Source organism: Strix uralensis, chromosome 2 (assembly GCF_047716275.1).
Source record: "Strix uralensis isolate ZFMK-TIS-50842 chromosome 2, bStrUra1, whole genome shotgun sequence".
Lineage (NCBI taxonomy): Eukaryota > Metazoa > Chordata > Aves > Strigiformes > Strigidae > Strix > Strix uralensis.
Window position 1 is genome coordinate 51,419,677 of NC_133973.1, and position 111,697 is coordinate 51,531,373.

The following is a 111,697-nucleotide window of genomic DNA, read 5'->3' on the forward strand; positions in this document are numbered from 1 at the left end:
ACTAACATATGTTAGGGTTCTTTTAATCTTTTATTTGATATATTCCTGGGGTGGGGAGTCTTCCCCAAATTTGCCACTTAAAAGCACATACATACTGGAGTAAAATTTTGCATCTCAGCAGCATATTATTTTAGCTCAGTGAATAACTGTCATCATTAAACTAGCTGAAAAAATGTTTGCACATTGGGTGTCGTAGTATCCTTTTGGTACTTGGTCTCTTGTGCACTGCTAGCAAGTTTAGCCATGGCAGCCCAGAGCTTGATGAAAGCTGCAACCCCTTCCCAGAGCACAAAGTAAAATTCTGTGCATCAGCTTGTGGCTGCAAAGCTAACTCAGGGACATCCAAAAGGAGGTTTTAAACAGCAACATGTTGCGTACAGCTGGCACCAGCTCGCTCAGCAAACCTGTTCCCTAAGTGTATGCAAGCTTCTCTGTCCAAAGTAGTGCCATGAAGCAGGAAGCTTGTGCAGAGTTCAGGGGAGAGTGAACTGGGCCATGTTCTGGGGCTGTGCAGCCTTCGCTCAACTGCAGCTGCAGGGCTCTGGCTGATGGACCCCGTGCCCTGTCCCTTCAGCTGTGCGGTACCTACAGAAACGCTGCCTGGCAGCCACCGCTGAGCCAACAGGTCACCTTTTAAGACACTTTCCTCAAACATGGCTGTCAGTTACACAGTGAAGTAAAGCACTGCAAAAAGCTACAAAATTACCTCTATTTATGCTGTAATTTCACAAGGGGAAAAAAAAAAAAAAGACAACAGACCCCAAAAAAATCTTTTCTGAAGTCTGAGTGAATCCCACACTTCCAGCTACTCTGAAACATCCTTTCTGTGCTTCAGCACCCTTCCATGCTTACCATTGTTTTTCTTCCTGTTGCCCAGAGCACAGAGGGAACTCACTGAACATTTTGCAGCTCTACATAACACAAGTCTTTTTTTTTTTTTTTTTTTTTCTGGTAAATCTCTGTCAAGTTTCTAAGTCTTGGCCCGACTCCCTTTCTCTTTTCTCTGCTCGCCCCTGTCCTGTCCATGGTTGGGAACCACATCGCGGAGTGAGGCCAGGGCAAACGGACTCAAAAAACACCCTTGCCTAAATGCCCCAGGGAGTGCCTATGAGTTTAGCAGGTTCATTTCCATCAGAAATCTCTAAATCCTGTTTCTTTATTAAGTTATAAAGCCAAGGCTGGGGTGTGAAGACACTTAGTAAAGTCTTGCCACTTTTTTTTTTTGACCTTTATTCTATCAGATGTCAAACCGGTATTTTTTAAGGCTGAAAAGAGGCTTCCAAGAAACTTCCTGGCCTTTTGCATCTTATCTTGCGAACTTAGGGAGAGGATGTGTAAAATCGCGTTTATTTTTGACAATTTGGCCTGGCTTTTGTCACTTGTGGCGATACGGCTCACGCTGCTGGGCCTCGCGGTGACTGCTAGCGACTCCCCGGGGCACCGACACCCCCGCGTGTCCCTGCGGGCCGCCGAGCCCGCCGACCCTCACGCCTCCCCCACCAGCCCTTCTCCCGCCGCCTCCCGGGGCAGCGCGCTGAGACTTGGAAAAGCAGCTGCAACGCCGCGCGGGGAAAAGGCTGCCGGTTCTTCACGGAAGCTGAATTTGGGATTTCAAGCACCCCACCCACACGGAAGCGCCCCTGGAAGGGCTCAGGCGCCTGCTCCCCCTCGTTCCGCCGCCGAGACAGCCCGCCCTCAGCCGCTCCCGCCGCCCGCGCGGCCACAGGAAGGGACGGCGAAAGAGACGCGGCCGGGAGCCCCGCCCCGCCCCGCCGGCGGGAGGGAGGGCGGTCGGTCTGGCGCACTGCCCGCCGCGCAGGCCGGCCGGCGGGGAGGGCCGGAGGGAAGAGATCGCCGCCATCTCCGGCTGCCGCCGCGCCGATCGCGACCGGCGGGAAGGGGCGGGCTTGTCATCCGGGCCGGCTGAGGCGGGAGGTGCGGGGCGGCCGTGAGGCGATGAGGAGCCGCAGCAACTCGGGGGTGCGCCTGGACGGCTACGCCCGCCTGGTCCAGCGGACCATCCTCTGCCACCAGGTGAGGGCAGCCGCCGCCGCGGGACGCGATGGGGCGGGCCGGGGCGCGGGGGGCCTGCGGCAGGGCGGCTGGAGCTGCCGGGGCCGGTGACCGCAGCCTGGTTGCACAAGGGGCACGGCGGGGCCGATGGAAGAAAATATCTCCTCTCCCCGGCTCACGGCGTCCTTCCGTATCATCTCCTCCTGCCCCCGCCTGAGGAGGGGCGCGGGGGAAGCTGAGGCGGTGCGGATCGCCGGGGCTGCTCGCTAGCCGCTTACAGAAATGCACGGTGGAAGACATGTGGAAAATACAGCAAGTCGGAGCCTGCAGACAGTAATACTGTTTACAGAATGTGTTCATGGTCATACGATACACACCCACCCGTTGTAACACTATGTATATGTACATTGTGACACATATATATATATATATGTATGCACGTAACACTATTAAGTCCCAGTAACGTAGAGCTCCCAAACAGGGCCTTTGAAATGCGTCTGTCAGCATCAGCTCGGTGTGAATCCAGGACAGAGCAGGGTTCGCAGCATGTGCTTTGTGCGGTATGTGTGTGCAGCGCTGCACGTCCCAGAGATTCCCGTCCCCAACCTGCTGCTGGTGCAGCTTGTCCAGCGATGGTTTGAGTGGAGCCAGTGCTCCCGCTGCCACGCCACTTGGGCCCTGGCTTCTCGGGCTGGGCTGCCTGCGTAGGTGAGCAGTACAAGAATGAAGGTGTCAGAGCTGGTAGGGAAAAACTATTACCCACTCTGTGGTTTTTGACCAGCATCAGCGTGTAGCATAGAGCTCTCTGCTTAATGTGCTCGCTTCACCCAGGCGGGCTCTGAGGATGGGTGCTCGCAGTGTGCTTGCAGTGTCATGCCTTGGTTAAGGCAGTCCAAGACATAAGATGAGGGCAACAGAGTTTTTTGCATGGATCAGTTCCCAAATATATTGAGTTGCTGAGAGTTACAAGAAACTGGAAAGCAGTGAAGAGGTTAGGACCCAAATCTGCTTAGATCAGTAAGATTTTTGTCACTGACTGTTGTGGGGGCAGGGTCCAGACACCTGTGAATTAATGTTTGTGTACTAATTAATGTAAATTGTAAACCCATTAGAAACTAATGCAAGGACATGGTGTGAGTGCTGTGAGAAGATAATTTTGCTGGGGTGTGGGAGGTGCTTTGAGTTATGCTCCTGTCTCTGCCTCTTGTCTGTGGGATGACCTTGGACAAGTCATTTTAGGTTCCAGTGCCTGCCTTGATTTCCATGTTTATAGGCTGAGGATGCCGGTAACAGCCTCCATTAGAGATGGAGCCTCTGAGATCCAGTGATCAAACACGCCCTATAAAATCTGTGCCTTCATGATTATTAATAGTTAACAATAATAAAAAGGGTAACTTAATGGTAATATGGGAGCTTACACCAGGGACCCAGAATTTTGTAGTTGCTATTTACAGTGTTTGGATGCATGTTCATGACTCAGTGCTGCCTTTTCTGCTCAGTGCTCAATGCTGGGGAGAGTTCAGAGGTGGGGGAAGGAGACAAAGAAGTTTTCTTCCGTGTGTGGAAAACAAGTCACAGGCTAGCAGCAAGGCAGAGGGACAACGATATCACCAAGGCAGCGATGCTGCATGGTGAGTTTCTAGATTTGTTTTCTGTATCTATTTGGTTATTGTTTTCCACTGCACTAGAATGAAAACATCCTGCTCAGCTGCGCGAAGAGATGCAGTGCTTGCTTGGGCAAGTTAGGACGGTTGTCCTTGGGCCCCATACAGCCTCGTCTTGCTTGGGGGCAGAACAGCCTATGGTGGGATGCGCTGAGCAGCTGCTGCACTGGTGGTGCCTTCCTGGTGTCTTTCAGGATGGAGACAGGGGAATTTAAGCCATTGTTTTGCCCAGGAGTAGCCTGGCAGAAGAGGCAGGAGGTATTTAAGATCCCTCTGAGGTGCTGCTTCTCAGCACAGGGGTGATGTGTGACTGTGACCTTGTACCTTGTACCCAGAAGCGTGCCAGGTGTTCAGACTTGGCATGTCAGCTGGTGTGCTCTGATGGAGGGTAGTAACGAGCTCGCTCTCCTCAGGGTGCAGCGAGGAGAACGCATCGTGTGCTCAGGAACATTTTGTTGTGATAAGGTGTTTAGTACACCAGGCGTCAGGTTTCTCAGTAGCAGCAACTGATCTTACATTCATTCTAATCACTCTAAATCAACATCATTTTAGAGGTGAATTTTCATTCACAATATGTGCTAGCAGGCAGACATGCATTCAAAGCACAGGTCTGGACCCCTCAACAGGGCTGACAGTCTTCCATATGCAGCACCTTGCAGGATTGGATCTGTAGCAAAGTTCTTCTTGTTTTGCAAGTGCTGCACTCTGCTGATCAGTCCCTGCCGCATGCACGGTGACAGGTATGATCCTGTTAAAGGTTGTTACAGGGAGGCTAAGACCAAACTATTGGCTCCTGTCTTGTGCCCTTGCTTGCTGTGGTGTGGGGTCTGTGAGCTATTCCCAGTGCCCCTGGGGATGGGGGCCAGAGGGATGTTTCGGTACTGGAGCTGAGCAAGCACTGAAGAGCATTGCCAGAAGGCTGTTCTCAGCTGCTTATTAATTTGAATGAGATAAGAAAAAATGTGAATGTTAAGATATGTCCCTAAAATAGCAAAACATAATGCCTATATATATTTTAAGTATTGCTAGGGTACTATAAGAGAAAAGCAACTGGAGCTGATAAGGAAAGCACATTTGGCATACACGACCCAGTTGTGGTGCGTATGGTTTCACACAAACAATCTCTCTGCAGACTTTGCTAGAGCTTACATCAGTTTTCATCTGACAGATTAGTGAGACAGATGCAAATTAAATAGATTTTCAGCAAGATGCTAAATGTGGACTTACTTGTATTGCTGCTCTGGTTAGAACCCTGCAATTTTTGCGCCTGTATTGCTGAAGTTCTTATTAATGTCTGGTCCCCTGTAGGAGCTGGTGTTTGGGTTTTTTTTTGTCTTCAGACTAACAGACTTAAAAATAGGATTGGGCATGATACAGCAGTTTAAAGTTTTAGTCCAACAATCAGCTTTCTGTTGCAGTGCTCTCAGCTCACAGAGTCCATGGGTGCTGGTGAAATTCCTTGCTTCATGAATCTGTATGTGCAGCGTGATTTGCAGGATCAGACCCACTAGTCCAATTAGCAATCACTGCGTAGACTTAACGTTTTGAAGTACTAGCTGAGCTAAAATCCCGTTAACATCTTTAGGGTTAAGCACACTCGGTGTTTCTCTGGGTTCTTTAGCAACTTGTATGGGTTGTACTTTTCATATGGTGTCAGCAGGTAACAGAGTAATTGTAGTTTTTAAGAGTAAGCACTTTCTAAAAAAATACCAAAACCACTTAAAACATTAATTAATATATTGTATGATTCTGCTAATATTCTGAATGTGCGTGAGAAAAGACATCAATGTGTTGTCAGTCCATGAGAGCCAGCCCCAGTGTGCCCCAAGAGCTGGGACCTTCTTATAGAGGAGCCAGAGGGGCTGAAATGGTGATAGCTGCCCTTGGATGGGTTTAATGCAGCCCCTTGAAGGAAGGCAGGTCCCTCCTTGGGGCCTGAATGCCGGCAGGGTGATCTCTGTCAAGCCAAGGCTGCAAGTACATAGAAATTTGTTGTGCTGCATGGGAGGAGGGAAACAAAGTGCCCTCTAAAAATACTGGGAATGCGCGGTCTGCCTTTCAAGATCCTGGTTTTTGCCACGCGGGTGCAGTGCTGAACTGGGAGTGGGGTCCCCTTTCTTTGCTTGCTCATTTGTTCTCAGAAAGAGAGTAACTCTTTGGTTTGACTTTTCAAGTTCAGAAATAAGTTTTTTAAGCTCTTTGGGTTCATATGTGCTGCTTTCCCCAGCAAATGGATGAGTAGGCACTCCTGCTGTTATCTGGTTTGTGAAGACCGTGCTGAGGGACTGTTTCAGCAGAACTACATGTTTCTACTCTCAGCGAGCCACTAACGTTGCTGTATTCAAACTGTAACAATAGCACTGACTGTGCCTAGTCATGGGTGTCAGGCTGTCACCTGTGTCTTGTTCAGCTGTCACATGCAAAGCCCAGGAAATTGTAATTAAAGCTCCTCCCCCTCAAAACTTCTTTCTTAAAAATAACTACGAAGGAGTTGAGTGAACTCCTTCTGTGTGGCAGAAATGAGAAATGGCTGTATGTATTCTTTTTAATTGTACTTATCTTTATTATTGTAATCTTTCCCCCTTGTCACACCAGTCCGGGCAACTAGTCTTCATTCACTGAAATTTGCTGTAAAGACTTGATTTGATTGAAAGCTCTATTGACCTTTTGCCTCTCTACCTCATTTTTTTGGTAGTGAAGAACATACAGCTGAGAAAGATGGTCTTAAAAATTAATGATAATGAAGTGATGGGAATTAATGATGCAATGAAAAATTTAATGGAGTGTTTGGGATGCAGATTACTCAGCGTGCTGGTTTTCAGATACTGCTGCTTTTCAACACCATCAGAATTTGTCTTTCTGTACATTTTCCAAAGGAGGACATAAAATGGCTTTGTATGCATTTATGCTTTAGCTGTCATAAACCAAGCAGGTAAATAAATAGAAATACTTTTTTTAATTTCTGAGAAGGGAAGTAGTGTTTTTTTACTTCCTCAAGATTATGCCACAGACCAGTTGCATGAGATGAATAGATCCCAGACTCAGTTTTTAATGTTAACTCAGTACTCTCTTTTCCTTACAAGTATGTAATATTTAAATTCCTATTTCCTCAGTGACTTAGCTAATAATCCTATGTGGATGAGGATGCCCAGCTGGATGCCATAAGCTTTATATCCTGAAGTGTTCAAAGAAATTTTGCATTTCACTTGTGTGAGTTTGGGAAAGAAAGATGGGACCTCACTTCTGTCACAAAATTGTGAGCAGCCTCAGTGTGCAATCAGTGTGAAATTATCTTTGGCTCCCTCTTTTGTTTTTTTACCCCTTGACATGGAAAGATGGGATTTCAGGTAGTAATGTTTGCTCTTTATTCCTTCTGTGATGGTTAGAATCCAGTTACGGGGCTGCTTTCAGCTGGTACGGACCATAAGGATGCTTGGGTGCGGGACAACATCTACAGCATCCTGGCTGTGTGGGGGCTGGGAATGGCTTATCGGAAGAACGCAGACCGGGATGAGGATAAGGCCAAAGCCTACGAGCTCGAGCAGGTGTGTCAAATTCTGGTGTAAACCAGTTATGCTGTTTGGTTTTTTTATACGTTGTGGTTTTGGACAGTGTGTTCACATTGTTTCTGTGTCTAGCACCTGGCAGGGTTTTCCCAGCTTGGAGGGCGTGTCTTGTTCCTACCATGCCAGTATTTGTGCAGCACATGGTATACAGTGTTCGCGGCAGCCTTCTGGCAAGCAAGATTCAGAGAACTGTGGCAGGGAGGCTAACACCTGAATTAAAATATAAACAAAACGCATATAGGAATCAAACTTCTACAGTTGGCTGACTGTTGAAAATTAGGCTTCTGAGACATTTTATGCCCAGATTTACAAGCCTCTGATTAAATCTTGAGATCCCTCATGAGGTGTATTATGGACCAGAAAATCAAGCCTAGGTCACTTGGATCCTAGGGTAGCAATTGATCTGGTAGACCACTCTTCCCCGTAAGGAGAAGCAGCTGTTTAAAGTTGCAGTCTTTGAAATGTGCACTTGTGTCACCTCACGGAAGTCATACATGGTGTATAGACAGGTTTGATCAAACCAGACAAGGCAACAATCTCCAAACTGGTAAGACTCACGTGCTGGAGAACTGGGAGGTGAGGTAACTCACACAGTTAATTTCTGTAATCTGCAGCTGGGGAAGTGGATGTCAGAAGGGAGGGTGTGGAGGTGGGTTAATGGGATGTGAGGGACTGTTGGTGTCAGTGTTGTGCTGTTCTTTTGAAGGCACTGGGTAAATTTTATGCTGGTATGTACTGCTCAAACAAGGGAGATCTGTGGTGACAGAATAACCTGGGCTCAGTTTGCATGATCATATTGTGAGGATATAATAATTTTTGGATAAAAAGATGAGGTTGATTTCTTCATTTAAGACAAAATCTTCTGCTTCTCTTTGTACGCACTGCAGGCCCTTTCTTTACATTAGTCATGTGCTTTCTGTTGTACTGTATAAAGAGGGAAAGAAGCTCCACAGGTTTTCCAATCATGTCAATGTCTTGCAGTCCTCTACCAGTGTTCCCTGGATCTGTCACTCTAAAAATCATCATCATTGTTATTCTTACAAGATATAGCATTTGTCTTACTTCCTTACCTGGATAGAAGGACCACAGAGAGTTGCTCCACTGCTGAGAGAAGGCCTTTGGAAAAGATTTGTTCTCCTAGATAGGAATGTGGGAATAAAAGTCAACCAGTATATTTAAAAAAAAAAAAAACATGTAAAGCTTTTCAGGTAAACATGCATTTTTTTACGTTTGGCAGGATGTTAGTAGACGGTGTCAACTTTGTCACTTTTGAATGTTGTTTGTAACAGCTGATGAGGCCAGCCTGTGAGGGTGTCACTGGTCTGTTTTGTTCCTGCAGAACGTTGTGAAGCTGATGCGGGGACTCTTACAGTGCATGATGAGACAGGTAATGTCATAGGTATGAGTTGAACTAGTACATGCTGCATTTACTAAGCAGTTCATCTGAAGCATGTGTTCCTTGTGACTTTTCTATAGAGTGAGTTTTTTTGCATGTGTGGGGAGTCTTTTTAATAAAAACTCTTGAGCAAAACTCTAATCTTGCACCTTTTGAGATTGTGCTTGTAGCAAATCGCAGTTTTGCCTCTGCAAACTGATTTTCACCAAGATGCATACCCGTCACCAAGATTTGATTTCAACAAGGTAATATTCTTTCCCAAGGAGATGTGGATTTAGCTGAAGCCTAAAGTTAGAGTTGTGTTTAAGCACTCTGATCAATCAAAACACACTGAAGTGAGGTGACAAAAATTAAGACTTCACATTTCTCCTCACCTAGGAAAAGTTGCTAGTTTTGAAATAGTTTGGAGAATTTCTTCTGAAATGTTTCAGATTTGAGATTTGTGGTGTTTTTTAGGTAGATAAGGTAGAGAAGTTCAAACGCACACAGAGTACCAAAGACTGCCTACATGCCAAGTATAACTCTGCAACTTGTGCCACAGTGGTTGGGGACGACCAGTGGGGGCATCTACAAGTGGATGCAACTTCGCTTTACCTGCTTTTCTTGGCACAGATGACTGCATCAGGTAAGCAGAAGATATTGTAGCCTTGTCTATTGTTGCAGTCTTTTTCTATTCTAGCTTTCATTTAAAAAGGAAAAAAAGTTGTAACTAGCTGCAAAGACCTTTACATAGTTATTACTCAGAAGAAAGTAATATTTCTCTGAAAAAGAGATGTGGCTTAGTTAGGATTTCATATTTATAGTGACTGTGTCCATTCCCTTAATATTGGCATACAAATAACATGAGATATTCAGAGCCATGTGAGAGAAGAGTTTGTGTTTGAAGACTGCTGTCCTTATGGACAACCAGGTTTCTTCAGAGAGTGGCAACTTCGAGTCAGGTGCCACTAGTGCTATCTGTGTTCCTCTTCTTGCTGGCACTGTTTTATTTTGTGCACTTCTCAACTGTCCTCCTCCTGTGAGGACAGGATTTGTTTCCTTACGTGTTTTTCTGTCCTCAGAGCCCCTTGCAGTTGACCCCTGCAGAGCAGGTGACTGGTCATCCTGGTGGTCCCTCGACAGAACTCTAAGTGGGCGGAGGGGTGGGGAGCTACGGGAATTGAGATGCACTGCTTGTGAGTGCCAGAGCTGACTCAGATGTATCTGCTTTGTACCTACCGTGTCTGAATGCTGCTCTCACAGGGATGGGTTTTGGTTGGTCTTTGAAACAGTATGTATTGGTGGCATTTGAAGTATTTTATCAGCAGCAAGTATTGAGGCTTGCTGCCTGATCTTTTGAAATCAACATGAGTTTTTTATTGATTTCAGTGGGCAGTAGTTGGTAGCAAATAAAAAACCCCATGAAACTCACTGAAGAGTAAGTATTTCAGTTCTGATACAGTATAATTACTCTGTTCCCTTCTTTTAATCAGGGTTACGTATTATCTTCACCCTTGATGAAGTTACCTTTATTCAGAATCTTGTTTTTTACATAGAAGCTGCCTACAAAGTTGCTGTAAGTAGTTATTTATATGTAAATCACTTGAACACTGCTCAGATGTGGGTGAGAAATTATTTATTGATGGAGAAGGAAAATACAGACTTCTTTTTCCATGAGAAGATATCAGATCCTGTCAGTACTTTACATTGTGAGCAGCATCTTTGGAGATGGTGGGAGGGCTGTCTGGGTGAGATATACTTGTTAGATCATAATAATAATTTTTCGTTATTGATAGTTAATATTTCCTGATATCTCATTAAAATCTTATGGGCCTTTCTAAAAAGAGCAAAGTGTTAAACTTTTTGGAAAGTGACAAGTTGAAGGGACACAGGTTGAAGTGTGCACAGGGGGAAGGATAAAGGGCTTTGTGTTCTGTGAAGACAGTGATTCATGACTGTAGACATGATCGTGTTGGGGTATATTTTTCTCTGATGCTCTTTAAAGGTGAGGAGGGAGGGGCTCTTTGGAGACTTGCAGCCTTTTTTTAATTCTCTTTTTTTTTTTTTTAAGGCAAATAAACTGATTTCATGCAGGGCTCTGGTTTTGTTGGGGGACGAGGGGGGAAAACATTGGTTTTTTTATATGATCATGCCAATTTTTCCTTGATGATGTTGTTATTGCAGGATTATGGAATTTGGGAACGTGGTGATAAGACAAACCAGGGCATCCCTGAACTGAACGCGAGCTCCGTAGGGATGGCCAAAGTGAGAATGTCTTCCTGACACCTCCTTCATGGCTGTTCTGTCACACTGAAGGGCTCTGACAAACCTGATGGCTTCCTTTGCGTAGTCTTCTTGGCCACTGCGATAGTTAACTGATTGTATAAGAATTTTTGTTTGGGTGTGAGTGAGTATTTTTGAGTGTAAAATCCTTGTGATAATGGCTTTCATTGAAGGACCTCAGCACAGTTGTTCCAGGGGTTGCAAGAAGGGTACCAGATTCATTGAGGCATGACTCTGATAGATTCAGTGAGGTGCAGTCTCTTAAAGTGGCCTCTGATTTTCTGTCTTAATTCTCTAGCTCCAGTATTATATGTGATGTTTTCATGGTAAGATTAAATCATAGAATCATAGAATCAGAATCATAGCACCACAGAATGGTTTGGGTTGGAAGGGACCTTAAAGATTATCTAGTTCCAACCCCTCTGCCATGGGCAGGGACACCTTCCACTAGACCAGGTTGCTCAAAGCCCCGTCCAACCTGGCCTTGAACACTTCCAGGGAGGGGACAGCCACAGCTTCTCTGGGCAACCTGTTCCAGTGTCTCACCACTATCACATTAAAGAGTTTCTTCCTTGGATCTAATCTAAATCTACCCTCTTTCAGTTTAAAGCCATTACCCCTTGTCCTATCACTACACTCCCTGACAAAGAGTCCCTCCACATCTTTCCCGAAGGCCCACTTTAAGTACTGGAAGGCCACTATAAGGTCTTATTAGTTACCAAGGTCTTGTGTAGCTGCAGGAGGGAGAAACTGCTGGTCTTGACCACAGTTCAGTCAAATAGCGGTAGGGCAGTGTTCGTGGGGGAAGTTATTCCTTAGCTGTCCAGTACAAATTTTTTTGCACTGAACAGCCTGACGCGAGTTGCTGTGGTCTCTACGCAACTTCTGGGTGCATTGATGTCAGGAGCATCTGTGGGACTTGCTGCACAGCTTTGCATCTCTGTGTCTCTGGGTTCAATAAAAGTGCTGGTTTGGGTGGGGACCAGGAGGCACGCTGGAGGCCCTGCTGCAGAGGGCAAGGTAAATACTACTTTTTTAAATCTGCCTCAGGAATTCTCCTTCTTAATATTTCTCTCCCTCATCTGATTTGTGTGGCTCCCTGTGACAGTAGTACAGCACGGAGCGTATGCCTTTGAGTTGATCTCAGTGCCTTTTGTTCACCATTAAGACTGCCCCTAGTCCCAACTATCAGTCCCTAAATGGGGCTTTCTGCTACTGTCAGGAGCATTTGCTGCTCTAACGCTTGGCTAGACAGAGGCTCTACAGAACCAGTAAACCCATGTTTGTGTTGGAAGAAGGAAAATGCCCTTGCCTTTCCGGAGAGCGAGTAAGGCAAGCTGCATTGTGCGATCCTTCCTTTGTCAGAGATTGACATTACCGTGAACCTGCAAGACAAAAATGGGCACAGAGTGACATTCAGTGATACTTCAGCCCTGTGAAAATGCGTTTCAGGGGAAAGCTCTGCGAGCCTGACTCTGGCTGTCTAGGCCTTGCTCTCTTCCTGCCACATTCCCTGCACTGTGCTGCACACCCCGCTTCTGCAAAGCCAGGTTTTGTAGCCTGCTAGATTAACGTAGGAGAGCCCAAATGGAGTCGGTGGTTGGGCTGCTAACGTCTTCACTAGGCAAATGCATTATGGCCAAGAGGTACGGGATGTGGTGATTCACCAGCTGACGTGGAGCATGGTGTGCCTCGGCTGGCTGTGCAGGGAGCAGACGTCTCGTTTCTCTTATCTCAGGAAGTGATAATATCAGAGAGATGGTCATGCTCTCTTCTCGGGGCACTGGCCTCTGCTGATTCTGGGTTGCCTCGAACAAACCTTCTTCTTTGAACAGTCCTTCAGGCAGGAGGAGTGAAAGGCTACTGAATGGGGGTTATTTTGGAATATAGGACAGGAGAAGCATTCATTACTATGTACTTTAGATATTATCTCAGTGGCAGCCCAGCTCTCTATTGTTTTGCATTGCCTTTAAATTGTAAGAAGGATCACCAGCACATCAGTCCCATATCCTACTAGTGGAAAGACAGAAATACTTACTTTTTCTGAATTATTGCGAAGCTTCCCTGTAAAGATGAAAAAATATCTGTGGAACAAACTTATATTTTAACATAATTTCCTTTAGAGGATAAGCACAGGTGCTAGGGTGTATACTTGTCTTAAAAGGTATTTAATGATTTTTGGGTGGTTGTTTGGTTTTTTTTGAAGGCTGCTTTGGAAGCAATTGATGAACTAGATCTTTTTGGAGCTCATGGAGGACACAAATCAGTGATTCATGTTCTTCCTGATGAAGTAGAACACTGTCAGGTAAAAACTAGTCTTCTGTTTCCTTTGCTAGGGGAAAACCCATTTGTTTTTAAATGAAATGTTGATTAACTGAACCAAGAGCTTAATATAATAAGGATGGCTTCAGACTCATTGTTCACCCTGTTTCTAGTAGATCATGTGAAAGTGAGTGGTGTGAAGCATTCTCATTCTAACTTAAAAATAATTATGCAGTGAGTTCTCTGTCAGTTTGCAAATAGTATAGTCTATTCCATTTGCACTGGACATAGTCTTTTGAAGTAGGTGAATTGTTTTACATCCCTCTCTTCTGTTCCTGTTTTGCTCAGTCTATTCTGTACTCCATGTTGCCACGGGCGTCCACGTCAAAGGAGATAGATGCTGGCCTTCTCTCTATTATTTCTTACCCGGCTTTTGCAGTGGAGGATCTAAACCTTGTTAATGTAACCAAGAGTGAAATCATATCCAAATTGCAGGTAAGGATTTCCTTTATTTTCCAGAGAGAAAGAGAAGCAAAACCTCCCTTCCTTAACCAAAAATCCTAATTAAACAAAGGTTGCCAGACTTGGTTCTGTGTGTGGAAGAGAGGGAGGAAAATCCCTAAGTGACACTTAAAACTGAGCACATACTTTTATGCTGATGTGATTCTGTGAGGAAGAACAGCATGTGAAATTTTCTGTAATTTTGTCTGTTTTTACAGGGCCGCTATGGCTGCTGTCGCTTTCTCCGAGATGGTTACAAGACACCCAGAGAGGTACTTCTGATGTATATTTTCACTAGGCATTAGGAAGAATTTTATATCTTGTTTATAGACATTTTTTGTCTCATTTACATGAAGGGGTGAAGTTCTGTATCGCTGTTAAGGCATCTTAGGGGATTTGGAGTTAATCCAGGTATCCACCCTAGAAATGACACATGTCTGAAGGAGACTAAGGGTTTGAAAACCCTTAAGGACAGAACATAATTCATAATTCTGTAAGAAATGAACCCTTATGGTGCCTAAGCGGAAGTGGTGTCTCTGAGGAGTTCCCAAAATACCTCTGAACTGAGGCAGAGCCAAGGTTATTTGGGTGACACCTAGATTCTGAGACTGGGAAGGGTTGATTTGTCTAGGGAATGATTAAATAAGTTTGAATGTGAAAAAGAAGTGAAGAGCCTGCATGGAAACTATTTCTTGTGTTTTTATTGGTTTCTTGGTTTTAATTACTTGTATGAAATAGGCTGCCATTGGAATATGAGTGACTAATTTAGCACTGTGACTAGACGAGTATGATTGAATTTCTAGGATCCAAGCAGGCTGCACTATGATCCTGCTGAACTGAAGCTCTTTGAGAATATTGAATGCGAGTGGCCGGTATTCTGGACATACTTCCTAATTGATGGAGTATTTAATGAGGACAAAATCCAGGTGAGGAAAGGAGAAATTACTTTCAATGGAGATGCCAAGACATCTACCCACAGCATCTTGTAGCTTTGCTCCATGTTTATTTTGGGTATCAGTTGGGTACCCCATCAGCAGGGTAGGAATAGTCTTCAGCCAATCCCACCTTCCTGGCGAGTTTGTGACGTGGTAGAGGCTGCAGTGTTGTGCACACTGGGGCCTTGTTGCCTTCTCTCTACCAGGTTGAGTGGCCCTGTTAGCTGGTGTGGTCAAACTGGACTGAACAGGGTTTATTTGCCTGTTTCTGTCTTATCACCAACCTTGATGCCCCTTTTCCAGTTACTTCAGGATGAGACCAGCTTCTTTTTTTCCCCAGCCTTGGTGCCTTGGCCGCTGAGAATGAGATTCATAGTACTTTCAGTCCTTTTATACATTCAGGGAGATTTGGGGTTGGATTATGAGGAGCCATTTCATTTTCACTAATTCCCTAAGTTACTTCATGCCTTTACTGTGTCAAGCATCCAGTGATCAGGGCAGCTAAACTGATTGTAGCCCTCCAAAGGCTGTAGTGGCCCCTGGAGAGTACTGGTGAATTAAAGAACAGTAAGTAGGCAGGACTAAATGTATTCATACCAGGACTTCTGTAGATTGGTGGCTTGCAGAAAGTAAAAAATACATGTGATTTAATGTCACCTAGTATGCAGAGGGACAGGAGATTGCTAAACGTAAACCCATCAAAAATTAAATGGCATCAGAAAGAAAACAGAGGATTTTAGACCAAAAAGCCCTCTTTCTGTACCAGATGTTGTAAATCAAGTGAAATACTGACACTAGAAATGTAAGTTGCTTTCCTGAACAGAGTAGATTTAGTCTGGTGGAATTATGGCATTATTTCATGAGAGGGAAAATCAGAAGGTTTACTGAAACTTCAGTCATGTCAATAAAATACCACTTCACAAAGCAGTCTCTAGAACTTAGTTGGATTATCTGGGATGATACGTACCTGGTTGCCTTTTTGGTGTGCAGACAGGCTGTGTTAGGGCATGGTCAGACCGAGAAATTGCTCCCCATTCTCACGGTTTAAACATCACTGAGTGAGTCACTGAGACATTCAGGTGAATGTCTGGTCTTCCCCAATTACCACTGCAAAGAAGTGGTTGCAATGCAGAAATTGTTAGAAAAATAAGCAACCCTGAGGTCTCAAAAAGAGTGGGTCAAGACAGGATACTGAAAATATCAGTGTACTTGTGGGTACCTTTGCATGTTCCACTGTACTCAGAAAGGCATAGCAGAAATAGGATTTCAGAGGCAGGTGCTGATAGTGCTTGAAAACAGCTTCCCTGTAAGTAAAAACTTGGGATAGTTAAGAAGTGGAACAAAACAAGGGATCTGGTAAAAAGAATATTAAACGTTCTTTATTTTGTATCAGTCAGGTATTCCTGTTCATAATATGTTGTCTAACAATACAAGAGGATTTTTTGTTCAGTTAACTTAAATACTTTTAAACAGTTTAAATCTGTTTTAAGTTTTTCATTGGGCAAATTTTTAAGCAAATCAGTTAAGAGAAACTGATTTCCCAATCCTGCAAAGCAGAATTCAGAAAATCATAGCAAATGTGCATGATAGGAAGCTCACAATTTATACACCTTACATCTTTATGGATATTGGCAATCCTGACATCCATGTCACTGCATTGTCATCTGTTGCAAATGTCACGTAGAATCTGTTCCAGTGACTTCTTGATAGGAACTCTTTAGAAGTTTTGTACTGCAGTGGTGTGTTATAGATTAAAGATGTGTGTTCATGTTTCTGAGGCTGATAATATTGAGATGCTGGAACAGTCTCTGAGAATTTGAACCCCAATCTTCCATCAGCAAGTCATGATTCTGCCTCTCCCCCTCCTCCTTTTTTCTTTTAATGACCTTTCAGCAGAAAAAATACTTTTGGAAAGTACTAAAACTTTAACTTTACTGTTTCGGTTTTGCTGGCTGTAATATGAATTCTCCCTCTGTTTTAAAAACATTTCTAGGTACAAGAGTATAGAGAGGCGCTGGAAGGAATACTTATTAGAGAGAAGAATGGAATAGTGCTAATGCCTGAACTATATGCAGTCCCTCCAGAAAAGGTATTGTGAAAATGCAGCATCCACTTCAGTATGCAAAGTATAGATATCAAGGTGAATGTTAGTTTTATAGTTTTCCTATCGCTGATAAATCTAAATCAGCAATAAAAAAAAAGACTACTGCACATTATTTAAAAACTAAGAGCTCCCATCGAGAAATGGTAAACTTTAGGCTTCCAAATGGTCCCATTTTTCACTTGGGAGTCTGGGTGCGTGCGGAAATATTAGAGCAGGTCTAAAGTTTTAAATCCTTATAGCAAGACAGATATTTAAGAAGTGCTGATGCTGACTGAAGCTCAAATAAATAAAGTGTAAACTGGCCTGCCTGTCTAGTCTTTTGATTGATTGTGCTCTTTCTTTTCCAGAGCTTGTATGTGAGAGAGAAGCAGGTTTCAGATGGATTAGGGTTTGGGCTGGGATTTTTGTTTGGGTTTTTTTTTGTTTTTCTTTCCCCCCATCTTTGCTGTTTACCTGATTGTCCCATTGTGACAGAGACATTCAGACGAGCTTATGTGCTCTTCCATGCTATTTGCCTTTGTATCCCTCCCTGCCAACTTTTTCTCCCACTCCAGACTTCTCAGCCCTCACTCACTAAGGGTGTGGAACCTCTTGGTTGGTCTGAGTTTGAGCAAGGAGTGTCAACAGCTAATGTCTTGCTTGCAGATCTGAGGTGGAAACTCTGAATTGCCTTCCCAGTGGGAACAAGCGTGTAAGAGTTCAGAGCCTTCTTGTGAATTTTGATACGATGATGATGATCTGATGAACATGCCAAGTAAACAGGGTAGATTTTGCCTGTCATTTATAAATTTTTAAATGGCTACAGTAAAGATGTTATCTAAGAGGGTTTTTCCCTGCCCTCAATAGATTTGTATACTGCAAAACCAAGGCAGTTTTTCTTTTTCTAAATTAATAAGAGTCTGCTCTTAATTTTTCCATTGACCATTCTTGCTAACACAGGAAGAGTGGAACAGCCTTCATTTCTGGCAAGACCTTTACTTCAGGAAGCTAGGCAGACATCAGTGAAGTTCAAGTGTTACCTTGCAAGAGGTTAGAAAGCAGACACACAATTACCTACAAGCTGCCCAGAGGGAAGGCAGCAAAGGCATGGTGAGAAGAAAGGGGAAGTGCTAACACCAAAGCATAAACATAATTTCATGCAGAGGCCCCATTCAACCTCCAGCTTCGAAGGGTGGGGCAGTGTACAAAAAGGAAGCATAGTTCTTCTCCCGGAAAATGTGCAGCCTTAAAAGTAAAACCAAGAGATCTTGATGTCAGTAGTAATACCAGGTTAGAAAGGGTAGATGATAGACCATATTTTTTCAAATAGTTCCATGTTATTGATTGTTCTTCACAGCTTTAGGGTAATTTTCCTTCCTTGTTCTCAGGTGGATGAGGAGTATGAAAATCCTCACTCAGTGGATCGTGTCCCAGTGGGAAAGTTGCCTCATCTTTGGGGCCAATCATTGTATGTCCTTAGCTGCCTGTTAGCAGAGGTAATTATTTCTTGTGTAGTAGGTGAGCTTGTATTTCATTTTGTCTTGAGATGGCTTGGGCTTTAAGTACAATTTGGTTGACAGGTAGGGGACAATCTGTTTTCCAGAATAAACATGTACATGAACCATGGAGGGATGACTCTGAGCTTTCAAGAGCTTTTCTTTTTTTTATAGATAGATATGCAATTATCCATTTCTAATCAAGCTGAATAACTTGTCAGATAGACTGGATGTATCATTAGGCTAGAGGAATATGCCCAGCCTAACTTGTCTGTCCCAGAGCTAGGATTTTGCACCTGGTTTAGCTCCACTAGGCTATGTCTTACTCTGTGGCATAAGATGCCTGTGGAGTTGTCCCGTATTACCCATGGATTGTTAAAGGAACCACTGAATATCTCTGTGGAGCTACAGAAAAAATCACTGGCCTGGCAAAATTGTGTCAGTTGCTGCAACTTTAATGGGAAATCTGAACAAGCAGATTGTGTCAGTCATAACCATTTTCTTGTTCTAAAAAATACTGCAGCCATTGTTTTTATTGAATGCACTACTTAGTGGATGGGGGAGAAAAACCAGACTTTAAGTCCTGCTGTCCTGATAAAATATGAAATTTGGTTAAGATTTCTTCTAGATGTTGTCAGAAGCCTTTTAATTAATTTTTGTTTGTTTCCTTTCTTTTTTCTTTCTTTTACATTTATTCTAGGGATTTCTTGCTGCAGGTGAAATTGATCCCTTAAACAGGAGGTTTTCCACTGGATTTAAACCTGATGTTGTGGTACAAGGTGAAGGAGTTTTTTTGAACATTCTGAGTGAATTGGATCATGTGATGACAAAGTCCCTGTGTACAGGAGAGGAGAAGGACATGTTTAAAAATAATGTGGTTTTTTGCATGGGATGTAGATGCTTTGATGGTAACTGTGAGAAGGAGAAAGGGGTTATTTGCCCAGCTGCCTTTTTCCAGGAGGGAAGATCAGGTTTAACAGACTTCTTAAAAAAAATATTTGTTAAAATTTTAAGACTCGTCAGGGACTGGAGAGTGGCAAACTGAATCTTGTAGTGAAAAGGGAAATATTGTTGGATTCTAGCAAGAAAGAGCAGGACTGACAGGAGACGGGTCAGTTTAGTTAGGTTTTTGTGCAGCACCTTTTCAGAGGAACCAGAGAGCAATGAGTGTGGAGGATCTCTGTACACAAAGGTGAGGCAGCCAGACTTACGGCTCTCTTTTGGCTGCTGCGGGGAGTGGCTTCTTTCGTCAGTGCAGGAACAACCAAAACCAGAAAATTAAGTAGGGGACAAACACCAACTGATCAGGCCTTAAAGGCTTTTCAAGGGCCTGTACCACTCTGGAAGAGCATTGACAAAAGCTCGTTTATCAGGGGCAGCCTTTGTCAATGATACTGTGGCCTGGGCAGGTGCTGGTTTAACCCCTGTTGGTGTCTCATGTGGGTGGCATTTTGTTACTCTGAACTGCTTAATTTCTAGTAGAAATAGAAGTGCTTCTTTATTTTTAGCATTCTTTGACAAGTATTTATAATGCAAAGAAGAATACTGAATTACTAGTCCCAAATCAATAAGCCACCTAACATGGGCAAAACCTCAAGCAGGGCAAGAGATGGGATCAGGCCCTGGATTGTAAATTCCTCTGATTTTGAGACTTTTTTTTTTTCCCCCCTACCTCTGCCATTTTATGGCCTCTTTAACATTTATTGCTATATAAGTAACAGCACCTATTCCCCATTGACTTGGCTGTGTTGTTAAAGTGTGCTGTATTAAAACAGCAAAGATTTTCAAGTCATGTTTCTCCTTGTTTTATGGGGGAAAAGACCTATCTGCTAAAACAGACTGCATGATCCAAACTAGCGTTACTGAAAGAAATCAGAAGAAACTGATAAAGCCCCAGAGAACCTGGTCTAACCTCAGAGCTGACCCTGCTTTGAGCAGGAGGTTGGAGTAGAGACCTTGTGACAGTACTTCCAACTTGAATTACCCTGTGGTCCAAAGTGGACAACAATGGCAAGACATGTTGAGAAGCAGAGCACCAAAATCTGTCTGATGCCCTCTTGCAATCCCTTTTGATCTCACAGGCTTGTAAATTAAGAAAGAAGTGAGGCATTTGTGTCTTTTTAGTCAACTAAATGCATTAGTTGAGAGGTGACAACAGAGGCAGTCAGTTAAAAAGAGTAGAACATTGGTTCTTACTAGTGTTTTTGTTTTCTGTTATGCAGTAACTGTTTTGGCAGAATCTAATCAAATTAAGAATCTCTTGCAAGACCATGGAATCAATGTTCAGAGCATTGCTGATATCCATCCGCTCAGAGTGCAGCCAGCTCGCATCCTGAGTAACCTCTACACCATGCTGGGTAGGTATTTGAACATGGAAGTCTCTCTCTACTACTGTGTAAGTTATTTTTTAAGGGTAGTGTTTTGGTTTTTGTTTTTCTTGCTTCACACTGTCTCAATTTCTTTGATTTCATTTCTTTTATTTAAATCAGTTTCTTTGATTGAAAAAAATGCATTTGTGCAAAGAAACTTAACAAAATTAGAACTTCTGTCTTAAATAGGGGACTCCAACAGGAAAAAAAAAATTGCCTCATTAGAAAAGGTGGCCAATATACAAGTTTTCCTGTGCCCTTGGAGTTAGGCAAGAACTGACTCTTTTTTTTGTCCTGCAGGAACTACTTCCACAGAGAAACTGTCTTTAGAAAAAATGCCTGGAAAAACACAGAAAAAACCCAAATGTTTTTCCTTTCAGAAGTCAGAGTACTTCTGTTCTAAGTCTGGAAACTGAGCAGTGTGGTTGCCGTTCTACCAGCAGGCAGCCTGGGAAGTTTTCTGCTCAAATCAGGGAAGGTGTGCTGCTGTCAGAGCATCTTTGGGCTGTCAGGTTCTTGCTAACGTTTCCTCCAACCCTGAGCTGAGTCGAGCTGCTGAAGCTCTCTGTCTCTGTTGCAAACCCAGAAGCCTTTAGGGTTTTTTGGGACTTTAAATACGTTCCAGTTCCTCAGCAGTGACCATAGAGACCTGTTTTCCCCAGAGCCTGGCAGCTGGATTGAATAAATGCCCCAAAACTCTGACTGGTTCTAGTTGTTGAAAATCTTTTGATAACCATCTCTTTTGATAATCCTTGCTGGAATGAATGGGGTCTTGGTGGAAAATCTGTTACATGTATGCCTAATTGAACTTAGTTTTACTATTTCAAGCCTGCCATCAACTCACGACTCAAAGCTGTGGATGTTACTGCAAAGTAAAATGAGGTGGGGTGAATCAGCATGGGTAGATTCCTTTGCAGTGTGGACAAGGGGAGCGGTATCATGCTTTGTCAGTCTGGAGCATGTTCCCTTGCAATTTGGGTTACAGGTAATGCTGAGAGAGAGTATGAGGCTGTTCATGAGATGGGTTTGGGTGTGGTTTTTTTTGTTGTTGTTGTGGTGGTGGTTTTTGTTGGGGAGTTTTTTGTTGTTTTAACGGGAAGTTTTTTGGAAGCATCCAAAGTAATAGGGTCTGCAAATAAGTCTTAGAAAGTGTGCCCTTTACATGGAGAAGGGAAATAGCATGTGCTGCTTTTGGAAAAGAATCTGTCTCTTTATCACGAAGAACTTTTAACGAGTGAAACATTTGGAGGGCTTTGCTGAAGCTTACATTTATTTCATAATTATTCATAATAGCTTTCTTTCACTAGTGATGGGGTGAGTAGGATGATTTGACACATTGGTGTATTGTTTTTAACAGTGACTTCTTTGGGAATGTCCACAGTGGTATATTTTCAGGCATGTGGTTGTTTGGCTCATATTCCTTGTCAGAGAGATTCAAGTCAGCTCCTGGCTGCTGGAGCAAAGGATGCAAGTGAGGATCATTTGCTAATAAGCTCCGCTGAGAAAAGTGAAGCTTATTAGCCTGATGAAAAGAATGAAAATCTGTCTTTGTATTTGGATGTACTTTGTATTTGGATTTAGCCTTCTGTGGGAAAGAATTTTTAAGGTTCTACAGTGAAACCACTGCAATTTCTGTTGTGTGTTGATGGCCTTGTTTTTGAAACAGCATACATCCTGTCCTTCTTGGTGGGGAAGCTTTGGCTGCTGAGCAATGACTGTAATTAAAAGACCTGATCCCATGGTCAGTGAAGCCAAAATTTTTATTTTTAATCATGCCTTTGAAGAACTCTAGCTATTATATTGGTGGTTGCTACAAAACGGCCCAGTCTGCAGCATCTCACTTCGTTATCTTTCTTCTGCCTTGCTGATATCAATGAAGCAGATTTCCTTGTCTAAAGTGGTTGTTGTGGAAAACCACACAGGAAACGTTAGGTGAGACTTTTTTTCCTTTCTCTTCTCTTTACAGGCCGGAACAAGAACATGAAATTAAGTGGACGGCCGCACCGACATATTGGAGTGTTAGGCACCTCCAAGCTGTACGTGATAAGAAATCAAATATTTGCTTTTACCCCTCAGGTGAGGATGTAAAGCTGGTGGGGAAGTCACTGCTTACTTAATGGCTAATGATTAGTGAAGCACTTTGCTTTTACCTGCTGTCACTCTACTTTAGGTAGAGCAGGGCTGATAAAGCAGATGTGCTTTGCTTTGTGGGGTTTTTAAGAGCGTTGGATGATCAGCATGGTAGGAGTGCTGATAATTCTCTTCTGTCATACAGAGTCTGGCTTCTTTGGCTTCTGGCGTAGGAGAACACAGCAAATCAATAGTACAAAGTTGTTAGTGATCTCTGCCCGAACCAACATTCTAGCTAATGAAATAGTTTCTCCAGAAATAGTTCACTTAATATATCCTTCTACTGATTGCTTTGATGAAAAATTTAGTTTCACAGAATTGTGCCAAGTACTGTAATCCCCAAGGGACTAAGACATAATCTTTTCATTATATTGTTGAAAGGGTCAGTAGTGCTGAGAAAGGGATGTTTCTGTCTTTGTTTTCTGTTAGTGCCTTTTTCGATGTAGCTGGAAGTTTGGATCTTTCCAGAATTAATGGCTCTTATTTTTATACATTTAATGAAATATGACACACTTATTCCTGTAGACTTCTTCTAGCAGTTGGTACTAGAAGACCAAAGGGTCACCTACTCTAAACATGTGCAACTGGAGCAAAATAAAGAATGCTCATACCTTCCTAAATAGATGTTTGATTAATGTAGTCTTAAATTCCAGTGGAAGACATTCAGTGGACTCCATAGATGGTTTCTGCAGTGCTTCATAATGCCCAAACAACATCAGATTTATTGCAAAAAATGTGAATCCCTTCCCATTCTTCCCCATATCAACTGATCACAAGCAGCTTTGTAACAGATTATTTGTTGTGTTGTTCCCCCCACCAGTTTTCACTTTCACAGATTAGGGCAAATTTTCTTAGAGTTGTGATTTTTTTCAAAATATGTCTTTGTCCACATCTTACTTTGTAAGTAGGACCCAATATTCCAGCTGAAATTTTGCCATGTATCAAGTATGTATTAATATATTCCAAAAGGGCATTTATCTTTGCATTAGCAACACACTGACAGTTCCTACTTATTCTATGTTTGACTAAATCCTCCATAACATTTTCTGTTGTACTTTGTAGCCAGATATTTCCCCCGCCTTTTTTTTGAGGGGGTGGAATTAATGTTTAATTTCACCTTCCTAACGCAGTTAACTCATCTGTGTTGATCTTGACTAACGTCCACAAATTTTGTGGTTTTGTAGATTGTATTTCATCCTGTTCTCTAATGAGAACATTGATTAGGTGTGGGGCAAAGGCTGACCGCATTTAGATAAGCTCTTGTTCTGAAAAAAATGGTTAATAACTACCTTTTGAGAACAGTTTTTCAAGCAGTTCTGCTTCCTGAGATATTTTTTCTTCAGCTCACTAGTGTGAAAATTTACAGAAGTTTAGAGATGTCAGCCATGTTCTAGTAGCTATCATCCAGTTGCTCCCAAAGAAGGAAATTTGACTCCTTTGCTGAGATTGTTTTTTTGATACGACTGTTTGGCCATCTTGCTTTATGATTTTGTCATTATCTTGGCAGTCTCAAACTGGCTTTGTTTTCCCGTGCTTTCAGGCACTGAAATTGGCTTGACAGATCTATGTTATCCTGGCTCTTCCTTTTTAAAGACAGGCAGTGTGTTTGCTTCTCTCTGGATTTCTGTGACTTGTTCTTCCTGAATTATCAAAACTAATTGTGGGTGGCTCAGGGACTGTTTTGGCTGGTTCTGTGAAGTAATTTCTTTGGACTTTGCCAGCTTGAATTTATGTGTTCTTCAACCTTTTCTTCCCATACACAGACTGAACTCCTGTTGCTTTGTTAAAAGTAATATTACAGGTCATAATTGGCTACTTTTCTTCTGTCAGTGAAAACAGCATAGAACGCTTCAGCTTGTCTGTGTCCTCTCTTCCTACCTCCTTTCTTTCTTTATTAACAGACCTACAGTTTCTATGTTTTCCTATTACTTCTGATGCCTTTACAGGATGTTTTCTCCTTGACCCCTATGTGTCTTACTAATTGGTGTTTATTTTACAACCCAGCCTCCTTTTTCAGCCCTCCCCAAGGTTTAGGTGCTTCCTTAAGTTTTGCTGGGGCTGCTTTGACATGCTTTCCATTGTTTGTCCAGATTTTTTGGTTTTCAGCTCCTGAAGTAGCCATAATAATCTCTTACTGTGGTTCCTGGCTTTCCTCTGTAGTAGGGACAGCACACTTTATCATTGTACATGTAATGTACCTTTTTTCCACAGTAACTGCTAGCTTTTCTGTATTCTGCTTGACTTTCAGTTTGTCCCCAAGAGACATACAGTTATTAGTTCCCAGTCCCCACCATGCCCTTAAGACTATTTATTGGGTTTGTTGCTATTTTTAGTTTTTTCTTCCACATCTAGCGTACTTCCATCTTCTAGATCATAGGTTACTGTAATTCATCATTGGGAAGATTCTACTTCATGGGTGTGATTGTCTGCTTTTTTATTTGTATGGCTTTCTTCTTTCATGGTCAACCTACAAGTGTAAGAAAATGGACTCTGCACAAGGATGGGTTTCTTTTTCACAGTCACAGGCCTTGTGTGGTTATTTCGTGCAGTTTGTGTTGTAGTCAAGAATAGCTCATACAGCTTTTGTGAATGGTTTAAGGGAGGAGATGGAAAAAAATAAGGAGAGCACTGACAGCTACTCATATGCCATATTTCTCTGTTCTCTAGTTTACTGACCAGCATCACTTCTATCTGGCTCTAGACAATCAGATGATTGTGGAGATGCTCAAGACAGAGCTGGCCTACCTCACTTCTTGTTGGAGGATGACAGGGAGACCAACCCTGACATTTCCCATCACCCACACAATGCTTGGTAAACTTAATTTTCTCTGTTTCAAGCAGAGTAGATTACTGCAGAGGAGTAGGATGGAAGTTGGTTTGAGGGGAGAGAGGTGGCATGAGTTTTAACATCAGAAGTACAGTTTAACTTTCCCAAGTATATGCTGAATTTAGATGACATGGTAATACTTAATTTTGGTTTTACTCCCTCTTTATGTCCTTTCATCTCCCCATCATCTCCACACTATTTCTGTGCAAAGAAATTTGATAGAAATCCCTTGGAACTTGTCTTGAGTGGGTTGGTTTTTGTTTGCTTGTTTGTTTGGGGTTTTTTGAATAAGTTAGTATTGATAACAGCTGTCGCTTCTATTTTAAATTTGTCTGATTTATTTGGAGACAACACCCAGTAATACAGTTTATTTGGAGATGATAATTTAAGAACGTGTTAGTAAGCTTCAACTCTTCCATTATTCTTTTTTAGTTGATGATGGTACTGACATTCATCCAGCAGTTCTTGCCACCATAAGAAAATTAGAGGATGGTTATTTTGGAGGTGCAAGGTAATGTCAGAACCCTCAAATGGGTCTCTCCATAATTTTTCAATTAAATCCTTACAAGTTTCAGTTTTGAACTTGTGATAGTGCACAGACCTTGTGCTGGAACTCTGCAGAGAGAGAAGTTTCAGCTTTAATTATTATGTGGCAATCAGGTGGTAGCTGGACCTCAGATGCAGTGTGAAAGATCTATCCCCCAAGAGGTGTGCCATCTCTGACTGCCATTAATGGATAAGGGAAAAACACATCAGACCTTTGGAAATACGAAAAACTTGGTCTTGGCTGTGCTTCTGTTTTTAAGAAGTAATTATCTTTCACAGTTATTGGACGTGTTTTAAACATGAATTACATGTAGTACTTGTAAGCTTATGTGTTTCATTCACCTACATATGAAAGCAATTTAGTATGATGCTACAGTATCTCCCTAGTCTCTTTCTGCTTGCCCACCCTCAGTCAGTATCTTCTCTGACAATCAGATGTGCTTTCTGTTTTTTAGCAGCACTGCAGTTCTGTGAAAAGACACTGCTGTTCATGGGAACTTCTCAGCCCCAGTTCCTCATGCATTATCCTTGGAGTTTAGGTCTTTGTTCAGGGTCTCTATAAACATACAGCACCTTGCATAATTAGGCTTTGAGTTAGGCCTGTAGGTGTTACCGTAACACAGTTAAGTTCAGTTAGTAGCTGGAGCAGTAAGTACCCAGCTGGATCGGCAACTATTGTTTTGTGTTTGTTTTTCTTAGTATCAGTATCTGCTGCTTTGTGGTTACCAAAGGTGAATCTAACAGTAGGTTTCATAAATTTTGGAGTTGTTGAAAGCTGAGTGAGCATTAATCAGTATGAAAGTGGTGGATGTTAATGCTCTCTGGCATGTGTTCCTGTTTGCAGGGTGAAGATAGGCAAGCTATCAGAATTTCTTACCACCTCTTTTCATACGTATCTGAGCTTCCTGGATCCAGACTGTGACATAAAACTGTCTGATGACCCTAATGAAGGCCGTAATAGTCCTGACAGTGAATATGGAGGCTATCCAGCAGATTTCTGTGAAAGAGGTAGTGTTTTTTCACTTCAATTTTTTTCTCTGTCAGGTTCTATCAGCAGAGCCTGGGTTTACCTCTAGTGCTCTCTATTTTGTGTGCAGTCGATAGTTGTTCAGGTTTCTCATGCATCAGTCTGAGGACAGTACCTGCATGACTTAATTTGGAGAAGGTATTTGTGCATATTCTTCCGGCGTTCGTAGTATGCATTGACCAGTAACTGCTGCAGTAAAGCAGAGTCTGAAGAGTAAGCAGATAAGGGTTGTGTGGAAGAGTCTGGAGGGAGGAAGAGACTGTGAGGAGTTATAGACAAGAGCTTGTGTTGAAGAGCTGATAGAGTCATAGAATCATTGAGGTTGGAAAAGACCTTTAAGATCATTGAGTCCAATCATGATCTGTGGACTACCAGCAAGATAAAAACCCTTTTGCTTCCTTTCAAAGGGGAAAACACTTCTTAATGTAACTGTTTTCAAAGTGTCAAAAACTGTTTGTTTTTTTTTCTTTCCAATTTGTTCAGCTTAAAGATCTCTTGCTTATGATATTCTTCCATTTTTGTATGTCCTTCTATATAAGCAAGAATAGAGTGATATGTTTGAAAAAAAAAAAGCACTGATAAATTATAATTTTACCTTTAATAAACTTTGCTTTTACATATGTTACACTAGAAAGCCAGGATGAGCTGGATCAGTATATAAATGACGTCCTGCAGAGTACAGCACTGAGGTCATACCTGCCTCCAACTTCAAAGACTATGAATCAACCATCTGTGTTCAGTGCAAACCATTCCACAAAAGAGATACTGTCAATAATGGCCAAGACAAAGGGCTTGGAGGTTCCAGGTATTTCTCCCTGTTATTACTTAGTGATAGTAATAGAAAACCTGTTTTGGGTGCTACAGGGGGTAAGTTCAAGTATTTCAAAATTCTGCTGTTTAAAAAGAACTAGTGGCACGAGTGTGTTGTGGTTATCAAGAAATAAGAATGAGTCTCAAGCTGTTACTGTTGTGTTCCCACAGTATCCCATATCTTGGTGTATACATAAATAACCTGCTATAAAATGTAACATTTAATCAAAGTTAATGTTATGGAAACAGCTGCAGCTTCTCACTTAGGTAGAATTTTAGCACCTGAGTCAGTGAATTCTTTTTTTTTGTCTTTGTTTATACAAAATATTTCTTATCTTAATAAAGTTGTGGTGGAATGAAATGTTTCAATACCAGAAAAACATAAGTATGCGCATGTACTTTCTAAATTTGTAAGAACAAATGGAATAGAGAGAGAGGTCAGTATTCCTAATTATGCTACATTTCTAATAGACTGATTGGAGGATTTACACCAAAGTAATGCTTTGGCTGAATTTGTAAGTAGATTCCAACATATGCATTGTTTTATATGTGGGTATGTAGTACTCAATGCCCTGGTTATGGGAAGGCTTTCCTTAACTTCAGTGTAAATTAATAACTTCCAAGACTTTTTGTTAGGCTTTTCTCCCATCTTTCACGTGCCACATCATCTGATCCTCTATTGAATTCAACATAAGAAGTTAAGAGAACATTAGCCTGCATTTACCATTATCATTTTAATTAGGATAGCTTACCAGTTAGACCATTTTCTCCAGATACTTCCTGTTAAAATGTTTATAACAGTTAGCAGGGTCAGGTCATTGGGCTATAGTTTTCTGAGGCATGGGCTGTCATAAGAGGTATCAGTTGAGCACGTAGCGCCTGAGCCTTTGGCATGGTGATCTCAGAAGCTCTCGGAGCAAGCCTGCGTGGAGATAAGGTTCAGAATGTGAGCTTGTCTCTGAGTTCCACGCACAGCATCTCAGAAGTGTTGCCTTTATATTTTGACTCTTGGAGGTATTTCTGTTGGTTTTGCCTCATGCAGTTGCTTCATGTAGGTGTTTCCAGTTTTTATGTTACTGAAACGGACTTTTTTTTCTTTTTTCTGGTGGCTTTGCTTTCAGCTGTGTCTATGTCCCTTCCCACTAAAGTTCTGAACACGCACCGGAAGTCTCTGAATCTTGTTGATAATCCTCATTTCTTTGAGACAAAGGTAAGCTGTGGAATTTTTATGCTGTTTGTGGTTTTAGGACGCAATACTGTGGCCTTTCCTGTGTTTCCCAGCCAAACCCTGTGCTAGTTCTTATTTTCTTTCCTTCACAGACAAGCCATTCTGTCTGAGACACCGGATAGCTACTCCCTTGTTTTGGAATTTATTTTTTGGCTGGGTGAAGGGTTTTTGCTTAAATAGACATTATCAAGTGGAAAATTTTTAATTGTGTGTGCAAAACAGAAAATAATATAATAGGTGCTTATTTTTAAAGGCCAGAGGTTAAGTCATCATCTTTAGTTCTAACTGGACACACAAAGAGAAGGATGGGATGTTCACGGCCTTTTAGAAGTGTTCTCCAAGAAATGCTACTTATAGTAATGTCTGGGCAGGAGGGGAGTATGTGAAAGGACAGACATCCTTAAGGCACCAGCCAAATCCCACTACAAGGTGTGAAGGAAGGGATTGTGCTGGGCACTTGCTTTGTCTTAGTATGTGTGACCAGCTGCTGAGAATGCTTACAGGAGGTTGTATCCAGCCTCCTGAAGGATTCTGATCTGTTTGTGGAAATGGTATTTTAGGACCATATAAATTTCTGAATAGCTTATTAAACAAAACTTCTCTTCATCCAAGAACTCACTACAGGATTGCATCATCTGATTAATTAGCGTGTAACTTTCATAAGCCTGGAAAATTTATGGTGGCAACAGCTGTATTCATAAAGCACCACATATATACAGGTTAGAGATGGAACTGAAAAAGGTCTAAATTATTTCAACTTTAAAAAAGGTAGTATCCTCCTTTTCTCTTTACAAGTAACAGCAGATGACAGGAAAAGCATGTAAATAATTTGGTTTCCTTCTTTGACAAAATATTTGTTTTGTCATAAAAATGGCTTTGCTTGTTGATTGAACCAAAACTAGAGACAAAATTCCATTCTGGGTGTTGCGTTTCCTGGGATTAGTCTCCTTTTCATGTTTGCAGTAGTCTGGCAAGAAATATGTGATGTGTCTGTATTTCAGGTGCAGAGGTATGTTGTAATTCTGTTGTATTATTGCGTAGTTAAGTTTTGAATCATCTGCTACTTTTTTGAAGATAATTTCTTTGAATCATCCATCTTTGTTATCAGGACCGTGAAAATGTTTTGCACTTACCTAAAGATGCTCATGGTGATTTGGATTGCAGGAAGCTTGTTGAGCAGCTGAAGGAATGTCCAACGCTCCATGATCAAGCAGATATCTTATATATCTTGCATATACTAAAGTGAGTTGTCTGAGTATAAACTTCAGCACCTTTAAGTTTTGTCACAACTATCTGGTTATTCTTGTGTAAAAGCTTTCCACTGTTCAGGGTTGTGTTTTGAGGGAAGAGGTTAAAATATTTTATGCTTTAACAGGCGTATTTTCAGTTAGCTTAATTACATAAATAATTTGGACACAAAAAATAATTTGTGCAAATTTCAGAGCTGATTGGCACACAGTTGTGAATACATACAGGCTCCAAGGCTCAGAAGTGAAATGCACAAATCCTTTCCATGAATGAGAACACACCTTGCAATATTTGTGGCATTCTGTTAAGTTCACAAAGATTTGGTGTGATTTTTATACACAAGAAGAGAAGTGGAGGGAAACTTCATCTTGTCGTTTTCTAACTAAAGGCAAAATGCAATTTGAATGAGTAGTCACTATTTTCCCTCTAATCCCTCTGCATGATTAAGTGTACCACTGGCTAAAACTTGGTGCTCTCAGAACATTCTTGGAAACAGTCTAACCCCAGCAGCTGGGGCTGGTTAAACAGCTGCTATTTAAATAGGTTTCATGGGAACAAAATGCAAATACAAACCAATGGAATCATCTTCTGGAGTGCATTTATTGGGCTTTTTTTCCTGTGCAGGAGAATACTGCTAGAACCTGTCAGGAAGTTAGCTTTGGGTGCAAAGACAGGCATTTGTTCATCACCAATGGTCTTCCTTCCTGCTACAAAGATTGTATTTTTGTTTATTTTAGTCTTTCTCCTGTGAGGACCTCTTTTTTTGATCTTGATTTCCCAAGTAAAATTTTTAGCAGCCTCTCTTAAAGAGCAAAGGAAATCCTGAAAAATTATCATTTTGTAGTTTAACTACATGTAGCACCCTTAATTGCCTGTTCTGGACTTGTTTCACCATGGGAGTCATAGAGTCGTTGAGGTTGGAAAAGACCTTTAAGATCATCAAGTCCAACTGTTAACCCAGCACTGCCGATTCTACCACTAAACCATGTCCCAAAGCGCCACATCTCCATGTCTTTTAAATACGTCCAGGAATGGTGACTCCACCACTTCCCTGGGCAGCCTGTTCCAATGCTTGACAACCCTTTTGGGGAAGAAATTTTTCCTAATATCCAATCTAAACCTCCTCTGGCACAACTTGAGGCCATTTCTTCTTATTCTATTGCTTGTTACTTGGGAGAAGTGTGGTGGTTTAGCCTCTGCCGGGGTCTGAGACCACGCGGCCGCTGCCCCTCCCCCACAAAGGGAGTGAAATACAAAGCCCCAAGACTGAAATAAGGAAAGGTTTAATACAACAGTGCAATAGCAACACAACAAACAACAACAGTAACAATAACAGTAATAGTGATAGCAATGAACAGAGCAAAATAGCTACCAAATACAGCAGTTTGAAGCACGATGTACAAAACCACGAGTGCACCGCGCTCCCGCGTCAGGAAAATGTGACCTGCCAGGATGTGACGTCCGCATGGTATCTGAATAACCCGGCTAGAGCTCCCCCCCCACTGCTGGGGAAACTTAACCCTATCCTGGTTAAACCAGGACAAGAAGAGACCGACAACCACCTCTCTGCAACCTCCTTTCAGGTAGTTGTAGAGAGCGATAAGGTCTCCCCTCAGCCTCCTCTTCTCCAGGCTAAACAACCCCAATTCCCTCAGCTGCTCCTCACAGGACTTGTGCTCTAGACCCTTCACCAGCTTCATTGCCCTTCTTTGGACATGCTTCAGCACCCCAATGTCTTTCTTGTAGTGAGGGGCCTAAAACTGAACACAGTATTCGAGGTGGTGCCTCACCAGTGCCAAGTACAGGGGTAAGATCACTTCCCTAGGCCCGCTGGCCACACTGTTTCTGATACAAGCCACGCTATTGACTTGTATTAGTCTCTGTTGTGCAGGCAGGTGGTCTTCTGCTGGACTCTGTCTCTCCAGCAGGATGTGAAAGGTCATTCTGACGCTTCAAAACATTATCAAAGAGAAGCCATAGTGCAGTGAATTTCAAAACCAGAAGAGGAACAGAAATCTCCTTTGCTTTTTCAGTAATGGCATAAGCAGCATGGAAGCTTAGTTAATAGCTAAGAAAGAGCCAGGGCAAAAAACTTAGGAGTCCCCTGAGGCATCTGAAAAATGGGTGCAGTCTTCAGCAGTGCTGAAGACATTGCTGAATTCTGCTCTGAAAAAGCACCACATGGATCATTCCTCCAGCAAAGTGTCTGTGTGCATGCTCAAAGTCTGGTGGGAAATCCTTTGGGTGGTTGCTTTGAAGTCACAGTCTCATGGCTAAATGAGTGCTCAAGTTAATATGAAAGTTCCTGGTATCAAGAGGGTTTTGTCCACCTATAACCGATTACTGGTGAAGGCCCACGTCCCATGTACTACTAAATTCTGTTACCAAAATGGGCAATGCGATCAAAATCAGACTGCTTGTTGTGTGGTAAGGTTAAGCAGTGTAGCATTTTATCTGATGACAGTTACCTTTTGTGTCTTTTCTGGCAGAGGTGCTGACTGGGACACAGAGCTGGATGGACAGTACGGTGTCACTGTTCATTGCCTACTCAACGAGCTCTACAGAAAGGCAGGCCTCAATCAAGAGTGGGGCTTAATCCGTTATATTTCTGGTATACTCAAAAAGCGAGTGGAAGTCCTGGCTGAGGTATGTAATATAAATAATGCTGGTTCAGTTTCCTGCCTGGAAACAGAGATAAAACTACGAGTTTGCTGGTGGGGCTTGTGCTTGCTCTTCTGGTCTTCACAACATACATAGTGCAGCATTTCTCAGTAAACATTGGTTGCTTTTCTCATCTAAAAATCTTACTACGACATCTTTACCTTTCATCTGTACTGTGAACTGTGCTAATGTTGGCATGGCCTGAGAATGTCACACTGTAAATGATTGTGAAGGCTTTGTTTCATCTCTGTTAATTGGAGAAGCTTAATTGTGTGCTTTGAAAGCTGTAGTTGTCATTGGTTATTGTCTATTGCTATTGTGATAGCATGAAGACTTTTGGAGCACCAGTATGTCAAGGTGCTGGCAATGATGCAAAAACATGCCCTGCTGATTTCCATCCCATTGGGCAGACAGTCTGCCATGTGCGTGGGTGTTCAGAGGCATTAAAATATCTGGCACTATTAAATGGTAACAGGAAAAATCAACTGTAAGGGTACAGATTTGATTTTGAACTTTACAAAAATGTTTCCTCTCAAGTACTCTAAATTATTTGTTTAATTTCCTACTTATCACTGCATATTTCTGAAGAGCTCTTTCTCTAATTCATGGCCATTTTCAAAGCTTTGACTGTCACACCTAGGATGCCTTGTTTTAGTGACAGTCGTATCTGCGGGGAGCAATTTGTGATAATCACCCTGCATGGTACTTCATTAAGCGCATAACCTTTTCCATCCTCAACACATGATGAACGAGCAGTACAGGCATGCTCACAGAAAGCCGTGTATGTTAAATTGAGAAGATACTGATAAAGAATTGGGGAGGAAGAGAGTTTTGTTCCATGTTAAGGGAGGGAAAAGAGACTCTTTGAAATCAGAGGAACATTGCTCTGTGAAGTCTCTCATTCAGGATGCTAAAACACGTAAACTGAACACCCACTTTTAAAGGAGGTTGATCTAAAAGAGTAAACACTGTGGTACTGGGGGAAGCACCTATTTCAGAATGTATCAGAGTGCCGAATTCAGGAATGTGATGCAATATGTTCAGTTTTTGTTTGTTTTAAGAGATATATTATGCAGGATTTTTTTTTTTTAGCTAATACTGCCAAGTTTTTCATTGATTAAAAACGCTTTTTGTCTTAAATAAAAACCAAACATTTATCTTATGATAAAGGATAAAGTCCTTTATTGATCTGCCAGCCCCACTGGAGTCCCTAATCATTATGCTGCTGATTTCACCGAGCGGGAAGCAGGCTTTCAGCCTGGGCAGACTTTCATAGCCCTGTTGACCTCAGGGGACCTTTGGCAACTAATCAGCAGCATTCTGCTGGATCTGCATGTCTAGTAATTAATAGAAATGCACTTAAAAATTGCTAAGGAAATGCTTCATTTTGGGGACTTTAAAAGCTGTATCGCTTCCACATGACTCAGAGAAAGGTCTCTTGCTTTCTGTTGCATTGTGATAGGCATGCACAGACCTTCTGTCACACCACAAGCAACTGACAGTGGGCCTGCCACCAGAACCCCGCGAGAAAATCATTACCACGTAAGTTGGAGCTCTGCCTCAGTTACAGAAGCAACCTGCCCTTCGTCTTCCTGCCAGTACTGTTCTGCTGCTGTTGTCTTGTTTTAAAATTTACTCCTCACCTTCAGAAGGAATTGCAGCCACCCAGGCAGAAACATAGGCACCTTTGCGGTGCAAAGATGTTTCTGGGTGACTTGGTTCCAGTGCTTGTTCAAGAAGTTAATAGCGGGTGCCTGAGTCACTGCTCACCGTGGTTTGCCTTCTTGCAGCCCACTGCCACCTGAGGAGCTCATAGATCTTATTTACGAAGCCAGCGGCCAAGACATCAGTATTGCGGTCCTGACACAGGTATGCAGCACAGCTACAAAGGGTTCTTTCAGCAGCACCCAGTGTGGTGCCAGTGCTTGCTCTGTGGCTGCGAAAGCCAAGAGGACCTGTTCTGAATGGGTGCCCTTATGGATTTGTCCTTACAGGAAATAATTATGTACTTGGCGATGTATGTCCGGTCACAGCCTAGTCTTTTTGTGGAGATGCTCAGGCTCCGCATTGGTCTGATAATTCAGGTGATGGCCACTGAGCTGGCTCGAAGTCTGAAATGCTCAGGTAAGAGCAATTTTATCATAAGGGTACTTAAGGCATTATTTCTGCTTCACCTCACGGGTTGATTTTTCATTTATATGTGTTAAATCCTTTTATTAACTTCGTTCAGCATGCGCAGTTACAAACTTTGAAAATAACTTCTCTCTTTGACTTAATGAAAGATTCCTGTCCCCCCACTGCCCGGTTATTCAAACTGAAGTGGATATTAAATACTTAAGTCCCATGACTTGCAGTAAACATTTGAGGTCCAGGTGATCAAATTGCACGTGTGTGTGTTTTTAGGGACACAGTGCCACTAATGTCAATGAGAATTAGGGCCCTGCATATCTTCTGAATGTTTGACCCTTAATTCATAGTTGTGGTAGTTTTTATTCAAAGTAACTTCTGATCTTCTTCCTTTTATGTGTGAGCCTTCTCCCCTTGAATATGCTTAGTTGAAACATATTTGCTGTTTAGATTTCAGCTAGTGATACGTTATTTTGCCAGGAAGTCAGTAAAAAAAAATTCTTACAGGCCACCAAGATGTTGCATATGCTCTACAAAAACTCAAGTAGTAAGTAACAAACAAGTGATGCAAAGCAGAAATATTATAAAACACTTTTTGGAAGAGAAAAGTGAAACTATAGAGAAATCGTGACTGAAGAGAGATCAGAAAAATTGCTGAAGAATTTTTCCCGTTGGAAGAAGCAGTCGTGAAAAGTAATCAAGTTAATGCCACAAATATATAGTCAAATGCTGACACTTAGGAGCATGATCTGGGCCGTATTTTTGTGGCTCAGCCTTGCTACCGTTTCTAACGCCCTAGCACATCCTAAAGGGTGGTAACTTTGTGGAAGGATATTTTCTGGTCACCACGATTTTCTCCCTTGTGGAATGAAGAGGGGTGGGGTCCCTGGTAGTTGGTTAGGTGGAACCCACTTAGGATGCTGCTGCTCTCTAACTTGAGTGGCTGGCTGTCACTGGGGGGTAGCAGGTTTTTCCCTTAGGAGATGCTGACAAAAGGAGACAAGTAATTTTCTGGGATAATTCTATTTCTGTATGAAGAGTGTCCAGAAAGCCCTGTTTCCCCCAAACGTGTAGCTGAATAGCAGAAGCTGCTTTGTTCACAGGGCAAAGCCTGTCTTTCCTGGGGTCCCTTTTGTTACTCCTAGCCTTAAACACCAGCTGCTTTGTACACTGCCCTCAGCTTCCTTGCTGCCTTCCCGTGTTCTGTGGGAGATTTGTCTGTGCACACGTGTGTGCTCATGTGTATGTATGTGCTTCTTCTATCTCTCACTTACAATCATGATCCTTTAATCAAATAAAACACAAGCCTTCCACACACATGCATTTTTTATAGGATAACTCTGGTAGTGTAATTTAGATCTACATGTCATCTGCTGTTGGGAGCTGGCCATAATGCCTTTCCAGGTGATCTTGCTCTACAACGAAGCAACTCCTTTCTCATCATCAGCTTCAGTGAGAAATTTCGCACATGCTGCAGCATAATATTCGCTAATGCAAATAGTGTTATTTCCATGCAGTGTTTGTTGTTTAATCCTGAAATGTATTTTCTTTGAAATGTGAGCCTACATATTAATTTTTTTAAAGGAAGCGTTAGCCACAAAGGTAAATGTGACTGAACTTCATTCATCAGCAATTTACTTAGGAAAACAAGCTATAAAGCCACCTATAGTGATGTTTGTCTCTTTTTTTTTTTTTCTTTTTTTTTTTAACTAGGTGAAGAAGCTTCAGAGAGTTTGATGAATCTAAGCCCCTTTGATATGAAAAATCTCCTACACCATATTCTCAGTGGAAAAGAGTTCGGAGTGGAAAGAAGCTGTAAGTTGTCCACCTGGGTACTCGTATATGTTAAGTGAGAACTATAAATGTAAAGTTATATTGTTGTATAAGTAGGAATCTACCCTCTTAGCATGTAAAATAGAGGTATAGCTGATGTATTAATCATGGGTGGCCACTACATGTTTATGTCTGCTGTGGAATAAACCAAACAAATACAATGGAAGCTGTCCTGCACTGAAATAAGATTGTATCAAGTTTTCAGTTATATGAAGGGAAACTTTTAAAATGAAAAAAATTTATGCGACCAGAATAAACCAACCTCAAGGAGCATGTGTGTGCTGCCCAGATATTCCCAGTGGGCATGTCAACTGTCTGCTGGGTTCATTAGGCACCCACAGACTCACTGCAACTCTGACATCTTTTACAGCTACAATTGTTCAGTGTCTTGGAAAATCAAGCCCTGATGTCCAAGTATGGATCTAGGCCCCTTACTTGATGCAGTCAGGTTTGAACTATTGATGTGATTTGAAAGGATGCTGTCACCCAGAGCATTGTACACTTCTGAAAGGATATGTGTTTAACTTCTAGATACAGTTTAATCTATTTTTCTACCCCTAGAATTTTAAAAATGTCCATTTGCTTCTTTTAGTGCGACCTGTAGATTCCTCTTCATCTAGCCCTGCGATTTCTATTCATGAAATGGGGCATTCTGGAGCAACCAAACCAGAAAGAAGTGGTATTACTAAACTGAAGAGTGAGATGAAGCAGGTGAGGGTTTTCTGCCAATGCTCATCAGAAAATGCAGCTGTTCTGGAACTGTGGTTTTATTCTTGGTAATTGACAGAAGTTTCCAAAGATCCTTTGTTTTAAAGATGATCACTAAATAGGCAATAAGGGGATGTTTCCTCCAAAAAATGTGCTTCCTTTTTTGTTCTTGTTTCACGTGCTAGATATAGGAGAACTTGAACAAACTCTCATGCATTCATGGCATCAACTTTAAAACAGCTCTTTTATCATCTTTAGCTAAGGAAAAGTCAGATGTACAAAGTGAAGCTTTCATGCAAACAGTGTTCATTCTTGTACTCTGCCCAAGTTGCTAAAGTGGTCCACGTGCCTTTTGGAAAAGATACCCTTGGAAAAGAAATGGTTTGTTTTCTTCCTGTTTTGTTTCTTTATGAATGGAGGGTGATTATTGCTAGAATATATGTATATATTTAGGTTCAATAGTTTAATTTACACAGCAGCTGAGTATATGGAGAGATATTACAGAAAACACAACCAGAATATTCTGAATGAATGTAACTGATGGTTTTGTAATGAGTGTTTCTGATTTCTCTGTTTTGTGTTTCTATTAGTAGTTTTCTTTTGCTCTAGATAAATAGGAAGGTAGTGGTCTAATAAAATACATTTAAAAGAATGGTTCTATATTTTTCAGCCTGGGTTGTTCAGCCTGGAGAAGAGAAGGCTCTGGGGAGACCTTATTGCAGCCTTTCAATATATAAAGATGAAGAGATGCTTTTTACCAGGGCCTGTAGTGACAGGACAAGGGGCAATGGTTTTAAACTGAAAGCCAGTAAGTTTAGATATAAGGAAGAAATTCTTTATTGTGAGGGTGGTGAGACGCTGGAACAGGTTGTCCAGAGAAGTTGTGGCTGCCCCCTCCCTGGAAGTGTTCAAGACCAGGTTGGACGGGGCTTTGAGCAACCTGGTCTAGTGGAAGGTGCCCATGGCATGGACTACATGATCTTTAAAGGTCCCTTCCAACACAAAGGGCCCTATATTTGTAACCTGTTTTTTAAATCTTAATGAGTAAGCCTGTTTCCTCTAATCTGAGACCATTTCTCTAAGTTTCTAAGGAAGTATTGGTGTTTTCCTTTGATTGTATGAAACAGAGTTGCTCAATAAGCCTTCGGAAACGAGTGGCATTTCTGCATGGTCTTGACATGGAGTGTTTGATGGTGACAGTAAAGATCAGTTAATGATTCTTCATAGGACACGATCAGGCAGGGAAGCAAAGGCACCTGTGAAATGAACAGTGTCTGTCTCATGAGACCCGTGTTTGAGCCGTGTTTGAGCCGTGCCGCTTCCTGAGCATCGTCGTGGCCGAGCCTCATGGTATGGCTGTGGCTGTGAAGGTGCTGCTAGCTGCTGTCCATAGGCCCTGAAGTGACTTTGGGGGTTCAGTCTGAGCAGGGCTCGCAGTCGTATGGCAGGTGTCTGACTTCAGGGCCTTTTCAGGAAGGAAGAGGGTCTAGTCACCAGGTGGCAGCATTATTTTGTTTTAAATATAGAGGTGAGCCTGAGCTGAAACACTTGGACCTTTGTCGAGGTTGGAAATGTAGTTCCTGAGTTGCTTTTGCATTAGATGGAAGCTTGGTATTTCGCACAGAGGAGGAGTTGGCTGGTTTTATTTTTGTTCCACCCACCTTGCCATTCATACTGCTTCCTGCCACATCTCACTGCATTCTCTGAATAATTCACTAGATACTAATTTAATGTCATTTTGCCAGGGATGGGGGGAAATCGGCTTTGTGTTACAAGGAATACTTCAAGTACTTGTAATAACATCTCTTTGCACCAGAGCTCAGGTGTTGAGCAACTGCAGCTCTGTCCTTTGCTGCTGTTGTTTCTTGAGTCCGAACATCAAGCCTTTGCCTGGGTTGGAACCGTTGACACTTAATTAGGAGGACTGGCTTGGAGTGGACAGTTACAGAAAAGCACTGGGAGTCTGAGATGCTGCATCCACATTTCAGCAAAAGTTTTGCTTTGCAGCTGTTTGTTCAGCGCTGCCCAGCAGCAAGATGACCTTCTCGTGCAAAGAGAAGCTGCTGGGCGAATGAGGAATGGAAGTGGGGAGCCTGGGGTTTTTTCCCAGCCCTGAGTCACAGGAAAGCTTTTGCATGGATCTTAAACGGTGAGGGTTTGTGTTGGCCATGCTTGGAGCTCAGTGGATGGCGTGGGCAGCTCGTGACTGCCAAATAGGCTCCTGGCCTGGCGGGGTCTGCCTCATGGTGACCCTGGGAATTGGCAGCAGCTGCCCTGAGGTCAGCTGAAGTGCAGCGCTGCAAGAGGCCAGGGGCTGTTGCAGTTTTCCCCCAGTACCTGAGCTTATTCCATATTTCTTGTCTTTGCAAGGATGGGTTACTTAACCTTGTTTATGTTCTGTTCTGTCATGGCTGGCTGTCTGATGTGTTGGTGTCTGTTTTTGTTTTGTAGCTCTTTCATGAGGGCCACTCCATGTCCAGCAGCATGTTTGCTTCCATGGTAAAACACCGTCTGCAGCTCTGCACCTGCTCTTCACTCTGTGTGTGTGTGCAAGGGTCTTAGCTCTAGACACCTCCTGTGACTTCCTCTGCGTAAAAACTTGTTTTCAAACCCTACCTCTTTGTCTTGTTCATCTTCGTTGGGAATCAATTCTCATTAGTAACCTTTTCATAGAAGTTGAGTGTCACATTTAGATCCACTTAGTTCTTGTGAAGCTTAAACAGTTGTAGCAGATAAAGCACTATGGCAGATTTAGGTACTTGATGGTGGATTATGTTACAGGTGTCATCAGTATTTAAAAGTTATGTAGCGTTGATAAATGCTGGCAGTCCCTGGACAGTAATGAACCCAGAATAGCTTCAGGTTGCTGAGACAGGGGGTTTATGGGCACGGGTATCTCCTCAGGCAGTTGTCATCTTTCAAGGCAGAGAACTGTGGTTCTTCTTAAGTTCTCACTGTTAAGAAGGAAGATAATCGTTTAAATATTTTTCCAACAGAAACCTCAACAATTAAAGTAAGTCTGAGGCTCCAAATCTGTCGTGAAGAGATGGAAAGTTTGCAGCTCCTTGTGCACTTTGAACTGGCGGTTGTGATTCATGGTTCTCATGCAGACCTGCTGCCCATGGTGCACCTACCAGGTGTCCTAAAGACCCAACTGCAGAGCACCACTAGCCCTGTGGCCTGGCCTGACAACTGCCAGGTTGCTGTTGCCTCTCTCTTCCCCACGTACCAGTGCAGAAAAGCAGGCTTCAGCTGTGTGTTTGATTCAAGTGCACAGAATTGTTCAGTGAGATCTTTGCTTCTCTGAACCACCTGAATAACCAGATTAATTATTGGGTGCAGATGGATTTCTTTGCTTTGGCACCGACCCTCTTGCTGACCTCTGGATCCCCTAGATCTGCTCAGCGGGGTTGAGGAAGTTCTGTCTGTCTTGGTCAGTGTGCAGTGGAAAGGAATAGCATGCATCAGAACATCAGGGGAACACCACCTGTGCCTCACTGACACCAGCAGGAGTGGAAATAAACTGTTTTCCTTTGCCAGCCTTTTTGCAGAGCTTGGCTGTGTAGAATCAGTGAGCCTACCCTTTGCAAACATACATTTTTTGGTCTTATTTTCCTTCTTCCCTGGTACTTTGCTCAGGTAGTTTCTTACCTGGAGATGATGGGATTTGAGATGGGGCTGTTGGTGTAGTCCTTTCTGGGCTGAAAGTAAGAACTGTGCAAAAAGGAACAGAAGAGCACGGGGTCTCTGGGAGTGCAGAGAGTGGGCAGTCTGCATGTGTGGAAATGGGAACAAGTATTTGGTGGTAGTGCCACAAATTTGAGCATGATTTGCTGTCTAATTTAGTCTTCAAGTCTGGTAGGGTAAAATAATAGAGCAGTAGTGACAATAAAGGAAACAAGACTGATACTTACAGAGAGGCAGGTGTGATGATTACATGACCACATGAAGTCAATTTTTAATCTACTTACTTTAATGGAGGTTTTTCATGGAGGACCTCCGTAGCTGGACTTAGGGACCCTTTGGTTCTCTTACAACACTGAGCCTGAAGTCCAAGTCAGACCTACCTGCAAATCCCACCATCTTGCACACCAGTGACACTGCCCTGCCAGCCAGCTCATGCTTGTTAAAATAGTCATGCCTTGTGTTGAACCAAGCAGTGAAATTTACTTGGTTGTGCCTTGTTGAACTGCTTGCCAGTTTTGTTGAGAAATGATTGAAGTACTGCAGAAGTGAAGCTTGTTGTGAAGGGGACAGAAAGCGATCAGTCCTACTCTGTCATCTTGTATGACATAGCCTGTATTTTTTCCCTGGTTCTGAGGTGACAGAATGATGTATTCACCAGGTGTAGCACTTGGGGTGGTAGAAAGCAACTAACCAAGGCTTTAATGTTTCTTACAGAGGAGTAGTACTCCATCATCTCCCACTAGTACTTCTCCTACTGGCTCCAGTGGAGACTCGAGCTGGGGTGACCGGAAAGGGCAGTGGCTGCGCAGAAGGAGGCTTGATGGTGCTATTAACAGAGTTCCTGTGGGCTTTTATGAGAAAGTGTGGAAAATCCTTCAGAAGGTAAGTTGACAGCTGTGGAAGGCAGGCAGCAAGCCAGCTGTATGGTAATTTGGAGAGGCGGTGGTCCAGAGGTGGCCTGTTGCCAGGAGCTGAAGTTGGTCTTCAGCTGGAAGACTGGTGGAAACTACAGTCATTAATAGGAGTGTGTCTCTTGAATGTAAAAGGCTTCATTAACGCAAGTTCACGTGTTTGGTTTTGAAAGTGTATTTTCCTCTGAAACCAGTGGTGCTGAATTTCAGTGGAATGATTCTGTTCCACCACTGTCTGTTTTGCATTGCCCGTGGCCTAATGGAAGTTGTTGTGGTCAGTGCTGCTGAGGGGCACTGCAATGCTGTGCAGTTCCTGTGCGCCAGCTCTGAAAGGCTGCGAGGAATGAAGTAGGAAACTGCACTGACTCTTCCAAAATGTCTTGCTGGCCCTTCTGAGCTGTATGGCATTCCTAACATTTTTTTGTTTGTTTTTAAGTGAAAAGTAAGTCCTTGCCAGCACCTTGGAGATCAGGGGTATGGAAATGTGTTGAAGCAGCTCTGCAGGAAGGAGGAGAGGGGAATTATTGAATTTTTACTCATTTCAAGGTGATTATGCACCTGTTCTTCTGCTTTGCTGGATGGAAGCCAGCATTTGACACCCTGCAGCACTGAGCTGCTCATGCCTACACAGTTGGGAAAAATGTGCATCACCGGCTTAGGTTGATTTTGGTTGTCCTTCTCAAATCACTTACGCTGAAGCTGTTAGTCTTGATGTCAGCCAAGACAAGTCATATATGACATTGTGGCTATTTATTAATGGGATCTTTCAGTAGAGTGAGCATCGCTCCTGTCCTGGCCTAACATAACAGCTGGGAGTATGTGAATGGTTTCTCTGGCTATTAAAATCAATTGTGCTTATTTAGATTGTCTTCAGTATTTCATTCTTAAACTCTCTTCGGACTGTCCATAAAATCTTTCTCTTCTTGGTGCGTTTCTGTACCTCAGGTACCCAGATGTGTCATTCTTTAGCCTGCCTTCTCACCTTTTAGGTTTTGTCACTCTTTTCTTGTATACCATTTGGTATTCCTACCACCTCTCCCCCACTGCTGGTGGCCCATGTCCAAGCATCACAACACGTTGACATCTTTGAGTTGTGGTGCCCTGGATCTAAATGTTGTTTTAGCAAAAAAGAAAAATAAAGCTTCTTACTTTTGTGGTTGTGCTTTTGCATTATCTTTTATTTCTACATCCTTTCCCACAGAATGTTCTCATTGATTTGTTTTCCTCCTTTGTGTGCCTCTTGCTGTAGTGGCTCTCTAAGTACTTTCTTCCCTTTCAGTAGCTGGACTGGAACACAGCTCGCTCACTGCGTGTCATGTCAGGCTACTCCTAATGTTTGCCAGGTTACATAATAACTTCTTCAGCCAAGGTGAAATAATATTTTTAACAGATTTTGTTGGTTTTGTTTGGGGTTTTTTGTTTGTTTTTTTAATTGAAAGTTGTTACATATTGGCTTAGAACAAAAAATCCTCAGATTTACTTGCAAGACTGTAATTTCATTGTCAAAATGTTGTTTCAGTGCCATGGTCTGTCCATTGATGGGTATGTCCTTCCTTCTTCAACCACCAGAGAGGTACGGTAAAATGCCAACAATTTCCTAGCCTGAACGTTTCCTAGACTGAATGTTTGGTTTGACAATGTAAGACGCAGTGGGGCTGCTGTTGCAGATCCTTGGTTTTAAGAAGGCTGGTAGATCGGGGTCTTTCCCCAGCACCTCTGCCAGCTTCCCTGGGGCTGTGCAGATGAGTTCCTGCCCAGCAGGCCTGGGAGCGGGTTTGTGGAAGGTTTTCTCCCCTGCCCGCTCGCCTTCACTGACCCCGCGTGCCCGCAGAGCGGTGCTTGAAAGAGGGCGGCTGGTGGCAGCCCTTCGGGCAGGGGGAGGAGAAAGCGCAGCCTTGTTGGAATGAAGCAGACACGTCATTTGCCACTTATTTTTTTTTAATATGCTGCAACAGCAGCCAGTGTGTTTTGGCATCACAGTCTCAAAAGTAAATACCAATTAAGGAGGATTGTTTCTAACCAAAGCTTTGACTCTTTAAATCCATAACCTTTGCTTACGTTTCTTTTCCTTAGTTGGATTGCCACTTTGTCTTTAGGTGCTCTGGCAAGTTTTGAGTTCACATCTGTAAAACAAACTCTTGTGAACAGTAATCTGTCAGCACAAGAGAGGTGCTTGTGTGCCTGAGACTGTTTTGCTGTCTGGTTCCCTCAGATTTGTCTCTGGCTTCCTTATCTTGTGAGGGATGTTGGTAACATCTGAAGAGAGGAGCTGGAATTCTCTGCCAAATTTAAGCATTTTTTTGCAGAATGGAGACCTGTATTTATTCCTGTTGTGTAGATAAATAGGCTTATATTTTTAGCCTATCAGACCTAGACAGTATTGAATTTTTCTGTTTAAAGGAATCAAACGAAATAAGCACACACCTCCTAAGGCAGCAGCCTTTCACATAACATCCATAGAGCTATGCCACTGCAAATTAGGCCGCTCTACACATAATATAGCTATAGCTCTGTGTGGAAAAGCATTCACTCTAAGCAGGTGGTTATTTTTAAAACTCCAGTGGTCATTTTGGCTTTGCAACTAACCTGCAATGCCAGAAAGATATTTACAAGACAGAAGTGTTTGAGACCAGAGCCTGAGGAGCAAAGAGTTAATATGCCAGCTAACATTCAGCAGTTCCTGTGTGTAACTAAACTGTGTGTGTGATGGGTTGCGGGGCTGGAGCACTCTTCTGGAAGTTGCATAAGTGCTTGCAGGATCAGGGCCTAGCAACAGAAAAAGTTTCTGTAAGTGCTGAAGCCACACAAACATTTTGTTCGCTTGTCAGTCTACCCCTGTGTGCAGAGAGGAGCATATGTTTTAAAGTGCTTGCAGGATGTGGCGAACTAGTCTTTTGGATTTGTCAGTTTTTCTTCCCATTTCCACTCAAACTTGCCAGATGACCCCGTGCGAAATCAAGTTTGCTGTGCATGTGGAGTCGGTGCTGAACCACGTACCCCAGCCTGAGTACAGGCAGCTCTTGGTGGAAGCTATTCTCGTTCTCACGTTCCTCTCTGACATTGAGGTGAACAGCATCGGGGGCATCATCCACGTGGATCGAATTGTGCACGTGGCCAATGACCTGTTTCTGCAGGAGCTGGTGAGTTCAAAGGGCAGAGGTGGGAAACCTCCTCATTTGAAAATTGTCCTCTGCTCCTTTTGTAATATGTGTGACGAGCTTGATTTTATCATTATTCTTTCCCCTACAAAGACAGACCAAATCACTTAAGTATCTTCTGGAAATATATTTGGAAGATTTCAAAGGGAATAAAATTACAGTGGCTAACAAGCTCTGAAGTAAGTGGGTAGATTGAAGTGAAGTTTTGCTCTACCAAGGCATTAGAAGTACCAATATTTGAGTAATCCCACCTGCCCCCCCAGAGGACAAAAATGTTCCTCATTTACTTACACTGAGCCAACTAAGTCATGTGGGTCCTATAATAATCCTGATTAAGGTTTTCATGAGGGAAGGAAGAGTTGCTTTCAGTATTCAGCAGAAATGTAAAATCATAACGTGGCGGGTTTTTTCCAGTAAATAAGCATGCATGCCTAACTTTCCCTACTTCTTTGCTTGTGTCTTTTCAGAAATCATTTGGAGCTACTGGTAGCATCTTGGAGAAAGACGTAGCCACAGGAATTTGCCACTTTTTTTATGACAGTGCTCCGAGTGGGGCCTATGGCACCATGACATACCTAACAAAAGCCATCATTATTTATTTACATGATTTCCTGCCTAGCACAGGCTGTGCGATGCAATAAGCGATGCCTCGTGCCGGAGGGAAGTCTCAGAAGCTCTTTCTCCCCATTTCCCTGTCATAAACCTCTTGTTTAGTTGCTGCATGTGTGTGTGCCGTGCACTACCTCAGCATTTGACACTGGTTGTCACGCTATGTGCATGCCTACCTGCGGGGGACAGGCAGGTGGAATTTGGCTGGCTTGCCTGGGTTTAAGAGAGTGTGTTAGAAATAACAAACGATGAGGCTTATTCTGCCCAAAGTGCATAAATGTAATTCATATTAAATTAGTGAGAATTACACAGTTCTGCCAAGGGGAAAACAGATTACTCTGTGGAGATCAAAAGGCGTAAAACGAAGGAGCTGTATCTCAGGCATAAAGTCTTCCAAATAAGGGAAGTGATGGAACTCATTAATTTTTGTCCTGCTGTGTGTAAATGTACATCATTGTGAATCACTAAGGCACAGTGTGAAGCATCCAGGGAAATGTAAATTAGAGGAACAGGAATAACTTGGAAGTAACCAGGTGATATTTCTAATGCACATTTCTCCTGATTCTCATCTCATTTGCACCTAGTCAGTGCAGGGCTAATGCCAGTAGAGACAAATGTCTTACAATATCCACTAATTTGGGAGGAGATCCTCTCTCAGGAAGCTGCATCTGTCTTTAATTTGAACAAAATAGCTTCCTTCCCTGCATCCCCAAGGCTTCGGAGGCAAAATCTCCAGACTCCAGCTTCTCCAAGGTGACAGACAGTTTTATGCCTGTAATCCTTTTGTCTGAGTGGAGCAAGACAAACCTCTTCCACTCGAGCACCCTTTCCAAGTCTCCCGATCCTTTCCCTTGCAAATAGTCTCAGAGTTAAGAAGGGCATAATTGCCACCTTCCAGTGCAGCGTGAGTTTATGGAAGGCTTTGATGTTTCTCTTTTTTTCCTTTTCCCTTTTTTTTTTTTTTTTTTTTTTGGAGTCACACTTGTCACATGTAGTTAGGGATGGGGTGCCTGGAAGTCTCCCTTCCACTCCCAGGTTAGTGCCTCTGCCTTGAATCTGTCCACTGGAAACCAGTTTCTGCAGCTGCTCCGCGCTGCTGCAATAGCTGTGTCCTACAGGGAAATGGCTCCATGGCCATGGAAACTGAAAACAGAGGTGGGCTGCCTCTGGAGGGGAAACCCTGCTTTACCCCAGGCATCGGCTGCCGTTTTCCTTGTGTTTTGCCACCAGCCAGCACACATCTGGCTGACAGCTTAAGAAAGTGGCTGTAGCTTTAGCCTCTCCCACAGCCACGGGCTCCCTTGGCAGTGTGGAGGTGTGTGGCACTGCTGCCATGCCAGCAGAGAGGATCAGAGAGATTCTGTCTTGCCAGGTAGAGGGGAAAAGAGCAGATAAGGCCTGTAAAAGTAAGTATTTTCTGCGCTAATAAGCCTGATAAGGATATGTCTGTGAGAACCCCCTCCACTCTTTCAAAGCATAAGATGCTGTTTTTACAGGATTTGAAAACTTTTTTTTTTTGTAACAGTAGTATGTGGTGCTTTATGAGAACGAGGGTTTTGGTTCCAGTTTTATACAATACCTGAAATACCTTGATGAAAGGAGGAAAGTAAACCCCTGTCTTGCTGGCCAGTTCCCAGCACCCATGATTGCGGGAAGGCTGAGCTCCCCAGGGCCACGCCAGCCCGCCCGCTGTCCCTCCAGAGTTGCTGCTGCTGTAACAACATCTGGATGCTGGTGCAAGAGACCGAAGGTGTGGGAGGCCTTAGGAGGAGATTTCCTGGTTTTGCAGAGACCGGGAGAGCTTGGTGGCCAAGGGCCTAGGAGCCCTTGGACTGGATGCTCTGAGAGAGGCACCTACTGTGTTGACCCCCGTGAAAACTGCGAGCCCGTTGAGGGGCTCGTATAACGGTACGGTTCAGGTACAATTTGGCACTTGGGTGTGGATGGCATTTTATTGGCGTGGTGCTTGTTTTGTAGGGTTTTGCCTTCACTATGGATTTTTTGGGGTTTTTTTTCATATGTATTGTGAGAGATCACTTAGCTTGTTTCCCAGTAAACGAAAGTAAAATCCTTTGTCTAGTTTAAGCTGACAGATGTGACAGTGCAGAGCGTGAGCATGCAAGAGCCTGTATGATGGTTTCTTTTACTATTGGATATCATACAAAAAGTCAGTAGTAGCGTTATTTTTGCTTTTCTTATTGAATCCTAGATTGTGAGAGATAGGAGACGATTTTCCCTCAGACTCTTTATTTACCTGCAGTGTGATCTTGTTTTCAGAAACAAGAAGGGTGATGTAGTTGGTTTTACATGCAGCTGTGTTGAAGTTTAAAGCAATAGAGCCTATGGCCAAACATACCTGGACACCCCTGAACACTTTTTTTTTTTTTGATGAGAGTATCACTGGTATCTTTAATTTGAAATTCGTAGTATGACCAAGGTTTTGGTATTTTTATGATTGTCGTGATCAATTACCACACAGAGTGCCGGCACTTGGAAAGTGTTTATGTGCTAATCTGAAGAGTTTGGGTAGCTGGTGGTGAAGGGTGGGATTCCAAAACACACAGCTGGTGGAAGGGAAACTCGTGTTACCTCCAGGTCGGGCACAGCAGCAACTTGCTGCTGCGTTACTACTTGGACCGAAGAACCATTCCAACTGGAAAGTCACATTTCAGTGCAGACCTAATTAAGCAACTAAGGTTTTATGTAGCCCCCTGCTTTGCTGGGGATCCACCTGTGTGCATGTGTTAAGCTGCTGCAAAGCAGAGCTGGCATTGGCGGTGGTGGGGGTGCACCCCCAGCTAAAATACATGACGACTTTGCAGTTTGTGTGGGCTGAGCTAATTGGCAGAGGCTGCAGTTGGCTGTCGGGCTTCCCAGGAGAGCCTGCAGAGGATGACATGGCCAACGTCAAGTCCTGGAAATTCATTTATGGAAGGAAGGCAAAGGCAAACAGACGCATCCTGTGCCTCAGAAACGAGGGCATTAATAAATTAAAATAGACCCGAGACCCCGTCATTCCAGTCTGACGGGCACCGCTGCCCTCAGTGGTTTTTGGCTGTGGGGCCAGAGGCACCTGCACAGCTTGGGGGGGTTGGGGGGCAGCAGGCAGAACCGGGGCTGGGGGCCAGCACTGGCCAGAACAGTTCCAGAGCGGGCGCCCTCCCTGCTCACTGCCTCACAGCTGTTTCCTTCTCCCCGCTGCTGTGTGACCACAAGTTTGTCAAACTGGGCAGATCAGAAGGAGCGTTAGTCTCCCTCAGCTGCTGTTCCTACGAGTGAATGTGAAAACCCAACGGTTGGGGTACAAAGCTTGTCTGGCTTCTGTCCTGCTCGGTGTGGTCTCCTTCCTCAGGGAGAAAGCCCGGCGTGTTCCTGGGAGGCGGAGGCGAGCTGGGCGGTCCCTGGCAGTCCTAAAAAGGGTCGGTCACTTTGCATGGTGGGTAGCGAAACCCCCGGGCTGCACCCCTGTGGGCACGGGGTGCTGTGGGCTGGGTCACCCCCCCGGCAGCTGCCCGGGGCTTCTGTGAAGTGAGAGCCTGGGCCAGTGCAGGCCCAGCACTGGGCACTGCTGGTGTGGTCCGGGGGTGGGAGCAGAGTTGCCCAGAAAGCGGGAGAGAGAGAGAGGTGGTGGCATCTGTACCTGTGGACAGGAGTTTGGGCACTCAGCTGCAGGCTGGTTCAGGCCCTGCTCAGAGGAGCTGTAATATAAAGTAGCTGCTGCATAAAATTCTGGGACAAAAAAAAAAAGGGTTGGGAGTGGGGGTTATGGACGAAGAGCTTCAGCTCGAACAGCTTGGATTTCAGTACAAGTAGCTGGGCTCTCTCCCACCCCCAGTTTTAGTCTGGAGTGCCATTAGATGTTTCACAGTTACTCCCCCTGCCACCCCGCTTCGTCTGGTAGGGGTAGGGGGGCTCTTGTGTGCTGCCAGCAGCTGGCAGGGCCGGCTTCCGCCTGTTTTGGCTGGATGACTCAGCTCCTCTCACACGTCAGTGCTGTGTCCCCAGGAACCTCTTCCCACTGCCACCCAGTGAGGTGCTGCCTCATGCCCGTACCCCTACGTCCCCCCTCATGAAGCGGCCCCTCGAGGTGAGCCTCCCTCAACCGCGTGTTGGGGTTGCTTGGAGCGCATGGTGTTGGAGGGGGACAGCTCAGCTGTCCGCCATGTTCCTGAGCTCCCCCCTTCTGTTGCACACCCACCCTGGCTTTGCCTCTTCTCCAGGGGTGGGAGGGATGGCGGCACAGGAGGACTTGGGTGCTGCGCTGTCCCGCTCCAGCTTGTCGCTTCGTGCCCACAGCAAGGAAACCAGCGGCAGGAAGCAAGAGCCCCCCACGTGCTGTGGTGGTTGTCTGTCTTGGGTGGAGCCTTTTTGTCACCCCACTGGAATAAGGTGGGACCGATCCTCATGGGGCACAGATCACAGTAAATGCATGCTAAAAATATACATTCAATATTACCAATGCTATTAAAATGTTACTGTAAATTTCATTTGCACTTTTAAAAGATTTTTCTTTCCCCCTCCCCTAAGCAATAGAAATAAGCGTGTGCATGTTTGTTCATTGATCTGTCAAGTTACAAAATACTTCTGAAGAAATATTTTGTATTCTAGAAAAAAAGATTTAAGAAAAACAGCAGTGCCTTGAGCTTGGGCTGCTGTTACATTCTGTGATGATAAACTGGGAAGGATGCTTTTGTTTTGTACTTTGAACACCGTAATTAAATAAAACCTAGCTACTTTACTTAGCTGATCTCTCGCTATTAAAATTTAAAGATGGGCTAGGCTGGACCTTCATGCACATTGTGTTTACTGAGGCTAAATCAGGTAATGCTGTGTTCAGAAAGCTCCTGCCCTGGCTGCACGTCGCTCCGTAGCCGGGCGTTGCTTGCAGAGTGCGATACACAAGAGAATCGGGCCCAGCTCTCCCTGTTCTCCCCACAGGAACAGGCCGGCTGGGACGTGCAGGGATGAGAACATGGGGCTGCAGTTGGGGGAGGCCGCGGGCACTGCACTTTTGCATCTTGCTGTGTTCCAAACACTCCATTTCGGAATTTCTCAGTTTACTTTACTTGGTAAAGAATTTATGCTTAACTATATGCAGGAATATTTAGGTTTGGTAGTATCAACATTTCTGTACTTTTGTGTTCTTACTCATCTCTGTTTTAAAGAAATCCAGTTCATCTTCAGGAAAAGTGTGTGGTGCTCTGCTATGTGTAGGCTACCAAAACACAGGCAAAAAGACACCACAGTGTCACACGTTACCGTGAAAGCTAAAGCTTTATTTTGTGATCTATTGTATGTTACATAAACATGCTGTGGATTTAGCCTTTGTTAAGGTGACGAGTTACAACTGTTTCTTAGCTCCAAACCCCAACAAATGTAGGGAAAAGCAACCAGTGGCAAGAGGAAATCGAGTGCAAGTGTAAACGCTGTTCAACTAAGATCCTTTAAGTTGTGTCTGTAAACTTCAAGGAGGATAGAGAGTGACCTGGAATGCTTTAGTTTCACTGCATCATGCCAAGAGCAAGATTAAATGCAGAACTGCCTATTTTAACTAGATCGTTCTTCTTCCCTGTTTTCCTCTCCTGGATTGGGTAGTCCACAGGCGGCCGCTGCCCTGCCTGTTCTGTCACCAGGGAGGGTCCGATATGTTCCTTGTGGTCGTCACTGCTGTCTCTCAGCTGTCGCCAAGGGCTGCTGGAAGAAACATCCCCACGTTTCTCTTTCCACGGGGTTGTAGGTGCATCCTCGGGGGAAATGCCACCAAAGGAAGGATAAATGAGGAGGTACTGATGTGGCTGTGACACCGACATGCTAGAAGCAGTGGGTTTTCATCTCTCTGTCTCGTTCCTAGCAGGCGTACATCATCCAGAAGGGACTAAATAAAGGCTTACACAGTGAGTGCAGTGCTTACCAGATCGAGCAGCTCATTTATTGTTTGCCAGTCTGGAGCTTGGTTTCCCAGACCACGTATGACTTGTGCCAGGAAGGTGAGCTTCCGAGACAGTCCCCAGGAGGTTCTGCCTCTTCAGGAGTTTGCCTTCTTCTCTAGCCTGTGAACCACGTGAAAGGCCTCTAAAAATTCATTGAAGTCAATGTGGCCATCTTTGTTGTAGTCTATGCTGAGGACTAACTTGTCAAGGGATTCATCATACATGTCAATGCCCAGGTGAGAAGCGAAGAGTTTCCATGTCTGGCCGAACTCCTCAAGAGAAATGAGACCTGAAGGAGACAGACAGCAGGTTCCTTTTCCCAGGGCCGTTTCCCCTTCCTGCACACACACATGCACATTCCTGCGCTACAAGAAAGTTACCTGCCTATCCTGGCCTGGGTGTGTTTGTGAATTCATGACCGAAGTATGTTTTTACATCAGGTTATGATCAAATGCTCTCAACAGCGAAATTGTGAAAGCGGCAAATATGGAGAGTGAGAGTGGAAGGGAGAAAAAGCCCCCAGAAGAGTGAAGCCAGTACTGGAGATGGGATATGTGAGAATTTTTTCTCAAGTTAGGCTCTGTGCACTGTCCCTTATATGGTTACAGCCTGACAGCTCAAATTAGTCTTCACTAAATTGGAAAAATGACATCACCTCTGCTTCCTCTATATTTAGAAGCCTTAAGGAGGAAACACAGCGGGGAAAGATAACTAGTACAGGCTTCCTGGAGCTGGTACAGTGAAGTTACCTCGACTTACCTGAGTGATCCTTGTCAATGATGTTAAAGATGATCTCCAGATCCCTTCTGTATCGGCACAGTGTTTCCACCAAAGCTGGCTGAACCTGGTTTTGAAATCACATGGGAAACCATGCAGACCTTGGTTTGAGTTAGTCTAACCCACAGAGTATGTACTGTCCAAGTCTATTTTCCCAGTTTAACTTGTCAAATGTTTTAAAAATAAATCCTTATGCTTGAGTTCCCTGGAATGATACTTTGTGTCTTGCCCTGAGAAATAATCAGCTAAAACCTGTCACTTTCAGCTGGCAGGGCAGGGGGGGGAAGGAGTCCTTCACACCTCCTACCCTCAGTAATTTATTTGTGGAAGTACGGATCATCTAGGGAGGATGCTGTATGCCAGGCACTCGCACAAAGCTTTCATTGTACATACGGGAACGGACCCTGCGTTTTAGAAAATTGATAGCGATAGCGCAGTACCAAAGCACTGTGCAGCCACTTGGTAACAACTGGACTCTGTAGCAAAGAGACTTCAGCTACCATTAGACATCTAAAAGTCCATCTACCCATGTGCCTCCCTCCTCCAGGTGCCTGAATTGGCTCTGGCGCACATCTGAAAAGCTGATCTCACAGAGTTGAGTTGCTCTGGATAGGATTCGTCGCATCTCCTCAGCTACGTTATCTAAACGCCCTTGAGAGTCAACGGAAAGTAAGAAGCAGTTCTAGCATGTGATTCATCCAGCCTATTTTAAGCATCTACCTTAGCAGGGAATGATGATTCGTACCCCAGCAGTGCTCATTTCCCTCCAGTGACTATAAAAGGAAGCTCAGCAACTAGGTTCAGCTGTAGACGTCTACCTGATTGGCCAAACCACTGTCTTTTGCTTCAAGTTGCACCAAAAGCTGTTCCTCCAAGATTTGCAAGGAGGCGTTTTCCTCCTTACCTCTTTTGTAGGTTGACCTATTTTCAAGTCGTAGAAACATGACATGTAGTCAGCTTCTCCATTTGGGGTCATCTGCACTAACTGTGCACGCAGCATCCTCCAGGGCAGTTCCAGCTGTAGGACAGACTCCATGGCTGTGGCCCAGTCACTGACAGAAATCCTGCCTGCCAGAAGGGGTGGGTTTGTGGTTACACGCGGTACGTGATGCAGACACAGCAGCCACCAGCATGCCTTCTGCCCTTTTTAGGAATAGTTGCAAACATAAACATTTTCTTCTAACCCTGGGATAAAAATCCTCCATAACAATGAGCAGCAGAGTTGGAATAGATGTTTCCACAGGTCCCTTCCAACCTCAGCAACTCTGTGATGCTATTGTGATGTTCAGCATGTTTTAATAACTTTTGAGAAAACAAGATTACGCCATGAAGAGTATCTGAAACCTCAACAAGACAGAAATGTGTTAAATGGTTGTTCAGTGCCCACAGAAACAGTACCATCACATTACTGATTGTCCTTTTAAGGGGCACAGATGACAACTCAGTCAAGTGAGAAGCCATCAGCTCCATGGTCCTACCGAAAAGGTTCAGGTATCAATTTACCACTGACTTTTCTTCAGCTGATGGACGAGTGTGTGTCTGCTAGTGGCACAGGCAGTCAACTTCCCTCAGGTATCTCCCAGACTCAGAAGGAGACCAGTTCCCCCTCATCTAAGACCCCAGTTCCCTGTCTGACATCTGAAGACACTCCTAAGTGAAGGTGGTGACTTTGAGCTTCTGGAGCTGGATTTGCCTGCCCAAACTCTCTGCCCAACAACAAACACCATTTCCTTATTTGCCCACATGTTTCAGTTGTTTTCTTCTTCCCACTTAAAGCTTCATCCCCTCAAGTTGTCTTCTGGGACTAAGCACTTGCTAACACCTATACTCCAGGAAGAACATAAGATCGACCAGCCCCTGCTGCCCTCCAGCCTTACACCATTGGGCCGGGCCCCTCTCCATGGGGTTTGCCCCCTCTGCCTCCTGCCACATGGAAGCTGTTATCCCCATGGTGGCAACTGGACAGAGCAGCAGTGTTACCTGTGCTGTTGAGGTCATACTGTGCAAAAGCACTAGTGAGCTCAGACCTGTGAGCATAAATCTTCTCTCGTAAGGACTTTAAGGCAGATGATTCAATTGTACCCACCCTAGGAGGAAAAAAAATGCACAGCAGATCATTAAAGGATTTAAATCCTCTAGCATGTTATGCTTTTCAGCATTCATTATCAAATTCTTACATCCTTTAACATGTAGTATGTTTAGGGTCATCCTAAAAGACAACACTGGGGCAGGAAAAAAAGAACAAACCAACAAAACAAACAAAGCCCCATAAGAATAACCTGAATGTATGAGATAATTGAGCTTATGCAGATAATTCTAAGCTGCTTTGCTTTAGTAAATCTGAGTGCAGTGCTAGGCATGGCAAAGCTGTCATGATAAACTTTTTGGACTCTGTTCATAACAGGATTTGTCCAGATTAACGCTGAGCCTTAAAGCAGACCTGACAGACAGGTGCAGACCCTTTACGAGTCCCTGACAATGTCTGTTCTAACCGCTTACTGCGCCTAATTACCTTTGGGAGTTTCTCAGGAAACCAAGTTAGAGCACTTAGAACATGTTTTGTCTACTGCATTAATTTTTAAATTGTAAAATAGGAAACCAAGGAAAATCAAGGAAAATAGATGCCTATTCAATTATTCAATCAAGCTGTAGATCTGTGGCAGGTACTCGCGTGCTAAGTGAGTACATGCTCACTGTGTACAACACACAGCTTTACCTCTCCTGAAGATTCTGCCTGCGTGTGTACTTGCTGACTTGATACTGTACAAACCGAGGAATCAGTTCAGGGTTCAGTTTGATGTACGCTCCCCGGTTGCTCCCCTCTTCATAATAGTTAGAGGCAGAAAATATAGTGATAACCTGATCATAGGAAACAAAGAAACTTGGCTAGAACAACTCTTCTTGAGACTGATCTTAGAAAAACATTCAGGTTACAAAATTAAGTGTCTACATCTAAAACCAGAGATCAATAACTATGTTCACCAAATCGCTCACCCTTTTTGAGTCAGAGCTCCAGGCCTGTATTTTGGCCTCTCATAGGAAGGCGTCAGTTCAGACAGCAGTGTGATACAACATGCTGCTTAACAGAAACCTCCTTCTAAGATAGACCTGTTTTTCAGGATTCTTGCTGGCCTCCTGATACAGCATGTCAGAAAGCAGGGCCAGAAGAAAAATTAAGTTAAAAGGCTTCTAGAGCCTTAGAGCTTCTCTTGCACTGTATTTACATGTAACTCTCCTCAGGGATTTTGTTGTTCATTTGTTTTCACACAAGTAATAAGTCAGTCCCCACTCCCTGAAGCTGTAAAGAATTTTGTCAGAACTCTGTAATTTGTTCTAATATCTATCTAGCATACAATTCCCCCAAGCCCGTTTTAAAGAAGTTGCTAATTTTTTTTAATTAGCTTTGCAGACAAATCTACTGTGGATGTGCCTGTGAAATTCACAGGAGAATTCTACTTTACATGGAAGCATCTTACCTTCCCATCGTGACTGATCTCATAACCTTCCGGCTTAAATTCATGAGACCTGATGAGCATCTTCAGATTATACCTTTCAAACAGCTTGGCAGTCACATCAGGACCAAAGTAACAACCTCCTCCTCGAGACTTGTTTGGTGTACAGCCATTTTGGCTTCTTGGATCACTCCAGAGAATGTCAAGGATCTGTAAATAGCAAACTCAAGCAAGTGACGACTGATGGTAGGTGAGGACTGACAGGTTATGGCTGTCTAAAATACTGGCCATAGCAAAAGCCCCACACTACAGGGAGGAAACACACCTGAGCTAACAAGTAGAGCTTGTGTTTTCTTCCTTCCTTTCAGCAGGGCACTCTTTTGGACTGAAACTTTTGTTCTACTTTTCTTAAGAAACATTACCTAGATTTTGGATGAACTTTTTTCAGATGAAATGTCATTTCAGAAATGTACCTCCTATTACAGCAGAGGTTTCCAGACTTGGGTAGGTGCATCAGGTATGGTACCTGGGCTATTTCAAAGAGAACAAAAGCTGCCTGCTTCGCGTGTAGGTGTGAGAGGCATTTTCTATTTCCCAGCACAGACCTGATAACCACATGGTTTGGTGGTTTTACCTAAACTAAGCTTGGGAGTGCCTGCTCTAAACATGACAAGAGTTGCCTTTGGCTTTATTGCCTTCGGTTAGCTCATGTTTCAAAACAAGATTTTACATATTAGCATTTTAGCAGGATTCAGACATGGGGATGAATTATCATGAAGTCACCTAACCTAATAATTTTAGTCAGTAGCAAACATTAGGCAAAATGTGTGTGTTTAAATGTCACTGGACAAGGTTTACACTAACACATTCCACTTCACATTGTGAGTGTGGCTCAGCAGACGCTTGGTTAGCTGGGGGAGTGTCAGACTGGGGGGAGGGCGTTGTTGCTTGTGCCCATTATGTTAGTTTGTAGGTCAGATAGGTATCTTGGGAAATCATAATTTCAGAGACTGATTTGCTTATCAGAAAACAAAAGAAAACTCTCTGCCCCTTAAAGCAGTTGTCTGAAAAGAAGCTCAGAAAAATAAATTTATATAAAACTCAATTTTGAGCTTCTAAATTGCTGTGCAAATTAAGCTTTTCAAATTGTCACCATTTATTAAATTACAGTATGACAAGAGCTCCATATTGCCTCTAATATTCAAGAGGAAATGAACAGTCAGAGGACAAAAACTTCCCACTCTTAAGTAATCAGCCTGTAGGTCTCAGGAGCTGGGTTTTTTTGGACAGCATCAGCATTCAGCTGCCAAAACCACAGCCAAAAAAAGGCGCTCAGTATCACCAACGACTGCGAAGTCTGACCTATTTAAACTGACAACCACGTATGTACCAACAGATCCAACCACATGAGGGCATGCAAACACATTCCATACTGAGCAGTTTCCTCCTCCTAACGGCTAAGAAAAGAAAACACTGAGTAAATTGTACTTGTAAGGTATAAAACCACAAGCCTTTATTACCAGGTCTACAAAAAGCATCCAAATAACTAATAGGTGACTAGAAACCCAAGTGTGACAGGTTTCTTATTAAGAGACAGTCCTGTCAGACTCAAACATACTGGCCTGATCAGAGCACCTGCTGATTTCGTGCAGGAGGGGTTCAGTATCAGTCTGTCTTTGGTTTCACCTACTTGTTTCCATTCCTTCAGGGCGGGGTCCGGAGGCAAATTTGAGCCCGAAGGCTCAGTGGAGCCCGATGAAGAGATGTGTTGTGTTTTCCCTGCAACATTCTGGTTGGCAATGTGTTTACTGAGTCTGGTTGTGGGAATTCTCTCATTCAGTTCGTCTTGTCTGTCTCTCACCGACTTTGGTGGCCGCATCAAAGATTTCAACTTTAAAAAAAATACATTTGAAGGAATTACCAGAACATAAAGATGATACAGAGATGTCAGCTGAAAGGCACATCAGTTCCCGTCTCCTGTACTCAATACTGAACTCTCACAATGTCCTGAACTCACAGGTTCGGTGGAAAGTGCAGGCGTTTGGCACTGGCAGAAATTTTGCTTTATATCTATCAGTGACCAGTCTTTTCAGAGCTGCTCTCATATTCTTATCCAGACACACAGACTCATTCCAAGCCACAGTCAGTCATAAGGTCTCACTATACAGCAAGTATGGTCTGGGCTCAGGGATGACACTTAAGTGCCCAGCTTCACTGGAAACTGAAAATATACATGTATACTGTGCTGAAGATGAAACTGCATTCACTACTCTTCTGATACAGTAGCATGCTGCTATGTTAATTTGTCTAAAATAAATGTAATATTAGGAGGATAGCAATGAAATTGATGAAGTATTACATCAGGCCCCTTTTACTGTTAAATCAACCTCCCTCCAATATGCATGGGCATTTGATTTTTTGGAGCTGTGTGCTATGACTCCAGGAATGCCTGTTAATACAGACTCTTCTCCAGGGAGTATCTCTTCTTCTCATTTGAAATTTCCTCATACTAGCTCATTTCTGGAACAAAAACCAAAAGCAACAACAAAACACACCCCACACCCACCCCCCAAAATTCTGCTCTTTAACAAAGAAAAGGACTGATGCAAAACAAAACACAAAACACTGAGTTACTCCCCAGTGCACCGACTGGTATTTGAGACCTGTCAGTTGTCAGCTGTACCAATTAAAATACATCAGTAGGCCTCGAGTGATACTGCCCTGAGTTGTGGCCCACACATGTCTCATTAGCAACACTCTCCCGTGGCAGCAACTTTGACCTGTTAATTCTGCATTTCACAGACAACTGCATCAGTAACACGCTGAGCCCAGCCTTGGTGAAAGTGTGAGCAGAACTGCGCTCACAGTTAAGACACCTACATCTGTAGTTAGGCACCCAATTTTAGTGTACAGTGGTACAGCTAATGGAGCCTAGACTTCAGTGGCCAGAAGTATGCATTGCCCTTTTTCACATCTTTAAGAAACAGGGATACACCTGACTGTCCTGTAAAGCATTTATTTCTGCATTAGAAAACAGGAGGATGAGAGAAATAGCTCTAGATTCCACAGACATTCATGACAAGGTACACAAGGTAGCTTAAATATCGGTATCATGTGTCATCTGGGATGCTCTACCATGTCTGTGAATTCGCATGAGGTGGGCAGGTATGAATCAGACCCAAAGGAGACCAGTGGAGGAGACCTGCGAAGAAGACTTTCTCCAGAGGCAGACAGAGGCCAGAGGGGACACCCCTACAGCACTGGAGACCTATGTGTGAGCAGTTATAAGACCTGGATGTCCACCAGATCTCCCGGATCTCCACTGATTACACAGAGCCTAAGCACCCGGATCACAAGCAGACATCTCGAGTTAATTGTCCAGATCAAGACCAAATTCCACACCATTTTCCTCTGATTTGAAAGAGCTGCATTTGCTCACCATTTCAGAAAAAAAGAGAACATTTCTGTCTTCTAAATCCCCGAAAAGCAGTAGTTGCTGTTTTCTCAAGGCCTGGTCTTGAAGTCTGATCCACTGGAAAGGCTCTCCCACACGTGCAAGGCTCAGCTGCTGCCAAGGGAGCACCTCACAGGTAGAGAACTTCCCCATACAACAGATGGCAGAAGCACAGCCCCAGGACAAAAGGCAGGGTTAGAAAGATGTGCCTACATTGATTTCTAAAGTGTTTAGAAATGCCTGAGAATTAAGTACTTTTCATACGTTCTGGCTAATGCGTCATCACTGCAGGAAGGAGGTATCTAAAGTGTTTTTAGATATTTTAAAGTCAAAAGACCCATGTTATTTTACAGCAGCCAAACAATTGGCTCCCAACACCTACTGAAACCTTCCTTCCTAAATACCGATTTTGAAGAAAAACAAGACTCTTTCTTTCCTTACATGTCTTACACAGCAGCCATTTCCTCTCCTAATGCAAACAATTTGATCTTAGCATTTGTACTGCTAAATTTTTTAAAGAAAAAATTACCCCCACATGAATATGATTTCTCACCTTACTTCTCTCAAGTGCATTCAGGAAATCCAAATCTGTGGTGTCTGAAATCCCTCCATGTAGGATGAGAACTTTGCTATCAATTATAGTGGCGAGGGGAAGCCAGCTAAAGACATCTCGCAGAAGACACAAAATCAGTTTCCCATGGTCCTGTAAAACATACTCTTAGATCCTGTTTCTGGCAAATTCTGTTGCTTCTAAGTTCAAGATTTTGCTGAAGTGTCTGCCACGGTCTGAACAGTTCCGTCCAGGTGACACCCTGAACTGCAACACTGACAAACACGTTTTGACATTTACTTCAGGGCCATTTGATTGCCTCTGTAGCATTTTGTTCTTCTTTCACGTTCACGTCTTTTTGTGTTCCTGAGTGGCCTTATAGATGTTATTTATTTCATCTCATAGATCTCTGAACATAAAAGGCTAACACTTAAATATTTTTTGTCAGTTATTCCATTGATAATCCAAAATAATTTCAACTACGTTACTAAAGTCATTCTGTACTACACCTAAATAAACTGGTTGAAAGTCTCCTTGTTTACACAGGTTTCATTTTACATGTGCTAGGCTACAAAGAAAATATAGGGGAAGAAGGAGGAATCTTACCTTGTACTTCTTTGAAACTTCTTTTGTGAAGCCATATCTGAAAATAGGACAGCACTATTAATTGGTTTTCAGTATGCCCCTTCTGCATGATTTTCTGTGCTATAGCATTTGCCAGGAGTTTCCCAGCCCTCTTTTTCTCCTGCCATTCTGTCTCACCTTAGTTTAAATGCACTTTCTTCTGCTCTGTCTCAAGAACTGGTTAAACTGATTTCTTGTACATATAAGAGATCAAGAACAGAATCCAGACCAATAATTATTTAGTGGCCTTTTCTCCATCTAAATGAAATAGCTCAGCATTTTTACCCTTTTATATGCTGGAGAGAAATTTCAAACCTAACCTAACTGATGATGGGCAAAAACACCCACTAAACCTTCACAGAGTTTTTGTCCTACATCATTCAACATTATTAGACAAAGTTGTCTATCATGTCTTTTCCCCGACAAGGGACAAGGGTTTTGATACCTCATTCTTTTCACACCAAGATATCCTTGGATAAGGGACATTTTCACAACCCCCTAACTCTCACCTTTAAATTTACCGACGTGCAGCACTGCTAAGCAAAATGCCCAGCAAAGAGCCATACACAGGAATGCATCTTTGCACTTGGTACCATCACAGACTTGGTTAATATTTTCCACTATTTTGGGTGGCAATTTTCCTATCTTGTAAATAAAGTAACTGATCTTGTTTTACGGTTCTGGCGTTTTTTTAATTAAGTGCTGAAAAAGGAAGTATCATGTGAAACTGATTCTCTTATGTGGATCATTAATAGGATTTGAACATGGACCTCTAACCCAGGTTTATGTTTGTGGCAAAACAGCAATATATTCTGTGTGCACGCATCAAATGATAGAAGGGTTACAACAGGTTACCCACCAGACAGACACCCAAAGACTTACTGGGGCAGCTTAGAATTGTAGAGACTAGGACCAAGGAGTTCTTCTCACATCTGTGAGATGATTTTGTCTACAAGTCACACTTCCACTACAGCTAGAGACAGTGACTGTGCTCACTCCCTTGGCAGCGCTGTACAGCTGAGTACAGATGTCTGTATCAGAAAACAGGCTCTCGGCTGTTCCTGCAATGGGGCAGACTGCCATCTCTCAGCTAATGGCCCTACACTGTGTAGAAGCCAGGATATTTACCTGCCCCTCGTGTTTGGGAAGTGGCATCTTAGGCTAAAGTTAACAGAAATATCAGCTCCTGATTTACTGGTTCCATTATATTGCACATTATTATGTCTTTTGCTATGCTATGGAAAAAGCCAATGCTTTAACTAAAATACCATCCTTCCATCTGTCCCCCATCCCCAGATTTGATACTCTGGAAGCTGCACTAAACCCACTGCCTTCAATGGATTGTGATTAGGTCAGGGACAAGACGACTCCTTTCAAGTGTGTGCAATAAGGATGTTCTTTGCCCACCTCACACATCTTGATGATGCAAAGCTACACCTGAATACCTAATAAAACATTATTTCTGGGTTAGAGTGTCACAGTGCCTAAGTAGCATTCCAAAGCTTCAGTGTTTCTAAGTGAAAGGCCAGATACTCCCCCATCCCCCAAAATCTACCTCAGGTTCATGATGTAGTCTTCATGGTTTCCTCTATTCAAGTGTAAATCATTGGGGTAGATAAGAAGAAATGCAAACAGGATTATAAGTATTTCCATAGAATTTTTCCCTCTGTCAACAAAATCACCATTAAAGACATAAGGGTTTTGTTCTGAAGGCAGACCATTCTGCAGAAACAAAAACAAGGACATTTAGAGACGCTGCTATGCTACTGTAATAAAGAAAGTAGTATTTAAATGAGATCACATTGCTAGAAAATCTGCAAAAACCCTGCATAATACAGAGATTTAAAATGCAGCATTTCTTTATTTCCACTGCTTAGAACAAAAACCTCCTTATCAGACAACCTGTATGAGCCATCAGAGAAGAGATGACCTCTCTAGCTGTTCTTATGATGCCATCTCTAATCCTTTCCGCTACCTATTAAATTAAATGGAAAGGGACCAAAACAAACATTATTCTTGTAATAAAATCTACTTTTCTGTTCATGCAACTGCTGCCAGGAAGTTACACGTTTGCAATTAGAAGGGAGTCATTCATTTTGAATGGAAGATAAGAAATCCATGAAAAGTTATCTTCTGACACAAGTCTGAAGGTCCTTGTTTCCTTACACGGTAAGAAAATGGATTTCATATATTTACACTGTTTGCAGTGTATGCTTCCAAAACTCCTGAAAAAGACCCTAATCCAGAGGACATAAAATCTTAATACAGAACCCTGAAGAACTTGATTCCAGTTTCTATAGTCCTGAAAGTGCTACTCGAATGCTCACAAACCTGAGAGGCTGTACATACAGGTATTTCTTACCTTATTTTTTTCTAAAGATATAGAGCAATGCTGTATTATGAATGGTGACTTATCAAAAGCTAGTATTGTGAATTGATGGTATGTTTCATTAGATTAGTTATCAACACATCAATAGGTGCCATCAGATTACGGAAAGTATAGCAGCAACTATGTGCTGCTTCATCATTTCCAATCATGAGTACCAGAAATATTATTTCAGTTTTGACTTGCCAGAAAAAGAAAACCTCTGTTTTCACAATTGGCATGCACAAGAATTATCAATAGAACATCTATAAAATCACATTACAACTGTGGAAGCTTCTCTTAACAGTGTCTGGCAGCAGTGCAAGACATCTCACTGCCTGAATGTAACTACTGCGTCAGTGTCCAGCATTTCCTATGTTCCTATGGCATTCCCTGGTGTACTGCTTTAGCAGGTTTATTGCAGGATGCATGATTTGGCCAGGGACTCAATTAAACGTTTAATTTGAATCCATCAGGAAATATCTTTTTTGTCCCAGTCAGTGTCCTGCGCTGTTAGGTCAGGGTGCAGTAGTGAATCCTGGTCTTGATTCGCACAGAGGCACAATCCTGACTGCTGTAAATACAGCTTGCTTGGTTTTTGCCATAGCCTCTACCCAGCTCTCTCCAAGTTAACTTACAAGAGGTCTGTGGTTGCTCTGTGCTCACAAGAGTGGCAATTTATGAGACTCTGCTAATGTAGTGACTCGTAGTGATTTTAAAAGAAAAGAAAGGATTTCAGGAGTGGAACAGACAGGAGAGACTCAGCAGCAGCTCCTGGAAAGATGAATTAATAAAAGCTTTGCCTTAAAACCAATAGGCATGTGAATCACCAGCAGATTGTCAGCATACACACAGCTGCTCTGTAACTGCAGTCCTCATGGAAAGACAGATCTACTGAAGCACTCTCCAGACTCTATCATTATTCTTTTGGAAAAGCTTACCCGCAACTCTTAGTTTTAAATGAGAGTTTGATTTGGACTTCCAACTTCAATGTGAAATTTTAGTTTGTTCCACACTCATGCAAAGTGTTTATTTCTTTTTCTGTGGTTTCAACCAACAATAAGAGCAAAACTAAATTAAAGGCTGTTGCAGTCTCTGACATGTCAGAGTCAAACAAGGCCCCCTAATGAATTAGCAACTTGCTGCTGGGCATTGTTACTGTATCTGCTGGGTTAGTGATTAATTAACTTCCGTTTGTCATTTGCATTTTCTACAGCTTCAGGCTATTTCTATCCACAGCATCCATTTAACAATCTAACTTAGCAATGCACAATTTAAAACTCAAGGGTTTCAAGGAATTTCAGGAAATGCTGTAATTTAATGGAGGTTAATGCAGGGACTGAATGAACCTTACAAACTGGCTATTGAGAAAAAAAAATTATCTTAACCTTACCCAAACATTATTATACACACTATTATACACACTATTACAACCAGCATTGTATCGATAAGCTGTAGATTGCTGGCTTCTGTGTGTTTGCTGTTGGTGGTTTGTAAAAGTGCTGAGATAAAAGTCCCCTGGACAGAGCCCCACGCTCAAGGTGCCTGGTCTGCATGCAGGCCTCCAAAATGCTTCAGCAGCCATTTCAGCTCTGTGCAGACCTGAGATCACTACACTCCTCAAGGCACTGTTTAGGATTGCACCCTGTTGTTTAAGTTATGGGTGGTTCATACCAACTCGGAGGAAGAAATACCTTCCAACTGAAACAGAGTTAGGGAAGCAGAAAAAATGGATCCCAGAGGCTGACTGGGTTCACTGCTTGGCTGAGTAAACTGCTCAGAGGGGACAGAAAATACTGTGTCATTTAATTTGCTTCTAAATAACTAAGCAGCTCTATCATGTGCTCTCTATTTTCTCAATCACTTTGAAATAACAAAATATTTGTCCATTTCATTCGGTTAGGTGGAAGGATTCCCCTAGAAGCTTAACAGAGAACGACAGGGGTAAACTCTAGTCCCTGAAGTCAGTGGGAGTTTTGGCTCTGAATTCACTGAAGTCAGGATTTAGTCCTTGCTTAGAGTTTTTTTCTCTTTGAAACATCCATTGGAGAGGGGAAAAAGAATCACCTTCTTTTTACTCCAAAAGAGTAAGGCTGATTGCAGTTGTAAATACAACTATAGCTGAGCATTTATCTTCAAAATAGTTCCTTTTCCCATTCCAGGTCCTGTGTATGAAACCAATCTCTATCATAGTCTTATTCCAGTTTCAAAAAGAAGATTGTCTAATTAAAATAACAGCTAAAAGACTGCAAGCCAAGAACCAGATAAATGTAATGGATTGATTAATAAGAAAAGCAGAACTCTGCAAAAAGGTCTGCCTGTACTTCAACAGGCTTCAGGTATGTACTTGGGCAAAACAATCAAGTTTCCATTCAACAGGTGTCAGATAAAATGTAACAAAGTTGGGAGCAGGGGAGGAATTGAATCATTTAAACACCTGGTTTAGCTTACTTCAATCTCCATTCAGTGCAGATGAATGTATAAGGATCAGTCACAAACCTTTTCCCCCCGGAAAGCTCAAATCACAGACAGTGTCTGCTAAAAGAAAGGTGGTGATTCATGCTAAAGATAAATGTGAAACTAAATATAGGAAATTTCCCGCATCTTCAGTTAAATATACAGTTGTGGAAAAGATAGCCTGGAGCTTATTTTTTTTTCACAGCAGTAAAACAGAGCTATGCTTTTTTAACATTAAAAAGCGATCAAGGATATGTAAAGGGTGCGCAAGGTATTTCCATTTTGTGCAGACTACATGATTGCTTCCAAGACTTAAAAAGCTTTTAAACAGCACTCCTGTAAACAAATACTAATAAAAACCACTTTGCAGGTATGAATGGAAGGCCTAAATGAAAGCTTCTGCATTTTTTCTGGAGGGCCAAAATTATTCATGGTGTAGTGTTACATCAGGAACTAAGTTAGCTCTTGATTTTTGAAGACTTTAATCAATATGGAACATAAAACAGTGGCAGGACTTTGGAGACATTGCGAGGAAGCCTCTTAAATTTTGGTTCATGCTCCAGTTCAACATTTAGGAAGGGAAAGATCTCCTGGATGTCCTCCTTCACAGTGAGCAGGAGGATATGGAGAAGACAAAGCTATGACAAAGACACCATTCAAATTGTTCCAGGATTTGTGTGTGTGGTACATGCACACCACATGTACGGTTCTAACTGTGACAAATCTGTCAGACATAAATATGTGTTCCTAACAAGTTGTGAAGTGAAAATGACATATCACTTACCTTATAGAATATCAGCAAAAGATCATCCAGGTTTCCATGCAAATCTCCTACAGGACACAAAAACATTTTTTTTTTTAAACTTTCTCACAGAGGAGGAAAAAAAATTGAATTATAAAACTGGAATTAGTTAGTCCTAGCAAGTTTTTTCCCATGTTTTCCTTAGTAATTTGCCTTGTATTAGGATTAGCTTCATTTTAAGGTACATGCTAAAGATGCTTGTAAAATTTGGCAATTAAATACTTAAAGAGTATACAATTGTCTTGCATAAAGTTTTTGTCTTTCTAGCTGGATCTGAAGATCAGACCAGTCACACAGCCAAAGGTTCACTCAGGGGAATGGGAGTAAGATGAACAAATGTATTACGAACCCCAAAACCAGAAAACATCACTAAAAGACATTTAGAAATATGATAGACTTCTACAAACTAATAGGTTTGAATTTACTAAGTAGCCCACTATATACAGCACACCTGAATATCTGTCTGATTCAGGGCCAGGTTTTGATTATTACAGGCAGGATTTGATGGAGAGTGTCAAGAACTCTCCATGCTTGTATGCATCAGTGCTAAGGCCACAGGAATGACTGATCTGACCCTTTCCAAGAGGTTTATTTGGAACAGGCAGGGGGATTTCATTCCAACATAAAGGATCACTGCAGCACAGCTCCCCTCTGCATATGACTGAATTGCATGCTTACAGAACCAACCTTCTCACATCTGTGATTCACCACCATAAAGCCACAGAATGGTTTCAAAACCTATCTTGTGCTTTCACCACCAGTGAGTAGGAAAAGACAAGTGACATTTTTATACCTAGTCTACATATTTTATGTGCAACTTTTTATTAATTATGAGCCTGCTGAAGTCATTCTAAGGAATCCTTCAAGTTATGATAGATTTTCATCACATATGTCGATGCAAACATTTCAGGTGCGTATTTAATCTGTATCATTAATTTGAAATTAAAAGAAAATGGGGAGAGGGATACCTTATTTTAAGAAAATCAGCATTTTGGACCAATTATGTCTAAAAATTGGTCTTTCATCTTCTGCAGAGGATCCTTCTGTTTACAAAAGCTATTAGTTTCAATAGCAGGAAAGGGACCCCTTTAGATGCTGCTTACATAGTGCAAATGCAATACAAAAATGAGGAAGTACATTTTGCTTAGTAAGAACATGCTGTGTAGTGAACAAGCATGAATCTGTGTTTCCTTGGTTTGGAGAAAGGTTTTGTTGGTTTGGTTAACAAATTATTATTTATACAAAAACTCATTTAAACAAACCTGTTCCTGACAATCAAAGTAGGTGCATAACCACATCTTTAAAAACATTATTTGTTTTGCATGTGTCATAGTATCCTTCCTTATGCCGCTTTACTATTACACACAGCACACTGCTAGCTGTCAAGAGTTAACTGTTCTGTTTTGCAGCTACTTCATTCTGTGGCCAGTGAGGATACTGCATCCCTTTATCCATAATTTACAAAAGCCGAACAAAATAGATGGGCAATGAGCTCTTAGTTCTTTACCTTGTGACACATCACATCATTCTGTAAGACTAATTTGTTGGTTGTATAAAGACTGATCCATTCTCTTGGGTCCCTTTAGAAATAAGGGTTTATTATACTTTCAATTTATTCTAGATAGTCATGCTGTCAATGAAAGGTCTTGTTTGCCACCCCTATTAAGCCCTCATTAAAATCATTACTGAGTAAATTATGATGGTAAAGTCTTTTTCTCACTAAGAGGAGAAAGTGGTGAGACTTGCAGCCAGTGATCAAAATACTTGGTGGTATTTTAGAGATGGAAGTGCAGGAATATTTAAGCTACCCTGCAGTGTTACCTGAATTAATACTGACTCATTCAGAAATGTTTAATGAGAAAATGAAAGAGGAGGTGAGGGACTTTCTTAAAATATACTTAGTGTGACTCAGGAACCTTTTATTTTTTTTATTTGTTCCAATTTATTCATTTGTGGGGAAAAAAAAAAAAAAAAGAGAAGGGAAAAAAAAAGCATCGAGAACTTTCTTGTAATGGCAACATTTGGAAATGTCTGCATCATTCTCTAACCACTTAGAATACCAACCCATAGCCCAAAGCAGTTATCTTCTCTGGTGCCTTACCACAGACAGTTATCTCCTTGGAGTAGGAAGTTGAAAGATGGGTGATATTTGGCATCTCCTTGAGAACCCTCCTAGTTTCACATAGCAGCTGCAGTACATAGCGGGCATGAAGCAGCTGTGAGGAAAAAATGCATGGAGAAAAGGAAGACTTATTAGAAGCAGCAATACATCTGTCTGCTTTATTAATATCAGACGTGTATTGCCAAGATTATTTATACTACAGACCTCCAGACATGATTACAGACTGTATGGTTTAGTGCTGGGAATTAGGAGCGTTCAGCTCTGCACTTGCTTCCCAGTGAATGAATATAGAGTCCTTAACGAACTTGCTTTATATATTTTCCCATTTTATTTCTAGTGTACTGTTTCTACTCTTCTCATCTACAGAAAGGATAAGAGACTGAGTTATACAGCACTCAGATAATCATTGCACAAGCTCATCTGTTCAAAGTAACTGGAAGAAAAAAAAGGATGCAGTTCTAGCTGTGAGTAAAAAACACAAACCCACAAATCAACCAAAAAACCCTCAAAGGCCATAAATGATATTTCAGGAAATAGCAAAAATAATGAGAGGGAAACTCCAGCAAGGCTTGCCTTGGTAAGAGTTATCTTCCTGCTCACTGTGAAGACATTATGACAATGCAACATTGAAGCTTCTGGTCTTCTCTGCTAATGGTTTTTATGAAAATTTTGTCAGTCAGTGATTTTTAAGGCTTTTAAATCAAACACATCTCTGAGGAAATTTGGTAGAGGAGACAGATTGAGCTACAGACTGACTTTTCAAGATTCATGTTTTTAAAGCAAACAAAAAAGGCCCATTACATATAATAATTTCCTTAATAAAATGCCAACCATAGTAAGAGAAGAGAAAGCTGACAGTAAGGGTGAAGTCTGGGTGGCCTCATTTATCATGTGCTTTATATCCTGCTACTTTTAAGATCAGCCTCCATGGAAAATTACAGAAAAAAACCCCAACCACTTTTATTTAGTACATTAAAAAGCAAGACAGACCCTTATCCTTTATATACATTACCATTATCCTTTATATATTGTTAAGCACAAATTACCACAAGTTCAAACAAAACTGTGCTATGTAATTCCTTCTCTCATCTTGTAAGAGGGCAGCAAAGGGGCTTGCTTAGGAACACAGGGAGTCAGCAACAGCCTTCTCAGTGCCTTGGCAGCTGCAGACAGCAAGCTCCTGAGATTTGTGTTATCACCCTGTTCTGCTATATTAGTGATGCTTTATACTCACTCTCCCATTATGGTCGTGCCTTGCACACTGGAAAGAGGTGATTAACCCTTACACCTGAACTCCTCTAAAAAGAATGGGTGGGGGACAAAAAAAAGAGGACCACATAAGGAGCACTTTTAACACAGAAAAATATGATAACTGGTTTCTAGGTTAGCTTAGGACACCTTCCCCAGTCCTGCACCCTCACTGATAACTCCTGCCTTACAGCTTCTAAGGGTTCCCCATTTCACGATCACTGTAATCCCAATGCTAGAAGAGAAGGTCCCCACCAGTCTCTGCCCTCTCCCCAGTGCTGGCTCTGGTGGTCATGCAGTCAAGTAGTGAATCAAATCTGGGAACTGGTCTGGCTGAGAACTGACTGCTTCTGATTTTGTTGTGTTAGCTTCCAGCCAGATCAGTTTCCCAAGACAGCTCACCATGTACCTGTATGATCACATGGGGCTAGCAGGAAATGGTAATGGGATGGAAAGGAAGGGTGAAATATCTCTTCAGGCACCAGTTTAGCCTTACATTGGATTCAACTGATTGTGGAGCTACAACTCGACAGAGATGTAAAATAAGTAAAAAGAAATCAAACTAGTTGCAACTTACCTGTTCATTCCTGAAAGCATGCAGAAGAGCATTGGCATCTTCAACAGTAAGGGGGAATGAGAGTCGCGGTCCATAATAGGAGTCTGGAACATCAATTTTATTTTCAAATTCTGTTAAAGATAAGCCTTCATCCACCACCTGAGAAACACCAGGGCTGGTGAGAATGTGAGAAACTGGAACAAGAGGGAAGAAAAACAATGATGTAGACACTCCATCAGTCCCCCACAGGGATGTAACAGCATGACCAGAACTGGTTGAATGTAACTGATGCTTTATTTGCTGCAGGATTAGAGTGGCTAAATCCTGCCTTGTATTATGAAAGAGCTCAAGATCTCCCCAGATTGTTTCACAATACTAAAAACAAACACCAAAAACCAGGCAGAAAACAACCAAATGAAAAAACAGGCAAAAAACTCTGTCCCAACAGCCAGTAGCTGTGGTCAGGATGCAAAACATTTTGCACTGAAGTTGTGGAGCAATCTGCTCTCGTAGGTAGTGAGAAACAAAATCTATTGCAGACTTTCTTCTCCCCCCACAAAGCAAGGAGATTCAAAAGTCATGGCTGATCATTCAATGACCATCACCTGTTTAAAGTTCAATATTACAGTTTTAATACAGGTTTTAAAGATTCACTTCTATTGCTTTTATTTTCTACATAAAATTTTTAGGCTAAATACCAGCAGGTCAGTGATAATTTAAAAAGTCATCAACAAAATCCTATTTATTCCCAGTGGATTGCAAAGCACTCCTTTCTGATATGACCAGGAGACAATGCCTGCTTTTGGTTGGCTGCCATAAAACCACTGGATAAAATAAAGTAAACAAAAACATAGCAGTAAAGTAGAGCACAGCTTCTAATTTTCCTGGAACACAGAGGAAGCAGGAACATTGCTAATTGCTTCAATCCAATATTTTCTTGACCTACCCCTGATATGTAACTGAGTGAACAGTAGATTTCAGTGTTTTCTTCTTGCAGATTGTCTTTATCACGCATTATTCTAAAAGAGAGAACTAGACCCTAGAGGACAGTGTTCTGGAAGCTGCTGTTGCAGAGTTGCTCTTGTGAGATGATTGTTGTAAACAAAGTTGCTGGGCTACAGGTAAGTTTTCTGTAACCTTGATTAGATGCAACTTGAAATAAAAATGTATTATTTATTGCTGGAGGAATACCTGTGGCTGTGACTCAAAACTCAGTGGCCAAAACTGGCATGTGGCCTCATAAATTATGAGACTCATACAGGCCAACTTGTCTTGTAACTGGATAAAATCCATATTAAGGAAACAGATAAAAATACACTTTTTATCAGCTCTGGATTAAAAAACCACCCTTTTTTAATCAGCTCTTCCGTTGTGAGCTTAGCACATTCAGTGTACAGCCATGTAAATGAATTAAGGCATCAAGTAACAGCAAGGTGCTCAGGGTTCACCTTTTCCACCAAGTACAGTCTGATTTGCAGTCTTCCACCACAGTTACAGCTTGTGTGGCTGGACACCAGAACATCACCCATGGACTGAAACTGCTGCTTCCCACACGCTGATCAGCCAAGCACATCTGCACCAAGTCTTGGCCCAGCTCTAGGAGCAGGTCTCTGGACGGCACCTCCCTCTGTGCCATACCTCTCAGGAAGTGGGTGGCTGCAGAGCACAGAGCCAGTTCCTCAGACCACCCCAGTTCCTCATTGCTTGCCTGTTCTGGCCAGAGGCTCTCCTCACCTGACACGACTCCTTCAGAGTCAGTGGTCTCCTCAGCATTTCAAGCCAGGCAGACACCTGCCTGTGCCTGCTCCCACTCTGGCCCTCCCTTCCTGCACACAGCAGGCTACTCAACCCTCTACCTCTGAACATGAACCTGCCTTCCTCACAGCCTTGCTTCCTTTTTGGCATATGCCCAGGCTGGGAAACCCAATCTCCTTCCCTGTGGGGTAGATCTCTGCAAAGTACACCTCATTTTCCACTTCTGGATGAGTTGTCAAAAGCCAGTCATGGTCATTAGCTTTAGAGTGCGCTTACGTCTCCTCAGGCATCCTTTCAGCTGGATTTTAAGGCTCTTTCCTGCACAGGATGTCTGTCTTTTCTCAAAGCAGTCTGTAATGGATGCCCTAATGCAGCCTGGGGATTAGCACGCTGGCTGACGAGTACCCCAGCTCACCACAAGCCCCATGCAGGACTAATTCTGAAGGATTTGGCAACCCTCTCATTTTAGTCATCTTCTAGTCGAAGCTGTCAAGGATCTTTCAGTCCATATTGAAAGACACGGATGAAAACTCTCAGCATGCCTTGTTCAGGCACATGCCTTAAGACAGAATGAAATACCCTCTGCCAGCACCTGCATCTCTCCACTGACTACAGGGAGCACAGAGAATGACCTGCTTTGTACTCTGACACCAGAGATCAAGCCCAAGCTCAGTGAGTTGAGCCTGTGCTATTAGCAGACGCTGTACAACCACTCTACAAGGCCACAGCCATATTCCAGTTTAAACATGAAAGCCCAGAGCTATATGGAGTCAGTTTGGCCACAGAAAGCCCAGGGACCTGATTCTCCTGACAAGACCATCTTGCCATGGGAGGTATTCAAGTCAAGTCAAAGATGCCACTGCCAAGTATGTACTCACTGTTGGGGTAACAGGGAATCAGCAACCTCTGCAGCTCTGAAATAAGCTCTCTGTTCTGCCACCATCTGTGCACCTTCAGACTAACCACTGGGGTACCTGAGAGCACCTCTGACTCCTGAGGAGTGCTCTTACATCTGCCAGACACTGATCCCCAGCCATCAGGTCAAAGCCAGATGGACCTTGAGCCCACTAAAAGGATGAAGATTTCTGTAACACTCCAAACATTTATTCCTTCACTCCATTCCTGGTGCTGTAAGCTGCAACCAGCTGTGTCTTATGTACCACTGCAGGAATGATGCAAAAAGCCCTGGAAGCCTGTTACTGCTGTAAGAGAGGCACCATGGGGCATGAAACTGCAGAAAACAGCAAATTTTTTGTTCCCTTTTGAAGGAAGGCTCCAGGAGGTGTGGCTCCTGCCACAGACAGGGGCGCCTCAGGCTCCCAGTCCCACCACTTTGTCCAGGACATGTTTGCAGCCTTCTCACCCTCAATGTGCCCACAAAAAGAGTGAGCAGAAAAGCAGTTTCCAGCTTTCTCTGACCAGAGATCTTTCCATTGAAAGGCTGAATAGGTACGCAGATTTTTTCAGGGAGGGAGGGAGAAAAGTGTAAGGTGGAAAAGGTTTTAATTCTTACTTCCCACAAACCCTTGGAAAATAACTTTTAATCAGAAGCAGAATAAGAACAAGACACACAGCTATATAATATTCCAATCACAACTTAAACTGCACTGACATCTTAAGCAGGATGAGAGGATGAAAAAAGCTTCAGGGTACAACAGATAAACAATCACATCAAAACCACTACTGTGTTAATGAGATGGTAGCTGCTTTCTTTGAAAAACATTCTGAAAAAGGAGATTAAAACAGGAAAGTGGCAAGATGAATAGTGGAGACTGAGTGGTTTATAATGTAAGGAAAAACACAGATCACAAAATCTTGAGTTAGCTTTCTCATCACATACTGTGATGAACAGGGAGCCTATTCTCTGGTAAGAATATTATATACTATCTTCATGGAGAGGGCTTTTGGACCATATGCTATCACTCTAATTTAAGTGAGCATAAACTGATAAAAAAAAAGGCAGAGCATCGTGGGTTTTAGAAAATGCTTGGGAATAGCAAAGCCACTTTGAAGCCTCTCTGCTTGCTGTGTTTACATTCACCCGTGCCTCACAGCTTAAGACCATGATTCAGCAGAAGTGCAAGCAGTTCATTAAGAATCACTCTATTCAGCACTGATTTTGCTTAAATCAGGGGGGCTACCATGGGTAGAGGGGCAAGCAATCAAAAGCTTGAAGTAAAGAATGCACACATGCAGTAGTTGGACAAACATAGCCACAAACAACACAACACAAATTTGATATGGAATTTCTCAAAAAAACCCTAAATCAGCTCCTTTGCACAGGCGGCCTCAGCCATCTCTCTATTATACATGTACCTCGCATTTCATTGTGGGTTCTGGTATCTGTAACACGGGGTGTTAGAAAGGGGGAAATAACAAACCAAGAAAAATAAAGCTTTTGGAACATTTATCAAGTCTTAACAACTTCAGTCCTAACGGATGAAAGTTTTAAGGAAGCAAGACAAAGGGGAGTTTTACCATTAACCAAACACTTTATCACGTGTTCCAGCCTTAACCACATCTGCAACTCTCAGTATCTGCAAGACAAAGAAACAGGTCACCTGCACAATGGTGACGGGGGCAACCCACAGTACCCTCAGTCCCTGCCTATGAACAGGCAGGGCCTGGATCTCCACCTGCCCGCAAACAGCCTATGCATCTAGCAGTGTGCTCTGTACCAGCCATGTCCTGAACCCGAGCAAGTCACCTGAGGCACCTCATCTTTGTTCTTTCAGTCAATAGACACAGTGGATAAATCATATCTACAATGAGCAGCTGTAAAACTCCCATTTAATATTATAATGAAAATAGAGATTAACACTATTTTTCCAAACCTCAGGCCTACCACTATTATCTTCTCTCCCACTCAGGGGGAAAAGCTGAACTGAGGTGTGCTGTCAGCATGTAGAAGTACATGAAGTGAGCAGTGTCTGATTTTTTTTAAGTTTGCCAAGTTCTTCCGAGTGAGTTAAATGACTAAAGCAGATTTTTTTGCAGAATACAGTGGGGTAATGGAAAAAAAATCAAAGGAAGGACTATAGTATCATCTGCCTTGGCGTTGGAGCAAGGCTCAAACATAATTTCTTTTTCTGCAGAGCACAGAGCGCATTAAGCACTCTAAAGTATTTAAGAGAGAAAAATTGCCATTTCTAATGGTTGTCATTAGAACACTGAACCACTTACAGTTTTGATGGTGGTTTTATCCTGCTATCAAAGTGTCTTGTGCAAATTTTAATTAGAATAACCTGTGGGTGGAACAGATGAAAGAGAAAGGACATTCTCTTGTAATTCAATAAGAAGGAGACAGCCTCCTTTTTAACTTTGCTGGAATTTGATCAATTCTCAATTTGTTCAGAGAACTCATGTTTGTTTTCTGGACTTAAGAAACACTTTCAGTCTGTCCTTCTGTTGAGCTTGACCTCAAAAGTAAGTTTTGTCCAAGGATCCAAATATATGTCAAAAAGTAAAGCTTATTCTTTGAATAACTGAGATTTAACTGAGATGGTTTCTAAATATTTATTTCCAGCAGCTTAAATTTATTTCATTTTTAATCATTCACATATTGATACATGTTTCGCAGTGAAATCTAGAACAAAACTACATTAAAAAGTGGTCCAGAACTACTTCAGGGGAAAAAAATAAAAATAAAAAGAAAAGCAACTTCTTCGATTATACCTGCCCTAAACCAACTAGACACAGTCTTTCTGGATAATCACATCTTACAGTTTAAGAAAACATGCATAGAAAGCTGGGAAAATTGGAGTCAGTAAGTCTACCATGAGAACAGCTTAAGTAACATATAAGAAAGCACTCTGAGCACCTCTGAGTATTCCCATAAGGACAACAGGTATCTGTTCTGCCTTACATCTTGACTCACTGAGTAGATATTGAGCAGAGTCAACACTTACAGGATCAAATTCTTATTATAGTATTTGGGAAATCAAACCTCAGCCCCAGCACGTACTATAGGCTGTAAGCATCACATTGAAAATTAACTTTCCATCAGGTTTTTCAAACAGAATCTCCATATTACTTTGATTTTTTATCCTTACCTGAATCAGGATGAGTACAGTGATCCAGCATGAATGTAAAAAAGTTGGCTAGCTGAGTATGGAAAAGAATAAACACACACTGATCAGTTTAGGGGATCCAACAAGCATTAACATTATTTTTCCTTACTTTACTTACTAAACTAGCTATCTCCATTTAGGGGGATCTAAGACACTACTGTATGTTCCCATAGCATCAGCCTGCAATAATGACGCAACTTGTATCCTTCTACAGAAATGGCTTACTCCTTTCCTTCTTTGCAATGAATTAGCAGGTTGACACTAGATGAATACTTAAAAAGTCCCAGAGCTGTATCAATGCTGCTGACAATTTTGAGTGTAATTCATCTTGCCCATCATCCACACTACTTGCCTAGACTTCCTTTGTAGTCAATAGAAAGATACTGCTACAGTGCACTGAACTGACTTTAGACCCTGATGCTAGGATGAACACAAAGCCCTGGAAGTTCCTAATCGCCTGTACTGACATGCTGAGACACCGATATCTCTGTTGCACATACCTTGCCTCACAGACATGGTTAAGATGACCTGCAATCCCTGGCTAACAGAGCTGTTCTACAGGAATCTCTAACCTAGGTACGGTTGTACAGGCAGAATGGTGTCCTGCTGCTTGTGTAGTTATATATACATATATATGTATGTATACACACAACTTAATTAGTTCATGTGCGAGGCAGGGAATCACTTTTATTATACAGGACACAGCTTTGTGGGGAGAAATAACCACATATCCTTTCTGTTTATGTGCAGCTTCAGTCCTCTAGGGATAACAGAACTGCTTGTACAGGAAGAAGTGAAAATTACAAACCTGGAGTTGATCTTGTTCATCAGCATATTCGATTGACTGAAAGATACTCAGAGAATAGCGGCGCCTTGTCTCTAGCCGGGCCTTTGTAAAGCGGTACCAGTTCTGGATGAGGATAGCAGCTCTAATGGCTGTCAAAACAGAAAGCAAGGGAGTACACATGGATGTGGTGTAATCTACAATGAAAACACACATCCCACCTTTGCAGAATTTTGCAGACAGATGACAAATTCAGTCTGTTATGCACAGTTGACATTAAGATGAAACTCTGTAAAAGTGAGACTGCAAAAACATTTTCTGATAATGAATACATGATGCATTTACTGTTTCTGTCTTCAGAGACAGATCCCAAACTAGATGATCTGCTCAGGCCTATATTGTTAGAAACCTGCCGCATTTCACTGTCCTGAAGACAGCACCCATGTAAGAAGCCAGCCATGTTCAGCTGATGGGCAGTGCGTGGGTTTTGGGAATGTGAGGAAAGGAAGAAGAGCAGTTTGGCCTACCAACAAAATGTATTTCTTTACCAACCTGCAGTAAAAATCTTTAGACTTTGCAAGGCGTAACATGAGCATTGTGTAATGACAGAGTTTGCCACAAACAGATCTCATTCCCTTAGCTGCTCAGATACAAGTTTATGAAGCAGAACAACATCTGCACAAAGAGGTCCTGGGGTGGGCATTGTCCTGTGGGGAGAGCTCCTCACACCCATGTCAAGCAGTTAGTGCTGCGCAAACAGCCGCCACAGCGAGAGCTGTGCAGGAGGACAGGAGCGACAGGAGCTGATGACCACTTGACTTCTCCCCACCATGCTGACAATCCCCCCTGCTACTCCTCGTACCCAAAGGGAAGGGCAGCAGCTCTAAGGAGCCGGGGCACGAAATGTGGGTGGCTCTAGCACTGCCAGCAGGAAGACAAGAGGAAAGGCAGGCAGTCCTGCCCTCAGCATTACAGGTGATCACTGCAGCTCTGATAGACCTGGAGGGAGGAGTGAAAGCCAAAGGCTGGAGAGGCTGTGCTCAGCCTGAAATAACCATGAGCTTGGGAGAGGAGGAACAGATGAGCGGTAACTTCCACTGTCTCACAGAACTGTGACTCTCTAGTGCTCTAAGGACTCTTATCCAGAAAGATCAACTAACTTTGAGAAAAGCATTCCTCTGTCACTTGTTAACTGTTTTTTTAAGATCAGTAGAGAGGAATAAATGCACCTTTCAGATACTTAGGGCATATGTAAGTATGGATTTATAAGGAGGACATCCAGAGGAGGACACTATTTACTATACAAAATCAGAACAAACTGCAGCTACTGCCTTGTAGATGGAGCAGCTGAAATAATGGCAAACTCAAGTCTAGTCATTTGCTTAAATTATGGTCAGAGGGGGACTCTGTATTAACATGCTTAGCCCTACAGAGCACTAACAGGGGCAGTCAAGAGGCATTACATGCATCACTGCGTAACAGCAAGAGGAAGACAGAGCGCAGGGGTACTGGATCCTACACCTGTCCCAGTGCAACCACATTGCCACCACCATATTCTTGCCTGGCAACAAAGAATAGAGTAAGGTAGGAGGCTGCTCTCAAGAGATGTCACATTTAGTCACTTAAAGTTGAACATAATTCTTTCTTGACTCGTTCCTTACCTCTTTTCCCCTGTACTCTCCACAGGATAACAGTAAATAAGTAGACAGAAATGTCAAGCCTTTGCCTCCAGCCCTGCAGCTAACACCTCACTTCAAGGAGTTTCCTAAGAAACTCAACCATGAATAGCTCAACATAGAACACAGGAAAAAGTCTTTATGCTTCTGATCGTGGGGGAACAAGTCAAAGCAGCTGCAGGGCAATTCTATCGAAGGTACAAGGACCAAAAGAATACACTGGTCTTAGCTCCTGACACTCCCAAGAACTAGAGCTCATTTCTGCCCAGAGGAACAGAAACAAAACTGAGACATTCTCCTGAATTCCAGAGTTTGACACATTCACCACTGCAAAGCACTGCAAAATCATGAAAAATAATAAAAGAGGAAACTAAAACCAACACTAATGTCTTAACGCAAATATGCTTCTATTTTGTTGCAGTTGATACTGAAAAACAAACCAAGAAATAACAACCAACAATTAATACTAATGCTTTTTCTCCCTGCAAAACAGCAAAGCTCTGTAGTAGAGGGACAACAGTTTAGTCAATTATTTCAGCTGATCACAAATACCAGGAATTTTGAGACTAGGATGAGCGGCACCTCTGAGTGAGAATGATTTTTTTCTTAAACGCACAGTTACACAGGTAAAGAAAAACCTCCACGAAAAAGTGATTCTATTAAAAAATGTATAACATTAAGGAAGCTCTTTAATAAAAATGCTTACAGGTGCCATAATAGCATGTTTGCTTATTTTACCATTAATAAGTATACAGTATAGTTAAAGTGGTAGTTTTCTACCAGACAAGACCACAAACAGTAAAGATTCCCATCCTACAGATATCGCATGCCTCCTAAAAGAATCCTTCTGCCTGAAGGAAATGCAATCCTTATATGACTAAGAGCATCCATTGTACTCTACATAAACTCTGAGATCCCTCTTCTTTTCTGTCCTTTCTGGAATTCTCCACCATCACAGACCTGAAAGCCTGACACATCACATCAAGGCTGTCATCAACTTTTCTGTTTAGAGGAGTACCTAAGGGGTAAAGCCACCAGCACAGAAACTGATTTCCAGCATCAGAACCATTAAACTTCCCATTAAAGCCCCCCCGCCCCCTGGGTTGCTTAATGGTCCTGAGCACTTAACACAGCACAGTTCCACTGGTATCACATAAGACAGATATGTATCGACCACTATGGTTAATGTTGCAAATCTAACAGAATATTTCCTGTCATTTTTTTTTTAATTGTGCTTATTACAGCGCTGTTATTCTCAGGACTGAATCAGAACGTAATTTTCATACCAGGCTAAACTGCATCTGTAAAAGAAATTCTTATCAGTTGCAGAATGTCTCTACACCAGCAAGTACCTGTTAAATTCATGTTATTAATGCATTAGAGGGATATACAGCCTCAGGCTGCTGATAGAATGAGTGTTCAGCATCATTTGACTCCTGTTGAAGTGCAGAAAGAATATCATCCAGCAACTGGAGAGGACAAAACACTGTTGAACAAGCACACAAAATCATAAGCCAACTTTGGGGTAGTAAAGTCTTGCTCCACACCAATGTGTATTGATGGTTGTGGACTGAAAAGAGTGCAGCTCCTCATGCCCACTCCAAGTTTCTGCACCCTCAGAAATATTCCCAACCAACTTATCTCCAAGGCCTTGCAAGGTACATACATGCATAGCATGCAAACCTGAAGAGGAAGGACCGCTTCCCAGTTACATGTAGGTCTGGGACTCCAGATGTTTCCATTCTACTTCCACTGCTGTGATACAGCACCGATGCTGCTGTGACAGCCGATAGTGTTCACAAAGCTGAGGGCTACCCTTAAACCAGTCAGCTTGAATCCCTGTAGCCATGACTAAGCACTCCTGCCTCTTAGTCACCAGTTTCCTGTGACTTGGGTCCTGGCTTGGTAACCAAAAAGAACCTTTCTTTTCAACCGTGGTTGTTCAGCATAATAATCTCCTAAAACTATGCATAGTGCCACGTAACACGGCTCCCAGCAGACCTGTAAATTGTGCTTTAAAGACAAACCTCGAAAGAGAACACAAAGGGTCTGAACAAAGGTCTGAGCCAATTCTGGAACAAAAGGATTTTTACCTTTACCTGTGCAAAGCCTGGTGTGTTCATACCAGGGTGTGGCACAATTAAAAGCAGGGGGATGATGCATTAGTCTTTTAATTGAACATTTAACCAGGTACTGTGGAGACTTCCAACCGACAGCCTCAGCAAGTGTCAGGGAGAATTTAAGGCCAGGCACTTGGTATGGCAGAAAACTGATTCTGAGTCATTGTAATAGCTCTGCTTTATTACACTTGTTTCATAACTGGGGTCACCAACCAGCAAGGAAGTTAGGGCAGTTTGCCCAGGAATCTTGTGTTGTGAAAAGGCATAAAAGGTCCCCCTCAATACCTTAGCCCATATGCTTTGCCAGTGACAGAACAAGCACAAACACAGCCGAAATTTAGCTTCTGTCCCAGATGCTGTGAATCTTTTCCAACCCAATCTGTAGATGTTAGAGGTGGTCTACAGTTGCCTTCTGACCTCAGCCAGCATCTAAAAGCTAGGCACTCTTGTAAAAAGAAGATAATTAGCAAATAATTTTCTCTGAACAAGTATTTTGAAAACAGGACTGGGGGGAAATGCTACCTTGCAATCATCTTCTGGTGTTACAGAGAGAATAACCCCTGACCCTGAGGACAAAGGCAGCACTCACCTTTCTCTGACCTTCTGTAAGCTACAGAACTGTTGCACCCCATGGTTCCAACGATGCTCCCCAGGAGTTTTAATTGCTGCAGATACAAAGCATGTTTCTCTTGGCTGTTAGCGTTACACAGATTTCCTGTGTTGTTCCTTCAGTGATGAGGATTATACCCCTCTGGGCTCCTGGGCTCTTCCTAGCACTCCTAACAGGGAGAGGATTGGGAGGGAGGGAGAGATTAAAAAAAAAAAGTGTTTGACAACACAGAATCTAAAGTACCTACAGCTCATAACTAATTACTGTACAGCACATCCCACACAAACTGGACCTGATGAACCATACTAGGTTTCTTTTTTCACATCTGATAACTATCAACTTGCATTCAATAAGATTAACTCAGTAATTAATACAGTTTACTCCTTAGTGTTAGCTGAAAGTTAATGTGCACCACTGATTTCTTAATCTGAAGCATAGCTATTTAAAGCCTTACTACTAGGGACAAGGGACCACAGAGGCATGTCACTCTTCATTCTTGTGATTTGAAAATTGGAACCGCAGAATTTTAAGGACTTTAAATTACATCTGATACTACTGCTAAAAAAACCCCAAACATCGGCCCTACTAACACTCCATTGATTTGAAAAGGTGCCCTACCACCCCATTTATCACTTTATCTCTCAGTGTCACCACCACCAAATTTACAAGGAGAGACAGTGGCATAGCAAAGTGCTTCATTATCAGATTTCATTTAAATAAAACATCCAATTTTCTGTTGCACTTCTATAGAAACATTCTAAATAAAAGATTTGGTTTCATTAAATAAATGAATAAAGTACATTTTGCAGTGTGGCCTTTTGGGCCTTTTCTCCTGGCACTTGCTCAGCTCTTCACTAAATGGTATCACTTACTAATGCAATACACTTTCTAATCAACAAGTTCAAATGAATACAATTCCCCTGAGATACATATGAGTTAATTTCTGAGTAACAAGAAAGTCACTGATGCTCTTAGAGAGACTGAACTTTGTTTTAGCTAAAGATTTCTTGTATGATCACACTGACCCCTCTCTCTCCCTGTCTCCAGGAATACATTTCTCTCTAGCATGTCTGACATCTAAATTACCGCATTTGTTGTTTTGTTTCATTGATATTCTTTCTCTTTTGAGTTCTAAAACAAAGAAGAAATTCATCAGCATAAAATGAATGCTTAACTACTATTTTTTTTCTTTTGGCTTTACTAGCAGAAGTAAAAATAACAGGAGGATAAGAGAGAGGGAAACATAAATGTATAACTAACCTATTTTCAATTTCAATAGTTAGAATACAGTTATTGCTGTGGGACTATTTACAGGTTTTATATATTATTACATATTATTATGTATCATGTTATGTTATGTGATGTTATGTTACGTGATGTTATGTTAATATTGCACAACTTTTTTAGTTGTGGGGCTAATTTTGAGGGTCCCACAACACCAGGGTATCCTATACGTGAGCTCGGTCTGCCACCTTCTGAGTCAGTATTTATTTCAGGAATGAAGGATTTTAGGGTTTTTTCTCCACAATGGACTGTTTTTCCTCCCTCTGAAGGAGCTAGCATGAAATCAAAAAAAGTGCTGTTACATTAATTTTCAGCCAACTGTTACATTAATTTTGAAGCAATCAATGGCTTTGACAGCATCAAATACAGCACTGACATTGCTAATAGCCCAAATTTGTCTTCTCTCCAAACAACTGTTGTTCTCCTGAATACCATCTCCTCACTTGCCCTCTTAGGAGAATCTCAAGTCTTCATTAGTCTATCTCAAACCAGCCAGCCACAACTTGAATTGTGACCTGAAGGCTAGGACCAAGAGCAAAAAGATCTTACAATCTAAATCCTGTTGCAGCGAGACTATCTTCATTAAAGGGCTGGTCAGCATGTGCCCAGCAACTGGGCAACAGGAGCCCCAAACAGAACCACCATGCCCCTCAGGGCTCCACCCAAGCCAGGGCAAACAATGGGCTGACCCAAGAAATGGGGATCTGAATCACTATCGCACCCTACTTTCAACGACTTAAGCTTTTCTCCCAGTCATCCCCACTCTTCCCCCCACCTATCTCTAAATTCATGGACTTCTAGCATCTCCTTGAGCAAAGAAATAAGAAAGATAGAGACATAGGGGCAGAAGTTTTATGGTGATAGCAGTAAATGAAGCCTGAAACATACACTCAAAGCTTGGAAGAAAATTTGCACAAATATATCCTATCATTAAACCTCTTAAAAAGGCCAAATCAGGCCCTCAAAGAGCTCATGCAGGGGAATAATTATCACCTTCAGTCCCAAATATATGCATCCTAAAAGGGCCATAGCGAACACTCAAACTGCTACGCTATTTCCCGATGGTTTCTCAGGTGGCCACAAAGCCATCCTGGCTGCCAACCTGCATGTCCAGACTCCAGACCAGCCACACCCATTGAAGACCCGCACAAGCAGGGTCTCCACCCAGGCCCAGCAAATTCACTTTCTGCCCTTGTCTAACTAAAAAATCATGAACAGGGGGATCAAGCCACTGTGGAAAGAGTCAGTGCCTCCCCCAGGCCAGGGCTCTTCCTTGCTCCTAATTGAGCCACTCAAAAGGAAGAAATCTGCTCCAAAGGCCTTCCATGGGGAAGAAGGTTGAAAACCAAGCATTTGAAACAACAGAGTCATTTCTGTGAGCTATTTACTGTGCAAGGTAGCAATGTCTGGTGAAGAATCATTTGCCAGTACAAAATTTCCCCAAATGTTGGCTGATGAAATGGGAAGCTGGGATCTTACCAAGGTATTGAAAAAGGCTTCAGAGATACAAGGTAGCTGGATGAGAATTTGGGACATAATGTTCTGGATACTCTACCACTCATTTACTCTTAAGAGAGAATCTGTCATGTTCACTAAAAAGCAATTCAGTTTCTACAAGCCAGTGATCTCTCCCATTTTTAGATATAACTTCAAGAAATTACTACATTTCTCTCAGTTCAGCAAGAAGGCAATTTTGTGATGGACAAGCATTGAATACACAGCCCGTCGACTGAAGCAAAATAAAACATCATTCCAATCATACCAACAGACATGCATCAAGCTAAGCCGGAGTGGCACATGCTGCTCTTTTTCTGGACAGGAGTCACTGAAGGTTACACTGTAGCAAGTGCTCAGAAATTTGGCTTTCAGAACCTGAGCTGTCAAGAGCCTGATTTACAAAGATAATGAATCAGCACCAGTTGATCCGGATGTAATAGGTGCTGCCGAAAATCAATCATGCCTCCAGTTTGTCAGTCATGTAAAGACCAGGCTGCCTCAAGAATAATGGAAATTTTCTAAAGATTTATAGCTAACTTTTAATGAAATCAGGCTGCAGGTCCTTTGGGCAGAGAACCATCCTTTCAAGCATACCTTTTAACATGATTCGAGCTGTGCTACTGGCAGACAAGTGTAAGCTAGGTCAAGCCTGAGAATATGGAAGCCATACAAATAAGAGCCACTGGGCTTCAACTTCTTATTCTTGTTCCATTTCATTTGTTTCTTACCTTTGATAAAGAATGAAAAGCTCCTCCCTTTATTTTTGTTGGGGTGGGATTTCCACCATTATGCTACTTCCCCTGCAAGCTGTTTCAACGGCTATCTCCAGCAACATGCCTCCTTTCCCTACTCGCCCCTTTCTCAATCATATTTGTGAACAGGTAATTATGATCTCCTCCTATAACCTGTCTTAGAAGGTACCTCTGGTTGGAGAGGTGATGAGATAGGGACAGTTTTCTCCATAAAGATCAGATGGATGGATGGGTGGATGCTTCCAATGGCAGGGGCTTTCCTTTGATGTCTTTTTGCTATCAAATTTTTTATTTTTTGTGACTCACAGACTTCTTTTAGAGTTGTTTTCCTTTGGAAACGAGGACTGCAGAGAACCGGGAGATGCTGTAACATGGGTTTATGATGGATTTTTTTCTGTGCATTGCTGAGGGAATGAAGCAGGAAAGAGCAAAACACCATAGAGAAGAGAACTCAGACATTACTTCACAACATCCAGGTTAGCACCTGCAGAGAGACAACTCTTCAAAACTGTCTTGTTGCCAAAGTTGGGATTGTCAAGGACAGGAATCTAGAGATGAGTTAAAGATTTCATTAGCTAAAAGACCCACTCTGCAGAAAGTGGGATGAAGCAGCCACAGTCAACTAACAGAGTGAAAGAGAACCTGGCTATGGCACAAACCCTGTAATTTTGACACCAAAGCTGCATTTGGTCTGCCAAGGGGCTGGTATGAGAACATCAAACATAGGCAAAGCAGTATGTGTTTAGGTCTCTTGTTATTTTGCATCCATGGGACAAACTGACATAAAATGACTTTCAGTAGTTATATATATCTGAAAGAAAGAAAGGATAAAGCCTTTTTGTTTACAGATAATTTCTTCAGCCTGCTCAGAGAGACAAGGCTAAGCTCAATATAGAATTGATGGAATCATTTCTAGCAATGGCTAGATCTCAGTGTTTGGGCCAGGAATCAATAGGGAATGGATGTAGTAAGATACCAGAAAGCCAGCAAAGTCTGAAAGAGAATAGGATGAAGACAGATCAGCTCATTAAGGTGCACTCGTATTCCTGAGCCGAAAAATGCACTGCAAAAAGAATTAAAAGCAAGAGTCGCGAAGGTGTGAACATGCAGAGATTGTTCAAGCAATCGTTGAGTTGAGGAACTGCATGCATATCCAAAGAGAAGCTGTAGAAAAACGATGGAAGAATGCCAGTTCATGTTATTGACAATCAATAAAGGATACATTTACACAAAACATTTGCACTTTTCTGTGCAGAAAATAAACAAAGCAAGCAGCCTCATTTTTTGCACCACAAGACTTTAGGGAGAATGTTTTTAAAAAAGAGGGGGAGTAGCAAATACAAGTGCACAAATGGTGTGCAGATCACCTTTAAGTATAAGCAAAGCCATCACATTACTTTCCAGAAACGTTAAACGCCTCTAGGGGGAGATTCCTTTAGGAAGTAAGGAGAAAACTAAAAAACCTGAAGCAAAGTCTAGTAAATCAGACCTGACCAGAGCATAAAAGTTAACAACCATTGTAAACAAAATCTGAATCATGTGCTGTCCTGCAGTTAATGAGCAGGGTCTTAATGACATCCCATTTAATTCTCCTTACTTGAAGGGGGAAAGTGGCGAAAAAGCAAAGCTCCAGAATAAATGGGTTGAAATTCATGCTTCAGCTGAAATTCATATTGGTTTTAATAAAGTTTAAGTCAAGCATCAGAACAAGGTTAAAAATTATCAACATAAAATTACTTTTTCCTAAAACAAAAAGTACATGAAATACAACAATCTCAAAGCTATTTGATCTCATCTGGACTCAGAAGTTCTGGATGACTGATCTAGTCCAGGTTAAACTTTATAGTTTTAAGCACATTGATTTTTCTCAGGGTAAAATCACAAATACATCCCACATACATCTGTCATTCCCTACACAGACTTAGGATGAAGTCAATTTGCTCTTTAAAAGTGAGCTAAAATATGTATATATATATATACCCCACCCAAAGATATTACCTGGTTTTTCATTCTGCTTCAGCAATACAGAGATTTTTTCTACAAGAGTACCTTTAGAAGATTCTTTTTTAAGAGAAAGCAGCCTCCTTTTGGAAGCAGAACTGCACAATGAGGGGTGCAGCTCTGCAGAACAGGTGCTCCAATTCTCTCTGGGGCTCAGAGGATGCAATGCACTTGCTCTCCACCTATTTATACAGCTTCCTGAGACAAAATTTCTTGAGCGCTGCTCTTCAGAAAGAGTCAGGGGAAAACGCCATTTTCATCGTCCAGCCTGATGTGAAAGCTCATGGCTGCAGCCCTCCAGCTGCGCTGTACGCATGCTGTTGAAGAGCTGTTTTGTCACCATGCCTCCTGAATCTTAGGCAGAGAAAGGGATGGGCTGAACTCATCTGCTTCGCATCCGAGGTCACATGATCTCTTTCAAGAGGAACGGCCTTTCTGCTGTGTTGAGGCAATGATTTGCATTTTAGCAGATCTAGCACACCGGAAAAAAACATAAGGGCTGTCCAGGTATTTGGTTATCTGATGTGACTGGCATGGTTACGAAAGCCCTTAAGGAGAGAATTACTGAATTTACCACGAGGTGTTGTATCTGCATGTTAGTGATATGGGTGTTCTCCAAAACATTCAGTCATACCCAGATAACCGGACAAGTATGAAGCACTCAGATCTTGCCCTCAAAAGCACTGCACTAACGCCTGTACACTTCATTTCCTTCATGTGCATTCACATGTTCTCGCCATAAACGTGTGACTGGAACTCCGTGGACTCGGTTTATGTTTTGGCTTGTCTGCTCCTTGTCGACTACTGGCAAGGGACCAGACAAGGGACAGGAACGCTGCAGCGTTGCTCCCCTGTGTGGTCAGGAAGCTGTGGCGCCGCATGCTTTGAAATCAAACCCTGACCCCTGGCAGCAGGGCCCACACCTCTGACCTAGCTCCTTGCCACGCTGACCACGGACTCTCAGTCACCGCACAGGCGCCCAGGGAAGGGCAGAGCCGTCACGCCCAAGGCGATCTGTTACTGCTCACTGCTAGCATAACAGCCCCTGAGGAATCTGCCACTTCTGGCAGTGAGTGTATCGATAGGCCGGGGACACAGTGATTTTGAACACACACACACACACACCCACACACACACCCCCACCCCCACCCCCAAAACACTCAAAAATATGGGGTGTCAGTACAAGTACGGTATTGTAATATCACCAGTACAGCCTTGGGCCCGGTCCTCAGCATCATTCATCCTCATTCTCAACACACCACCTTTTCCCCCAGCCTGTCCTTCCACCCCTCTCCAAAAGCTGGGGAAGGGCTGCTTGCTGCTGTGCAAGGTGATGGAACAGAGCACAGCAGCCACTTCTGTGGGGTCAGTGTGGGGGCCTGTGAGTCCAAAGAGGCCACAGGTTATCAGGCATGCTGTGGTGGGAGAGAGCTCCACACAGATGGGCACAAGATGGGGATCACCATGCCCCTTGCTCTGCAGTCTCTCCTTGTGGCAGAGTCCCACCAGGACTGGATAGGGAGCAGAAGATTTCTGAGAACAGAGACAAACAAAGCAAGTTCTTCACCCTCCTGCCCCTGCCCCAAAGGTCTAATAACACCGTAATATGGTATTTTCAGGATTTTTTTGCCATCAGTCTGGTGACAGTCCTAGAGGCATCAACCACCAACCACTGTGAAGGACAGAGTGATCAAATCGTCTTTTGGGACAGATAGACAACTGCCCTTACTGTGACAGAACAGATATATTTATTAATGTGCAAAAGATATTTAAAGTGCCAAACCAGCAACGCAGAAGGCACTGTGTGAATGCACTGGTTTGATTGACTGAGCTAGTCCCTTAGAGTTCTAGAGTCCCAGATACAAGCTTCCACTTTCAAAGCTGTTCCTCTCCTGTGAGATGAGACAGTAAACAGAACATACCAGGTGCGATAATTCTGCCTGACCCAGAAGAGTTTTGATGTTCGCTTTTCTGGCAGGATGCACTTTCCCTGATCAGAGTTACAGTAGCTAATCATTTATGTATGATCACACTGTTCTGCCAAAATGCATGCAAACAAAAATACATCATAACCTCTTTCCACTGCGCTCTGGGGATACACATTATTTATGAAACATTTACTGTACCTGATAAATTCATCTATATTGGCATTTACCAAGATCTCTGCATAATGAGAGGCTACAAGGTCTGTTCCAATGGCCAACAAATCCATCAGAAAGGTTTCATCCAAGATCAATGGGAGAGGGATCAAACCTTTAGCTGTTAGGTTCTGTAGGACATAAAGTCTCCACTGTCTGTTTTCTTTTGCTATTCACGGAAGTTGTCCGTCCCCTGTCTTAATGACGTGACCAAGCAAGCTGATAAAGAGTCAGTCTTGCTGGACTGAGACACCTCTCCAGTTACCTATGGGGATCACAATAACACGCAACTTGAGGAAACACAAATTTGCTTTTCAAATTAACCTTTCCTGTTCGAGTCCAAGAACACAGGCTGTACCAAACAAGGCCATTCTACCTAGGGCAAAGAGAACATACCAGTCCCACAAGGTCACACATACTACCGCATTTTTGTTCAGTGGTCATGTATTACACACACTTAAGATGATGAAAAGGGTTTTAGCATCAACAGCTGCAACAGAAAGTAGGCCAAAAAATTCTGACAATATGTTGTTGAGCAGTCTAGCATGACAAGAAAAAATGAAGTTGTGTTGCTAGTGCAGAAATCGGGACATCCCTTTACAAGCAGCCCTTCCTGATGTAATAGCACATATTCGGTTTCCCAAATACTTTGGAAACATTAACCTCCTGACAGAGCCTCCACGCAGGCATTCCACATACATAATTCAAATTCTGCTTCAGGCCTATTTCTCAGAAGCACCCACTACAAAGTGACTGTAACAAATATTTTTCAGAAAGACTGAAGATAATCACAGTCGAAGTGAATGTGCTCTGTCAGACCCCTGACGGTGGTTCCCTTCCTCTTACCCTACCAAGCTCGAAGAAGTATTTTTATGTGACCCAACAAAGTATTTTAAAGTACTAGCCAGGGAACAAGTCCCTGCCTGAGAGACCTGGATATCCAGTCACAAACAGAAAGAATAACAAGAACAGAAGAAATTAAGAGAGAAATAAATGTCCAGAACAATTTTAAATTCTGTCTCAGTCAGTTAGATGACAGAACTCTATTCTCACAAACCCAAAGGAGTAGGTTAATTTGGGTGAACAGGAAAAGACATCTCCCCCCCACTGACAATTCTGGGCGAGATGATGAATAAATGACATTGAAACTAGCATCCTTGGCAAAAAGAACACAAAATCAGAAATGTGAAAGAAAGGCAGCTGTAGGGCCTCCAAACTCCCGAAGGCCAAAAAACTAGACCAGAACACTATGGAAGCGTCAGGATACCTTCTGTAAAAATGAGAATGAGTGTTTTTAAAAAAGGAAAATTTCCCAAATTATCGGTTGAATGCAGATTATTCTGGGAAGCAATGACTAATGACCTAATTTGTGCAACTCTACCTCCCTCACAAGTTAGCTTCAGGCTCCGCTTAGAGCCTATAGAGATTATAGCTATCTACAGCACTCAAGTTTTGCCAAACCTTAGTAAAGCAACATGAGGAAAAAGAAATGGGCACAAGAATTGCCTAACGACAGCTTGATCTGCATTTGGTTGGTCTGGTGAACCATAAGGTGCACAGACAGTGCAAAATCTACATCCTGAAGCCTCAAGCCTACCAGATTGCCTCCTCCCAAAAGGCATCTCTGGGTTAAACCAGGCTCTCCAGGACAGTTGGGTACACAGATTTGACTTGCACACTAATGATCAGTATGTAAAAGGATTTTTTAAAAACATTTTAAATTGTTTTTTTTAAGACTGGGAACTGCCAACTACTAAGTGCAGCCATCACATACATGGTAGGGGGTCAGCAAAGCCTATGGAAATAATTTTCTTCACCTTTGTTTTCACCTTATCCATATGAAATTGCTTCTAATGACAAAAAAGACAAAATTTTCTATCTCGTAACTGTCACCTGCTGCTTCAGCAAAATATTAATTTCAAGAGTCAAGGCAACTACAGTATTTAGCTACAAACCATACACTGTTTTGCTTATAGGCACCATATGCTTCTGAAAACTAACAAACTTGTCTTTTATATTCCAAATAATAGTTTCTGTTTGTAACTTTTAATCACAGTCCTGTAAACACTGTACAGGTGCCTTAATTGATATTTCCACAAGCCACTCCCTTTGGGATGTGAGGATTTAGTATGGTGACGACTGAGGTACTACAAATAGCACAAAACCCCAGGTAAAACATAATAATAAAACAAGGCAATTATTGTGTAGTGTAACAGATGACAAAAAGCTCCTGAATGAATGAGTACCTGATGCAGATGGGCACAGAACTGCACTGAAACAGCTGCGCTGCTCTGTACCCTCACAAAGAGCCATCTTCTGCAGTAGCAGCACCATGAACCCACAACCTAAGTAATCTTGGATATTGCTGGATGGGAGTAGGGGCTGAGCAGACGGTACGAGGAGCTCGATCAGCTTCCCTTTAACAAAGACACGCCTACGAACGCTTAGACCTCCTCGTGCTACATCCACATGTAACAAAACCTTTTTTTTTTTTTTTTTGGGGGGGGGGAAGCAAGAAATCCAGTCGCAAAGGAGTATCATCCACCCCACCCCCCCAGGGAGAAACGCCGCGGCCTGAGGCCTGGGGGTGAGGCGGGGAGCGCAGGCGCGGGGCGCCCCCTGCTGGCGACACCGTCCCGCACCGGGAGCCGGCCGCACCCCCGCCCCCCCTCGCCGCTCCCCGCCCAGCGGCGCGGGCCGCCTACCCCAGCCGCGCCCGTCCCCTGCGGCGGGCACCCGCGGGCTTTACGTGCTACACGACGAGGTGTAGCGGGGTGGGAAGGGGGGCGCGGGGGGAAGGTCCGCTTTCAGGGCCTCCGCCCTGCGTGTAAAGGAAAATCCCCGACCCTCTCGGGGTGGATTTTAGAAAGCAAAAGGTCTCGCTTTCACGCCTCGTTTTAAAAACACCGATTAGCGTGTCCCGTGCTGTGTCTGAGGGGATAAATGGTAACTTTCGCAGATCCATTGGGCACCACGCGACATCTTCCTCAAGGGCATTACTGACACTGACAAACTTCAGGCTCTGCCGTCTCTCCGCACACCGTCTCCTGCACCGAGAACGTCACCTACACCTTCCTCCCTCACCGCAAAGAGCGCTGAAACACCCCGCAGGAAGCGGTGGAGCGCCTTCCCCCGACTGATTTCCACGAAATCCACGCGGCCAGGCTGCCCCGAAGCAGCGGGGGTGTTGCTGCACCTCTCACGGCGCTCAGCCTGCCTCTCCCATGCTTCGGTCAACCTGCAGGGTACCGAGGGGAAATGCACCAAGGCAACGACCTCCGTTCTCCACTTATGTGGGAGAAGCGAGCAGCCGAGCACGTCACAGGAGCAGCAGGATGCGCAGGAAGGGGCTTGCCAGCCACCTCCCAAGTGGCGCTAGAGGTGATCACCTTAGGGGCGCACAGGCTGACAGCGAGGACGTACCGAAGGGAGCGCTCGCAGCACCCACGAAACGCAGCGTCGGAACCGCGGCCCTCCAGGCGCATTACCCGCCTCTCTGGGCCGGGTCTGGTGGGGCAGACCTGGGCCCGAGGCCACCAGCTGAAAGGCCCGAACACGCGGAGACACGCCTACAGCACAAAAACACCTTACCTTGGGCTTCCCCACAGCGTGACAGCTGTTAAAGGAATCTACCCCCTTCACTGCTCCTCTGGAGCTCTCTGAGGGGTAGAAAACGCGTTAAGATAATGCTTTAATGACTACATTTTTCATTAACCAGCAATTTACAAAAGAAAAAAAAACCACACAAAAAAAAACCCCAAACAGTAAAAGCGCGGGGGGGTGCAGCTGCGGAGGGCTGCCCCACCCTCCCTCAGGAGCTGTGCCCCAACGGCTCGCCGCGCGCCCAACGGCTGCCCGCGCGGGGGCGGCGCGGGAGGAGCCGCACCGACGTCTCGACGATAGGGGCAGTGCCGCGGCGAATCACTAACGTGGCGGTTCCATAGTGTAGTGGTTATCACGTCTGCTTTACACGCAGAAGGTCCTGGGTTCGAGCCCCAGTGGAACCAGCGCCAACGGTACAGTTTTTCGTGTTCACTTTCAGTCCTATGTAATTTCCGATGAGGGTCGGTTTGCTTCTTTTCTCCCCAAGACAGGCAGCCTCATAAGCACGGAAAGTAAGCGCGGGGCCCGCCTGCGGCAGAGGAGGAGGGGTGTGGGGCAAGGAGAGCAGAAAAGCCCCTCCAGCAGGAATCCCTGGCCTGCCAGGGTCCTTTACATGGGCCCTGTGCAATAGCACGTTTTTCAGAGTATGAACAGAATATAGACAGTGTCACTTCAGCACTTGCTTTTTTCCCCTAAAAAAGCTCCGTTTCCTGCAATAACATTAGACAAAATGCAGAGACTCAGCGAGGGCTAGCTCCAGCCAGCACCTTGAGGTGCCGAAGCAGCAGGCGCTCTCTCCACCCGCCTGCCCAGCGCAGCTGTGCAGGGCAGGATTTACAAGTTTTTAATCTGGCCGCTCACCGTACTGTACTCTCTGGGCACCATTTCATGGTGGCCAGTAGCCCCCCAGCCTTGGGTGTGGAGGGGAGGCCCACGGTGGCGCAGGGGCTGTGGGCCTCTGTGACAAAGCCTTGCTGAGCTGCAGGTTCCCCCCTGGGCAGGGGAACAGGCAGCTGGAAGCCTAATAAAAGAGTATTGCCCCTCCTTTTAAGCCTGCTTGATCTACCGGCTGTTTGGGGCCATTTTGTCTTCCTTTGGGTCCCAGGTGTAATTTAGGCTTGGGCTGGCTGCTGTGGTGAGGTGCAGACAGGGTCTCTCCCTGCCATAGGTCAGAGGCTTTGTCCTCGGCACAGCTGAATGCCACCTACAAGAGCAGCCTTTTTCCGCCAGCACAGGCGAGGGTAACCAAGGAGACTGCTGAGACCAGAGGCAGCCATGGTGGCAGCAGGGAGAAGCAGTGGCCTGTGTCTCCTCCCAGGCAGGGCCAAGGGCATGCGAACACCTGTGTGGCAGTGGTGAAGGCTGCAGCCTGACACATCCCCAAGGAGATGTCTCACCGGGGCTGACTGAAGCACAGTTTCTTTCACCTCTGTGTTTGGAGAAGTGTTTGAGTGCTGGGGGGTGGCCAGTGCTTTTCACAGTGCACAGCTAACAAGCACAGTTAACTTTGTCCTTGTTTTCCCCTGTACTGTGTGTATCGTTTTTATTAATTGGGAAAGAAAGAGCCAATCTCAGCTTGCCTCAGAGCAGTTTAACTTGTGAGTTATAACGTGTTGTCTCATTTTGCACATGCAAGCCTTTAGAAAAGGGTAGCCTCTGGGCATGGATGCTGCCATGGCGTCTGTCTGTGCGTGGGAGCCCTAATGAGTGCTGGGGCCAAGACATCTCTGCAGGAGGAGGAGGAGAGTCTCTTAGCTCTGCTGAGGTGGAGTTTGCTCTTGAGTCTCTTAGCAGGGTCAGAGCAGGATGGTGTGATTTACTTATCTTAAAGATGAAAGAGAAAAACTGGCTTAACTTACTTTAATCAGGGTCTTATTAAGAAACTTACCTTTATCATCATCATCTTAAGAAAACCATTAACCTTTATCAGTGCTTGCTCTTACTAAAGAAACACTCTGCGGTATGGGCAAGCTGAAGTTAGATATTGCAGTGCAGTGCAGGAATACCTGGGCCAGGTTGCAAAAGCTCTTTTGGGTAGAAAGCACCCATATATCACATAGTGAGACCTGGCAGGATAAGGTCATAACATTATGTAACAACGCTAAGGGCCTGTGTATCCTGCAGCCACAAGGCACAGACATACAGAGGTCTGGCTTTCCTCTGCTTAGCTTGGTTAGTGATGTGTGTGCAGCCCATGGGAGGCGAAGTCAAAGCAATGTATCCTGCCTCTTGGGTAAACTGTCTTCCACAGATGGGCTGCTTCCAGGATACAGGCTCAAAGCTGAATCAGCTATAGCTAGACTTCTCCTAATGTAGGGTATGCAAGCCTTTGGTGTAGGTACTTCCTATGTAATAGGGATCGTGATCCCATGGTGCCTACCCTGCCAACAACAACCTCAGCTCCCCAGGTGCCTGATCCTGGTGGCCAGCACCACGTAACCATCTGCATTATGTTTTCTTACATTTAGGAAAAAGGATCCTTTTCAGAAAAGGACTTAAGATCACACTTCAGGCTTGTGGAAAGAATATTTTAGTTCAAGAGCCAGATCTTCAGCATGTGTAGACCGTCATAGTTCCGTCCATTTCAACGGGATCCAGCTCCTGACGGTTTGACTCAAGCTCTGAAAGTGTTGGCAGTCTTGCTCTCTCAGAACATCAGTATCCTGCTTCTGAGAGATGCCTGTGGTTCACGTGTAGATGTATAAATGTGTATTTTGTACGTTCCCTAACTGTGCTAAAACCAAAGTGTGCCAGTCACACATTTGTGCTGAGACGTTGTGCATTGTGTGTATTCAGCTCCCAGACACATGAATCTCTGTGCGCCATTCTGATGTAGCTGTCTGGCACTTACTTTGGGAGAAACACGAAATCGCTATGTGGAGTTGCACTTCCCTCTCACACATGAGTGCTTTTCCCTCCTGCTTCCACTCCAAGGGCACGTGCACATGCTGCCGGTCAGTCAAGCGCCATGGAGCTCTGCTGTGCTCAGAAGCAAATCCATTTCTCATAAGGAGAAAGCTACAGGCAGAAAGCATTAAGTCTGCATAAGATGCTGGCATGGGACTTCTCAAATGGTGCTGAGCTATATCTGTTATCAAAGCAAGGCCAAGCTAAGGACTGGAGCACTGGCCTCTGCTCATCCATGCTGTTTAATTCTTAGCAAACTCCTGATAAAATTGTGGTTCAGGCCAGCTAACCCAGTTGTGGAAGGACACGTGCCAGGGAGCACCTCTGGGCAGGGTGTCAAACAACCTCCACTTGGCTTCATTCTCCCTGCTGCCATCCCAGGGACTTCGCACCCTTACATACCTCTGTGCCTTCACATTGAACCCCTGGAAATGCAAGATGTACTCTCAACTTCATGGACTAAAAGCATTCCCCAATGGTGCAGGATGGCCTTTGTGTTACTATTTCCCACAAGCTGGTGGAAGAAAACACATCAAGATATCTGAAGGCCATGAAAACGTACCAAAATGTCTTAAGGCCAATGGGACATGAGCTGGACATGGAGAAGATGTGTGGCCAAAAGAGTGAACCTGCCCAGGCAGTTCCTGCCCCTGTTTTATGTAGCAGTGTGGATGTCACCAAACTGCCCTACTTTGGACCACTTGTACTAGCCACAGTTTGCCAGGCTAATTTTTATCCTTTTTTAAGTTTTATTTTTATTTTTTATAAAGGGAAAATGTAGTCCTTTCTGGTGCTGTATTGTGTATTGGCTTTAAAATGTTTTCTGTCTTCTGTACCTGGAAGTATTTGTATGCTTGCTAAGAATTAACTACGTGATTCATTTAGCAATGTTGTCTGCAGTGGCAGCACAGTTTTGCTGTTTACAGTTATTAAAATGAAGGACCGTCAACACCATTAGACACAGAGGGTCTGAACTGCATAGTATTTATACAGAGACTTTAATTTTAAGGCTCTTCTACTCTTCATGTGAACCAATTGGTTTTTTTAATGCTATAGACACATTTTTAAACAAAGGCTTTTTTCTGTGGGGAGGGAATTTTATAACTGGGGAGTCACCAGTCTTGAGGGTGTCCCTTCGGATGAAATGTTCTTTGATAATAACTGTACTATTTCTGGACATGATCCCCGAGATACTGCATTTCTTACACAAAATCAACATCTATTTGAAGGTGGAGTTGAGCATAAACCAAGTTGATTTTAAACTGCTTGGGGTGATGGGGGAGAATTTGGGTTTGCTTTTTAAAAATACAGTAGGGGATTTCTCTCTGGGTAGGCAGGTCTGCCTCCCTGTGACCTGTGCTTATGAGACCATAAGGTGAGAGAGGCTGAAGCCCTGGTCTGGTTTTCCAAGAGATACATGGATGAAGGTAATTAGGGATTTTTAAGATGGGATTTTCAGGCCCATGGGATTTAGATACCAAGTGTTCATCAATGAAGGGAGGGAATAGATATAGTGTCTTCAGCAGCTCTGGAAATCTCTGTCTCTGTGGCAGCTCATTTTAGACCAGACAGCAAAGAGAGGGAGAGAGCGAGACTTGCCCGGATACTGTGTAGGGCCTGGAGCAAGATGCTGCACCATGGCAGGTGCACAGAGGCTGCCCTGGTATGCTCAGTGAGGCTCATGTTTGTTCACCCCCTGGCTGGACCTTCAGTGGGTCTCGCTGCCCCGAGAGGGGTGCTGCGTATGAGTGTCAGTGTCCTTGTTTGTGCAGCATTTTTTGAATGGATGTAGACCAGAAGACTAGAGACAGGTCTAGCTTAATTCAACAGCAGCCCACGTGATCTATGCAGCGCTTTAATCTATTCCCTCTGCATAAAATCCAAGATCTTCTGAAACAAAGAAAGCTGCCTCTGAAGCAATTGCTTTCAAAAACCTCCATTAAAAATTCACTGCTAATTGCACATAATTAACAGAGATTGGAGGAGCGGGTGCAAGATCCACTGGAATCACTAGCAGTCTGTTGTCTCGAATCTTTCAGTCATTTTAAAATCAAATGTATTTTAAATCTTTGATGTAAACTGATTGAGAGGATACTATAGGTAGAACTGTTAGCAAAGGGAGGTTTACTTTTTTGGTTTGAGATTTTTACAGCTCAGCAAGTAAACAAATGAAATGTGCTATTTCTGGTTGATATAGTAATTGCAGTTTTCAGTCCCTTGCAATTAGGTGACTGAAAGATCAGTAAGGCCAGAGCAGATTTCTACACACAGCTGTTATTAGGAAAGGCATTGATAGTGTAGAGGTAAATAATTGGGGTGGAAGATAATGAATACATACTGCATACAAGAGACAATATATACTACCTATATTTTATAAGCATTAGACATCTGCATTTCTATGGGGGGTATATGTGATTTCTAGGTAGGTATATCCTTGTTTATTTGGACATATATCTGCATACACAATCAGGTTTGCACTCAGAGTGTCAGTACCTCTGTACTTTTTACCTTTTAAAAACTGTTACACAGCCTCTAGGATGGAGCTTGACAGTAATAATTGTATGGTTGGCTTGATGGTGCTTGATAACATCACAAGAATGGAGGAGAGTAAGGTGCTTAGGCAATGCTTAAGTTAATCTCATGCCTTCCCAGCAATCCAAGCAGCTCGCTAAGGAGCTATTCCCAAAAGAGGAAGGAAAAGATGCGGTTCAAGATGGAAAGTGTCCTGCTGTCTCTTCTTTTCTGGTACAAAGGTATGCACTTTGCCTCCTGAGAGGCACTTTCAGATGTTCCTCTTTGTATTTCTTGTTTCATCCAAGCTTCTTTCTTCTGCCAGGGGCTGTGGGGTACAAAGCAAGCTCTTCTCTATGTTCTCATGGAAGCATAATAATTTGGGGAAAGGCAAAATTGTGGAGGAGATGTGTAATTTATGTACATGAGTGAGCAGCATTCTTACAGCTCTATGAATATTCAGCAGTAAAACTCTGTTTCACAAAATAATTGCAGTGTAAAAAAATTGCCATATAATTTGTCAAAATATGAATTTGCAAAGAAAATTGTAGTGCAGCTGAGCCAGTGAGTAAATAATAATGCTGATTTGAAAAATGAGGTACAGTATAACATGAAAGACTGGTCCTTCATTAATCAAAACTCTTGATTAATCAAAACCTGATCATTTTCTCCATCAGCAAGACACTGCTGATGGAGATCTGCCTTCTTTTAAAGGCTCTTTCAGGTATTTTGGCCTGGAAAAGACTTCCAAAGGACTTTAAGAACAAAAAGCAATTTGACTCTTGCCTCATTAGTCAAGAAAATGGGAAAAGTATTTATCAATCTTGAGGCTTTCTCAAATTTACTTTTCAGAAAAGTAGCAATGATAGCAGGTAACCAGTAGCTAGAAGAAACCAGAAAATTCAGGGTCATGTTCTCCTTTCATTTTAATTAACCCAGCTGTGGAATGAGGAGATCATTTTTCTGGATTGTGTTTGAACTTCTGGCTTCATCAAAGCCAATGGCAAAGCTGCTATCATCTTAAACAAGGCTGAGGTTGCTCTTGCTAAGTGCTGGATAGTATCTACCAGTGTTAACCTGTGAATAGAGTATGATCTGATAGAGTGTGGGACAGATTTATCAGACAGTCCAGCTTTTCCCCCCCCTGGATGTTGAATTCTCAGTGTTTTTCTTTGTCTAGTTTTTTCTATTGTTTCCATTGAATATTTTGGTCTATCGAATTTCATGGACAGGAAAGTGTTCCTCAACTAGCCATGCCTTCGTTTCATCCTGTTATGCTTGGCTGTACCCCACTCTGTCTAATTAATAGGTCTTCCTTTTAATCTTCCAGCAAATATTTGTGTGTTCTCCTCATACCTTATCTCTTTGCTCTTCTTTGTTTCACATTGGAAGGTTACTGGTGCCTGAGCTTCTTGGAAGGTTGTTTTTACCCAGACTCCAGCATTTTTTTCCCAATGGGTGGCATAACTGCAATTAGTCCTTGGAATGAGTTCATACCTTGCTCTGAATCCCAGACACAGCTTGCTTTTAATAGACACCCACACATCAGGATATTTTTGGAGAGCTTGCAGTGAAAAATTACTTGCAGGATCACTTTCCAGGCATCACTCCTTTGGTATTTAATTTATTTTCTTAATTTACTGTTTTTCTCTGATTTGTTCTCCAAGTGTCCTCTTCTGGATAAAGAGCGATCAGTGACCCTTTGCCCAGGTCCCCCTCACACTCCTGTGTCTCCCACCATGCACAAGGTGCTGCTAGGTCAGTCCTCCGAACCACGTGCACTGATGCCGTGATAAGCTCCTTAGCTTATCTTCTCTGGCAGAGCAAGTGGCTTAGAGGAGCACCCCCAGCCCCCGCGCCTTGGCTGGGCTTGTGTTTGCCGGGGACATCACCGCAGCAGCAGCAGCGGCATATGGTGCAGCAGGCGGGCTCCTGCAACAAGAGCCGCAGCAGCTGCCGGGTCCCCTCCATATGGTGAGGGGGAGCACCCCGAGCCCCGGATTGACATGAATATGCTTTTAGCACATTGAATGTGACATGCCTGTGCTGCATTACTCCATCCGTGCTCACTGCACGTCGGGCAATAAGCACATCTCAGCAGTTTAAAAGAGTGGATTTCTTTTTTTCCCTCTCTGTTTTTTGCAGCTCTGAAAAAAAAATAAAACAAAATCAAAGGCCCAAACCCGCCTTCAGATCACAGTAAATAACATCTTTAGTGCCGCCCTTTGGCATAATCGATACATCTAATGAAACTACTATGCAGGCAATGTTCTGCATAGCTCTAAGCAGGAAGGAACAAACATGTCAGTAAGATCAGAAATTGCCAAAAATTTTCAAAGGAACACTTTGGAAAAAAAGATAATTATACATCTCTTAAGAAGAAAAGGGGAAAACGTTGATTTTTTTCAAATTATTTAAGTTTTTTCCAAATATTTGCACAACATAAAAAAATTTTGTGGAAACATTATGGAGACAGCAGCATAAAAGAGAAATGAATATGAATTAAATAGGTATAATTGTCATTATTTAAATATGTTTTTTATCACTTTTGGATAAATACCAGTAAATTTTAAATGAGACACAACACAAATAAGTGAAAATGGAAACCAAATAAATGTAATTAAAATAAAGAAAATTAAATGGAAATGAAAATAATAAAACCCTGAAAAATCCCCACAAAAAGAATGAGGAAAACAGCAGCCGTATTAAAGCACAAGAGAGGAGCTTAACATGAAGTATGAGCCCTTCTCCCCTCCGCAGGCTGGTGCTGGTCCTCTTGCCTTCTGTCTCTGACCATGCCTGTCAGTGATCAGCAAAGATGAGCCCTCGCAGGCTGATGTGTGCCGAGGCGGTGGTGCTCTCCACGGGGGTGCCAGAGCCAGAATATTATCTGCAGGGGAAACAGGCTGAGCATTTGTCCCAGTGCGGCTTTAGGTGGTGAGGGCCCCTGGATGAACGCCCTGCTTTCACCAGGCCAGCCTGGCTCCCAAAATCTTTTGGTGGACACAGATCTGCATATGCCCTGGGGGTCTCTGCCTGCCAGCAAAGCTCCCAAGGACCACTTAAAGCCTTCAATTTTTAGAAATAAAGGCACTGTTTTGGGCAACACGACACAGTCCCATGACCTGCTTAGCATGTCCACGGAAAAAGCCCTGGGGAGAAAACAACAAAAGTAACCATGAAGTGACTGAGCAAGGGGCTTACAGCTGCTGAGGAGACCTGGGGACTGGCCACAGCTGCAGCAGGGACCCTGGGGCCATCACCACTGGCTCAGGGGCAAGGAGAGATGAGGAAAATGCCAGATGCAACAGTGGCCTGGGATGTGGCAGCTTCCCCAAACGCACCTTGCTACCGAGGCTGCTGCAGCCTGATGTGAGTCACCTCGCTCGGCTGGCACGATTTCCAGGGCTGGGATGTAAAAATAGCCTGTGTTAATAATACAGCAACCCACAAACTAGCACCTGATGGGCACAGAGGTACCGCAATGCTTTTTTCAGTGTCTCGACCCTCTGTGTTGCTTGCAGCCTTAACTAACTCTGCTTCCTGATGCTCTCTAACATGGTGCTCAAGGAAAATAGCGATTTGCAATGGAGTGCCTTTCAGAAAATGGGATAAAATCAGTGCCTTTCATTCCAGTCACCTCATTCATTTCTGTGACAGCTTTTCTGGGGCTCCAGTCACATTTTTCTGGTTTTTAAGCTGTTTTCCTTTCCCCTGCTCCATGGCCCACACGTGCAGAAGGGAAGCAGGTGACTAGCTATGCAGCAGGAGCCGCCATGCTGGGAAAGCACTGCATGATGGAAGGAGTGCTCTCCACTGGGAGAAGTGGAGAGAAAATAATTTTGCTTGTCTCTCTGAGCTCTGTTAAACTGAGATGTTGCTTGCAGAGATGAGAGGCAAAATTAACTATTTTCCAGCTGAAGCTTCTAGGCCACCTAAATCTTAAAGTCAATAAACAAACAAAGTCATTAACATTTTTGACATACTTTGCCTACAATGACCAGGTTTATGTGAACTTATTCCGGTAAATTGAGTGACTGACATTTATTCTGTGTTATATTTTATTTCTCTTTTATTTTATAATGTGCTTTCTCATGCTTGTGCATCCATCATTAATTCTATCCACAATGAAAAAAAATGGCGTGCTGTTGTGGCTCTATGGTCAGCATACTCAGTATGATCTCTCATAGTTAACCTTATTGAAATGTGCTCAGCCTTTGGCAGTGTTACTTCTGCCCACACTCAGCTTCCTCCTTTCTTTTTAATTTTCTGAGACAAACAGTTATCTGTTCCTGTCATTAAAATGTCAGCAGCTGACCATCCTTGCTACTGCTTGCCCCTTCTTTTCCCCAGCTAGCCCCAGGTTGTGGCTGCTGTTTTATCCCACTTCCACTCAGGAAACCTGTCCCCCCCATCCTGACATCCCAGGACTGCCTCTGCCACATCTTTTCCTTCCCTACCCTCCCAAACCTGTCCCAGTCCCTGGGATATCTCTCCCCTCCATCCTGCTCACCAGCAGGTGCCGAGTGGGGCCATCCCAGGGCCCATGCTCCAGCCCAGCCCCACCAGGACAGGCACTCTGGCACAAAATCATCCCGTGGTGCTTGCCCAAGCCCCAGCTCCCAAATCCTGTGCTATGGGGTGGCATTTGTGCCTGGTGGTGCATTGGACGTGGCCACGCTGCAGGGTGGGATGAAGAGACAGGGAAGGCACATGCCATGTCTCTCCACCTCTCACAAACACACACAAATAATAATTTATTTCACTGATGGTTTGCTGAATGTCCTGGGGCACTCTGGGGGCTGTAAATAGGGCTCTTTCCTTTTTAATGTTTTGGGATTTTTCTCAGTAATGTACTTTCAAAACAACAGATCCCAGTGGCCATGCAGGACTTATGACTCTCCCATGAATTGCAGCAATTCGTTCTGTCTGACCTACAATTACCAATTATCTTTGTAACCTTCCTTGAAGGCAAACACGCTTGCTGTAAAAGCATGCTGGCCATCACATTTTCAGACTATTGGCAGGCAGATTTCCTCTTCATTTCCTTTGTAGGACAGGGCCCACCACAGATGTAAACACACCAATATATCAATTACCACTTTTTCTGGCCAACTTCAGGCAAGGGCATCTTTTTGTCTCCTTTCCTCTCCCAGCACCAGGGGTTATCAGGCCACGCTTCCCAGGCAGGGTGTTTGGCCCATCCACTGCTGTGCTTACCACAAGCCCAGCCTGTCACTCCCCTGTGCCACAGACTGCGGCTCCCGGTGTTCAGATGGTTGAGCCGCTTGTGGGAGTGAGCCCTTAGAAGTTAAAATTTTCTAGATCAAAAAGACAGAGTTGACTTCTTATTTGAGAGGTTTAAACCAGTGAGCCATGTGGTGAGGGGTGGAGGACCCCAGCCCAACGGGAGCAGCCATAGGGGCAGCACACTAGCACCCCTGCCCTGGCATTGCCTTTGCACCACTGCATGTTGCAGGGTTGTCCCAGTAACACATTGCATTGAAAAAAGGGCTTTTGTGTTAGAAATTCACACCCTTTCTTGGTTTACAGTGATGTCCCCTGGCAGATGAAGCTAAAAACCCTAAAAGCTGCTCTTATAGTTCAGGAGCAGGCGTCACTGGCTGGGTGCAGCCACTGAAGCAACTCCAGGGCAACCCAGGTAGGATGGTTTATTCCTGGTGGCTGAGTTGTGCTACCATACACCCACCCACCTGAAAACTATTCCGTTTCTTTCCTGTTGCTTCACTCACGGTCATTGGATATCCAGGAGTATGCATCAGTGACATGCCAAATTTTGATCTTGGCTCTCAAATACCCAGGCAGGGACTCAGGAGCCCTCCTGAAGGGCTCAGCCTGGACCCAAAGCAGTAACCTACATCAGCCTGGTAATTCACATCCTCTTCCCCCACCGCAGGCACACGGTGCACAAGAGTAGGCCTCACCACAATACAATCTTCCTCATGCTGGGCAAATGGACCTGACGCACATATAATGAAATATTTTATCCCTATCAATGTATATTAATTTGCTAGTTTGTTTACCAGATTTCTCTGTAGACCCTAAAAATACCTGGATGCTGCAGGGGAGCCAAGGCAAGTATTGCAGGCAAATATTGCAGGCACCTTTGCTTTCACCTTTGCATGGCTTCATTTGTCAAGTCAAGGAAACAACCCACAAAAGTTTTTTCCACAAAAAACAGTCTTCTAAAGATGAAAATAAAGAGGTTAAGAAACACATAGTGAGCGCACGTCTCTGAATGAAACTTGAACACCCGCAGACTGAAGGAGCTCAGACCTGCTCAGCTATTGCTGGGCAGTGGGGATGCATGGTGGGCTATGCTGGCTGGGGAGCCGGGCTCCCAAATCCCCGGGTAATGAAGGTAGCCTTTCCAGATGGTGCTCTTGGAGCAGGGAGCCCATCCTGCTGGGAAAGGCCACTGCACCATGGGCTGGAGGGGCAGGAGAGGTGCCTGCTGCCCAGCTCCCATGCCCCCAGTGACAGTGACACTCCAGCACTGGCATCAAACAGAGCATCAAGCAGTCAGGAGAGGCACTGCATTGCTTTTATTGGCAAAGATGGTACAGTTTTCATAGGTGATAAAGTCCTGGTTTGTATCATATTGATCTGATGACAGGAAGCGTTAACTTAAACCACCTTCATGCTGGTTTAAGTTGACCTGCTTTGCCCTGTGTGGCAAGCACAGAGGTGGCAATGCACTACATGGCCCTGGGCTTTCACCTCTGCCTTGATTTTCTCATTGCACAATGGAGTCATGGGGCTCAACCGGGTAACATATGTGCTGGGAAAGGTGGAGCATGATATTGTGCGTGGCCCCAAGCCTATGCTTTCCAAGAGGCCAGGTCCAGAGATGTGCACCCATATTTTCCTGCTGAGCTCAATGGGGTCTGGGTGCCCCCCTGCCTCCCTCTTGGGCCAGACTAAAAACCACAGCTTTTTATTGTAGACTGATCTTTACTTCTTCTGCCAGGGCTGATGCCTTGGTTTAATGCGGTAAGTTCCCAGTGCCAGAAATGCTGCCCTGGGACACTGAAGCAAAGGAGACTATCTCTGTGCTAAACAAAGGATTTTTTAAAAAACGGCTTTATCATTTTGTTCTTTGCTGGGGTCTTTCTTTCAGACTTTTGATACATTCAGGCTCAGTGTCACACCCAAGAAGCAATAGCATTTCAGTAATAAACAGAGCTTTGTATATAGTTTATATTTCAGCTGATTATAATTGCACAGTCTTTTGAGATGAAACTTGCTATAGAAATGCAAGATGTAAATTCCCAGCATTAGATGGAGCTTCCTAGGCTCAGCAAAGTGACAGTGTATGAATGAATAAATCATAACTAGATTTCAGTGAATAATTCAGAGTCTAATTCATTTGGTGAAAAGATCCTCTTTTCATCTTCACAAAACCTCTGTTTGGAGATGGCGGGTTTCTCATGGCTCCTGTATGCAAGTTTTTAACCTGCTCAGTAGCTCAGTCCTTAGTGGCTTGCAGATTCCTTACTGGCATTGAAAACATGATATTTGACATTTGACTTGTAGTGATGAGTTATCAGTAGTCATGGGACTTATTTTTAAAAATTATTTTGTTTTCACAGTTGTGTGGGCACTATTCTGCCAGTCCAAATGCTATTAACATAGTCTGCTTTGGACTTCACTGCAAAGCGGGAGACCCCTTTCAGCAAGGAAAGGGCTCATAAAAAAAAACATTGCTCAGTGACAAGCAGGAGATTAAACAGGTTAGATGTTACAAAAACAGCAGTTCTTTCTCTATGGTCACAACAACTGGTTTTCTCTAAAAAAGTAAATAAAGAGAGTCTTGTAGGTCAGATGGATTGGGAAGACCTATTTGCATTTTGTTTTCCTTCATCCCGTCCAGTGGGACTGATCTCAGGCCAGGCACCTCACGGGGTGTCCCATCTCCTCCAATAGCACCAGGGATTTGCGGTGGCACCAGGCTGGGATTTCACCCTTGGGGTTCATCAGCTCATATGTTTTAAGGGCAAAATGGGAAAGGGAAACTGTGGAGCAGGAAGACAGCAAAAAGGGATAGGGGTGAAATTAGCTATAAAGCAGAGGCCAAGGGGGCTGGCATGGCTTTCTCCTCTGGATGTTTTAGGCATATCTGATCAGAAAGAGGAGATGTCAAAGGCTTTGAATAGAAAATGTTGTGGTGAAGTAGCACTGACACAGGCACACGTAGTTCCTGTCCATGTCCTCTTGCTTTCCCCTGGAAATCAGCTTGGGGAAACACAGTAGTTTTGTCAGTCCTTCCTTGATTTATCTGTCCCCAGCTCAGGAGTAAATGTTCATTGCATTTCCTGACATTTGCTTACAGAATCTTCATTTCTGATCTCTTTCTCTCTTCTTCCCTCCATGCCCCCTGCCCCAGCTGCGATGGCCCTCTCCCCGGGAGAGGTAAGTCTCTCTGGCTTGTTTGGCTGCTGGGTAAATGCTGGGGGTCCAGCACTGCCTGGCTCTGGTGCCTCAGGGAAGAAGGAGGGATGGCATCTGGGCCTCCAAGCCCAGGCACATGTTCTGACCTCTGAATCCAAGGGGAGTCATCCCATGTTTCATGCCAGGCTGTGATGAAGAAAGGGGTTCAGAGAAGGTGCAGCAGCCTGGGCAGGACGTGTGTCTGTCTAAGCTTCAGGACTCAGATTTAGCCTCGTGTCACCATTGTTGATGACTATGTTGATTTATTACTGGTTTTTTACCTTCCCTTTAGGATGAGAGACTGGAACTGTGGCACAGCAAGGCTTGCAAATGTGATTGTCAAGGAGGTCCTAACTCAGTGTGGTCCAGCAGGACTAACACCTTAATGTGCATGCCAGGTAATGGGCCAATGTCTTTTAGCCAAGTTTGTCTGGTGATCTTCAGCAGCTTCTCCGTTGCACCCTGCATTGCAGAGGTGGCACCTGATGGTGGTACTTGTTCCAAACCCAGCTGCTGGTGGGGCCAGGGGAGCTGCACCCGTGGGAGGTGTGGGGTGACCCTGAACCTTCGGGCAGAGGGGCAGCAGCAGCAGGGGCTGTGCCTGGGCCTCGGGAGGTCACCCAGGGTGGTGCTTGCCTGCCCTGTCCCTACAGCCCTTGGTGCTGGTGCTCCCAGAAACTGCCTGGGGCAGCTACCCCCGTGTGCAGGATTTGCTGTAGGAAACCTTTTGTACCACTTAGGCTCATTCTCCCTTGCTGCAGTTTAGCCTGCAATGTCTTCTCCTCTTTCCAGGGGTCAAGAAAAACTGTTTATCCTTTCTCTGCAGCATATTTTTAAAGAGTAAAAGACCACAGTTGTGTTTTCTCTGGGCTGTCCCTGCCCAGCTCCTTCAGCCATTCCTCACAGATCATGTTTTAGAGGTTTCTGATTGAGATCTTTCCTCATTATTCTCTGCAACTGCCACATTTTCCCTGATGTGTTACCCCAGCAAGGCTTTTTCAGTACCCAGATGATCCTCAGGTTTAGCTCATGTGTCCCACAGAAGCTGCACTCTTGCTCAGGCCTCTGTCACACAGATGTTCAGAGGTGTCCACCCCCTCTGGAGCTGAGTGCTAGGAGTGGAACCTGCCTCATGCCCACTAGCAACCATCTCTTTCCAGCTCCTGCAAGAGGCTGTGCAACAACTTGAGGTATGTTTTGCTGCCCTCGGGTTCCCGAGGGGAGATACACAGGGGAAACGGTCACCCCAGTGCTTGGCATTTGTCATGGCTGCCCTGAAGGAGGAAGAGGTGAAATGAGTTACCCTGGAAGAGCTCTGAGTGGAAGCCAGGATTGTCTAAAAAGCAAATAAAAATGTGTATTGACAAGAAAACATGACAGAGCTTGCAGGCATATGCAAACAGAAATGAGAGGGGGAAAAACCCAGGCGTTTCTATCCCACACTTTTGTTGGACCTGAAGGTTTCCCTCCCATGGTGTGAGGGAGCTGACAAGCTCAGAAGCTTTCCAGTCATCCTTGCCAGTCCATCTGCTTCCCCTGAACACTCTCTCCATGCACCCAGCTCCTGTGGAGGCCGTGTCACCTGGGGCTTGACCAGCTTGAACATTGCCCACAGGCTTCTTCCCTGCCCAGAGAAACTACAAGCAGGATTCATCCACTGTGCATGGGTGGTGTCTCACTGGGGGCAGAGTGGCCCGAAACATCCCCAGTAAAGGGTCATGGCTTCTCAGGATATGTCCTTCCAGTGTCTGCAGCCAGTACCTCCACAGGACTGCCCGCTGGGGCTGGTATGAAGAGGAAGGCGGCATTTCCTGGAGACAGCCCCTGTGACGCAGAAGAATCACTTATAGGAGCTCCAGAAATGACACTTTATATCTGTTGTTGTGAGGGTTTCCTCCAGTCTCTTATGAAAGAAACCCATAATATGATATAATATAATGATATGATATAATATAATAATCACTACCCCAAATATGAGTTGAAACTGGCATGGGACCTGCCTGAGGTCACTGCTCCCTGTCAAAGGGCTGGCCACCACAACTCTTCTTTGTCACAACATCATCACGAAGCCCACCTGTGATGGTCAGGTCCCTGCAGTCCTTGCACCCTTGTCTGAGTCTTTCTCCATTCAGAAGGTGCCCCTCTACACCTGCATATCCTCCACCTGTAACTGTATCTCTTTGCATGCAGCTGCAGTAAACCGTATTTTGGATAAACGGAGGTTACCAACACTCCAGGTCACCATGTAGGACCCCCTGCTTCCTGCAGCCCTGGTGTCATGTGCAAAGAGCAGTACCAGCATGCTCACATGCACCACAGAGCCTTATGGCAATGCTGAATCACATCTGGCCCAGCAGAGATTCCAGACCAGCCTCCTTCTTCTCATGGTGGATCCCTACCGGCACCTGTGCCTGGAACATCAGCCTGGTCCTACTGCATGTTTTTTTGCTGTTTAACCTTAGCAGTGTACAATTCTCCACCTGAAGCCTTGCTACATCCTGGTGCCACCCTGCTGTCGCTTGCACCAGTCACGGAATCACAGAATCTCAGCATGGTTTAGGTTGGAAGGGACTTTTGATGATCATCTAGTCCAACTCTCCTGCCATGGGCAAGGTCATCTTTCACTAGACCAGGTTGCTTAAAGCCCCATCCAACCTGGCCTTGAACACTTCCAATGGCGGGGCATCCACAACTTCTCTGGGCAACCTGCTCCAGTGGCTCACCATTGCACTGCAAAAAATCTCTTCCATATGTCTAGTCTAAACCTACCCTCTTTCCATTTAAAACCATTGCCCCTTGAGAGGGAAGGGAAAGAAAGGAGACATGTCAGGTTTGGTTGATCCATCCATAGCTGAGGGACACATGTGTGAGAGGACCAACTCTAGGTTTCCTGGCCAGGCTAGGTGTGAGGGGTGCTCTCAGGTATTAGCATTATGTCGCTGAGTAGTGAAGGTGTATTCCTTTAATGAAGGCTGTTCTCCTGAATAATTAATGCAGTTACCATATCTCCCAGCTGTCTCCCTCCCCAGGCAGGGGGGCTTTGCACTCTCCTTGCCCAGCCCAGTCCAGCTATGGCAGCGTGGCCCAGTGACCCCGCTGCCTGCGGACAGTTTGCAGAGCAGCCATGCTGAGGTGTTGCAGAGCTGCCTCTGGCACAGCCAGAGGGGAGCAACCGGCCTTGCAACCACTGCATGACTTTTCTCCAGGTCGGCAGTAAGGGCATTAAATGGCTTAGCCGGTTTGGCTGGGCGGGCACCAGGCATCTGTTTCGCGAGTCCCTGAGTGTGGCACATCCGGACACGCCAGAAGGTGACCTGCTAATTGCATTAGGGTTGCACGGTCTGTGGATTAGTGTTGCTAAAAGTAAAGCTATGTGGTGTTTGAGATAAGCTGGCTGAGTAGTAAACATGCGGGGCCACCCCAGTCCACACACCCTCCGGCACAAAGGGAGGAAGGGTTTTAACATGGGGGAAAAGCATGAAGTTTCCGTGCCTGGAGGAGGGCGGGATGGCAGCTCTGTGTTTTCATGGGGAAAAAATTGTTAATGACTGAGAAAGATATGCTAATGAGATTGATGCACATGATATCGACCTAGTGGAGCTTGCTAATGAGACATTGACTGTGTGGCTGCATTGCTGGGGTGTTGCACCAGGGAGGCCACTGTCATGCCAGGCCCTGGGTGTCTGCTGATGGTCCCCGCGTGTTGGTCATGTTTTTAACATGAGGCACCACGTTTGTCAGTCAAGCATGGTTAAGGCGAGGAAATGTCCTACCCAAAAGCGAAGCTGTGCAGAACTTCATTTGCTCCTTTATTGCCAAAACCCATGAAATGAACTACAGTAAACTGGAAAATGTGACAGAGCTACTCTCAGGGGCACCACACCTGTTCCACAGGCTGCAAAATTAGAAAATGCTGCCCATGATATAGATGTTTGTCCAGGTAATCCCCATGTGAGGCTTGTGAGCACCTTCTTTATGTGTATCTAGATATATAGTGATAATGTAATTGCATAAAAAATTATCATAACAAGAAACCCCACAACTAGGTCCAGGTAGCATGCAGATGCTCTGCATGGCAGCATCACCACAGGCCTGACTTCCAAAGCACAGCATGGTGACCCATCACAGAAAGTTTTAATGATGAATGAGTACTTCTGCCCCTAGTGGTTTTGCAGCTAGAGGGAGTCTTAGAATCGTAGAATCATAGAATCATTCAGGTTGGAAAAGACCCTTGGGGTCATCAAGTCCAACCATCAGCCCTACTCTACAAAGGTCTCCCCTACACCATATCCCCCAGCATCTCATCTAAACAACCCTTAAACACATCCAGGGATGGTGACTCCACCACCTCCCTGGGCAGCCTATTCCACTGTCTGACCACTCTTTCTGTGAAAATTTTTTTCCTAATGTCCAGTCTAAACCTCCCCTGTTGGAGTTTAAAGCCGTTACCCCTTGTTCTATCACTAATCACCTGTGAGAAGAGACCAGCACCAACCTCTATACAATGTCCTTTCAGGTAGCTGTAGAGAGTGATGAGGTCTCCCCTCAGCCTTCTCTTCCTCAAACTGAACAGGCCCAGCTCCCTCAATCTCTCCTCATAGGATTTGTTCTCCAGGCCCTTCACCAGCTTCATTGCCCTCCTCTGCACTCGCTCCAGCAACTCGATATCTCTCTCGTATTGAGGTGCCCAAAACTGGACACAATACTCCAGGTGTGGCCTCACCAGTGCAGAGTACAGGGGGACTATCACCTCCCTACTTCTGCTGGTCACACTATTTCTAATACAAGCCAGGATGCCGTTGGCTTTCTTGGCCACCTGGGCCCACTGCCGGCTCATGTTCAGTTGCTTGTCAATTAGAACCCCCAGATCCTTCTCTTCCACACAGCTCTCCAGCCACACCTCCCCAAGCCTGTAGCGATGCATGGGGTTGTCGAACAACTCCAACAAGTCTTGCTGAACTTGCTGTCACAGAAGACATCTGTGGGGTCAGGTTTGGTAGCCTGAAGAACTAAAGTCAAAAACTCAGGTGGAGATCCCTGAGCCTTCAGCAGGGCCAAGCATTACACTTCACTGGCGCCAGAGTAGCCACAGGTTTTTCCACAAGGCAAGACCATCTCCAGAGGCAAAGATAGTCCCCATACCA

The 111,697-nt window shown here is 43.6% G+C and overlaps 3 protein-coding genes and 1 non-coding gene across 8 annotated transcripts in view; 3 read left to right on the forward strand and 1 right to left on the reverse strand.

Annotated features, from left to right (window-relative positions):
• Nucleotides 1–1,783: 1,783 nt before the first annotated feature.
• Nucleotides 1,784–50,799, forward strand: PHKA2 (phosphorylase kinase regulatory subunit alpha 2). 5 transcript variants are annotated; one of them, XM_074858692.1, is made up of 32 exons: nucleotides 1,784–2,034; nucleotides 7,064–7,222; nucleotides 8,583–8,630; nucleotides 9,096–9,264; nucleotides 10,112–10,194; nucleotides 10,803–10,883; nucleotides 13,108–13,206; nucleotides 13,512–13,658; nucleotides 13,883–13,936; nucleotides 14,468–14,590; nucleotides 16,593–16,688; nucleotides 18,071–18,178; nucleotides 18,879–18,957; nucleotides 20,401–20,535; nucleotides 22,514–22,623; nucleotides 25,345–25,489; nucleotides 25,937–26,015; nucleotides 26,895–27,058; nucleotides 27,709–27,882; nucleotides 29,009–29,097; nucleotides 30,224–30,357; nucleotides 32,853–33,009; nucleotides 34,487–34,566; nucleotides 34,815–34,893; nucleotides 35,019–35,148; nucleotides 36,865–36,966; nucleotides 37,577–37,695; nucleotides 40,144–40,191; nucleotides 42,094–42,261; nucleotides 43,810–43,863; nucleotides 45,230–45,430; nucleotides 45,916–50,799. In XM_074858692.1, the coding sequence occupies exons 1-32, from the start codon at nucleotides 1,957–1,959 to the stop codon at nucleotides 46,087–46,089; spliced, it is 3,666 nt and encodes a 1,221-aa protein (XP_074714793.1). In that variant the 5' UTR covers nucleotides 1,784–1,956; the 3' UTR covers nucleotides 46,090–50,799. The 5 variants fall into 5 exon arrangements, 4 of the variants coding, with proteins under 4 accessions (XP_074714793.1, XP_074714790.1, XP_074714791.1 ...); XR_012627538.1 differs by lacking the exons at nucleotides 40,144–40,191; nucleotides 45,916–50,799 and adding an exon at nucleotides 42,727–42,836 and having other exon boundaries at nucleotides 45,230–45,240; XM_074858689.1 differs by lacking the exon at nucleotides 40,144–40,191.
• Nucleotides 50,800–51,835: 1,036 nt separating this feature from the next.
• On the reverse strand, nucleotides 51,836–87,373 carry PPEF1 (protein phosphatase with EF-hand domain 1). Its single transcript, XM_074858694.1, has 17 exons — nucleotides 86,941–87,373; nucleotides 81,389–81,578; nucleotides 77,028–77,155; nucleotides 76,202–76,253; nucleotides 70,416–70,588; nucleotides 68,570–68,684; nucleotides 66,451–66,497; nucleotides 62,400–62,566; nucleotides 60,827–60,863; nucleotides 60,224–60,373; nucleotides 57,907–58,107; nucleotides 56,241–56,426; nucleotides 55,481–55,623; nucleotides 54,745–54,851; nucleotides 53,669–53,832; nucleotides 52,747–52,831; nucleotides 51,836–52,276 (listed from the first exon to the last, which is right to left on the reverse strand). The coding sequence occupies exons 2-17, from the start codon at nucleotides 81,429–81,431 to the stop codon at nucleotides 52,083–52,085; spliced, it is 1,992 nt and encodes a 663-aa protein (XP_074714795.1). The 5' UTR covers nucleotides 81,432–81,578; nucleotides 86,941–87,373; the 3' UTR covers nucleotides 51,836–52,082.
• A 5,642-nt stretch (nucleotides 87,374–93,015) lies between these two features.
• On the forward strand, nucleotides 93,016–93,088 carry TRNAV-UAC (transfer RNA valine (anticodon UAC)). Its single transcript has one exon. It is a non-coding gene; the product is annotated as a tRNA-Val (tRNA).
• Nucleotides 93,089–98,248: 5,160 nt separating this feature from the next.
• The window catches only part of RS1 (retinoschisin 1), a 15,918-nt gene continuing 2,469 nt past the window's right edge, over nucleotides 98,249–111,697 (forward strand). Inside the window, exons 1-3 of the mRNA XM_074860932.1 lie at nucleotides 98,249–98,344; nucleotides 106,510–106,535; nucleotides 106,846–106,951. Coding sequence (XP_074717033.1) covers nucleotides 98,293–98,344; nucleotides 106,510–106,535; nucleotides 106,846–106,951 — 184 coding nt within the window. The 5' untranslated portion in view covers nucleotides 98,249–98,292. The remainder of the gene's footprint in view (nucleotides 98,345–106,509; nucleotides 106,536–106,845; nucleotides 106,952–111,697) is intronic.

What these genes read in the sequence shown, in the direction of transcription:
- PPEF1 (XM_074858694.1), bottom strand. Translation starts at nt 81,431, where the DNA reads ATGGGGTGCAACAGTTCTGTAGCTTACAGAAGGTCAGAGAAAG. An exon ending in ATGAACAAGATCAACTCCAG is followed by an intron (nt 76,254 to 77,027) that starts GTTTGTAATTTT and finishes TTCCATACTCAG; the next exon opens with CTAGCCAACTTTTTTACATT. An exon ending in CCCTGAAGGAATGGAAACAA is followed by an intron (nt 56,427 to 57,906) that starts GTAGGTGAAACC and finishes TGCTATTTACAG; the next exon opens with ATCCTTGACATTCTCTGGAG.
- PHKA2 (XM_074858692.1), top strand. Translation starts at nt 1,957, where the DNA reads ATGAGGAGCCGCAGCAACTCGGGGGTGCGCCTGGACGGCTACGCCCGC. An exon ending in AAATCATATCCAAATTGCAG is followed by an intron (nt 13,659 to 13,882) that starts GTAAGGATTTCC and finishes CTGTTTTTACAG; the next exon opens with GGCCGCTATGGCTGCTGTCG. An exon ending in TATATCTTGCATATACTAAA is followed by an intron (nt 30,358 to 32,852) that starts GTGAGTTGTCTG and finishes CTTTTCTGGCAG; the next exon opens with AGGTGCTGACTGGGACACAG.